This window comes from Rhinopithecus roxellana, chromosome 10 (genome assembly GCF_007565055.1).
Source record: "Rhinopithecus roxellana isolate Shanxi Qingling chromosome 10, ASM756505v1, whole genome shotgun sequence".
Taxonomy (NCBI): Eukaryota; Metazoa; Chordata; class Mammalia; order Primates; family Cercopithecidae; genus Rhinopithecus; species Rhinopithecus roxellana.
Window position 1 is genome coordinate 136,291,525 of NC_044558.1, and position 144,179 is coordinate 136,435,703.

Sequence of the window (144,179 nt, forward strand, 5' to 3'; positions counted from 1 at the left end):
AGCTTCCGTAAATAACTGGACATGGCTAGAGACTTGGGCTCCCATGGACAATGGTCAGGATGCAACACAATGAGCCTTGGATAGGGGCGTCACAAAACCCATTGCAAACCTGCCCCCTGCATGACTCATAGTGTCCATGATGGATGGGGCCGGCTAATGGGAGAACACATGGTCCCTCCTTTGCAGGTACCACAATGCATAAAGCAGCACTGGGGTAAAGTCACTGTGGGATGACTAGCTGATGAAGTTTGTGCAAACATAACACGTGTCGCCGCACCAACGCGGTGGTGGAACAAGCAGCCTTACCAAGGACAGGCCCCCATGGACTTTGTGCCCCTTTGGAGTTTATGGGTCTGTGGGGACACTGGTTGGCCATATCTGCCAGCCAATTGGACTGATCATTGTACCTGGGGGTGGACTTATGTGCCTGCCACTTGCTTCCCACATTGCCTAGTCGCCTGCATGACTTTAAGTTGCTGCATTCCCACTTTTTGCGAGTGCAGTGGGCCCCTTGGTGGCTGTACCCCTTAGCAAGAACTATCCCTAAAGCCGGTGTCATTACTGTAGAAATGCAAGTTACAGCCCTTGCAGAGCACACAGTTCAGGGCCCAAGTTACATCCAAGTTGCTCTCCTTTTACTAACTGATAATGTTGATCAGATGAGGAAGGTGATGCTGCCAAATCAGATGGCCTTAGACATAGTCACAGCTGCCCGTGGTGGCACCTGTGCCCTTGTAGGAACACAATGTTGTACATTTATCCCTGACTACCACCAGAACATAACAGCAGCCTTACAAGGGGTATCACAGGAGATTAAGGTGATTGAGCACCTTACCTCCTACAGAGAAATTGAGCATCTCTGGGCTCTGGCCTATGGTGGGCTCTCATAATCACAGATAGCATAGCAGGAATATTAGTGATAGGTTGTTGCTCCCTATACTGTTGCTGTGACCTGTGAGTTCAGGGTGCTTCCCTATGTACACAGATCCCCACTAAGAACTCCCTTAGCCTAGGGGGTGGAACGTAAGACCTGTGTGCCAAGCCTGTATATCAAACCTATGTGCCCAAAACTTATGTGTAAAGCCTGTGTGTGTATATCAAGTCTATGTACCCAAAGCTTATATGTATAACCTGTGTATCCAAGGTCTATGTCTCCCTTGGCCTAGGGGGTGGAATGTAAGGAACATGACTGTGTTTTGATCAAGGATAGGCAAAGGTAGGATGTTTACATTCTGTGCAACTCAGTGAGTCTAGAGCACAGGCATGTAACTCTACTTATTATCATAGCCATGTAGCCATAACATGGGAAGGCCATCACTTGGCTCTAAGGCACTATTGTCTGTAAAATGTATAATTGCCCTGCTGACACTGTATAGGTGCTTGCAACCAGAGAGAGAGAGAGAGAGAGAGAGAGAGAGAGAGAGAGAGATGGACAAAGTGGAGCCAGGACACAGCTCAGCTTGCTCATGCCCAGAGAGAGAAAGAGTTAAGCTGCTGACCCTGAAGGCAAGGGAGAGCCAGCTGCATAGTTGTGTGTGGGAGCCACCAGACTAAGCAGCCAAGACAGGGAAGACAGTGTGAGAAAGCTGTTGATGAGAGCTGCTGCTGCTGAATAAAATCATCTTTCACCTGTCTATGGCACCCCAAGTATTCTTTCTGCTCATCTACCCATTCCCTTCAGACCTCAGCATGAGCTGGAACCTGGCCCTGGGCATGACAATTGGCATAGTCGTGAACCTGACATTAGCCAATCAGTGAGATTCAAGTTGGCCAGCCTTGGATTAAAAAGCCAAACCTGAAGCCAGGGGCTCTAGTACCTACATTGGTGTCCTGGCTGTTACCAATGGAGAGTCTTTACTGTGAGTCATCCAAGTTCTTGGTGTTTTGAACAAAGAATTGGACAAAATGCAAAAACAAAGCAACAAAAATGAAGCAATGAAAGCACAGATGTATTGAAATGAAAGTACACTCCACAGATTGGGAACAGGCCCCAGCAAGCACCTCAAGGGCACTGGTTACAGAATTTTCTGGGGTTTAAATACCCTCTGGAAGTTTCCAATTTGTTACTTGGTTAGACCCTATGTAAACAAAGTAGAGGCCTGTGACCAGTCTGACTGGTTGCCTTCAGTGACCAGTCAGAGGATGAAGTGAAGTTACAGAGTTACAACTTAACACAGCATCTGATTGGCTGCAGGAGGAGACCAATCAGAGGCTGAAGTGAAGTTACAAGGTTGTATCCTTATGCAAAGGAAGACTAGACCAGTGACCAGTCTGATTGGTTGCAGTGGGGGGACCAATCTGAAGAACTTTCCATTTTTCATCTGGGACACATGGAAAAGGGCAGGGGGAGGGCGTGGGTATTGCAGAGGGAGTAGCCTCTGATCCCTTTGTTACTTAGATGTAGAAAGTTGAGGTTTTCCTTTTGATTCAGTTCTAGGAAGTCAGCACAAATAGGCCTTAGGTTCCCTGCCTCCAGATCTGATTCTCTTGCCTCACTGACAATGATGGAGGAATGGGTCTCCATGTAGGAAATCGAGATGTCATATCCAGGAGAAGGAGAACTGGATCTGGGCAAAAACAGATGTTCTATGTAGCAGATGTCACATCGTATCTTTATCTTTCTGAGGGCCTAATGCATTGTCTTGCATACATGCACATAGTAGGGTCTCAGTAAGAAGCACTGAAGTTTAAAAATTGCCAGGAGCCTGCAAGAGTGCCCCTATTCTTTTTTCTCTGTACATGGGTGTCATTAACCCAAGTGTGTAAACCCAAGTGTTGATAGCAACTGCCATCTTGGCTTCCTTTTTTATCCTTACAGTGCTATTGCAAATTCTTGCCTGCTGTGAGACTATAGGTATTCTTTCAAGTATGTTATTATCACCAACACCTGCTAGTTGTGCAATATGTAATAATAAACTCCATCACAATGGAAATCATGGAGTGTACTAGATGCTCACAGCAGCCCATCTAAATAGATAGAAACAGTTAAAGATGAAAACATATTTTTATACAAATATAAATCACAGTCATCTTTTAACAAGCACAGGGCAAATATTTGCATGGATCTAATTAATTGCTAGGCTGACTTAAGTACATATATGTAAAATATCATAAAGAAAAATAATATTCCTGCTCTAGGCAATGTTTGTTTTTTCTTTTTGGAACATAACTTCATCTTGTGGTATATTTTTCTAGTACTAATGAGCCAAATTTGAAGGAGATGAAAGCAACAAGAATGACAAGATTGGCTTCAACGACTTTATTGTTACAGATTTTCATCATTTCTGCCATGGCATTTCTTTTGTTAACCTCAAAAGATCATGCATGATCCAGGTTGGGGGTGGATATTTTTGCTCCATTGCATTTCCTACATAATTAGCCATTTGTATAATGAATTTCTCTTCCTATCCTCCTACCCAGTATGATTTCATGTCTTCTTTAAGCACCAACCTTAGCAACGCTTACTGTGTGCAGGAGGAAGGAATGCCCTTTTCTGGTACTTACTTAATTAGAGCCTGTGAGGTCTTAGACAGTGGATTCTGCCTTTTGGGAATAAAAAGCAGGCTGGGGTTGGCGGCTCATGCCTGTCATCCCAGTACCTTTGAGGCTAAGCAAGAGGATCATTTGAGCCCAGGAGTTCAAGACTAGCCTGGACAACATAACAAGACCCAGTCTCTACAAAAAGTAAAATTATCTGGGCATGGTGGCACATCCCTGTGGTCTCAGATACTCAGGAGTCTGAGGTGGGAGGATCATTTGAGCCCGGGAGGCTGCAGTGAGCCATGATTGTGCCACCGCACTCCAGTCTGGGCAACACAGTGAGACCCTGTCTCAAAAAAGCAAAACAAACAAACAAACAAACAAAAAACAAATAAGCATATCCACAAATAAAGCCCAAACAAAAACCCTGGTAATGTTCTAAGGGCTAAAAGAAGTTCCTCTGAATTTCCTACCCTCTCTCCCCAGACACCTCTCCTTCAAAAACTATACCACTTTTTGTCTCCGTAAGTACTTTTCCTGAGCAAACATCATTCACATCAGTCAGTCTGGTTCCCTGAAAAAAAAAAAAAAAAAAAAAAAAAAAGGGTGGAGAGCATTTTCCAGTTGCCTTTAGAGTCTGACTATGGGAAAATCCCTGCTCCAACCTCTCCTCCCTGAGTGCTTGCAAAGCACAGCACAAATGAAGCAAGGGCACTGAGACTTGCAACTTGGAAGGAGTCAGGGGAAGAGAAAGAAGGCATGGTTTTTCACATGCTCTGTTCAGAATGTGGCAGTTCTATGATTCATCTTATCACGAAGAGGTAACAACACTTACTGGAGAAAAGTGAGTCCATTTAGACCACGTCTGAGAAATTAATCTCAACACACTTATTCATTCACTAATTTATTCATTCATTCTTTTATAAAGCAGCACCAGCTAAACTACTACGACCATGGGCAATAGATGTAACATCCCCATACCTCAGTAAAAGGGGGATGATGATGTTATCTATTCCATAAGGTTGCCGTGAAGTATGAGCATCAGTGTAATCAGTGTAAAGTAGTCAGCACAAAGATTGGCATCCAGGACAGCTTAGTGCCTGTTGGCAGGCATGTTTTTGTCACCGGAGAAAAGGACTCTTCTTTTTGACTTCCAAGTCATTCAGAACCAAGTCACTCCTGGGAATCCTGTTTATTTTGGAATAGAAAGAAAAAGATATTTCAAAAAACAAATGAGGTGGAGATTTTTGCTGTATATTCTCTTTGCCCTCCCAATGAGATAGCCACTAGCTACATGTGGCTATTTACATTTAAATTTAAATAAGTTAAAACTAACCAAAATAAAAAATTTAATTCCCATTGGGCACAGTGGCTCACTCCAGTAATCCTAATGCTCTGGAAGGCCAAGGCAGGAGGATCGCTTGAGGCCTGGTGTTTGAGACTAGCCTGGACAACATAGTGAGACTCAATCTCACAACAAAAATTCTTAAATACATAAAATTTAATTTCTCACTCACACTAGCCACATGTGAAGTGCTCAATAGCCACTCGCACCTTAGTGACTACAGAGGTAGTAAAGACATAAATCATTTCCATCATCATAGAAAGCTATTGAACAATGTTATTTAGGTTGCATTCTCCTATTAGACTATGCATACCTCTCTTGCTTAAATTTATTCCATTAAATACTCATTAATTTCCTACATATATACGCAGAAAGCACAGAGTTAAATTCAGTGGGATTACAAATATAAATATCCCTGCCTTTAAGAGACCTTACCACCATCTATGAGGAGAGGTAAGACATGCTCATAACTGACAATACACATAGTGGGTGATGGCTCAATATTCATTGGTACGTGCAGTACATAGGGCTAATAGTGATGGATCTCTGCAAGACTGTTGGGTCTCTCCAAGAAAGAAACTTCCATCGAAACAAAAATCGTAGCAGTTTCTCAATTCTAGGATGGAAGCAGAAATTAGCCCATTTGGCAGTGGAGTGGGTGAGGGCTTCCTGAATTCTGAAAAAGATCAGTTCAGGAAGCTTTACAATCATATGGCTCTAGGGCAAGTATCTACCCATTCTTCATAGGGAAGTTCTGAACAGGGAAACTAGAACAAATACGAATGCTTAAGTGCATCACTACCAACATTATTAAAATGTCAACTGACTTTTAATCTCCCCTCAGGGGAAGCTGGATACTTATCAAAAGATTAGAGATCTAGACTTACAGAGAAAGACATCAAAAGAGCATGCTTGATATATGAGATGCATAGACTGTACTCTTAGTGATGTCTGGAAGGAGCTGAAGGGAGGAGCAGCCATATGCGTTCCCAGGAGGTGTATGACTGGTGCTGCCTACTTATCAACATTTGCTATCCTCCTCCCTATTGTGATTTCATGTTATCTTTTAGCATTGGTAAAGGTTGCCAACATGGTCACCTGGTGTGTGCTGTGCTTTGGAGAAGAATGTGAGGTATACATGCCATGTCTTCGCTTTGGGGTTACAGAGAGTTGAGACACCAACAACAGTCTGAGATCCAGTGACAAGTCAGCATGCAGTGACTGGGAGAACATAATTAAGCAGCACCAGAGTTCAGCTAACACATTTATATTTTTAATTTTATATACCTGGAATGGTGAAACTACAAGCTAGGAGAACCTGAGTCCTGATAACATTGTTGAGCAGAGCTTCCTTCTCAGTTTAGATTTATATGTGAAAAGAGACATAAATTCCCTTCTTCTGCAAGCTATGTTACGTGGGGTCTCTGCTCCACTTAGCCTAAATAATCACATAATAAACTGTCACTGGAAAATAAACTAGAACGTATTAAAGACTGAGTATTATTATTGTTTAAAAACACTAAATGGAATTCATTTTATTCAGCATATATACTTGTCAAATTGTACAGAAAAACAATAGTGAAATTATTTTTTAATTGAAAATATGTACAACTATTTAAAATTCCTTCAAGTCTTAATCTAGTAAAACTCTTCAAGTCCACAGGAATAGCTAAATGGTGCACTTGCTTTAAAGTCTGCCAAATTGACTACGTCTAAACTTATTTCATGGGGAAATCACTGCCTTGCCATTTTAAGATATAAATCAGGCAGTACTAAAGAAGGGTCCTTTCTTATCCATGTTACCCAGATGTCAGCTTGGGTCACCTTGCCCTTAAGAAGTCTAATGCCTTCCCAAGATTTCTTCAAACTCTGAGGTGTTTGTTTTTCTTAGCTGCATCTGGCTCTAGTTTCTGGCATCTGCTGATATTGTCCAATGTGCATCTTGCAGCTGGGTAGTTATCTCATTCTCACATAACCCCTTCTTCTTGATTTTCTCACTCCGAAATACTATTCTTATGGGACATCTGTGTGTGCTGACTAGAGATTCGGTGTAAATGGTAAAAAGGAATGGACCAGTTTAGCAGTTAATTTCAACACGTATATTAGACTTCCCTGTTCTTCAAAAGCCTTTGGGCCATGTCCTCCAACTGGGATTCTAGCCACCTACCACTTTATCAGGCTTTTACTTTCTTCTCTCCTTTGTTTTCCACAATATGACTTACAGTTGACTTCTTGGACAGAGTAGTTTAGCTCTGTCCTTGGTGGGAGTATCTAATCCATATCCTCAGGGTCACACTTTCCTTCTCTAAACATTTTATCACAATATTTTCCTAAAAATGACCATTCTTTGTCTAAAATGAACTCTGGTGCCTACTGGCTACATTTGGACCCATTAGCTATTCTCATGGGGGAAATGAAATCCAATCTATCTTACTTTGTGGTTAAGCAGTTACTTTTCTGGTTTATGACTTCATAGCTTAAAGTAAAAAAAAAAGAAAAAAGTAATGATATCCTAGTCTTTAAAAACGTTAGAATAGAACCCAATTTAGTATATTCGAATCTCAAACTGCTATTGCACTCAGTATTTTTGCTTTTCCTCCAAGTATGATCAAGCCTGTCCTGTATCCTTTTGCTTCAGTGCTCTCAGAAAGATCAGTTCCATGAGGGTGACAGAAGGTCTTCAAGATCTTGACCTTGTATCTCCAGTCTTAGGCTTCTTGCATGTCTCATGTCTCTGGGGATAGCTTTTTGTACCTCCTCTGGTTACCAATTTCTAGCTCTCTTTTTCCATTTCCTTGTGTGCACTCCACTTACATTCTTATTAAGTGTGGACTTCAAACACTTACTTGGATGCACTTATTACCACCATAGCATTCCCTGCTTCTTTAAGCACTGGGGGAATATATTCTGTCTATTGCCTCTATGTCTCTTACAGCCTCCAGTACAGAATGTTCCTCAATAAATATTTGTTGTATTAAAAAATATAAGATGTGCTTCTTCCAGTTGTTAAAAGATATTTAAATTATTTGTTTTTTAACTTATGAAAGAGTCCAATTTGTTTTACTCTAGCGGATTCAAGGCCAGATGCAGAGAGCTTTTGGCTAATGTATTAGTCACAGTTCTCCAGAGAGGCAGGACCAATAAGACGGATGAATGGATAGATAGATAGATAGATAGATAGGTGGATAGATAGACAGATGACAGAAGATTTGTTAGGGAAATTGGCTTTCATGATTATGGAGGCTGAGAAGTCCCATAAAACTTTCTGCAAGCTGGAGAACCAGAGAAGCCAGTAGTGTGGCTCAGTCCAAGTCGTAAAGCTGGAGACCAGGGAAGCCAATGGTATAACTCTCAGTTTGAGGTCAAATGCCCAAGAGCCATGTGAGGCTGCTGGTACAAATCTCAAAATCCAAAAGGCTGAAGAGCCTGGAGTTCCGATATCCAAGGGCAGGAGAAAAAGCATGTCTTACTCCAAAAAGAGAATAAGAAGGAGAGAAAGGGAGAATTTGCCCTTCTTCCATTTAGGACCCCAGTTGATTGGACAGTGCTGCCCACATTGAGGGCGCATCTTCCACACTCAGTCCATGGACTCACATGCCTATCTCTTCCAAAATCACCCTCACAGACACATCCAGAAACAATGACTCACTAGCCATCTATGCATCCTTCAATTTAACCAAGTTGATACTTAAAATCAACTGTCACAGTTACAGAATCCTATTCAATTTAATACCCAATTTTATTTTTTAGTCAGATTCAGCTGTTTATACAAATAACTCATGTTTTCATTAGCACTTGCAAGACTGATTATATTTTTCTTCACTTTTTCACTTTACCCTCGGGGGAAAAAGTCAGATTTAGAATGCTATGCTAAGATCAATCTTTGAACATGTTAAAAGGACAGTTCCCATTGATTAGTTTCCTTTCTTTACCCCTTTCACACCTCAGTGACCAATGTAAGACTCAGTTGGCGTCTACGTTCTTTGGTTTCTAATATTTTAGATATAGGATTTTAAAAAACAAATTAATTTTAGAGAGCATATTTTATTTCCAATGTTCTGGTATATCCAGGGACTTTTAAGTCTCCTTAGCAAGATTTTATAAATGGGTTATTAAAATTAAGTACTTAATCAGCAATAAGTGTTTTTCACTTATTTTCTTTTCAGGATAAGTATTAAAAGAAATTTTATTGTGTCAACTCCTTTACTGAGAAACAACCCATACTCCTTGTGGTGCCTGTGGTGACTAAGGTATATTCCGTTGTGCCTACAAGCACTGAAATGGCTTCTGTAAGCCTGCAATCTAATCATGAATAGCACAGTGGGTAAGCAAGAGCTATATATATAAAGGTGGAGTAGTTATCATTCAATGTGTGTCATGAATATACTCTTGTTTTGTAATCTCACGTTTCATAACTTCACTTCTGAGAGAGGAAATAGCTTAGCTCCACTGTATACTGTAGGATTTATAGAGGGCTTCCCAGGAAAGTTTTTGAGTATCAGACTCTTGGCAAGAGCTTTGGTTACTTCATTCTTCTTCCTAAAATCAGTCTTTTCTGAGGCATTTAGCTGGCACCAGATTCAATTTCTTCAGAATTTCTATAGTTATTTTAGCCTACCACATAATTTAAACCTCAATTATATGCTTTTTATGTTAATATTGTTATAATTGTGTAGTACTGAGAGTTTTCATGACATTGGAAGGAGAACAGAAAAGCTTTAGTTTGAATGCTGACTTACTATTTACTATCCATTTGGCTTTACCCAAATCACATCCTGTCTGAACCTCTTTCTCATGTGAAAAAATGGGAATAATAACTTACTCTGCTGAGTTTTCGGAATAATTTTATGTAAAGTACCTTTTGAGAAGTATTTCCCGAATAAATATTAGCTATTATTATAAGTAGCTATGTTTTATTTTTATCTCATCCAATACAAATGTAAATTGTACATTCAGCAAGTATATATCAAAGATGGTGAAAGTTCAAGATTTCACCCTACTTACAAGCTAACAAATGTATTCTATCACAGTTTCATGGATGCTAGTAGAAAACATGACACTTGGCTGGGCGTGGTGGCTCACGCCTGTCATCCCAGCACTTTGAGAGGCCAAGGTGGGCAGATCACGAGGTCAGGAGATCGAGACCATCCTGGCTAACACGGTGAAATCTCATCTCTACTAAAAATACAAAAAATTAGCCAGACATGGTGGCCGGCTCCTGTAGTCCCAGCTACTCGGGAGGCTGAGGCAGGAGAATGGTGTGAACACGGAAGGCGGAGCTTGCAGTAAGCCGAGATTGCACCACTGCACTCCAGTCTGGGCGACAGAGCAAGACTCTATCACAAAAAAAAAAAAAAAAAAAAAAGAAAGAAAATATGACACTTCTGGGATCAGAAACAAAAGGCAATTTATTGCTGACAGCAGTAACCGCAGACAGAATCTTAGCATTTTGCAGCAGTTCTTCAAGCCCCCATTTTCTTATTGAAGAGGGTCAGAAGGTGACTGTAAATACAGTGAGTTTTTTGTAGGACAAGAGCCCTGGGAACTTAGGGAGCTTAGGCAACACAAATTGTTTTAAAAAGAAGTGAGTATGCCTGCCACTGCTCCAGGGAAAGATACTATCTCGATCTTCCAAGGCTGTAAGAAAATCTGCCCTTTTTTTCTGAGGGACAGTATTTCTTTCAAGATTGTTTGCTTAAAAACGTCCTTGAAAAGATAGTTAGAAACAAAAGGCAATTAGTATCTTTTTCACAAGATATACAGAAATGTGAGAGACCTGTGGGAAATGGGCTTCCAACAATATACTTTATAGGATAAAATCAAAAAACAAGTTAAGATTAAGTGAGTTTCAGCTATGATAAAAATATTAGGTTGGTACAAAAGTAACTGTGGTTTTTGCCATTAAAGGTAATGGCAAACTTACTTTTGCACCAACCTAATAACTGGGATTAAACGTATTACTCTATAGTAAATAATATGAAACTGAAAAGATACATAGGGCAGTGGTTTTTAGGCAGTGGTCAATAGACATCAGAGGACTGATTCCTGAGAGAAGGCAAATGAATGATGTCTGTTCTACAACAATCTTTGTTCTCTAAGGCTTAGAGACTTTTATAAAGCTCAGTGTAGAGGGGATATACCAAATAAAGCATGGCAGACTGGCTGAATCAAGAAGACAGAGAAAAGATTTCAGGGAGGCTGAGATGCCAGCCATGTTTAGGGAAGAATACTCAGAAAGAGGGAAATGCATAAAGAGCTCTAAAAATATGCAGTAGGAGTTCCATTTAAATGACAGTTGACTACTATGCTGCCTCATGAGGCTAGAACCCTATGAAGTCAGACCAAAATACGTGTTGTGAATTTGTAAGATAAATAGTTCCTAGATTTTGCACAGGTCTGGGAAACATTTAAGTTCTAACCACCTAGAATAGAGAGTCCTTGTTCAACACCTGAGCCATTACTTAAGACTCCAGAGAAGTCATGCCTTGATAGTGGTGCTAGACAGTCTTTAGAGTAAAATTACTCTAAACCTTCTCTTAAAAAGCTTGAAAACAAGACTTAAAAGGATAAAACTGATCACAAGTAATTTAACTACTTGCCAGAATGAAAGCCAATACCCTTTAAACAAATGCAATAAAATGTAGCACTTGAAAGCATGAAAATGACAATCCAGTAAAAATTTATTATACACACAAAGAGGCAGGAAAATGTGGCACATTAACAGAGGAAAAATAGAAACAATATAACGTATAACCGGTCAGCAGAAACATACCTAGAAATGACAGATATGATCTTAGCAGAAAACAACTTTCAATAATCTAGGTGGTTTTTAATGTTCACGAATTTAAAAGGAAGCATGAAATAATGAATAGAAATGTGGAAAATGTTTTTAAGATATTCAAATGGAACTTCTGGAGATGAAAAAAATATGATATCTCAAGTTAAAAATACTTTAAGAAATAGAAGCAGATTAGAAATTATGAAAGAGGCAATCCATGAACTTAAAATATGAACTTAAAATATAGTGATAGAAAACATCAGACAAAACAAAAAGAAAAAGAAGTGGTAACACTTTTAATAGAACCTCTGTAATTATGTGGGAGATAATGCATGAAACTGGAAACCAAAATGAGAGAGAGAGAAAAAGTATTTCAAGAAAGAATAGCTGAAAATTTCCCAAATTTGATAAAAAGTATAAACTCACAGATCTAAGATTTTCAACGAAAAATGTTTGAAAACTGCCTATAAAGAAAAAAAATTTAAGTAAAAGACAGAGTAAAAGACACATTATATACAGAAGGACAAAAATAAAAATTACAGCACATTTCTTGTCTGAAACTATGCAAGACAGAAGACAAATTACTATTTAAAATTATATTAAAAAATTAAGCTAACCTAGAATTCCACATCCAATAACAATATAGTTTAAAAATTAGAGGTAAGTTTTCAGACTAAAAAATAAGTTCAGATTTTTAAGTCCCCAGTAGACCTACACTATAAGAAATATTAAATAAAATACAGTAGACTCTCTATAGCTGTGGGTTCTGCATTCATGGATTCAACAAATTATGGATAAATATTTTTTAAAGACTGTTGCATCTGTATTGATCATAACATAGGAGTTATTAAGAAATTATTTCAGGCAGATAGTAAGGGTAAGGAGTCCTCCGTAGGTGTAACTAACGGGTATCAAGCTCTATTGTCAGTTATGGTCTACAGGACTCACACAAATGGTGGTAATCTTAATACTCCTATCCTAACACTATATTTTAAACTTTCTTGTAAAATTTATGTCTTTTCATCTAGAAGCAGTCAAACTCCAAACGGTTGCGTGAGCAGAGCCACACACGGACATGCCATTCTTCCAAGAACCCTTAGATCAACCTCAGATGAAGCCTCAACTGCTGTTCCCCCACACGACGCCCCTTTTCAGCAGGAAGCAGCCAGAAAGAATCGTCATCCAACACCCCAACAGCAGTTAGCTTTACTTCTCTTTAGGGAGGAATAATGTAGGAGTTATTAAGAAATTATTTTAGGCAGGTAGTAAAGGTAAGGAGTTCTCAGTAAGGCTTTTTCTTTTGATAAAAACAGCTCCCAAAACATTTCTTTTCTTACAGAAAGGCAGCCAGGCCAGCAACCATTGATATGCAAATGCAGGCGATTAGAAAGTAGGTCCACCCAACGTGGCTGTTCCCACCCTCTTCTTGTCACCACATGTGCCAGGTGTCATGGCCGCCTTCAGATAACACCACGTTTGCAGGACATCATGGCGACCTGTATTCGCATATTAAAAGGCTAGAGTGGGAGGGTCAGGTTTTTTCAAGGGCTACATGAATGACATACCTGGTCAAACCAATCCCATGGGCCCTATGCAAATCAGACACTGCCTCCTCCAGCCTCCCAATATAGCCAACTGCTTTCCGCAGCATGCAGGGTTTCTCCATTCAGAGACTCCCTCCCTCTGTACAGGAGAGACGTTTTCTTCTTTCTTTCTTCTTTCTTGCCTATTAAACTTTTCGCTCCTTAAAACTGCTCCATGTGTGTCGTGACGTTAATCGTATCGGTGCAAGACCAAGAACGCTGGTGTTTCTCCAGTCATCAGAACCACATTATTTATACGCAGACTTTTCTTGTCATTATTCTCTAAGCAATGCAGCATAACAACTATTTATATAGCATTTACATTGTATTAGGTATTATAAGTAATCTAGAAGTGTTTCATAATGTACGGGAAGATATGTGTAGTTTATACACAAATGCTAAACTGTTTTATAAAGGAACTTGTGCATCCATGAATTTTGGTGTTCTCAGAGGGCCCTGGAGCCAGTCCCCCACAGATACCAAAGGATGACTGTACTTTAAACAGAGGAATAATGATACTAACTGGATTTTATATTTACATACACACACACAAAAAGCAGTGAAAACATTAAGTAATGAGTAAATGTAAAAATATAGCTTCGTCTCTTTTTAAAATTTTTCTTTAAAATAAAGTTTACAGCTTAAAGCAAAAATACGAATAATGAATTGGGGTGTTCATAGTTGACAGTAACTTATATGGCCCCAAAAAGTAGAACAAAGGGGCAGGCACTGGTGGCTCACACCTGTAATCCCAGCACTTTGGAAGGCTGAGGCAGGTGAATCACGGGATCAGGAGATCGAGACCATTCTAGCCAACATAGTGAAAACCCTTCTCTACTAAAAATACAAAAATTAGCCAGGTGTGGTGGTGTGTGCCTGTAGTCCTAGCTACTTGGGAGGCTGAGGCAGGAGAATCGTTTGAACCTGGGAGGCAGAGATTGCAGTGAACTGAGATCATGCCACTACACTCCAGCCTATCGACAGAGGAGACCCGTCTCAAAAAAAAAAAAAAAAAAAAGGTAGCACAAAGGGTGAAAAGGACGTAATGTAAATATTGTATTGTAAGGTTGTTATAATGCAGATAAAGTGACATAACATTAGTTTACGGCATACTGAGATGTTTTAAAATGATTTTTATAAACCCTGGAGCAATCAACAAAAATTTTAAAAAAGATAAATAGGTAATAAGCCAAGAATGGACATAAAATGAAATAGTAATAATTCATCAATAAATCCAAAAGACAAAAGGAAAAGAGGGGAAAAGAAACAAAGAACAGACAAAGACAAGTAGATACCAAGGTCAGGCATTGTGAGACCGAATGAAAAAGCAAGACCCAGCTATATGTTGGAAATAAGAAATTTGCTTTAGATAAAAAGATGAAAGAAACTTAAAAGAGAAGTGGAAAAATGCATAATATGATACACTAGAAGAAATCTAGAATGACCACATTAACATCAGAAAAGTTACTGTTCGGAACAAGGAATATTAGCAGGAATATTATCAGAATATTTACATTTTGCCGTCATAAAGATATCAATTCAGAAGACACAATAGAGTTAACCATGCATACATTCAATTATAAAGTTTTCATATAGAAGCAAAAATTGACAGAAATGAAAAGGGAAACAGACACATTTACAATTATTCATAGTTAAGTTGGAGACTTAAACACTCTCCTCTTAGGAACTGGTAGAACAAGCAGGCAGAAAATCAGAAAAATGTAGAAGCATTGAAAAACATTATTAACCATATTTACTCAATTGATATTTCTAAAACACTGCATGAAACAACTGCCAAATATACATCCTTTTAAAGTGCGCCTGAGGCCGGGCATGGTGGCTCATGCCTGTAATCCCAGTGGCCGACGTGGGCAGATCACTTGAGGTCAAGAGTTTGAGATCAGCCTGGCCAACATGGTGAAACCCCTGCTCTACTAAAAATACAACAAAAAAAATTAGCTGGACATGGTGGTATATGCCTGTAACCCTAGCTTAATCCTAGCTACTTGAGAGGTTGAGGCAGGAGGATCACTTAAACCTGGGAGGTGAGCTGAGATTGCGACACTGCATTCTAGCCTGAGTGACAGAGCAAGACTCCATCTCAAAGAAAAAAAGAAAAGCACATGGAGTTAAAAGGACTGAAATTAGAAATTGTTTTAACACCGTTGTGGAATTAGATTAGACATAAACAGCAGAACAATACCTAGAATAACCTCAGCATTTTGAATTTTAAACACTTCTCTAGTAAGTATCCATGGTCAAAAAAGGAAAAAGAAAAAAAAAACAGCACAAGGAAAATTAGAAAATGTTTTGAACTGAATGAAAGTGAGCCCTTGCTACACCTCTGCCACCTTTGGTGCAAACCTGTGCATGGACTCCAACAAATCTGCCCCTGCCAGTGCCTCGCCCCTGCTGCATAGTCACCACCACTGGCGGGAGCTTACAGAGAAATGTCACCACCCCACTCCCACCAGTGGCCCTCTCAAGCCAATGTGCATGCACTTCATCACACTGCTGTGACTGCTGGCATGTGCAAGCAAGCATGTATCCCACTGCCACTGCCCTGATGAAGCACTTTGGCTGGCACCCCCAATCAGAGTGTTGTGGCCTACAAACTGAGAACACCTTGACCCCTCCAACACTGCAGATTCCTAACCTCAAGGGGCCAGAGAACAAAGCAAGGGGCTTGGTCCCAGCCCTTCAGAGTCAGAGCACACATTCCAGGAGTGCCGAACTGAGCTGTGGTCCCCTAAAATCTTCTCGAAACAAAGTCAGCTGACTGAGCCCACCTTATACCACAATCAAATACCCAAGGGCATCAAAGAAGATAACAGCAAAAAACCCCATCCAAAGGACAGCAATTACTAAGATTGAACAAACATTAGCCCACACAAATGAGAAAGAACCAGCACAAGAATTGTGGCAACTTAAAAAGCTGGATTGTCTTCTTACCTCCAAATGGCCACACTAGTTCCCCAGCAATGGTTCTTAATCAGGCTGAAGTTGCTGAAGTGACTGAAATGACAGGCACAGAATTCGGAATACAGACAGGAATGAAGATCATTGAGATTCAGGAGAAAGTTGAAACTCAATCTAAGGAAAACAATAAAATGATACAGGAGCTGAAAGATGAAATGGCCATTAAAAGAAAGAACCAAACTTATCTAACAGAGCTGAAAAACTCACTTCAGGAATTTACGATACAATCACAAGTATTAACAGCAGAATAAACCAAGCTGAGGAAAGAATCTCAATTCTCACAGACAGGTTCTCCAAAATAACTCAGTCAGACAAACATAAAGAGAATAAAAATGAATGAACAAAACCTTTGGGAGATGTAGGATTACGAAAAGAGACAAATTCTATAACTCATTGGCATCCCTGAAAGAGAGAGAGAAAACAAGCAAGCAACTTGGAAAAAATATTTGAGGACATTGTCCATGAGAATTTCTTGATCCTTGCTTGAAAGGCTAATATTCAAATTCAGGAAATGCAGAGAACCTTGTGACAAACTATACAAGACAATCATCCTCAGGACACATAGTCCTCAGGTTCTCCAAGGTCAAAAGGAAATAAAACATGTAAAAACAGCTAGAGAAAAGGAGCAGGTCACCTTCAAAGGGAATGCCATCAGGTAACAGCAAACCTTTCAGCAGAAACCCTGCAAGCCAGAAGAGATTAGGGGCCTATATGAAGCATTCTTAATTAAAAGAAATTCCAACCAAGAATTTCATATCCAAGCAAGCTAAGCTTCATAAGTGAAGGAGAAATAAGATTTTTTTTTCAGACAAGCATATGTAAGGGAATTCATTACCAACAGACATGCCTTACAAGAAGTCCTTAAGAGAGTGCTAAATATGAAAGGAATGACTGTTACTGGCCTCACAAAAACACACTTTAGTACATAGACCATTGACACTATAAGGTAACTACACAATCAAGTCTGCATAATAATCAGCTAACAACATAATGACAAGATCAAAACCTACATATCAATATGAACTTTGAAGGTAAATGAGATAAAATTCAAAGGTGCAAAGTGGCAAGTTGGGTAACAAAGCAAGACCCAAATGTATACTGTCTTCAAGACACCCGTCTCACATGCAATGACCTGCACAGACTCAAAGTAAAAGAATGGAGAAAAATTGAGCAAACAGAAAACAAAAAAGCAGGGGCTGCTATTCTAAGTTTAGACCAAGTAGACTTTAAATCAACAATGATCAAAAAAGATGAAGAAGGGCATTACATATATAATGGTAAAGGGTTCAATTCAACAAGAAAACCTAACTATCCTAAATACATATGTACCCAAGACAAGCATCCCCAGATTTAATAAGTTCTTAGAGACCTACAAAGAGACTTAGATAATCACACAATCATAATGTGAGACTTCAACATCCCAATTATAGTATTAGACGGATCATTGAGTCAGAAAACTAACAAAGATATTCAGGACCTGAACTTGACACTTGACCAAGTAGACCTAACAGATATCTACAGAACTCTTTACCCCAAAACAACAAAATATATATTCTTCTCACCTGCACATGGCACATACTCTAAAATTGACCACATATTTGACCATAACACAATTCTCTGCAAATGCAAAAACACTCAAATCATACCAACCACACTGATGGACCACAGCACAATAAAAATAAAAATCAATACTAAGGAGATCACTCAAAATTACATAATAAACATGGACATTAAACAACCTGCTCCTGAATGACTTTTGGGTAAGCAAAAAAATTAAGGCAGAAATCAAGAAATTTTAAATTAGTGAGAACAAATTACAATATACCAGAATTTGGGGGACAAAACCAAAGCAGCGTAAAGAGGAAAGTTTGCAATGCTAAACCCTAACATCAAAAGTTAGAAAGATCTCAAGTTAACAACCTAAGATCACACCTAGATAAACTAGAAAAGTAAGATCAAGCCAAACCCAAAGCTAGCAGAAGACAAGAAATAGCCAAAATCAGAGCTGAACTGAATGAAATTAAGATGCAAAAAACCATACACAAGATCAATAAATCCAGAAGGTGTTGGTGTTTTGAAAGAGTAAATAAGATTGACAGAATACTAGCTAGACTAATAAAGGAAAAGAGAAGATCCAAATAAACACAATCAAAAGTGACAAATAGGACATTACCAACCCCACAGAAATACAAAAAACCCTTAGAGACTTAGAAACACCTCCATGCACACAAACTAGAAAACCTAATGAAACTGATAAATTCATGAACTTATACAACCCCCTAAGATAGAACCAGGAAGAAATTGAAAGCTCAAATAGACAAATAATGAGTTCCAAAATTAAATCAGTAGCAAAAAGTTTGCCAACCGCAAAAAGCCTCAGACCAGATGAATTCACAGATGAATTCTACCGGATTTATAAACAAGAGCTGGTACCATTCCTACTAAAACTATTCCAAAAAGTTGAAAAGGAGGGACTCCTCCCAAATTCATTCTATGAGGCCAGCATTGTTCTGACACCAAAACCTGGCAGAGGCACAACAAAAAAAGAAAACTTTAAGCTAATATCTTTGATGAACATAGATGTAAAAATCCTCAACAAAATACTAATAAACCAAATACAGCAGCATATGAAAAACTAATCCACCGTGATTAAGTAGGATTTATCCCTGGGATATAAGGTTGGTTCAACATATACAGATCAGTAAATGTGATTCATTGCATAAACAGAACTGAAACCAAACAACACATGATCATCAGGTGCAGAAAAAGCTTTTGATAAAATTCAACATCTCTTCATGTTAAAAACTCACAGTAAACTATGCATTGAAGGAAGATACCTCCAAATAGTAAGAGCCATCTATGACAAACCCACAGCCAAATGGGCAAAGACTGGAAGTATTTCTTTTGAAAACCGGAACAAGACAAGGATATCCTCTCTTACCACTCCTATTCAATATAGCACTGCAAGTTCTAATCAGAGCAATCAGGCAAGAGAAAAAATTAAAAGATATCCAGATAAGAAGAGAAGAAGGCAAACTCTCTGTTCGCAGGTGATGTGATTCTGTACCTAGAAAAACCCATATTCTCTGTGAAAATCTCCTAGATCTGATAAACAACTTCAACAAAATTTCAGCATGCAAATCAATGTATGAAAATTGGTAGCATTTGTATACAACAACATCCAAGCTGACAGTCAAATCAAGAACATGATCACATTCACAAAAAACACAAAAAGAATAAAATACCTAAGAATATAGGTAACCAGAGAGGTGAAAGATGTCTACAATGAGAATTACAAAACACTCTTGAAAGAAATCAGAGATGACACAAACAAGTGAAAAAACATTACATGATTACAGATAGTAACAATCAATATTGTTAACGTGGTCATGCTCTCCAAAGCAGTTTACAGAATCAATGTTATTCCTATCAAACTACCAATGATATTCTTCATGGAATTAGAAAAAAATATTTAAAATTTATATGGAACCAAGAAAGAGTACAAATAGCCAAAGTAATCCAAGCCAAAACAAAAACAAAGCTAGAAGCACCACATTACATGACTTCAAATAACTACAAGGCTTTAGTAAACAAAACAGCATGGTGGTGGTACAAAAACAGACACCTAGACCAATGGAACAGAACAGAGAGCCCAGAAATAAAGCCACACACCTGCAGCCATCTTATCTTCAACAAAGTCAACTGATACTGTTTGGCTGTGTCCTCCGCAAAATCTCACCTTTAATTGTAAAAAAACCCATTTGTCAAGGGTGGGGCCAGATGGAGATAATTGAATCATGGGGGTGGTTTCCCCTTCCCCCATACCATTCGTGTGGTAGTAAGTAAGTCTTATGAGATCTGATGCATTTATAAATGGGAGTTCCCCTGCACGAGCTCTCTTGCCTACTGCCAAGTAAGATGTGTCTTTCTTCCCCTTCACTTTCCACCATGATTGTGAGGCCTCACCTGCCATGTGGAACTGTGAGTCAATTAAATCGCTTTCCTTTATAAATTACCCAGTCTCGGGTATGTCTTTATTAGCAGTGTAAGAACGAACTAATGCATAGACAAAAACAAGCAATGGGGAAAGGACTCCCTATTCAATAAATGTTGTTGAGCTAACCGGCTACCCATATATGGAAGACTGAAACTGGACCCCTTCTTTACACTATATATAAAAAACAACTTAAGATTGATTAAAGACCTAAACAAAAAACCTAAAACTATAAAAACCCTGGAAGATAACCTAGGAAATATTATTCTGAAAATAGGAACTGGCAAAGATTTCATGATGAAGATGCCAAAAGCAATTGCAACAACAAGAACAACAAATTGACAAATGGGACCTAATAAAACGAAAGAGCTTCTGCACAGCAAAAGAAACTATCAACAAAGCAAACACACAAACTACAGAATGGGAGAAAAATTTTGCAAACTATGCATCTGACAAAGGACCAAAGGACTAATATCCAGCATCTGTAAGGAACTTAAACAAATTAACAAACAGAAAACAAATGACCCCATAAAAAAGTGGGTGAAGGACATAAACAGACACTTTTCAAAAAAAAAAAAAAAAATACATGTGGTCAACAAGCATATGAAAAAATACTCAATATCACTAATCATTAAAGAAATGTGAATCAAAACCACAATGAGATACCATCTTACACCAGTCAGAATGACTATTATTAAAAAGTCATAAAATAACAGATGCTGGTGAGGTTGCAGGTAAAAGGGAATGCTTATACCTGGCTGGTGGAAATGTATATTAGTTTAGCTATTGTGGAAAGCAATTAGGGATTTCTCAAAGAACTTAAAACAGAACTGTCATTCAACCCAGCAATCCCATTACTGGTTATATACCCAAAGGAGCATAAATATTTCTACTATAAAGACACCTGTATGTGTATGTTCATCACAGCACTATTCACAATAGCAAAGATATGAAATCAACCTAAATGTCCATGAATGGTAGACTGGATAAATAAAACGTAGTGCACATACACTATGGAATACTATGCAGCCATAAAAAAGAATAAAATCATGTCCATTGCGGCAACATAGACAGAGCCAAAGATCATTAACTTAAGCAAACTAATGCAGGAACAGAAAGCCAAATACCATATACCCTCACTTATAAGTGTAAGGTAAACATTGAGTACACATGGACACAGAGGCGGGAACAATAGACATTAGGGTCTACTTGATGATGGAGACTGGGAGGAGGATGAGAACTGAAAAACTACCTATCAGGGCCCGGGACTGTGGCTCATGCCTGTAATCCCAACAGTTTGGGAGCCAGAGGTGGGCGAATCACCTGCGGTCCGGAGTTCAAGACCAACCTGACCAACATGGTGAAAACCCATCTCTACTAAAAATGCAAAATTAGCTGGGTGTGATGGTGCATGCCTGTAATCCTAGCTACTCAGGAGGCTGAGGCAGGAGAATTGCTTGAACCTGGGAGGCGGAGGTTGCAGTGAGCCAAGATCGCACCATTGCATTCCAGCCTGGGCAACAATAGTGAGACTCTGTCTCAACAGCAACAACAAAAAAACAAACAAAAAGAATAACTACCTATCAGGTGCTCCCTATGTATCAGGTACTATGCTTATTACCTGGGTGATGAAATAGTCTGTACACCAAACCCCCATGAACACAATTTACCTATATAAGAAACCTGTACATGTACCCATGAACCTAAAATAACAGTTACAAAAAAATGAACCACAACATATCAAAATCTGTGAGATGCTGCTTCAGCAGTATTAAGAGGGAAATTTGTACTTTAGATATGCATGTTAGAAAAGAAGTGAGCCACAAAACTAGAAAATCAACACATTAAATGCAAAGTAAGTAGAAGGAAGCACATTAAAAAATAAAATTTCAAAAATCAATCTAAAAGATGCACAATAGAGAAAAAGAATAAAAATAAAAATGTTCTTTTATAATATCAACAAGGCTCATAAATACCTAAGCAGGTTAATCGAGAAAATAGAGAAACAGATTACCAATATCAGAAATGAAATAGGGATCATCACTGCGTATCCTATAGACAGGGTATATTAAGGAATATCAGGAAGAGATTTATGCCTGTCAATTTGAAAACTTAGTTGAAATGGGCAAACTCTTTGGAAGGCACAAATTACCACAATTAAATTAAGAAGAGTTGGAAGGTTGTGTTTCTACATAAGAATATAGAAAACTTCAAGTGAACATTATTCCTACCCTACCACTGAGAAAAACCTGGATAATCTGCAAATAACAATAATAAAAACAAAAATAAAAATAAAATAAAATACTTAAATAATCTATTTTCTTGAACCCATCAGAGACCTGAGCTTTCATAGCAGCCAAATGATGAGAATTCCCCAGAGTGACAAGACCTTTCGAGGACAAACAGTACTCATAAATTCTTTACTTTTTGGCGGAGGATGAAAGACAGAAATGGCCATTATCCAAATCAGTGTGAAGAACTCTGTTGACATTATAAGAAATTTTAAAGGGCAGAGTGTGGGCAGGCATATTTGTTCATAATAGCTGGGAACCCAAGCATAAAGGACCTTAGCACTCACTCCCAAACTTCTTTTTTAATTTATTTTTTTCTTTTTTCTGAGAGTTTCGTTTTTGTTGTCCAGGCTGGAGTGCAATGGTGCAGTCTCGGCTCATTGTAACCTCCGCCTCCCGGGTTCAAGCAATTCTCCTGCCTCAGCCTCCCAAGTAGCTGGGATTACAGGTGCCCACCACCATGTCTGGCTAATTTTGTTTCTGTATTTTTAGTAGAGATGGGGCTTCACCATGTTGACCAGGCTGGTCTTGAACTCCTGACCTCAGGTGATCCACCCGCCTCTGCCTCCCAAAGTGCTGGGATTACAGGCATAAGCCACCATGCCTGGCCACTCAAAAACTTCTTTCCAGGGCTCTCTAATCAATACTCCCAAGAACAAAGGGTCAGTGCAGGGGGCAGAGTCTCCCTCAGTGTAACAGACAACTTGATAATGATTAATTAATACCAGGAGAAAGGGACTGAGAGGAAATAATTCCAAAACATACATCTTTTAAGAACTTATATTCAAAATACATAAAGAGCAGTAACGAGTAAGTAAGAAATCCAATAACTCAATAAAACTCATCAAAATATTTGACCAAACACTTCATCAAAGAAGATATTCTGATAGCAAACAAGCACACAAAAAGATGTTCAAAATCATTAGTTATTAGGAAAATTCAATCTTATGAGATATTCACATAAACAAAATTCATCATTTTTAATTGTATAATTCAGTGGCTCTTAGTATATTCACAAGGTTGGGCAACCACCAGTACTATCTTACTCCAGAACATTTTCATCACTTAAAAAAAAAAAAAAAAAACAACCTATATCTATTGGTGGTACTCCCTATTCCCTCCTCTCTCATCCTCTGACAATCACTAATCTACTTTCTATCTCTATGGATTTGCCTCTGATGGATATGTCATATCAATGGAATTACATGACCTTTTGCAACTGGCTTTTTTGCTTAGCAAATATTTTCAAGTTTCATCCGTGTGGTTTGATATAGTGGTTTATTCCTGCTTATGGCTGAATAATATTCCATTCTATGGACATACTACACCTTTTCTTTTAATCTATCAGTTGAAGGACATTTGGACTGTTTTCACATTTTGGCTTTTGTGAATAATGTAACTAAAATATGTAGGTACAAGTTTTTGTATAAATGTATGTTTTTAATTATCTTATGTATATGCTTAAGAATATAACTTTTGGATCATCTTGCTAATCTATGTTTATCTCCTTGAAGAACTGCCAAACTGTTGAGGAACTTCCAAGACATTGTCCACAGCAATTGTACCATTATATAATTCCATCAACAATGTATGAGGGTGCCAATTTCTCTGCATCCTGGGAAACAATTGTTTTCTTATTTTTGTTTTGTTTGTTTTTTGTTTTTGTTTGTTTTTTGAAATGGAATTTCTCTCTGTCACCCAGGGTGGAGTGCAGTTGTGAAATCTCGGCTCACTGCGACCTCCACCTCCCAGGTTCAAGTGCTCCTCCTGCCTCAGCCACCCAAGTAGCTGGAATTACAGGTGCCCACCACCATGCCTGGCTAATTTTTGTATTTTTAGTAGAGATGGGGTTTCGCTGTGTTGGCCAGGCTGGTCTTGAACTCCTGACCTCAGGTGATCCCCCCGCCTCGGCGTCCCAAAGTGTTAGGATTACAGGTGTGAGCCACCACACCCAGCCTGTTATTTGTTTTTTTAATTATCACCATCCTAGTGAGTGTGAAGTAGTATTGCATTGTGGTTTTTATCTGTTTCTCACTAAAAACTAATTCTGCTGAGCATTTTTTTCAAGCGTCTGTTGGCTATTTGAATATCTTCTTTGTAGACATGTATATTCAAATACTTTGCCCATTTTTAATTGGATTGCCTTGCTATTGTTGAGTTGTTACAGTACTTTATATGCCCTGGTTTTGAACATGTATATACGATTTGCAAATGTTTTCTCCCATTATGTGGGTTTCTCTTCACTTTCTTATGTGGGTTTCTCTTCACTTTCTAAAACCCGTTATGTGGGTTTCTCTTCACTTTCTTGAGAGCATTTGGGGGGCACAAAAGTTTTGATTCTGGTGAAGTCAAATTTACGTATTTTTTCCTTTGTTTACACCTATTGCTTTTAGTGTCATATATAAGAAACCATTGCCTAAGCCAAAATCATGAAGATTTATACCTCTATTTTATTATAAAGATTGTATAGCTTTAGCTTTTATATTTAGGTCTTTGATGCACTTTGAGTCAATTTTTTAATATTATGTAAAAGAGGAGTCCAATTTCCTCAACAGTTTGAAGAGTTCTTCAAGGAGATAAACATAGATTAACAAGATGATCCAAAAATTATATTCTTAAGTATATACATAAGTCCAATTTTATTTATTTCATCTGGATAATCGGTTCTCCCAACAATATTTGTTTGAAAGACTTTTCTGGTTGAATGCTTTTGGCACACTTATTGATATATAATTTATTTTGGAACTTTCAATTATATTTTATTATTTATCTATCCTTATGCTAGCAAAACGTGCTTGATTATTGTAGCTTTTGAGCAGCATTTGAAATTCAGAAGTGTGAGTATTCCAAGTTAGTTTTCTTTTTCAGGGTTGCCTGGCTATTCTGGGTCCCTTACAATTCTGTATAAATCTTAGGATTAATTTCTCCATTTCTATAAAAAATTCAGTTAAAATTTTGATAAGATTTTGTTGAATCTGCAGATTAATTTGAGAAGCATTGCCATCTTAACAATATCAAGTCTTCTAATCCATGAACATAGATATCTTTTCATTATTTAGGTCTTCTTTAATTTCTTTTAGCAACATTTTATAGTTTTCAGTGTACAAATCTTTCCTTTCATAATTAAATGTATTCATCAGTATTAGATTGTTTTTGATGTTAGTGTAAATTGAATTATTTTTTCAAATTTTATTTCAGATTGTTTCTTGTTAGTGTACAAAATTAAAATTTGTTTCATGTGTTCTGATCTTGTGTCCTACAAACCTGCTGGATTAGCTTTAATAGTTTTTTTTGTGGATTCTTTAGGAGTATTGCATATATATATATAGTGCATATATATATTGCATATACATATTGCGCATATGTATATTGCATATATATATATTGCGCCTTATATATATGTGTGTATATATATTGCTTTGTTAATCTATGTTTATCTCCTTGAAGAACTGCCAAACTGTTCAGGAACTGCCAAAACATTGTCCACAGCAGTTGTACCATTTTATAATTCCATCAACAATGTATGAGGGTGCCAATTTCTCTGCATCCTCGGAAACAATTGTTTTGTTGTTTGTTTTTGTTTTGTTTTGCTTCTTGTTTTTGTTTGTTTTTTGAAATGGAATCTTACTCTGTCACCCAGGGTGGAGTACAGTGGCACACTGCACTGTATCTATTGGTGGTACTCCCTATTCCCTCCTCCTCTCATCCTCTGACAATCACTAATCTACTTTCTATCTCTATGGATTTGCATTCTCATCTTGGAATAACAGATGTTTGAAATACATGTGTTGAATGAATAGATGAATAAGTGAATGTGATATTGCTAGTTCTCAGTCCTGTTTGACTAGGAAGTAGTGTAGCAGGTAGTCAAGGGGGTTGGAAGTAAGGCATTCAAATCTGAGAAAACAAAAGGTACAGAGAGAGAGAGAGAGAGAGAGAGAGAGAATCATCCTCAAATATAGTTTTACTTCTATCTTTCCAATGTTGACTCATTTTATTTCTTTTTATTTCTTAATTTCTCTGGCTAGACTTTTCCATTTAATGGTGAAAGGAAGTGGTGAGAGCAGCATCTCTACTTCTGAGCTTATGAAAAAAGCTTTCAGTTTCTACTATTAATTAAGATGTTAGCTGTGAGTTTTTCATAAGTGCCTGTTGTTAGGTTGAAGACTTCTCCTTCTCTCCTTAATTTGTTGCATGTTTTTTTCTTGAAAGTGTGTTGGATTTTGTCAAATGCCCTGTATTCATCCATTGAATTGACCATACATGTTTTCCTTTATCTTTATATGGAGTAATGCATTGATTTATTTTCATATGTTGAATTAACTTTACATTCCTGAGACGAATAACACCTGGTTATGGTGTATAAATCTTTTTCTTTGCTATTGTATTCAACTTGCTTGCATTAGCTTGAGAATTTTTGCATCTATATTTATAAAGGATATTTGTCTGTAGTTTTAATATGATGCCCTTTTTATTATTTAGGGTAATGCTAACGATATAGAATAAGTTAAAAAGTGTTTTTCCCTCTTCTCTTTTTGAAAGATTTAATTCTTTGTAAAGTATTTGGTATCATTCACCAGAGAAATGATCTGATCTTGGCTTTTCTTTGTGGGAAGTTTTTTTGGTCACTAACTCAATCTGCTTACTTGTAATAGGTGTATTCAGTTTTTTTGTTTTTTTATTTCTTCTTTAGTCATTTCTTATAACCTTATTTTTCTACAACTTAATCCATTTTATCTAGGCATCTGATTTTTTGACATACATTTGTTCATTGTATTCCATATTTCTTCAAGGTCAGTAGTCATGTTCCCTCTTTCATTGATGATTTTAGTAATTCATGATTTTGAACAGCTTTCCACTAATGACTCATGAGATACTTTCCACCTGGTTCTCTTATTTCTGTTCATTTCTTTTCAGTGTCTTTTGATGACTTCCCCTTCTCTTCTTCTTAAATAATGGTGTTGTGCAGGACTCTGGCTAGACTGTCTTCTATTCCAATTCTATATCGTCTACTGCCATGACAAAATAATGCCATGCTGGCAATTCTCAATAATACATTTTTGGAAGAAATCTCTCTTTTGAGCTCTAGAGAGTTTCTATAGTTAGAATCTTCATCTTAATGTGCTGAAGCTACCCCAACATGTCCCAAAAAGATACCTACTTCTCCACCCACTAAACTTGCTATATCTGTGTTACCTAATTCAGTGAATAGTATAACCATCAGTCTAAGCACCTAGGCAATAGACCTGAATTTCACATAACTTCTCACATCCTTCAGTGACCAAGACCTAAAAATAATTCTTCCTTATATCTCTAAAATCTTTCCCCTCTTGTTTATCCCCACTATTTTATTCTCACTCAGGCCTTTACCATACTCACATGAATGGTTATAATAATCTATTAATTATATTTTTTGCATCCAGTTTTTTATCTCTTCAATCCATACTCCGATCCGTAACCACAGTGCGCTTTCTAAAACACAAGTCTGTTCAAGTTATTGATCTCCATGACTGTAAAGCAAAAGTTCAACTCCTTCCTTTGTTTTCCCAACATTTCCAGTCATTTATCTTACCACATTCTATCACAATATATACTCTTACTACATCAATTTTCTTACTGAGCTATTTCCTACTTCTGTGTGTTTGCTCTTATTGTTCCTAATGTATTTCTGCCTGATTGCCTTCTTCTACCTTTCCCAAAGCCTGTTTGGTAAGCACATCCATTTTTGGAAGCAACACTTCCTCAGTTTTTCATCTGAGGTTTATCACTTCTTCCTTTTGGCCCACATTTTATCTTAACATCATCTCAGTCTCTGTAATGTTGTATTGAATATATTAATTTACAGGTCTCTTTCTCCTTTCTATGTTGTAAGATGCTCAAGGGCAGGCGATGTGTATAATTCACCTTTACATTCTCATCTTGGAATAACAGTGTTTGAAATACATGTGTTGAATGAATAGATGAATAAGTGAATGTGATATTGCTAGATCTCAGTCCTGTTTGACTAGGAAGTAGTGTAGCAGGATGTCAAGGGGGTTGGAAGTAAGGCATTCAAATCTGAGAAAACAAAAGGCACAAAGGCTCAGATAAATGAATTCCATTGAGTATTGTAGAAACTTCAAGTTTAGAAAATTGATGTTGGGAACAAAATAAAGAACTACCGCGTGGTCAAGTTGCCTTATTGAGGTGTTTGAACTTTATTCTAGAGGTGGTAAAGACTTGTCTCAAGGAATTGTATAAGAGACTTCCCTAGCTCCACCAGAATATGTCCTAGTGAGTTCCATCCATCTTATACCCTAATCACTAAGCCATTCCTTTCTTTAAAAGCTATTATTTGCATATTACGCCGTCCAAAATTTTCTAACGATGAAGTTCCTAAAGCAGAGAGTATTCTAAAAATATATTATTACATTGTGGTAGAAGTAGACATCACTTGTAATTGTTAGCTGAATCCTGTGAATTAGAAGTAGACGTGGAGCAGACCATGACTGTCTCTTTTCTCTTTCTGGACACTAACTCCTCTACATATGCATATGATTTTAAAACCTCATTTCCAGTGGTTCTTGGTAAATTTACGTCTTTTCCATAAGAATAGCCCATAAACCTCAAACTTATCATCAAAACGTTGATGTTTGACTATTAAACATGAACCTGTACATAATTTAGAAAACATATAGTCACCAAACTATAGTTGCCAGGACATACTATATACACGAGATACTTTCCTTCTCTCCTTTTTTAAAATGCATTGGAAACCCTTGAACTACTCTATTGTTTGTCTGTCTATCTATCTATCTATCTATCTATCTATCTATCTATCTATCTGTCTATCTATCTATCTATCTATCATTTATGTATCTATCACCTGTCTACCTATTTATTTATTCATACATTCTTTTATTTAGAAAGCAAAGAATTCAACTAGAATGTTCTGGGTCCTGGGAAGCATGTCTTTAAATCTTAGAATTCTTATAAATGTACCCTATCTACTCTCAAGCCATAAGTGAATGATAGCAATGGAAGGAATCCAGTACACTAGCATCTTTCATGTTCAGAAAAATTGAGTTCTAAAGGCATAAAATGGCTTGTCTAGGGGAAACCAGCATGTTTTGAGAAGGACTGAGACTGGAAGGCCAGTTTCCTTCTCCATTACTATTTTCACTTCACTGAAACATGATGATTTTACTTGTATTATGTCCTATTTCAAATTGCATAGTTTCTAACAGTCCTAGAAGAAGCAGAGGGAATTGAGAAGAAATAAATAAAATGAGATTTTTAAAGGCTTAATTTAGAAGATCAAATGACTACCTTTGTGATTTGGATTATAAAGTTTGGATCAATTACCTAACTTTCTTCCAGTGTATGAAAGACAATTTAAGACGGAGTAGTAAGCAGTGACTTGGCATCTCAGCTGAGGTTAAAACAAGAAGAAATAGACTTCATAATAGTAGATTTGGACTATAATTGAAGAACTTTCAAATTCCGAAAGTTGGAAAAAATACTAGATTCTATGAGTAAGGCCATAGAAGTATCTTCTTTGGGGATTTTTAAAAATAAACGAACGGGCCATCATATCGTGGTCATGCATCCCTATGCAGAAGGAGTAGGCTGACTTTGGATGATATTCTGAAGTCTCTGACTTTACAATTCTGTATCATTGCAAATTTAAAAGAACAAATTCCCATGTGGCAACTTTCAGACAACAGCTGAGCTATGACAAAAGCTGTGAAATATTGCTGATAGATTGCAATGCATTTATTAAAAGTTTAAAATATTATTATTTTAAATCAAATAGTTTTTTCATAGAGGATAACATATTAGCATCAAATGGGTAAAAATATATACATATGCATTTCCTTTTTTGGCCTTTAGTCTTTGTCCGTCTTAAAGACGGACATAAAGTGGTTACACGTAGAGTTACAAAAATATATGAAAAACATAAAATAATTCTAATAATTTAAAATGGTATGTTACTATTTACAACATGCCTTCATACATATTACAATACGTTTTTAATCTCACCTGCCCCAGGTACCCTAGGTGGCAGGTGAGACATATGTTATTATCATTTTTAAGGTAGGAAACTAACTCTCAAGGTGAAAATGGTGATTTTCCCAATTCCACAGGTAGTAAGTCATAAAGTTGACACATCTGGTTCCACATTCCAAAAATTCTTACATTCTAAATAATTTACTGGTTCTCCAAGGCAGAGACTCCTGATCAATTATATGATCCTTGAAATTTAAAATTAATTCTATATTTTTAGATATTATGTACAGTCAATAAATTCAACAAGATTTTTTTGAGACATCTACTGTATGAGAGCTGATGGTGTAGGAGGAAGAGATGCACCTATACTATTACTGTGTTTGATGGCAAGAATAAAATACTGTGGGGAAAAGTGAGGGAAATAAATTATTTTGGCTGAGAAATGAGGTTTCTGGAAAAGGTTTCACAGAGTAGATTACATGTGATGTAAATGTTCAAGACCAGAAGAATGACACAGGCTTTAAAATATATGCTTTTCCTTTATTAAGACCTAAAAAACTTGCATGAAAACTAATGTTAATGAAGAGAAATTGTCTGTTTTATCAGTGACAAGGGAAAAAGTAGCTGGAGCAAAAGGCTTCCTTCATCTCAGGATGAATTTGTATAACATCCACCACAGGGTTGCCTTTGGAAAACGGCCCTTGAGGACTCTGTTCTGTTCCATTGGTCTATAGCTCTGTTTTGGTACCAGTACCATGCTGTTTTGGTTACTGTAGCCTTGTAGTATAGTTTGAAGTCAGGTAGCGTGACGCCTCCAGCTTTATCCTTTTGACTTAGGATTGTCTTGGCAATGAGGGCTCTTTTTTGCTTCCATATGAACTTTAAAGCAGTTTTTTCCAATTCTGTGAAGAAACTCATTGGTAGCTTGATGGGGATGGCATTGAATCTATAAATAACCTTGGGCAGTATGGCCATTTTCACGATATTGATTCTTCCTATCCATGAGCATGGTATGTTCTTCCATTTGTTTGTGTCCTCTTTGATTTCACTGAGCAGTGGTTTGTAGTTCTCCTTGAAGAGGTCCTTTACATCCCTTGTAAGTTGGATTCCTAGGTATTTTATTCTCTTTGAAGCAATTGTGAATGGAAGTTCATTCCTGATTTGGCTCTCTGCTTGTCTGTTACTGGTGTATAAGAATGCTTGTGATTTTTGCACATTAATTTTGTATCCTGAGACTTTGCTGAAGTTGCTTATCAGCTTAAGGAGATTTTGGGCTGAGATGATGGGGTTTTCTAAATATACAATCATGTCATCTGCAAACAGGACAATTTGACTTCTTCTTTTCCCAACTGGATACCCTTGATTTCTTTCTCTTGCCTGATTGCCCTAGCCAGAACTTCCAACAATATGTTGAATAGGAGTGGTGAGAGAGGGCATCCCTGTCTTGTACCAGTTTTCAAAGGGAATTTTTCCATACCACACATCTACAGCCATCTGATCTTTGACAAACCTGAGAGAGACAAGAAATGGGGAAAGGATTCCCTATTTAATAAATGGTGCTGGGAAAATTGGCTAGCCATAAGTAGAAAGCTGAAACTGGATCCTTTCCTTACTTCTTATACGAAGATTAATTCAAGATGGATTAGAGACTTAAATGTTAGACCTAATACCATAAAAACCCTAGAAGAAAATCTAGGTAGTACCATTCAGGACATAGGCATGGGCAAGGACTTCATGTCTAAAACACCAAAAGCAACGGCAGCAAAAGCCAAAATTGACAAATGGGATCTAATTAAACTAAAGAGCTTCTGCACAGCAAAAGAAACTACCATCCGAGTGAACAGGCAACCTATAGAATGGGAGAAAATTTTTGCAATCTACTCATCTGACAAAGGGCTAATATCCAGAATCTACAAAGAACTCAAGCAAATATACAAGAAAAAAACAAACAACCCCATCAAAAAGTGGGCAAAGGATATGAACAGACATTTCTCAAAAGAAGACATTCATACAGCCAACAGACACATGAAAAAATGCTCATCATCACTCGCCATCAGAGAAATGCAAATCAAAACCACAATGAGATACCATCTCACACCAGTTAGAATGGCAATCATTAAAAAATCAGGAAACAACAGTTGTTGGAGAGGATGTGGAGAAATAGGAACACTTTTACACTGTTGGTGGGATTGTAAACTAGCTCAACCATTATGGAAAACAGTATGGCAATTCCTCAAGGATCTAGAACTAGATGTACCATATGACCCAGCCATCTCACTACTGGGTATATACCCAAAGGATTATAAATTATTCTACTACAAAGACACATGCACACGTATGTTTATTGCGGCACTATTCACAATAGCAAAGACTTGGAATCAACCCAAATGTCCATCTGTGACAGACTGGATTAAGAAAATGTGGCACATATACACCATGGAATACTATGCAGCCATAAAAAAGGATGAGTTTGCGTCCTTTGTAGGGACATGGATGCAGCTGGAAACCATCATTCTTAGCAAACTATCACAAGAACAGAAAACCAAACACCGCATGTTCTCACTCATAGGTGGGAACTGAACAATGAGATCACTTGGACTCGGGAAGGGGAACATCACACACTGGGGCCTATCATGGGGGGGGGGGAGGGATTGCATTGGGGAGTTATACATGATATAAATGATGAATTGATGGGTGCTGACGAGTTGATGGGTGCAGCACACCAACATGGCACAAATATACATATGTAACAAACCTGCACGTTATGCACATGTACCCTAGAACTTAAAGTATAATAATAAAAAAAAAAAGAACATAAAAAAAAAAAAGAAAGAAAATGGCCCTTGAAAGCACATTGCGTTCCATTTGTGAATTCAAGGAGCTGGGAACTGTACTGAATGTTTGAGTCACTTTAAAGAAGAATTCCCTTTACTAGTAGAGACAGTGTTGAATGCAGGAAGAAGAAAGCTTTTGGGGGGTTGGAATCTTGTTGCATGTCGAAGTACACTGAAATCATTTATAAGAAGGTAAAAGAGGGAAAGAAAGAGAGAGAAAGAAGAAAGAAAGAGAGAGAGAAAGAAGAAAGAAAGAGAGAGAGAAAGAAGAAAGAAAAGAAAAAAGAAAGAAAGAGAGAAAGAGAAAGAAAGAAAGAAAGAAAGAAGAAAAGAAAAGAAAAGAAAAGAAAAGAAAAGGAAGGAAGGAAGGAAGGAAAAGAAATGAAGGAAGGGAAAGAAAGGAAGGAAGGAAGGAAGGGAAAGAAAGAAAACGAAAGAAAGCTCTTGAAGAAGCACTGGGTCCTCATACTTTAGAAAACGCTAGGACACATTACTCAGGCTTTAAATTAGAAGAAATAAGAAGTTGTTGAATTTAAATGTCATGGGCTTAAGGAAAATTTTTAAACTGCTGCAACCTGCCTTAACAGCCAGGAGTACACACACTGCCATTGGGCAGTGATGTCCCAAGAAGTCCAGTCTTCTCTCCACCCTCTTTCCCCTGATACCCAAGGATCTCCTTGGGTGCTTACTTATGTTCAGAGAGTCAGCCCTGATTGCTGGCCCTTAATCAGATGAGATGCAAGGAAGGTGAGGCTGAAGGACTCCATATTCACTGCCCAGACGAGTTGCTTGAGACACCTCACCCTCTACAATGGTCGCTAAAGTCAGAGACTGAAGATACCACTAAAACTAATGGTCCAAAGAGACATCTTTTTTCTCCCATTTTGTCGCTAGTACCATTGATAAAGCCAAAACTTGCTATTGCCTCCTCTGAAATCCTAGCTGTCCTATTTCTGCAACCACAAGCTCAAAAAGTCCCTGGCATCCACTTGGTATAGCTGTGAATACGAAAGTCACAATTTTGTGTGGTAGCTATCCTAAGCTTGGCTCCCCTTGGAAATGTGGTTTGGTAGCAGTCTCTGGGTCAGTGCTGCTGTTACTGAAATGGGTCACTGCTCAGAATGTAGCAATTCTCTGTAGTATATCAGGGTAAGGTATTCTGAATCAAAACTGTCCTGGGTTCTATGGATTCAACAGAACAGCCACTTCCCCAGCACAAGTCAATCCAAGCATGCCTGGGTCAAGGAAGCTGTTTTCTTCCCAGTGCCAAGGATGCTAGGCCTATCTATCATACAGCATTATGGAAGATTCTCAGGTGAATTCTGTCTCAGTGACTTCATCCCTTTTCCTGATTGACCTTGTTCTGGGCTACCTCAGATCAAGTGATATTGTTTAACTACTTTGAGCTTGAAAGACAAGTGTTCCCAATGTCTTCCTCCTTAAAATGCCCTTATAACATTATGTAAATTAATTTGTCTACCTTTTATAACTTCCAAACTACATACAAGTGAGTGTGTCAGGATTAGGGTAAAGAGACAATTCACTTAAATGACTTTTTATATACTAAAGAGCTTATTTCTGTACATCTCTACAGAACTCTAAACTCTTTTAAAAGTAACTGTGTAGAAGTTTTGTGTGTGTGTATGTGTGTGTGCGCGTGCACATGCACATTGACTGAAATAGAGCAAGGAGGTCAGCTCAGGGTTCTTTGTTTTGGCTGCATCCGTAACTTCTGTTGACTTTGGATAACTCAAGTAAAAATCTCTGTGCCTCACTTCCCTCATGCAAAAAAATAGGGGAGTGGAGTTTCATAGTTGCTCAGTTACTTCCAGGTCTCAGTAATTCTATAATTCTTTTCTATGACTTAAATTTAATTTATAGGATAATCACACCCTGTGGGTTGTTCCAGAAGCTTCATTCCTGACTACTAGGTTCATTTTTGGTCATCAACTTGATTTAGCCAACTCCTGGTTGCCCATTCTCAGAGGCTCGTGGATTGCCCACGGGTGGTCCAGATCTTTATAAGAAACAGGTGGGATTAGGGACTGCCCAAGGGCCCACCATAGGCCAGATCCATTCAGATACAGGGCCAGAACTCAACCTGCCCCCACAGACTGGTGGAGCCCAAGCAAATTACCCCTAGCTCTGCTTCAGAATGTCCATGTCAAAACTGCCTAAACGTTTGTTCACAACTACAAATTTCTATGGCAACCTAATAAAAAGGAATTGAAAGAAGAGGGACGGCTTCATGAAATTCCTCTAGGCTCTGCACAGGAGCTGCCTTGCAAGACTGTCATAAGACTGAATGCAAGGGTATAGCCCTTTCATGAAATTACCCTGCACTGTTTGTGTTTTCCTAATGTATGGTGCTCATGTCAAATCAGAAACGAATCCAAGCCTTCACTCTCAGACGCAATGTGAATGTTTTGGAGGTTCCAAACAATTTTGGTTTGTTTTTAAATTTTAATAAGTTCAGTACTTCCTGGGTTTGGCCAGGCCAGGCACACCACAGGACGTTTCCAGCCTGAAACCAGAAAGCGTGCAGGCACTCACAGAAGAGACTGATGCAGTGAGCTTTCCATCCCACTTGCCAGACCTAAAAGCATCTTGTGTGGTTAGCTGACTCGTGGTTGTACCTACCCAGAGTGCATAATATATGAAGGGAGATTTTGTGTATTGGCTGTCTCCAGTGCTCTATGCGTGCGCTAGCCCTCATATATGAGCTACTCCTGATAATATATCTAGGAAGAAAAGTAGATTGGCTTTTTCATTAAGTTGATGAATGTGAATGTTTCTTGACAGCAAGGACAATGTTTCCATGTTCAATTTACTATTAAAAGAACGCCAATCCTAATTGCTGTTGATGAGGAGGAAATTGAAGCACTGACATCTTGAATAATGCAGTTTAGTGTTGTGAGTCACCCATCCACAGTATTCAGTTCAACAACTATTTAATTGAATGCTACTGCCTAAGTACCAGGATAATTATAGACACTGTGGAGGATTAGAAACTAGTAAAATTTTAGGGCTTCAAGAACCAAGTGACCACTCAGTTCATCCAGGAAACCACGACATAGTATCTGGCCTCTGAAAAGTTACACTCCAGTTTAGGAGACAATATGAACTCCCACGAATCCCATGGTAAAATAAAAGGTGTAGGGCAGGTGCCTCCTTCAGCCATTGTTCTACCCATCTACTTCCTTTTGTAGCTACACTTGTTTCTGGAGAACTTTGCACTGACAATCTCTACTTTCTTCCTTCCCAACTTCCAGGAAGGACACCAAAATCTTCTAACTGTTCAATCCAAATGGGCACTTTGCAGTCTACATCTGACTGGTCTTTCCTGATGCATTCCACACTCTTGTCAGTTCCTTCCTTCTGGAAACTCTCCACATGTCCAGGATAGAGTATATTGTCTCTCCTTTCTCCTCCACCAACTCTAAAATCTCCTAAACAGATCTTCCTCCTGTATTTCCTATTTTAGTAAAGAACATTACCGTCTATCCAATTAGTCAAGCCAGAAACGGTGGATGATAGAAGATTTGAGGGTGGGGGAGCAATCACTAGTTCTTCCTTTTATTCACCTTTATGCCCAGTCACAAAATCTTACAGAATTTCTTTTTTTAACATCACACGCATCCCTTCTTCTGATTCTCAATACTATTATCCTGGCTTAAAGCCTTATCATATGACACCTATACTATTGGAGAATCTGTTGTTGATCAGGCTCCTGGCTTTGAATTCACTTTCTGTCAATCCATCCTGCAGGAAAATTGTAACCAAGCTTCTTCCCCATTTAAAACACTTCATTGACTATACTCTCCTGTAGGAAAAACACAAAGTTCTTAGCATGACACGCAAGGCCTTTCACACCCTGGATGTTTATGTCTTCACTTTCACCTGCAAACTAGTCATTCTCAATGGCCTGTGGTTCTGGAAGAGCATGAGAGTTGTTCCATAGCTTCATGTTTTTGTTCATCCTGGCCAAAACTCACTTATCTTTCTATAACCATGAATCCCCTCTTTATATAGTAATCCACTTTGTCCACACATTTATTACCAAGATGTTCGAGTTTTACAAAGGCAAGGATTAAGAAACTAATAAACAAAAAACTAGTAAGGTATATTTGAATATGAAATTTTGAGAAAGAATAATAGTTTCACTTGGTTGAACTGAGGGCCTTGGTAGTCCTCAGGTGTGGAAGATGAAATGAGTAGTCATTTACAGGTTTCAACTGGGGAAGTTACTTGATCAGATTTACATTTTTGAACTATATTCCATTTGTATGTAAAACATATTTTAAAAGTCCATCATTATTAGGGCCTGTATGAGGGAAGGCAATGTGCTAACAAAAGGAAAAGGAATTCTTCCAGAGATATTTATACAGTAGGATTAACAAGCCTGAGAGATTGATTAAATGAAGTGGAAAATTTATCCATTGATTCAATTATTGAGTATTAGGAATTGTTGTACTTTCTAGATATGCCAGAGAAGTATAAGAGATTTTTTCTGCTTTTATAGAAACTCATTATAATGCAATACAATTTTCAGAAGTGGAATCAAATATAGAAAGAAGTTTAGTACATGATAAAGATTGGATTCTTTAATATGTAGTTTTAGAACAACTGGCTAATCATTTGGGAAAAACATATAAAATTTTATTTTCCCATATACATCTCATCAAATTGAGATCTAAAGAAATTAAATGGAAGATGTGAAATAACAAAAACAGTAGAAGAGTCCTAGGTTAACAGGTATATACTCTTAAAGCATTTACAATCTTTCTAAACAGAACGCTAGAACAGAAACCACATAAAAAGCAATGAAGTTGAACAAAATACTGTTTGTCACAAAAATACAGCAATAGAGAAATAGTTACAACATAAAAGACAGATAAAGAATTAATATGATACAGAAACTTTTGCTACAATATTACATACATGCTTTTGATTTGGCTTGTTCCAAAGGCTGTCAGTAGAAAAACCTGCATCTAATGGCTGAGGATCTGTTTGATTAAAAATGTGGGTAAAGGAGAACCATGAGTGTTTACTTGCTTTTTGAAGGTGTTAATTGAGTAGCTAAATAATGGTGACAGTTTTGAACAAAAAGAACTCCAGGAGTTCAAGTACCAGAGGCAGAGACTGGAGTTCCGTATTATATACTTTCTTTTTCAGGGGAAAAAAAAGTTACTTGCACCTAATCATACATTTCTACTCTGAAGTTTCCCATTGCTATACGTTTGTTTTCAGGAACCAAATACTTTTTAATCTATCAACTAAACAATAAATGAGAATCTATTATGTTCTAACTATACTTTACATAGTCAATACAATTATATTCCTTAAAGATGAGTAAGACAATGTCCTTGACCTCGAAAACCTCATGGACAGAGATTTAAAGAAGAAATAATACTTAACAATGCAAACTGTATTTTACTGGCATGAAAGTCTGAATTATTCTGTGGTCCCAACCTGGCTGTGTTAATTACTTTGTGGAGGACACTGGAGAGAGAAAATGTACTGGCTATAGCACAAGCTCTCCTTTTTGGTGAAATGAGCCTCAGTTTGTGAGACTGTCGGCATGACACCTTCTAAAATGTCACATTCCCTTTCCATGATGTTTAAGAGGCAAAGGGAGGTGGATTTAAGAGAGGAAGAAAGTGAAGCTTATTAGTTTGAATGAGGTCATTGGAGTCACTCTGAGGGATCCTAAAGAAGTAGAACAGAGCTCACTGCAGACACACGTTAGTTAAAATGACTTCAAAAGAGTCAAGCAACATTCTGATGAATAAATATACGGAATATTATTGTGTTTTCCTCAAATGTGCTTTTACATGAAAAACCTAGAGACTTCTGAATTTTGACTTGAGCACATTAAACATATCCTATGGCCCAAGGGCTATAGGCATCTCCACATGGGTGTCCCATTGCCATCCAAAACTTAATCTACTTAAGCTGGAGCCCATGAAGCTCATGCAAGCCCTGCCGCCTTCTCTTCCTGGTTTGCATTTGCTATGTTCACCACCCTCCCAAACCCTCCCCACTCCTTTATCTCTCATTTTCATAAGACTTCTGAGCCTCTTTTCTTGGATAGTTCTTCCTCACTCCTCTTCAAAGGTTTACCTGGGAGAGGAAATACAGTATGCATTCCTATATTGCTGTTTAGAGATTTCTGCCCAGCATTTAAGCCACAAAGCCAATTAAGGAAGGAGTGGGAATCTTGACCTCTTTCCTAGATTGATAGGTTTTTAGTAGGCCTTGGATGACTGTTTTTTTGTTTAGCTGTGTTTTGCTTTACCCAAACTCTGAGAGCTAGTCTTGGGAAGAGGGAAGTCTCGAGGAAGAATTTGAATAAAGAAAAAGAGGAAACTTTCAAAATAGCATTTGTACAACATAATCCTGCAGATTATATAGTGAACTGGGAACAGGGAGGGTGAGAGCTAGGAGGGCTATGAGGTAAAGACAACACAAAGAAGCTGCTGCTTAAAGCTGGTAACACAACGTCTGTCTAGTGCCGTTACCTCTCCACCAGTTTCATGATCTGAGGCAAACTAAGGACACAGATTCTGGGATGCTTGTGATTTTTTCTGACCCTCAGTCATTACTAAATAGCATTTTTGGGCTAGAGTTTTTCCACCTGCATTGTGGTTTATGTGATTAACTGATGTTCTTGCAACTCCAACCGCCTAACATATTTTTACTATTTTTATATATTCATTATTTTTCTGCAAAAAAAGAGGAAAGATGTATTCCAAAAGCAGAGATTTGTTCTTCCTTTCCTTCTGTCTTCCTTTAAGATTTGGCAAACTCTTAGAAGAAATGCTTGGCAAGATATTTTCTGAGATGTCAGTACTTCTGCGGGTAAACAAAGGGAAATTATCTTTCTATAGCAAAGTCAACCTACACCCACTCTACCGGGGATCATGCTGTTTCCAAAGTTCACATGTGTTTCTAACCTGCAAGAAAGGGGGAAAGGAGGTGGAGAGGAGGAAGTGGGGAAGGGGGTGGGGAGAAGAACAAAGAAAAAGAGAAGAGAAAGGAGAAAAAGAGGGGGAGGAGGAGGAGAAGATAAGGGAGCAGTTGTGTATCAAATGGGGCTAGTTTGTTTAACCTAGGATCTTTTTTCACATTTTGAGCCCTGGGTTGCAAAGGTAGTTAATTTCCTATCTTGCTCTAGGCTACAATGTCACTTCACATTATACCTAATACTTTGTATTTTGAATTTTTAAAAAGTAATGCTAAATATTTGACATCAAACTTTGCAAAATAATAGCATACACAGCTAGAACATTCTTTTTTCACAACCGTTCATTTGTATGATTCCCAGCACAATTTAAAGTGGCTTAGTTTCAAAAGGGTGAATGTTCAAATGAGCATGTCCAATTCAAAATATTCTTAAATATATACAGATCTGATTGTAAGTAAAAGACCTCCTCAAGGTGGTATATTTTGCTTGAACACAGAAACAAAATTGAGCACAGCCTTTCTATGTTGGCTTTGTTTTTCTGAGGTTATTGAAGAAAAGAGAGCTTTCCCAAACCAAAACAAAACACAGAACCATTTCTTTGAACCTGAGAACTCTCCAATGCCCAAATATGATTAAAAACCATCTTGGTTAAGCCCTTTTGATCAGCGTGCGTGTCGTAAAACCTGTTCTGAGTCCCTGGCAATTTTACGGCCTTATCTGTGTGGTCTTTTTTTTTTTTTTTTTTTTTTTTAGAAAATATTCAGCATAATGTTGTCCCACTAGAGCTCAACTAAGTGCTTATGGAGGGTGTGATATAGAGAGCTTAATGCTCCTCAAGAATAACGCCACCAAGCGCCCCCACCCCCCAGCAAACCCAAGCAATCATACCTTCTCATCTCTCTACAAAGAGACTTTTTGAAAAGAAAAACAAAAAGGGCAAGAACTGGAAAGAAACTAAATGTGTAACTTCAGGACAGCATAAAGAAATATGCAGACAAACGCTTGACATTTGTGGAGGTTTTCTTTATTAAAGACTCTAATTGAATTTCATTGACTGAAGTCTAGAACACACAGCAGATTTGTTACTTTCTCATTCTATTTATATGTCTATGAAGTAGATCATTGTAATGAATACAGATGGGCAATACGTACAAAGTTATTGCATAATTTTTCAAAATTTTATGATTGCTTTTCCTACTTCCTCAAAGAATAATGGCCTCTCTGTGTAGCCTGTAGACCATTCACTCTATCTTCAGTATATTTTACCACTTCAGCAAATTTTAATTTATTAGAGACATGCTAGAAGTGGTGTGTAAACAATCCACAGAATAAAACTGATGTGTAAGACATGGATGACCTGAACCAGTATTAAGTTACTTCTGAGATGACTTGGGGAATGCAAGTGCATATGTTTTCCCCTCTTTTTCCCCTTCCTGCCTGCTTCTTGATTTGGCAAAGATTAAGACTTGAGAACTGGAGGGAAAACCAAATTAAAGCCGCCCACGAGCTTTAATTTGAACAGAACAGAAAATGTCAGTCTTATGATGGGAAGTGTAACAAGATGGAAAGTTTCTCTATGCGTTTGCCTTTCTAAACCAGGCCTCGGCCTCAGCAAGCGTTGAAAGGTGCCAGGTCTGAGTAAATAAACAGAGCTTTACAAGATGAAGTATGCTAATGGCCGCTCTAGCATCTGTGGGATTGCCCTGGATAGAAAACGACTGACCCTTTACTTTGTTCAACTCCTATTCCTTGTACTTCATTACTCTTCTCTCTTAGCTGCAACCTCTCTCTAGATTTTATTGCAAAGGGAAAAGTCTGATGTGACCATTCCAAGGCCTGCTCAACTGAGACTATGTTACAGCCAGTCTTTGTTGTGTTGTGTCCAGGAATGTTGCCTTTGCCTCTCAGGCTCTTTCCTCCAATTTAGGTTTCCAACTGACTTTCAACTCACAGCTAAAGTGATTTCAATCCACTGACCTGACCTTAATGGGGGAGGGGTTCATGTGCTGTGGAAGCCCCTTGGAGGAAGTGACCAACTCTGACCGACTCTGCCTGAGAGCAAGGGAAAAGGCTTCATGAGGAACAACGTGAAGAACTGGTTGAGGCTGCAGAAACCAGAAGCTGAGATACTGTATTTGAACCAGCATTTGCTCATTATGAATCCTCACACAGACAGAGCTTAAAAGGGTGTGTTTTGATGGACATACCTGTTTTCTACAAAAGTGAGTCTTGCCATTTCAAATATGAGTATGCGCTTAAAAGTGGAATAAAATATGGGGAGCTGGAATTAATTGCAGAAGTGTGATGTACAAATTTTTATTGGCTTCAAGAGAATAATTTAAATCCACATTGGAAAGAACTTACAATTATAATGTAACAAGCCTTTATAATACAGATTTTAAACTACTAAGGATGCATTTTAAGACTAGGTTTACTCATAGTAGGTTGGGCATGTGCACTAAATCAGTGGTCCTCAAAGCATTTTCCCCATGTACTCACTAAAAAATTCCAGGAAATCTGAAAAACCATGTGCCCTCTGGCACATTTTCAAGTTGACATCTAAAAAATTTCAGCATAAGTTTAAACAGTTGCAAAGAATGTTATTTATGATAGTTTATAACATTGATGTTTTAGACCTCTTTTAAGTAAAGCAAATAGAATTGAAATACCACAGTAGGTTGATAAACACTATCATCCGTTAATTATTTTCTTTTCTTTTTTTTTTTTGACATTTCCTTAGCAGCATTTTATTTTTTATTTTTATTTATTTATTTATTTATTTTTTGTTTTTTTTTTTGTTTTTTTTTATTTTTTTAAATTTTTATTATACTTCAAGTTCTAGGGTACATGTGCATAACGTGCAGGTTTGTTACATATGTATACTTGTGCCATGTTGGTGTGCTGCACCCATCAACTCGTCAGCACCCATCAATTCATCATTTATATCATGTATAACTCCCCAATGCAATCCCTCCCCCCCTAATTATTTTCTTTTTTAATGAATAAGCTGCTTCTCAATAGTGAAGATGTTTTTTCTTGAAATTATATTTCTATTCCACTTTCTCACAATATTTGTGTTCTAATGTAATATATTTCTAGGATTGAAATTATTTTATTTCGCACCCTAAAAATATTCCTCGCAACCAAAAAAATATAAATCTATTTTAAAGATTTTTATTTGATTAAAATTCAAAATATTTCAAAATAAATTCAAAATGTTTTCTTTTGGATTGAGTTATAACAATCATTATTCTTATACAGTTCATCAAACTAAAACTATATTATATATTTTGGAAAAATATTATTAAATACTAAAGTCAAATTTGTTGGGAAATGCATTTCTATTTTAGATAGTAAGGAATTTCTGTTTTTCCAGTGAGTCCTGTGTGTAGTCATTATATATGCTGACATAAGCACTGTTCAATATCACTTCTATTCCTATTTATGTTTACTGTTGTAGCCGTAAATGCTGATAAATATTGTTCTGATAAAAAAAGTAAATGAATGATTTTTATTATAGTGACATCACTCATTTCGTACCTCTGAGTTGATGCTAGAGTCCGGAGAAGTACTTATTTTGAGAAGGTAGATAATCAAAAGTAGCCAGTGAAATAAGTAAAGAAGGTTTACGGGAGGAAGACGTCATCTCCAATTTCTGTGCCTCCACAAGGTCTTATGTGGGCTCTGTGGCTGCATCTAGAAACCACATTGACACAAGGCAGATTAACAAAAGAAAAGCATACAAATTTTATCATTTTTATAGGCACATGGGCATCTTCACAAAACAGTGAAATCTGAAGTGACCAAGCAAGACGTTTTCATAATTGTTTGACAAAGAATGATGAATTTCAGAAGGAATGGCAGAACAAGGGGGATCTGCCTAGGGGCAGTAAATTTCTACTGGAGTCACTAGGAGATACACGGGGGAGTGTAAAACTAGTGGAAGATACAGGTTCCTTCAGACAGTTTATCTACTCAGATCCATTGCTGCCTCCAATTCCCAGTCTCTGGTGAGAAGGGTTTTCTCACCTTGGTTCAGAGATGTTAGTGCTTCCAGAAAATCTTTATGGCTTGCTGCATGCAGGAAGAGACAGATCAACTAGTTGTTTTTGAAATTAATTTCTCCAGCGTTTTCAACTAAAAATAATGAATATACCAATTCAGCATATTTGGGAATGGCACATCCTTAACTCCTTCAAACTCCTGGAACTAGAAACCAGGAATGTACAGTGCCATGGAAGTCAAAGGAAAAGAGAAGGTTTCAAACAGAGAGGTACTTACCGGTGTCAAAATAATTCAGAGAAGTTAAGCTTGAGGAGAACAGGAAAGAGGTTCTTATTTCTCTGAGGTCCTCCATAGAAATCAAGAAGTTAAATTTCTTTTGTTTGTAAAACCATGAATTTTGACATTTTATTCATGTTACAGAGAATCTGAGATTGGAGAACCTGGAGTGCTATTTTTTTTTTTTTTTTCTTATCCAAAATCATTTTTTATGTGTGTCTTTTTTCTAGGAATTTTATTCTGATCCAACTGTCTGTACTTGGGCTGACAGCATGTTTTCATACTGTTGTTTATACAAAGTGCTGATTTTAGGGCAAATCCTGTCCTTTGATTCTTAATTGAAATTGTCAAAATTACATCTTTGCAATCCTGAATTTTTCCATTCATGGAAATATTACATGTATCTATTTCTTCATTTCTTCCCTTTTTTTGAGGCAGGGTCTTGCTCTGTCACTCAGGCTGGAGTAAAGTGGTGTGATCTCAGCTCACTGCAACCTTCACCTCCTGGGCTCAAGTGATTCTCCCACCTTAGCTTCCCAAGTTGCTGAAACTATAGGTGTGCACTACCACACCCAGATAATTTTTGTATTTTTATAGAGATGATTTTTTCCCATGTTGCTCAGGCTGGTCTCGAACTCCTCAAGTGATACGCCCACCTCAGCCTTACCCAAACTGCTGAGATTACAGGCATGAACCACCACACCCGGCCTCTTTCTACTTTCTTTAGTAATGTTGCTGCATTTTTTTTTTTTTTCCTACAAAGGTCATACTGTATGTTTCTCATTATTTATGTTTAGGTACCTTAAGTTTCTGTTGCAATTGTGAATGAAATGTATTTTCCCATTGAATTTTTGCATTTTGGTTGTTTACCTTTTAATGAGTAGTAGTGTGGAATTCTTTTATTAGTTCTTAAAAATTCATTTGTGGATTGTCTTGTATATTCTACACAGAAAATCATTGTAGCTACAAATAAAGATATCTTGGCTTTTCATTTCTAATTTTTATTCATTTTGTGGCTTTTTAAAAATCTTCCTCCATAGTTAAGATCTGCAGTAGAATGTTGAATATAAATGACAACATAGAACATCCTATTTTGTTTCTCATTTTATGGGAATGCTCCAAAATTTCAACATTAAATATAGTTTTAATGGCAGACCTTTAATAGACAGATGAGAGTTTTATCAGATGAGAATTTCTTTCTATGCTAAGTGGGCTAAGTGCTTCTATTACACATATTTATTGAAATATCATATTTTTGATTTATTGAAGGTATAATTTTTTCCCTTTCCTAATTTGAAATTGTGGTTTATTTCATTAATAGATTTGCTGATGCTTGACCATCCTGGATTTCTGGGAATAACACTATTAGGATATGATGTGATGTTTTTATAGTCTCTGATGAGTTCTACTTACTAATATTTTATTTGAAATTTTTACAGATATATTGTAAATGAAATAGATCTATAATTTTATTTTCTTCTACTTTCCTAATTTTCATATAAAAATCATAGTAGTAATATAAAATGCTGTATGTACCTGTGCTGTTATAAAATATATACTGTATTTGGTCTTCATCCCTGTTTCCTGGAGCACAGCTCCTAAAACACTTGGAATCTCTTAAGTGATAAGTAGGTGTCTTTTTATATGCTAGCAAGATGACTGATGGTTGGGGATTCCTGGACAGTATCAGGGTAGAGTCTGGTTGCCAGGGGAACCAGATACCATTGGCCATTGTTGATCGTCTCAATCTTCAGTCTGAATTCACTGCCCAATTAACTCTAGGGAGGGAAGAGAGGCTGAAGGTTGAGTTGATCACCAATGGCCAATGGTTTAATCAATCACACCTATGTAATAAAGCTTCCATAAAAATCCAAAATGATCGAGTTTGTAGAATTTCTGGATGGCTAAACACATGAAGGTTCCTGGAGGGTGGTGTGCCTGAAGAGGGCATGGAAGCTCCACATTCCTTCTCCCATACATTGCCAAATGCATCTCTTCATCTGGCTGTTCATCTGTATCCTTTGAAATATTCTTTATAATAAATGGGTAAATATAAGTAAAATGTTTCCCGATTTTATGAGCCACTCTAGCAAATTAATCAAACTAAGGAAGGAATCATGAAAGCCTCAATTTACACCTGTTCAGTCAGAAGTACAGGTCACAACCTAAGACTTGCAATTGGCATCTGAAGTGGGGGACAGTCTTGTGGGACCAAGCCCTGAACTTCTGAGATCTGACACTATCTCCAGATAGAGTGAGGATTGAATTGACACCAGCGACTCCAGTGTCAGAAATGTGTTGAGTGGTGTTAAGACTAGGGAAGTAATTTTGGTTTTCTTCTATCCCTTAGCTGTCTCTTTCCTTTTTTTCTGTATTTGAAAGTATACAGAATAGAAATTATTAATTTTATGATAGCTTGGTAATATTCACCTGTAAATTGATCTGAACCTATTATCTTTGAAGGGGGGAGATTTTGATTATTGTTTTGATTTACTTAATGACTAATTTAATAATATTCACATAAACTGCAACTGCAAATTTATTGACACAGTTGTTAATAATAATTTGTTATTTTAAAAATCTCAAATTACTTTTAGATATCATTCTTTTGTGGTCCTAGTATTATTTATTTATGATTTGCTTTTCTTTTTTTATCTGTAGTACTGTTTTGTTTAATTTATCAATGATTTCTCATAACCATTTGTTGATTTTTATTGATCTTGCCTACTGTATTTTGTTTTCTAATTCATCTGATATCTGCCATTATCTTTATTTCTTTCCATCTAGTCTTCATAGTTATGTTGTGCTTCTTTTCTTCCAGTTTCTTAATTTAGGCCCTTATTTATTTCCAACTTCCCTTCTTTTCTTTCTTTCTTTCCCTCTTTCTTTCTTTCTTTCTTTCTTTCTTTCTTTCTTTCTTTCTTTCTTTCTTTCTTTCTTTCTTTCTTTCTTTCTTTCTTTTCTTCTTTTCCTTCCTTCCTTCCTTCCTTCCTTCCTTCCTTCCTTCCTTCCTTCCTTCCTTCCTTCCTTCCTTCCTTCCTTCTTTCTTTCTTCTTTCTTTCTTTCTTTCTTTTATTCTTTCTTTCTTTCTTTCTTTCGTTCTTTCCTTCCTTTCCTTTCCTTTCCTTTCCTTTCTTTCCTTTCCTTCCTTTCCTTTCCTTTCCTTTCCTTTCCTTTCCTTTCCTTTCCTTTCCTTTCCTTTCCTTTCCTTTCCTTTCCTTTCCTTTCCTTTCCCTCCCTCCCTCCCTCCCTCCCTCCCTCCCTCCCTCCCTCCCTCCCTTCCTTCCTTCCTTCCTTCCTTCCTTCCTTCCTTCCTTCCTTCCTTCCCTCCTTCCTTTCTTTCTGCCAACACTCTCAGTCATTCTTTTTTTGTCAGTCTCCTCTCTCTGGTAGCATTTACAATTTTATCTTAATAGTTCATATTCTGTAATTTCACAAAAATGTGTGTTGGCATGAGTTTATTTTAAATGTTTCATCTCAGCTCTGTCTTTTCTTTCTTTCTTTTTTTTTCTTGTTAAAATTCTCCTTCTTTCCTCTCACTTTAGCAGCTTTCCCATATTCTATGTATGTGTGGCAAACCCTTTGGGCTTCCTATCTAGAACCAGATTGTTAAACAATGTTTAGGGGCTCCTGTTCAGCGGTTCCTATTCCAGATACATTCTTGGAGCTCATTGGCTTAGTTCCTGGTCATGAGCCTATGTCTTAGTATTTCTGTATTCTAGACCTAAAACAGCTTTTAAAGCCACAGACTCAAGCAATAGTTTGACAACTATTTTCAAATTCTACCTTTACATATAGGGGGCCTTTCTCTGGCTACTGACTCCAAGAAGTAAGGCTAGATCTAGTGCCTTACCGTGCATGGAAAACTTTTAGTATTGGTTTCCTCTGAGGAAACAAGATTCAGTTACTATGCCTTTTATTGGGCATGAAGATCTCCAGAGCTGTTGCTTCCACAATACTTACTGCTTATATTTCAGTTCTATTTCTTATCTACTAAACTGTTTATTTTGCTTTTGAGCAGCCTGTTTCGTTATGTCTTTTAAAACATTTTATTTATTGGATCAGAACAGCAAAGAACTATACTGATTAGAAGACTTAAGGTCAATTTATCATTTTAAACGTAAAATGAGATTTTAAACATTTATGTAAAATGAACACATGGATTTTTAAGTATTTCTTCATATTAGGATTATTAAGGGTGTTTGAAGTTTTCTCTTGGATATCAAAGCTTTTGTAAAGGGCATATTGACTTGGTCTATAAAACAAAGCCATTAAACATCAAGATTCTTTTTAATGAACAAATAACATGCAAGACCACTGCCATCTCCTCAGCTCTGGGGCTGCCCAATAGCCTTGTTCTGCTCCAGCCTGATTTTCACCCATTATGGAAGATGTGGTGCAGCTCAGGGTAGGGTTATGTGTGACCTATAGATCAATTACCTAAAACAAGTTTATTTGCTGACCCTTTACAAAATAAAATTGAAAAATATACAAATATAGTCAAAATCCACTTGGTGAACCGAGAATGTCTAACACTCAATTCTAAGAAGTCAAAACAGTGTAAATACATTAATGTAGGCAATGTTTTAGGACAATGTGAAAACCCGATAAAGGATTTCTGGGAAATCATTCATTCAACATGCATTAATCAAACCACAACTATGTTATAAGAAATGATGCCTATCCTCAAGGATCCCATAGGCATTGAGGAGAAGAACTTAAGTGTTGAATCACTGGCTGAGAAATTCAAGCAAAGAGCTATGAGAAGAGATACTTTAATTTTGTTTGTTCTTCAGAAGCAAAGGATCTTTAAAATTGCTTAAAATAGAAAATTTTCCCTTGTTGCCTTGTTTCCAGGGAATTAGGACGTAAATTTTATGTTCAATTGTATTATTACCTAAGGTTTACAAATAATTATCTCAACCTTTCATCTATTGAATTTTGAATCCCTTTTCAAATGTTATCACTATCATAAAGTTCCCTCAAATCATTTTTAAAAATTAAGATATTAACAAGTAGATGATTGAATGAATTAATTAATAGTATTTGAGCGGTGAGGGGGGAAATTATAGAATCAGTTCAGAACTGAGTTGAACAGAAGTTCCAATACTGCCCTGACTCACAAGTAGAAAATTGCCAAATGTATTCTGTTTTCATTTGTGTGCTGTGTAATGTACATGAATAACTGCCTCACCACCTTCCTGGGAACTCTTCAAATGGAATTTTATGTCTGGTTAGGAGTAACACAATTTAAGAAAGATGTGGATATACTGGAGAGGTTACAATGGAAACTATTTAAAACAATTAGAAGTCCAGAAACCAAGGTTTGTAAGGGAAATGGATGGAAACATTAGACTAATTAAGCAAAAGGGGAAATCGAGCCAGGTTAAGAAGATGAAATGAGCGAAATACTTTTTAACTATACTAAAAGAAGATTGGACTTTTTGAAAGAACCATTATTTAAATGTTGAGAGGATTTTGACAAGGAGGTTAAGAACACTTTTCTAAATGTAGAACTCTCATAAGCCACTTTTTCCCTCAGTCCTGCTTTGCTCATCAGTCTTCCTGACAAAGAAATTTTGGTCATTTTTCTTTAGTAACAGCAATAATAGGGTCAATGTGAAAGAACATTCCACATCCTCTTGGAGGAACTATGTCTTTGAACTTGGAAGTTCTCCAACCATCTTTGTGGATCATTTAAAGGCTAAAAATATTATATTCTTCCAAGAAGTTCCCAGAAGATGCCCACTGAAATTCAGTGAGGTATACATGGGAGAGTGCTCCTCATTGGACAGAAAAACCAGATCCCAGACCCAGCTCTTTCAGTAGCTTGTGGTTAGTCAAATAACCTGTAAGCTTTGTTTCTTTGTCTCTGAAATTAGTTGGGGGTGGAGGGAAATCTCTGAGGGCTTTCAGAGTTTTGATTAGTTATGGTTCTACGGAATTTTGAAATTTAAGATTACTGAGGTCAAGCAAGAGCAAAGAATAAGGAATAGGATTTTTTTTCCCCAGGCAATTTCATCAGCAACTTGTTGCATTAGCATGCCAGCAGAAACAAACAGCTTTGTATGGCTCACAGTGTCCTCACTGCCCTCATTACTGAGCTTTGTCTTGGCCAGACAGGATGTTGGCATCATTGGTAAACTTTGACCTATGCTTTTTTCAAGGAGAAAGGGAGAGAGATTACCAATCTTCTTGTTTGTCTCTGACCCAACACCCACCCTGCTTCTGTGCACCATCACCTCAGCCTGTTCTAACACTGATATTTTTATTTATATTCCAGTCAATAATGCCTTTTAAACATTTAGATAGCTACTTTGATTGCATTCAAACTTTCAAAGTTAACTAAATACAATCCCTCAAAGCCCAAATACTTTGAATTCTTTTTTTTCCTTTTTAGCATTGGCACACTGTGGTGCTTCCCAGTGCGGAAACTACTTCCACATCCTTATCCTTGTTCACACTTTCCCCATCAATCTGATGACATGAAACCGCTTGACTCATAAACAGGAGTTAGAGAAACAGAGGTTAAACCACGGGCACCAAAAGTGGTTGTGAGTCTGTGAGTGTGGAAAAAGTGGGAAAATCCGCAAGCATGTGGCTTTTAACCATCTGCCTCAAGTGCTGAACTGTGGAACCACGTTCAGCGACAGCCTGCTATTTAAAATAATACAAATACTTTCCCCCCTTTTCCTGGGAAAAGAAGAGCACATTTTGCTAGAAAATGCCTTCTTTTCTGAAATCTTCATTATGAGAATAGATGTGTCAACAGCTGTCACTTTTCTTCTCCCTTTAATTGACATTGGGGATCCCTCTAACTCTGTTTTAATACTGTTCTTCATTGCTGATCTTCTTTCACGTTTTGTGTATATCTAGTGACCTAGGAGAGTAGTAACTATAGCAAATTCTTATGCAGTGCTTACTATTTACCTAAAACTATTCTAAGCACTTCATGTATATTATCACATTTAATGTTTACAAAACTGCATGGCATAGGTATTGTTATTGTGCCTCTTTAACACCCAAAGAAATAGAATATAAAGAGTTTAAAGAATGTTTCTCAGGTCATAGAGCTAGTGGGCAACAGAGCTGGGATTTGAACTTGGGCAGTCTGGCTCCAAAGTTTGTACTCCTATACATCATGTTCTTCTGAGAAAGAAAAAAGAAGGAAACCAAGTTAAAAAGATGGTGCCACAGTGATGGCACCAAGACATGGAAAGCTTTTGAATAGAACTCTAGGTCAACTCTTTTTTAAAAAATGATTTTTTGTAAAGACGGAGTCTCGCTCTGTTGCTCAGGCTGTTCTGAAACTCAGGGCCTCAAACAATTCTCCGGCCTTGGCCTCCTAAAGTGTTGAGATTACAGATATGAGTCTCTGCATCCAGCCCCAGGTCAACTCTTCCTAGGAAAGTACACCAGAGATGACTTGGTTCAGAATAAAACATTACCCATTTCCTTATTTTAATTTTCTTTGTGTCCTTGTAGCACCTACAGAGCAGCTAGTCACCTAGCAAGTTCTCAATAACAAAGTGTTGAATAAAAGAGCCTATAGCAATCCTACAGATTATTAACTGAAGACCCTTAAATTGGCCTTAAATGCTTTGGTGAGTGGAGTGATAGAAAAGACTGATACTGCAGGTATCAAAACCAGTTTTGTGGCAATTATCATATACACAAGGGGAATGAAATGTTATGGTTCAAATGCGGTCACTTGAAAGTTTTATTAACAAAACTGAGCTCTGCCAGATACCACCAAGTAACTGGAAGTTTTCAAGTGCTCTCCTGGGGGTATCTCAGCATGGTCAGTGTAAACATTCACTTACATTGAGCTGTAAACCACCCTGTGCCATGAAACTCATCATAATGCAGACTAATTACCATGAAACAGGCACAGTAAGTTTAGTACATCTCATCTCTCCCATTCTCCTCCTTAGTCTATGCTCCCTTTTTGATGCATGTAAGAAGGTCTCTGTTTCACTTTATCATCAGTTCTTAGTTCATTACAATGAAACAAACATTACGATGAGCATTTGCTATATACTATATACTGGGGATTTCTTGTAATCAAGAAGCTTACTCGGTCCAACAGGTTGGCATATTTTTCATTCTTTTAATGGTCACACTTAGTCACCCCAAATTTGACACTGACTTCTAATGATAAATAAATTGGCTACCATAGATACTCAAAAGAATCACCTGAAATTCAGATTATCCCAGTTTCTTCCAATTTCATCCTTTATTTTGACGGGTGGTGTCTAAGTGCATGCAAGACAAGCCCTCTCTCTGTGAATTTCAAAGAGAGTGCACTAGGCAAAAAAATTCCTATTTTTTTCTTCTGTAAATCATCCATTTGGAGGGTTTTTTTGGTACAAATGGAATCAGAGTGTTTTATTCCCTTGTATCTCTCACATTATATGGGTTTGTTAACTGCATGAGTCATATGGCTACAACTTTTGAAAATTTCAGACTTAACAATAAACAGTAAGAGAACAGATCTTCTTTATCTCTGGAGCTGGGTATTCCATCATTTATAGACAGTTGCCCAGAGCTATGAAATGCTGAGTGTGTGAGTGACCAGCTAGGGGAGGTGTTTGGAGCAGACATGCACTCAGTCTGTGTCTGTATAATACTTGCCTGAGACCTGTTTATCTTCTATTTCTAATCTCAGCAAATCTGTGTCCCTGACCAGGGAAATGTGGGATAATTCAAGGGGGCATAAAAATAAAAAGATGATTTCATTTTATAAGAACATGAAACAAATTGACATGCTATATTGAAGTGCCTAGTAGTTCAGAATGTGACCTTATATGGAAACAGGGTCTTTGAATGTGACCTTATGTGGAAAAAGGGAAATTGAATGTGGTAATCATTTCTACATTCATTTCCTGGGGCTGCCATTAACAAATACGACATACCAGGTGGCTGAAACAACAGAAATTTATTGCCTCACAGTTCTGGAGGCTAAAAATTCAAGCTCAAGATGTCACCAAGACTGGTTGTTTCTGAGGGCACTGAGGGAGAATCTGTTCCACCCCTGTCTCCTGGCTTTTGGTAGTATCAGACATTCTTTGGCTTGTAGATGGCATTCTCTCTGTGTCTTCACATTACCTTCCCTCTACATGTATCTGTCTCCATGTCCAGATTTCTCCTTCTTATAAAGACACCAATCATAATGCATTAGGCCCACCCTAATGCTCTCATTTTAACTTGATTACCCGTATAAAGATCCTGTTTCCACATAAGGTCACATTCTGAACTACTGGGCACTTCAACATATCTTTGGGAAAGATAATTCAACCCACGGCAATCACCAAGAAAGTGAAGTGACATACAGACTTAGAAGCAAACTGAATAAATCTGCATTCTTTAAATAAAAGCCTTCTGGCTCCTCCTCCTCATGTAGCTTCAGTCCTTAGATTGACTTGTGCTCAAGTTAAATAAGGACTGTGTGTGAACATCATTTTCTACCTCCTGAGGCTCTGAATTGCATTTCAAGATAGAAGCATGAATTTGTGTATTCATTCCAGGCTGGGTCTGGGGCAATAGTTCTAAATCACAGTGCCAAATCTGTTATTAATTAACTTGTTTTCCAAGCTACTTGTTTTATGAGTCTTCATTTTCTGATCTGTCAAATGGGCATGAGTACGTATGTCTTAACTATCCCGCTAGAATATGTAAACTCTGCAAGTATAGGGATGCTAGAGTATTTTGCTCGCTAAAATATTCCAAGCAGCAGCCAGAACAACGTTGTTACATAGTAGGCAATTAATATTTATTGAATTCGTAAATGAATAAATAGACTTACTACATGCATTAAACTTACATTATGCATGAAAAGATTTAAAAATTAAAATGTTCTGGCCAGGTGCAGTGGCTCATGCCTGTAATCCCAGCACTTTGAGAAGCTGAGGCCGGTGGATAACCTGAGGTCAGGAGTTTGAGACCAGCCTGGCCAACATGGTGAAACCCCATCTCTACTAAAAATACAAAAATTAGCAAGGCATGGTGGCATGTGCCTGTAATCCTAGCTACTTGGGAGGCTGAGGCAGGAGAATAGCTTGAACCTGGATGGCAGAAGTTGCAGTGAACTGAGATTGCGCCATTGCACTCCAGCCTGGGTGACAGAGCAAGACTCTGTCAAAAAAAAAAAAAAAAAAAAAAAAGAAAGGAAGAAAAAATTAAATGTTCTGTAATGGAGAGAGTTTGCAGTAGAGAGGAAGAAGTGTGCTGAGGAAGTTAGAAGATGAAGTGTCTAGCCTCAGCACTGCTGACTCACTGTATGGTCTATCCTTAACTGTAAAGTACGGGGAAGATAACTTCTAAAGTCTCTTTCACTCTACAATTCTGAACTCATATTTTTATGAGAGGAAATACAGTGATAATGTGTGTGTCTAAGTCCCATGTAATAGAGGCAAACCCTCTGGTACATACTATACCTACTTTTTGTCCTCAAACTTTCTTAGGGGCTATGATTAATTTGAACTCCACCCTTTGTACATGGACTGAACTTGAGCCACACCCTTGAAACCAGTTGAAATGGAACCCACTCTGAAGTGTTTGGGCTGGAACCATGGAAAGAGAGCAGATGCAATGTTTGGTCAGAATTTCTCTCATGTGTATTCTTCTCCACACTTGGTACAAAATTGAAAAGGAAGTTTCATGTGCAGAAAACTACCAGGAATGAAAAGTAGTGGGTTTGGATGACTTTCCCAGAGTGGTGGGAATTTGGAATTCTTATAATGCAAATCAATACTAAGTCCATTTAGAATCAGACAAACAAAGTGATGATTATTTTATGTTTTTGGGCCCAGAGCAAATCTGCTTCCAGCTAGTCTAGTACCTATTAACATTTATAAAGTTCTTTCTAGTAAAAGACAAGTCTTTGGGGAATAGCTCATGCCTAGCTATTTCATGCCTTTTCACACTTGGCACAAAACAGATCTACAAATCCAGGTTTTGATGTGGAAATTCTTCCTTGTTATAAGAATTCTGATTCTTGAAATCCTCCTTTTCCCACCCCCCTCTCATCTCCTAAAACTACCTGGTGGTGAAAGAAGTCAGTGGGGAATCATTCCTTAAGCCTTATGATTGGCCTGCAAGAAAAATCTACTCTGTTGGTTTTATGACCCAGATGGGGGCTTGGATCCTCTCTACCAGGGATGGCAATTCTCACTGGTTCCAGACATGCATGTGCTGTCTATCCAGGGCACGTTGTGGGTGCCTTCAGTACCTCTCTTCTCTGAGTTTCTAATAACTTTAACTGTTCAATTTCTGCTCCCTTTCCTATCCTATAAAAAATGTAACCGCTTCAAGTGAGGAAGCCGCCTCAGTCCGGAACCACTCAGCTCACACATACCAATATGCTTGCCTAGGGAGTTCGGTGAGAAGTAGGTTTCTTACTCCTTAGATGAACAGCTAGACCTAAAAACCCCATTGGCCCTGAGCTGTCATGGTATCTTTTGGAATATAAACTCTTTAAGCAATCCTGATAAGATTTGTTGATGGTGTCTACTTCCTTGCCCAGAAGACTGTGTATGTAGCAGCAATTGTACTAGGTTCTGGGATATAAAGGTAAATGCCACATGAATTTGCCCTCAGAAACTTCACATTCCAGATGGAGAAACAGATAGGTAAACAACCAACTGCAACACAGTGTGAGCTATAAAGAGAGATGATAGATAGATAATAAAGATAGATATGATGATAGATAGATAATAAAGATAGATATAGATATAGAGATAGATAGATAGATAGATAGATAGATAGATAGATACATAGATACATAGATACATAGATACATAGATATAGATAGATGACAGAAAGAAAGAATGGACAGTTTCATTGTTTAGGGGAAGATTTGTTTCTTGTAGGGGTTCCTGGGTGGTTGGTTCACAAAGGGTCATATCCAGTCTGGGCTTTGAAGAATAGGAAGGAAATAATATTCCTGGCAGAAAGAGAACAATGTAAGCAAAAGCAACTTGGGTGTGGTAAAGTAATGGTGAGTAATGTGGTAAAGTATGGTATCTTCTGCATGGCTGGAAGATACCGTATTTTAGGTGGAGTGGTCAGAAATAAACTGGAAAACTTGGACCAGTTCTCCAAGCTTCCACCTGGGCTGACTCTCTATTAGAAGGTCAACTTTTGGCAGCTCAGCAGCTACCCCTACTGGCATGGCAGAGTTGGTATCATGAATTTTGAATAGGGTCTTTACTGTCTTCTTGGGAACAGCATTTCTTCAAAACATGTCCTATGCGTTAGCAGTTCCTGCTCTAACCTTCATCCTCACCCCACCTCTAAGCTATTCTATGAAAACGGGATATGAGGGCTAATGATGCATTTGTGATCTAGTGTTGCTAATCAGCATAGGGATGCATGGCTCATGCTATATTCAGCAATACTGGAAATGTCTTTGGGACCCCTGTAGAAGTAGTCGAGGCTACTCAATAGTTTTGTTTGAGGCTACTCAACCGTCATATTTTCAATAGGTTTCAGTTCCAGGAAGATCATAGCAGTGTGGCCTCCATCGGGTTGTCTCCATCTTATTGATAAATTCATGAAGGTTTTAATACCAGTTATGTGCCAGACGTGACCAGAAACTTTTCCTCATCAAGAGGGAGGATTTCTATCTTTGGAGCTGAAGAAGAGATGAGTCTAACACTTCTAATTTTTGTTCCAACATTGTATCAATTAGCTCTCCCAATATTTTCCAAAAGAAAACTTTACTTTTCTCCTCCACAGAAATTTTGGATTACTAAGGTGAAGGAACTCCTCCTGATTCCTCAAGTTTAGCGGTGGCCACAAGAAATAAATATATGTAGTGTTTTCCCTGAAGCTGAAGTGGAAAATCTAAGGGGTGGAATGAAATTTAACATTTTTCCTACATAGTTTTTCTCTTTCCCTTCCCCCATCGCAATTACTTCAACTAAATCAAATGGACATCTTCTCATCCAAAAATATTACTGAGCACTTTCCTCTTCCTTACTATAGGCCTAAAATTCACGTAAAAAGCTAGGCAGTATTAAAGAATAAAAGGATTGAAAGGACACAAGGCAAATAGGAAGGAGCTGGTAAAAGTATATTGCAGTATAAATTAAATAATTAAATTACCCAAAACTCCCTGTAAGTGAAACAAGAGAGCAGAGAAGGAAAAGCTCATTAAGGCTTGTGCACTTACTGTTGGCTTCATGAGAAAAGGAGAGATACTAACTAGGTGCAGAGGGAGGATTTGAGTAGAAGGAAAGAAGAGAAGGCATTTGAAATGTGCCTATGTATATTGCTTATGTCAGAGTCAGTGAAGGTATCTGTTACGTGGGAGTTGAAGGTGGTCTGAGAGATGAATGAAAAATCACACTGATGAAGATCTAGGTAGCCACTTTGAGGCATTTGTACTCCATAGGGTGAGGAGTAAAATCCATTGATGGTTCTTTCTTGCTACTACTCTCTATGTCTGTATAGATACAGTATTTTGGTTCCTTGTGGATATGTGCTAAAGAAATACCTTAAAGTGAAACCAGAAGAGGGCACTAGGAATTGTCAGACAGATATGGAATCAGCTCTCAGCTCCACCCTTCACTAGTTGTGATATGTAGTATTCACTAACCCTTAAGTCCCAGCTTCTAGGTGTACATAATGGGGAGAGAATGAACATATCTCTCAGGACTGTTGTGAGAAGTAAAGAAGTAAGGCGAATGATGCACTTCTCCTGCCACCTAGCACAGAGTAAGCATTCAACAATTGTTAACTGGTTTTATTTTCCTTTAATAAGTAGAAAAACTAACCACCAAGTAACCACATCTAGGTGTATAGGAACTTCTAGAAACCAGACTAATCTCAAGAATTATCCCTTTAGTTCTATTTTTTGTTTTTTTTTTAAAAAAAACCCAAACTTCCAGAATCAAATATACTGGGTAAAGTTTCCATAGTTTGGAATTTTACAAAGCCTGTCTACATGCCAGGGCTTTACATAGAGAGTATCTGGATTCTACATTTAGGGAATCCATGTCTCCATGATGCACATAAAAATATGAAGAGTTTGCTTCTCAGCAAGCCATAGAAGAATGACTGATTGTAGAATACCAGATGAGATAATTAGATGGTACGGACAATAGCTATTATCACAAGCACTAACACATGGTAACTTGCAGCCTACTGTGCCAGAACTGTCAGGAATCCTCCAACACTGTATACTGCTGGAATACATTGAAGAGATCACTTCATAGCCTGAGCATCTGCAGAAGCAAATGAGTGGGCAATTACTTCACCTCCAAAATACAGAGAATGACTTGATTGCTTTAACTTATACTTGCTTAACCTTCTTGGCTGAAGGATAACATAACACAATGCAGAATGCCCTCTAACGTTGATTTAGGGGCAACAGAAAAAAATGTTGGCTGAGGGTGGGAAGAACCTGGCCCCTGATACTTGCAGGTGTATTTTTCTTGGGAAGCAAGATTGCTAGAGAAACAAAAGATTCGGTTCATTTGGCTTGGCAAGTCAAAAATGCAATCCTAGGGAAAGACTTTATTTAGAAACTTTATTTTTCCCCTGTTAACTTGAAGAGTTTATGGAGAAAAAAAGAACTATAAATGGTTCATAAGTTCGCAATTATTTTTGTTTTTGTTTTAAAAACAAAATACACTATCCCCACTCAGGTAGATCTTGCTATAGATTAATTCCACTTTTAATTGGCTGCTATTCCATTCCCCACAAAACTACGCTTGAACCTGGGACATGTAATCTTAAAGCATATGGGAACAGAATGGACTCTTCCTCTGTTATCTCTGCCGTCTGCTGACTCTTCAATGGTCCTCTCTCCCCTGGACTGTCTCCCTCATCTATACACATGCCTATCTCTCCTTTTAATATACTCTTTGCAATAATCTCCAAATCACTGATTCTTACTTTTCTGCACCCTCCCTTCAGCCTTCAGCACACTACCATCTGGCTTCTGCCTCCTCATTGCAATGAAACTGAATTTACTGAGCTCGCTAGTAATTACTAAGCTCAAAAGATTTTCTGTCTTTATTTTGTATGATTTCTCTGAGTAATTTAATACTGTTAATCACACCTTCTCCTTCAAACTATTATTCCCTTCTACTCTTTTCTTGTTCTTCTACCACTGTGACTCCTTCCTTCTCCTCCATCTCCTTTGCTGATTTCCCCCTCACAACCACAGATGTCATTCTTCCTACTCTCTGTGCCCTTGCAGGGTGATCTTATCCACATTCATGACTTCCATTTTCCCTCATAGTCCAGTGACCACCAAAGCAATATTTCTAGTCCCCTTAGCTTTCCTAAACCCCAGTCCCGTCTTCCCACTTGCCTAGGAGACAAGATCATCCTGGCTGCCCAGCAGAGACTTCAATTTGACATGCTCAAAACAAATTCACTGCATTCTCTCACAAACTTGCTCCCTTTCTATATACTGAAGCAATGAATGACATCACCCAGTTGCTAAAGCTTGAGATCTTTGGGTTATTTATCATTTTTTCCTCCAACATTCCAATTTGACCGGTCACCAATTCCTATTAACTGTGCCTCATCAGTATGCCTTGAATCCTTCCTCTTTTCCTCATCTGTTCTGCCACAATCTTAGTTCAATTACTTCTCATCTATTACCAGATTACTACATTGAACTGGTCTTTTTCTATCACTTTCTAACCTTTCTATAATCCTTTCTATAAACCATAGAATAATTCACTCTTTGAGACACATTTTTTCTCATGTTTCTCTCTACAAAGAAGTATGCAAATAAAAACCAGAAAGTAGATCCTTAATGCCTAAGACAGAGTCCAATATTCCAAATCTAGAGAAGACAGCAGAAGAATCTCTTCTTCAGCTGATGCTACCCTGTGCATCTACTCCATGTTGTTACCCTCCATTTACATCTCCATGCACTCCATACCTCAGCCACACCTTTGCATATCACATTAGTCATGCATATAGTTGCCTTTTTTAAGCCTTTCCCTTCACCAGAAAAGGCACCCTCCCTCTGTCACCTGGTGAACTCCTGCTCATCTTTCAAATTCTAAGTTACCTGTTGGCCCCTCTATGAAATGATATTGACAACATCCAAGCTGAATCGATAGTGACTTCCTTTGAATTTCCACTGCAATTTTCTGTGCTACTATTAGCAATCCTTGACATAAGGTTGCTGTGTAAGTTGCTTACATATAAATCTCCATCCCACCTAAAACCATTAAATTCTTGAAATGAAATACCTTTAGCACTTAACACATGCTTGTCATCGGGGAGTTGGTGAGCCTGTGGGATGAATGAATGTATACTATAAAATTGCAACATTTATAATAGTTAGGCCTATCTAAAAAATAAAAGAAAAAGAAAAGAAAAGAAAAACCAAGACATTTCTAGCGTTCCAATTCCTAGGTCTTCATTCAGTCCCTGTTGGAATGGACTTCTCCAGTGGCTTTTTCTGTCTCCAATCATGCAAATGACAACTTTGTAGCATCTTATTTAATCTATTTATAATACCTTTATACAGATAGTGGACCAGATTTCTGTGTTCTACAATTCCAGGAGAGTATAATGGGAAATAATATTACACAGATGAAAAGAGACAATTACTTGAGAATGTTCCAAGAGAAGATGGAATTAAACTCCCTCAGCCCTTTGTTTGGGATAGATTTCCCACAGTGGCTGATGTGCCAGCTCAAACCTTTTCTATCAGTCAAGCAAGTACCATCTGTCACATATTATCGGGGTAGAAGTCTGAGTACTTCTGCTCACTGTATCTTGGTTCTGGAGTCACCAAAGAAAACGCAATGCGGTCAAGCACTGGATGGAACAACACTTTACTCACCTAGAAAAGAGACAGAGCAAACGGGCGTGGTGGCTCACGCTTGTAATCCCAGCACTTGGGAGACCAAAGCGGGTGGATCACTTGAGGTCAGGAGTTCGAGACCAGCCTGGCCAAATGGTAAAATCCCATCTCTACTAAAAAGTGCAACAATTAGCCAGGTGTGGCGGCATGTTCCTGTAGTCCCACCTACTCAGAAGGCTGAGGCAGGAGAATCACTTTGAACCTGGGAGGCGGAGGTTACAGTGAGCCGAAATTGTGCCACTGCACTCCAGCCTGAGTGACAGAGTGAGACTCTGTCTCCAAAAAAGAAAAAAAGAAAGGGGGAGAGAGAGAGAGAGAGAGAGAGAGAGAGAGAGAGAGAGGAAGGAAGGGAAGGAGGGAGGGAGGGAGGGAGAGAGAGAGAGAGAGAGAGAAAGAGAAGAGAAGAGAAGAGAAGAGAAGAGAAGAGAAGAGAAGAGAAGAGAAGAGAAGAGAAGAGAAGAGAAGAGAAGAGAAGAGAAAAGAAACATAATCAGTGGTGGGTTTTCCAAGGCCAGCGGGCTCACTCCCAGTAGCCAACATGAGGCAACTGGCCTGCACATACCCTCTTGTACTGTGTCAGAAGGACTCAATCCCCTTTCTGCCAGAAACAGGTACGTTAGTAAGGTTGGTCAGGTGACATAGGACACATACTCACTTACTTACTCAGAAAGAAGGAGTGTGCATTAAGTCTGAAACAAGAAACTATACTTCCACTCAAGGTGATGAATCTTGCACAGGCAGTGAGGACTCTATCTCTTGGTAAAGAAGTGTTTCAGGCCCAAGGCCTATTCAGAGGTCATGAGAAGGAATCAGAAGACTGCATGGATGCATTGCCTTTCTCCACACTATTATCTTCCATTCTTTTCATAAGCCCACTTTCTTTAGATCACATTTCTTTTTCTCACTTACTTGAATTCATTCCCATATTTATTTGCTTGATTCATGAGGTCACTTATTAATTAATCATTTTGTTGGTATTTCAAAGTCCATTTTTACATATGATGTATTTTTTCACCTAATGGGTAGCATGGGGTTACCACTCAATATATAAAATAAGTTAGGAAAAAAAGGTCCTTTATTTTATTAAGTTTTTGCTTTTCCCCCAAATCTTATGAGCTAAATCGTGTGCCATTGATAAAGCAGCTACACAGCTTGTGGGTTCTAATTCTGTTTGATTCTAAATTGCAGAGCTGAGAAAGCAACTTAAAAGACCCAGAGCTAAATTATTGACCAGCATTTATTACCATCTTTAAATGGTCTTGACAAATAAAAACAAAACAAAACAAAACAAAAAACCTAACATAACTAATAAAACAGTAAGGTGAGAGTTACGGCAAGGAAACCTCTGGAGACCGATGTGTACCTTTAGAGAATGAGCCAGAAAAGATGAGAGGTCACATTAAAATATATTATCAAAAAATAATTCATGCTTTTAATCAAGAATTGGGGCATATTTTTATTTCTTAACAGGAACTAACATCCTGCCAGGGAATGTAACCCATGGCATCTCTAAAAGAAGTATCTGGATGTCCTAGGCAAAAGAACAAAATCACGGTAACCAGGAGACATATTTTTCTGTGCCAACCCAGAAAAACAACAGAATTCAATAAAAGAATGTTCTGGGCTGCAGTCTTTACCAGCTGCCTTCACTGAGAGAAGGGGACACACGCAGGTCAGTCTATAATTCTCTCCTCCTTCAGGGTCTGAGTCAAACCCCTCTGCTCGTTTATCCAATTCTGAGCCCCTACTTTGTTTTCCTTTCTTCACCCTCCAGCTGTTTTAATCTACAGAATTTTCTCCACCTTAAGCACTACCTCAAAACAGGTTCACTTAAGTTCTTTTTTACCTGCAGAAATAAAAACATTCTTATCTCTGTTATTATCTTGCCAATAGAATATTGAATCTTACAGAGACCAAAAAGGCAATGTGAAAAAGGATGCAGAAACAAACCCACGGAAAATGACCAATACAAAAGAAAAACATATGTTGACAACAGTCCATTTTCCTGTTAGAACAGAGTCAAAAATAAAATTGTATTCCTTACAGTCATATCAACAGTGTTTACTTTGCTTTTCAAGCACCCAACAGAGCCAAGGCAAGAAGAGAGTTACTGAATCTTACTGGTCAGGAAAGTGGAATCCTGGACATTAGAGGGCATGACCTGAGCTGGTTTCACCCCCAAATCCTGAGCATTTGGACTGGAACCTAAGGCTTTTCCTGCCCTCTTCTTAAGCTCTGGAGATCCTCGCCTGCAAGAAGGCTGCTGGGTACCTTTCCATGAGGCTGATTTTACCCTAGGGTGATTCGCTTGTATCTTGCCCTTATGAAATAGTAAGGGATGGTCACTCAGTCATCATGAAGATAGAGCTTACTTATGCTGGAGGATGGAGTGGAAGTGGTGATTGGACTCCTTAGTGTAGAAGTGTGGAAGGTGCTCCTGATCTGGAAGGAGATTTTCAGGGACATTCACACCAGAATATTTTTCCCAGGACCATCCTGCTGATTCCCCCGGCCCCCATGCTGCCCCCTCTTCCACTTTCTGTATTCCTCCCCGTGCCCCCACTCGGCTGACTTCTTGATTCCTATACCCAGGCCTCTTTGCCTTGTGGCTGTCCATATTCCCCTCCAGAGTCCAGCCCAGGTCTTTCTGTCCAATCCTCTTCAGTGTCACAAACCTCAAAAACAAAACACAATAAAATGAACAAACAGAAACAACAACCTCATCTTCAAAAATCTGATCTTTGACAATTGTGAAGATGACATACCTTATTAAAGTTATTTCCACGAAAGAATCAACAATCGTGGTTATTAAGATGTATTGAATTCTCATTATGTGCCATGGATTTTTTCAGTATTTTATATATCATCTCATTAAATCCTTACCCAAACCCTCTCAAGTGACCTTTTTTATTTTACTTATTTTACAGATGAGAAAACTGAGGTCTATAGAGTGTATTACTTCCCACTGTCAGTGGATTCCTGCAATCTGAAGAGCCAGGATTCTCACCCAGATGTGTCTGTTACCCAAGGCCATGCATTTTCCATTGTGTTACACTTTGTCTCTAATTGACTTTTCTGTTTTACCAACTACACACTTCCAGTGTTTGGAACAATACCATTCCCTCTGTTTGGGTTAGAGGGAATTGTCTGGATAGATAAAAAACAAACTCAAGTTGTTTTGGAGGTAGAAGGGAATAATAGGATACACCAAATGTCATGGGAACCAACAGGAGTGAGAACCAGAGACTGGAAAGCCAAGGCCTCTCTCTACTTCTCAACTCTTCCTCTCTTGTATATAAGCTTCTCCTTTCTCATGCTCTGCAGACAAACTTTCTCTGCATGCTAGTCCATTTGGTGGTAAATAGACCTGTTTACTATGCCTGGGTAACAGCAATGAAGAGATAAACCATAACCAAATCCAGAATTTTATTCCAATTTGAAACTTCTGGAGAAGAGATTCTCATTGGCTTAGCTGAAGTCATGGACCCATATCCCAGACCAATGAACTGTGTCTAAGGGCTCAGAGTCATGCTGTACAAATGGATGCTCCCAGGGTTTGCTACAATTACATATGTTTTTCTTAGAGATGATTAGGATATCTACTCCACACCTATGCTGGAAATGTATTATACCTTCATTAAAGTTGGAGTACACATTGATGGATGGTAATGAGTCACTCAGTTTCTAAGAAACTCAAAATGTGGAATCCAAATATTCCCAGATGAGGAATGCAGTATCTGTTTATTGTCTTATCTTAAGCTTCAAGCCAAGTTTTGCCAAAACTGATAGAGAAACCAGTTCCCCTCCTATACACACCCCTGAATTCTTGAGTCAACCTTTGAAAAAGTAATAACAGTTTAAAAATATCACTGACGAGTTGATGGGTGCAGCACACCAACATGGCACAAGTATACATATGTAACAAACCTGCACGTTATGCACATGTACCCTAGAACTTAAAGTATAATAATAATAAAAAAAAAAGAAAAAAAATATCAGTGTATTCCAATTGAACGTTATGAACAAAGGCATTCAAAATTCTCATCACTCAAATTTATTCTTTAGTAGGCATGACTCAGGTTAATAAATACTTTTTTTGAAAAAAGGAAAAGTAAGCTAAATGAATCCATTAGCATGCTTAGAAATACAAATAATACTATAAACAGATTTCCCAAAATTTGTACTTTGTGAAACACCTGAGTTAAATGAAAAAATACATGTAATAAATTCCCCTTTTGGGTGTCGACAAAATGCACTGGTGTATTAAAGATTCTGAGAAGACCTTCAGTAATAAGACTTATTTAACTTTGTTTAATTCAGTATTCTCCTATCTGATTTAATGAAGAAACAGTTCATGGATATTAGTATTATTATGAATTGCTTGGAAAAACGCTATTGCAAAGTCTGTGAAAGAACCCCATGCATGCATACATAGAAAGGTAGATTTCCTGTTGTTAAATGCAATTTTTAAAAGAATCCTATTTTACTGAATAGAATTTGACCAGAATTCCAAAAAGATTCGTGAAGGTAGCTATACAGTTTGGATATTTGTCCCCTCAAAATCTCATGTTGAAACTGGTCCTCAGTATTGGAGATGGGCCCCAGTGGAAGATGTTCGGGTGTCATAGGGGTGGATCCCCCATGAAAGGTTTGGTGCTGTTCTCTCTCAATAATGAGTGAATTCTCACTCTATTAGTTCCCAGGAGACTTCATTGTTAAAAGGAGCCTGGCACTGCTTCCCCCTCTCTCTTGCTTTCTTCCTCTTGCCATGTGATGCCTGACTTCCACCATGTGTGGAAGCTTCTTGAAGCCCTCAGAAGCAGATATTGGTGTCATGCTTCTTGTATAGCCTGCAGAACTGTGAACAAAATAGACCTCTTTTCTTTGCAAATTACCCAGCCTCAGGTATTCCTTTATAGCAATGCAAACAGACTAAGACAGGCAGAGATAATAATTTCTATGTTTAAAGATAAAACCATTAGACAAAGTAAATTACTTACTTACAGAGAAAGTAAATAAATTGCCCAAGATTACATTGTACAGTAAGTGTAAAACTCAGGTCTTTAACACTTAATCTGATGCCCTTTCTACTGGCCGACACATGGAACAAGAACTTCTTTTGAGATATAGCAAAAGACAAATAGTCAATCCAAATGTTCTTCTTTAACTTTTTGCACAGAACTCACTGGTGGGCCTTATGAAATAAAGGCCCAACTCTTCAGAGGTCTGTTTCTGCAGAAACTTATTATCCAAAAAACATATTCTCACCAGCTGACCAACCCCCAACAATGTTCTAGATAACTCAGACCATTTGAGAGGCACAAACAAATAAATTTCTTTTAAATATCAGTTTTACATTGTTTTTTGCTTTTTACTTATAGAAGAAATGTAACAAGGGAGTTTAACTGCTCACTCCCATTTCATTCTGTAGGATATTCATTCCTCCTATTTTTAAACTAGGAATTCTGAAAGACCCCCAGATAATTGCCACAAATACCCTTGGTATTTCATCATTTGTACCCATTTCTTTCCCACCGTGATGCCTAAGGAAAAGTGACAAGCTACCAAATGACAAGAAGAGGCAAATTTGCTGATGTCGATGCTGCTGATTAATGATGTCATCGCCTAAAGCCATGTGAGGTGATGTTTGCACCCAGGTGACACTACAGCCAGCACAACCCATACTGCCATGGCCCTGGAGGCTGCCAATGCCAGTGTTATTGGCATCCCTGCCACTTACACCTTGCGTTCTCAATGTCCCTCAGAGATGGTAGAGAAACAGAACATTTTAAGCTTTATTCGTTTTTTTCTACATCCCCTGTACTCAGTGACTCAAATGGAGGACAATAGTGACAAGGCTACAGACTACATTCTCTCTGCCAGACCTGATTTATGCAACTTGATCCTAGTGAGTGCATCTTGGCTTCTTTTTTTCCTTAGAATGAGGTCTTTCCTGAGTGGCTTCTCAGTTCTCTGTGGTTTCTTCCCATTAGTTATTTAATTTTCTCAGACATGGGACAAAATTCTAGGATGGACACAGTAGAGGATCTGTTTAGAACCCTGCATCTAATAGCCTACACCCAGCTGTTCTCATCCAGTGTTAGAAGGCATCTCTCCTTCACTACATGGTATAAAGTAGTACAAGGCTGTTATGGGTTGGGCAAACCCAGCTGCAAAAAGAGTATCATTTTCCTAAATAAGCAGAAGTGTTAAAAATAAGAGGCTCCATGAAGCGGTGAAAAAACCCTGGCCTGGGAAGCAGGACATCTGGACTATGTGTCTCATTAGTTGTTTGGCTGCACTTGAGTCTAATCTCTCTGGACTTCAACTTCTTAACTTGTAAAACCCACTGCTCACTAAGTGGCTAAGATTATATGTAGCTCTAACATTCTATACTTAAACAGGTGACGGTAGGTCATTCTTTTTTCACAAAGAACCTTAATGCATCTATTTGCTTCTTTAAATAAAACATTCATTATTACTGTTCCATCTGATGATTAATATTATTCACATGATTTTATAGATAAACAAATTGAAGTCCAAAAGTATTAATTAACATACATACAATGTTAACATGTCCCTACTGTTTATAAAACTCCACAGGCTTTTTCTGATGGACACACAATAATATCCAAACTCCTTAACCTGGCATTCAAAACCCTCACAATTTGGTTGCAACATACTTGCAAATTTTTATTTTTCTAAACCTTGTAGACAAATGGATTTACTTTCAATTCCTTCAAACACTTTTAAAGACTAATTTTTTGACTAAACCTGTTATTTGTTCTCATACTGCATATATCCTCTGTCTGAGACAACTTTCCCTTCTACTCTGTAAATCCAAATCTTACCTATCTTCAAAAGCTGAGTGCTGATGAGCACTATTCTATAAAACATCTTTTAAATTATCTGTTGGAGGTAGTCTTTCTTCTCTGAGTCATCTACCACTTTCCAAGTCTCTTTGCTTTTAAGCCCTTATAAATGTTGTGATTTTGCGTTTATTTGATCAATGTCTGTCTTCTTCCTCTAGACTATCAGCTCCAAACTGGCAGGAAAATTAAACACGTCTACTTCTGCTTATCATTATGTCCCCAGGCAACACAGTACCTGTCACATTGCAGATGTATAGTAGGTAATTATCAAACAATCAGTTGAATTGACATCTCTTAAGACTCATCATTTTCTAACTCATGGGGGTAGATAATTTGTACCCATGTCTTGTTTTCTAGAATAAACTATCAGCTCCTTGAAAACATTATCTACATTTGCTTCCATTTGGTAGCCCTCAAAGAAAAAAAAAAAAAGTCTTGTGTGTTGTAAATATTCATTGAAAGCTGATTAACTAACAAGGAAAATTGGGGGAAAAAAAAAGAACAAACTGTGGAATCACATAGCCCTATGTTCAAATCCTGGCTTTGTAAATTTGGATTAAAAATATTCAAGGATATTTTCTAGTTAACATAAGTATTAATATTTTATGTTTTGTTACCTATGAAGAGCTTTCATATATATGTATATGTAACATATTTTAACATATATATGATATATGCATATGTCTCAATTGATTGTTGAACTACATCAGATAATATTTTATCCCCAATTTACAGATGAGGAAACAGAGGTAAAAATAAAGCAATTGAGGCTTAAAGAGGCTAATGGCCACTCATCTACTAACTGAGGAACAGTGATTCCAACTAAAGTTTTTGTAGCCCTAATTCTGTGTCTTTTCCATTCTCATATTAATATATTGACAACATAGAGATTCATATCAATGGATCTGTGCTTTTGGATAACAAAATTCTTTATAGAATTCAGGACTCTTTTAGTTCGTATCTGTTGATCTGACCTCTGAGGACACAAGAAGGAGCTTATTTAGAATTTCTGGTCTCATAGTAGAAACACAGGAGGGTTACGTGGTAAATCTTAGAGGAAGAGCAGGATAGGCCCATTTTCATATTTGGTATGAAAAAAAAACTCCTCCCAAAATCCCTAATAATTTCTTTTCCTCTCTCAGATCCTTTCTTCTCTGAATAGGTACCAAATTGAGGCTCATCATTTTTATTTAAACCAGAACCCCTTCTTCTATTTGTTTGTTGGTTGGTTTTTTAAAATCACTTGACCTCTACATTGAAACTCAAATCCAAATCAAGAAAAAAAAAAGCACTTATTTATTAAGCAGTTTGCTGTGATGACGCTCTTTCCCAGAAATGAATCCCTGTCCCTTTCAGACTTCCTTTCACAGGATGCTCTGATCTGGCTCGCCCTTATAGCACTAGGCAAATTGTTTTGCCTGGCTTATTCCATCAAATACAAGGTTCAGCTGCCTTTTCTCACACTCAGAATCCAGCAGACCATTTTCCTTGGTCATCAACAGAGGAGTGGAGAGTCTCTTCTCTTAATGCGCTGAGCTCCTGCCAAGTTCCAAGTGCTCTTGCCCTTCCTTAAGGATGCTGAATATTTGCTCCTTACCCAAGACATCTGGATACCTTGTGTGAGTAGCCCCCTCCTGAGGGTGGTGGGTTATTTCAAAGCAAATCATTCCAGTAAAAAAAAAAAAAAAAAATGTTTAGGAACTTTCAAACAATTTTGATAGAACTTGGTAAGTTAAACAAAACAAAAACTTTTCCAGTTGCAGCTTCTACTCAACAGCAGGTGAAACAATAAAAAATATTGAACAAGCAAAATTAATCTGTATCCAGAGAATTTTAATAAATTTTAAAACAAATAGATCCACATAGATCCCCTGGGGTTTTGCCAGCAAGTGTTTAACAATCTGTTTTTAATATCCAGGCAATGTGCTGCAACTGCAGGCACTGAAGAATAATGAAGTACTTTGTAAAAAATAAATAAAAGCAATAATAATGCTGAACACAATTTCAAAAGAGAAACACAATGGTGACAGAAAAGATTTTGGCTGAAACACAAGGAATACCAGAACTTATCCTGGTTAAAATCTATCATCTGGATAGGTGGCTACTGTGGGCCTTCCATTCTTGATTTAGCAGTGAAACAGGTTTGTAGCCTAACTGTATAACCTTCACATCTAATGAGTCAGACAGCTAGCTGCTAATCCAGGTCTAATTAAAAACTGTACCAGAAGCATGACATTTGGTACATTTTTCCTTCTCTTTTTTCATAACCAAGAAAATTTCCTTAAAACTTTAGAAATAAAAAATAATTTTGCAGAAAGACACTTTTTTGGTAACCATTATTCCCCTAGTTAGAGTAACACCTCATTTGTCCATCATCATTGAGGGAACGCATGTTCCTCACAAATTAATTTTCCTATAAAAGAAAGCAAGTTTCAGTGTTCAAAGGAGTCAATTTCATCTAGATGTTTTTACTGGAACTCTTTCTAAAAGATATTACATATTGAACAGGATTTGACCTTTTCTGATGATTCAGAGTTATCATCATGGCCATCAATCTCCATGAATAGCCACCAACTCTTTCCCCTCCAAATGCAAACATACTGGAATCTCTCACAAGCTAAAAGAAATGTTCCTTTCAACCCTATTTATCTTGAATCTTTCTTTTAAATTTCTTTCTTAAAAAGAGCTTTAATGAAGTACAATTCACCCATTTAAATAATACAATTCAATGATTTTTTAGAATATTCACATTTTTGTGCAATCATCATCACAGTCAATTTTAGAACACTTTCAGAAAGAAACCTATGCCCATTCACCATTTTTCCTGCTTATTCTTTGGCACTGCACTCCTGTACTTCTCTATCCCTGCTTAAAGCAACACTAATCTACTTTCTGACTCTATAAACCTCCCCATTCTGTACTTCCATATGAACAGAATCAAACAATACATAGTCTTTTGTGGCCGGCTTTTCTGACTCAGCATAATGTTTTCAAGGTTCATCATTTGTTGCATGTATCTGGCTATTGTTCCTCTTTAAGATCACGTAATATTGGCATTGTGTGAATACACCACAAATTTAAAATCCATTTCTCCGTTAATTTGGGTTGTTTCTGCCTTTGGCTCTTTTAAATAATGCGGCTATAAACATTTGTGTATACATTTTGTATCCATAAGTGTGGACATAAATTTTCATTCCCCTTTTATATATACCTAGGAAGGAAATTGCTAGGTCATATAATGATTCTGTGTTTAATCATTTAAAGAACTGCCAGACTGCTTTTCAAAGTGGCTGCACCATTTTACATCCCCACTAGTAGTATATAAGGGTTCTAATTTCTCCACATCCTTGCCAACTCTTGTTACTTGACTGTTTAATTCTAGTCATCCATTGTGGTTTTGATTTGCATTTCTCTGATGAGTAATGATGTCGAGCATTTTGTGTGTGTGCTCATTGGCCATTTGTATATCTTTGGAAAGATATACAGATTTGGAATCCAAAAAGATCTGAACAGACAATGTGGTTGTCTTTTTATTACTGAGTGGTGAGGGTTTTTTATATATTCTAAACAGAAGCCATTACTAGATATATGATTTGTGAATAATTTCTCCCATTCTATGGGTTATCTTTGTACTTATAAAAATGCTGTCCTTTCCCTTAGTTTCCACTGAGAGGAATCCCTTGTTGCCCAGTTATTTAAAAGGAATTCATTGTAGTCCTTTTATTCCACTATGTATCTCTCCCCATTCCTTCTTAAAATCCACTGCACTATAACTTTAACATCCACCATTGCTTTGCAACTCTCTTACTAAAGTAACGCTGTTCTTAACAGGGTCAAGGATTTTCTTATTGTTAAACCCAAATGCTTTCCTTTAATGCTTACTCTACTTACCAATTAACATGTGGCAATCTTCAATCTTCATTTCTTTGAAAAATTTTTCCTCTCTTAGCTTTAAAGATATGATTTTCTCTAGATTTTATTCTTCTTATTAAAACAATTTCTTATTTTCCTCACCTGCTCCTCTTATTTGTACACTTAAATGTTGATGTCGCTCCAAGTTCAATCTGTCATCATATTTTCCGAGTACATCTTCTTCATGAATTATCTCATTTATTCCTGCGCTTTAAACTCTACTGATAACTATCCAAACAAATCTCCAGCCTTCACCTTGTTCCAGAGTCCAGAACTACATTTTTAACTGCCTAGTAGTTCCTTCTTAACCACTTAGAAGTACTGCAATCAACTAAAACATGCCATTTTCAAAATACAAAGTGAGTTCTCTCTCTAATTGTTTATCTTTTCTTATTCTCATATCATTGAGTCAAGGATGTTTGAATCATTCTTCACTAATCTTCCTCTTTCATGTTGGTCTCCTGACAGTCATCAGGTTGATCTTACCTTCTAAATATCTTTCTAATCTTCTTTTCTTCCTCACTGCTGTCATTGCCTTTCAATAAACTTTCATAATCATTTATTAGGATTATTTTAGCATAGCCCACCTCAGTTCCCTTCTTCCATCATCTCTCTTATCCAATCCATCTTTGTCACTTTGGCCAGCATTAATCTTCTGAAACACAAACTTGTTATTGGAACCCTTTACCTTTACACTGACTACCTTAAACAGCTCCCTGTGGCCCACAGAACAAATCTTTCCATGATGCCTCAGACCCTTAATTATTTGTCCTCATCTCTATTTTTCCTATTGTGTTATCTACCTACCCCCAATCCAGAAATTTTAACTGACTTTCTGTTCCCCGAGAATGCTGTATTCGTTTTTCTATTGGTGCATAACACATTTTCAGAAATTTAGCAGCTTCATATGACACAAATATATTATCCCACAGTTTCTGTAGATCAGGAGTCTGATGCATTTCAGCTGGATTCTCCACTCAGGGTCTCATTAAGGTGAAATGAAAACCTAGGGCAGCTGTCTTTTCATATGGAAAGTGAACTAGGGAATGATTCAGTTCCAAATTCCTTCAGGTTGTTTGTCGAATCTATGTTCTTGCTGTTGTATGACTGAGGTACCTGTTTTATTGCTAACTGTTGACTTGGGGCCACTCTCATCTCCCAGGGGCAGCTGTCAGGTCTCTGACACACAATGTGTCAGAGGCCCCACACATAACATGACATTTTGCTCTCTAAAGGCCAACAAGGCCAGGCGCGGTGGCTCTCACCTGTAATTCCAGCACTTTGGGAGGCCGAGTCAGGCGGATCACGAGGTCAGGAGATGGAGACCATCCTGGCTAACATGGTGAAATCCATCTCTACTAAAAATACAAAAACTTAGCCAGGCATGGTGGCACGCACCTGTAGTCCCAGCTACTTGGGAGGCTGAGGCAGGAGAATCGCTTGAACCTGGGAGGCAGAAGTTGCAGTGAGCTGAGATCACACCATTGCACTCCAGCCTGGGCGACAGAGTGAGACTCTGTCTCAAAAAAAAAAGAAAACAACGACAACAACAACAACAACAACAACAACAACAACAACAACAACAAAAACGCCAACAGAAGAATCTCTCTCTTTTTGAACCTCTAGACTTCTGTTAAGGGCTTACTTGATTAGGTTAGACGCTCCCATGACAAACTTCATTTTTATTAGTTCCAAGGCAACTGATTGGAACTTAATTGCAACTGTAAAATTCCTTTTGATCGATAATACAACATAGTCATGTGACTGGTATCCCATCATATTCATAGGCACATCCTGCTCACATTCAAGAGGAAGGGATTATACAGGGCACATCCAGCAAGGGTGAGAATCTTGAGGGCCATCTTAGAATTCTGCCAACCACAGATAACATGCTCTGTCATGACTCTATGCCTTCTCATAGACTGTATCTTCTTCTTATTATATCCATTCCTCTATTATCAATTTGGAAAGTCCCCAATTGGCTTTTAAGACCAAGTTCAAATATCAGTTATCCATTAAGTCTTCAAGACAAATCAGTTTGTTCCCTCTTTGTACACCCATTCTACTTTCTATCTTTTCCTATTATATTTGCTTAGGTTTTTGTCATCCCAGCTGGACTGTAAAATTTTCTTTGTTTTAAGTGTTTTTATTTTAATTTTTGTGGGTACATAGTAGGTGTATACATTGATGGGGTATATGAAATATTTTGATGCAAGCATGCAATGCATAATAATCACATCATGTAACGTGGGGTGTTCCTCCCCTCAAGAACTTATCCTCTGTGTTATAAACAACTCGATTATACTTTCAGTTAATTTAAAATGTACAGTTAAATTATTTTTTACCATTGTCACCCTGTTGTGCTAGTAAATACTAGGTCTTATTCATTCTTTCTATTTTTGGGCCCTATTAACATCCCCAACTCCTCCCCTGCCACCCTGCCACACACACACACACACACACACACACACACACACACACACACCACACTACACTCTCCAGCCTCTGGTAACCATCCTTCCAGTAGACCCATTACTGTAGTGTTAATAAAATAATTGAATAATTTTATTTCCTTGAGCATTCTGAGAATTTGGGAGTAGAGTGAAGAATTATAGCTAAAGTAGGTTTAGAGCAAACATATTATAGGAAGTCAAATGATCTATCAAAAATCCACTAGCCTGAAAAACAAGAGAGCTCTGAAACTAACTGTAATTTTTGCTGAAGACTCATTTAATCTCAGGAAAGTTCAGTTTTCTTGCTATGTAATGATGGTTGAACTACCTAATCAAATTTCCTTTCTAATTCTCACATTCTAAAAATCTAAGCCTGATTTTTTGGTCATTATTGAGTTTTACTGATATTCTATCCAGTAAGTTCATGATGCATTTTTTATAATTTTCTTGTATTCTATGCTTAGAAAAAATGGTTGATTACAGATTGGGAGCCAGTGACCATATATTGTTGAGCATAAAATATTGAGCAGATCTGTCTGTAAATAGTAAAGATTCTGGGGGAGAAAAGCCTCTGAAATAAGCCTCATGTACAAGAGAAGCAAAAAATAAATTAAAATATTGAGTATATTTCTTCTCAAATGCATAGAGTATGAAAGAAGAGTATTAATATACTGTAAAACTGATTTAAATATTTCACATGCTTTTCCAGATACACTAAAAGCAATAAATCGCTTTAGAAGAATGAAGAGTGTATCAAGGAAACAGTTATTCCCAGGAGGCCTGGATTCTAAGTTACGAAATTATTCTTTAGCCTCTCACCCTTTTAAAGTGATTTCAACACTCTACGTGGCCATTTAATCAAAAACCTTGGAATACAATTTTAAAAGCCTCTAAAGATGCTTTGTGGAATGCATTGGGCAAGGAGATGCTTACTCTGGGAATATTTCCCTGGGAAATTGTTACTACTTGGGAACACATCAACTTTTGAATTCCTAATGTTTTTGATAGCATACATACCTTCTCCTGGAAAGCTGAAAGAAGAAGATATATTCATAATGAGGTTTTAAGAGAGAAGATCATCATATAACAAGAGTCTTCTCTTTTATTTTGCAACAATTCTTTGGAATCGTTGGGGTTCCAATCTGTTGGTAGGACCTCTTTAAAAATGTCGACCTTCCTGTCACAAATTTTAACCAATTGCCATGTGTTTCATATTTTTTGTTTGAACACATCAGCCAACACAAAACTTTCATCTAAAAATACAGTGTAAGAACACTCATAAGATGTCAAAGCAAGTTACATGGAACTACAACCCTCCCTTACTGGCAGAGTGCACATGGTCCTTCAGTAAACTGATCTGCCTTTTAAAATGATTTTTCCTAAACCTCTTGCTTTAATTATTTCTTGTCCTTCCCTCAGGGGCCATTACTAGCAAAAGACCATAGCAACCTTTTAGATATTTATAAACTCTGTTTGTAGATACAATAAAACTTATGGTGCAGCCAGCTAAATAAAGACACAACCAGCTGCTATGTCTTCTACCTTCTGCATTTGAATGAGATATTAGTCTCTAAAGATTCTGTAAAGAATACGAAAAAATCTGATATGCTAATAGCCAAAGTAAATCTCAATCATATCAATGGTGTAACACCTTTGATTCAAGAGATGGTGTAAAGTCATTTCTTATACCAAAATGAAATATCTTCTGTTATGAGCACTCATATATTTTGAAGAACACTGATCTTGAAGCATCCTCCATAAAAAAGATGAATTTTAGAAATGCTACATACTAAATCCTCTTCTTGAAGTGTCATAATGCATATTAGTATATTAAAAACTCTGAGAAGTTCTGTCCCAATGAGATCCATTTAATTTTGTTTAAACCTTTACAATAACTTCTCATATGTTTTTTCATTATAATACCTATTATTATCCCAAGGAACTGTTTCTCCAGGATTTGTGTCCCAGGAACTGCTGTCTTTCTCTTTGTGGAAATGAAACTTTAGTGGCCTCAGTTTTCTTTATAGGGCCAAAATACTATTAAACTGGCAAAAAAAAATAATAACACATTGCTGTCATTCTTTTCATGGTTTCATTTGTTTCTTTCTCTTAAGGAAAACAGTGACTGATAACACAGATTTCATTCTAAGTTCTTCCTTTCACCCACCAGTCCCCTGCGTAGAGGTTACTAGTGCTTACTGCGTAGTCATAGAACTTTTGAGCCACTGTGTCTTTCCACATATGTCTGCAAATCCTTACCAGGTGTGATTTTAAAGAATGTCACATTAACAGTGTGTTTCATTACCAATAACAAAAGTAACAGCAACAGTATAAGAAATAATAATACAACTTTGAAATCAACAGTCTTTTAGGGGAAACAGGAGGATATGTGAGAAAGTATACATATAGTATTATTTTTTCCTTACCCTGGGAACAACATAGACAAAGCAGAATATGAACATAATTTCTGAAAGAAGTAACTAGAACAATAAAATTTGCCTGTTGGGAAAGGTCTAGTCACCACTCAGGTTGTAGTGTTGCTACAAGTGCGTTTAAAAAGATTTCTCATTCTCTTCACCTCTAATTATTTCCAATACCTGTTGTGTTCCTATGATTGTTGAGGGTCTGAGTGAGCTCTGAAGACTTGTAGGAAGTTGCTCAGCTGGAATAATACATTTGACTTCATGGCAAACTGAAGATGAAAGGCAGAGAGTTTCATTACTAACATTTTGAAAGCACTTCAAAATATGTTCCTTTTGCAGCTTTTGACATCCAGAAGCCAAATGTCCTCTTGAATTGCCACTTATCAATATGAGCATTCTTGTCTGTGAATAAAAGCACAGAACAGTAATTATTTCAAAATGAGACTTAAGACATTAAACTCTAGGGTTCTTTTAGAAGGTAAAATGTTGTGTTTGAGAATACAGACTTTAAAAGTCCTACTTTTTGTTAGAACCTCCATTAAAAAATGGTGCTTCAATCCTTATGTGTTTTTTGGTTGCCTGATTTTGGAATTAAGCCCTATGGGATAATGGCACAAAACAAGGCGAACTGTATTAAAAATCCCACTTCCAGATGTATGTCCATGGGCCTATATTAACTTAAAATGCTTATGAATACATGTATTTTCTATATGGATTATTTTTACATTCAATGGTACCAAAAGTTTATATGTTCAGCATTTATAAACCAAAGGCCTTCCTTCAAACTGATTTAATAGAATTAAAGTATAAGAGATGTGTGTTTTCTGAGTTGATTGTGGATTTGGCTTAGATAGTCTTGGTAGAAAGTTGCCACCCTCCATTCTTTTTTCCACCGAGCTGAAAACAAGCCAGAATACACCATTTCCCTGGCTACAAACCATCAGACTCCCCCCATTTCAGTTTCAAGGAAGATTATATAGTGATGGGCTAATAGCTCAAATCTCATCTCTGACATTTGGCAGCTGTGTGACCCTTATGTTCTCATCTGAGTACTTGGCATAATAATACTCCCCCCACAGTATTGTTGTAAGTAATGAGAATATAAAGACCAATATGATTTGATCCATGTTCTTGATATATTGTCAAGTCTGACATATTCCATGAAGACTTTTTGATCTTTCTCACTAGACTGTGAACCGAATAAGGCATGGCCCAAGCCTTATTCATATTCACACAACTGGCACCATATATGCCATACAGAAGCATTAATAAATGTGGCTTGAATTGTGTTAAATTACAGCAGACATAGATTGTCATTTATTTTCCTTTAATATGGCTCTGTACACGGTGTAGGCATCCATATAAACATAGGCAAAGATGTTTCTGTGGCCAGGCTGGGCCCTGTACAGTGTGTGCAAATCCTGATTGTTTTTGGTATTGCTCTGATGCAGATGACCACTGGCTGAACCCCTCTTTCAGTCATACTGTTCTCTAAAGAGGACAGAATATCCTTGCTTGGCATAAAGTACAGTGATATCACACTTTTAAACTTCTGTTCTCATCCTTTCCAAATTGTGTCTAGCTCTCTATGACCTAAATCAATACTCATCATAAACTCCAAAATGTAACACAAACTTCTCCTCCCACACCCCTCTACCAACATCCTTCTAGAATGTACCCTCTGCTCAGTTTAAGCTGATGATAACTAAACACTATTATTTGCTTTAAATAGGAAAGGGATAGTATTGAAACAGTCCTTTTTAATTCTGAGTATAAATGTTTCATCAAAACCATGCAACCTTTACAGCGGTTCATTTTCACACACTCTGAGAACCCAGTAGAATGAGTAGAGACATAAATGGATGTTGAATTACACTTTAAAGAATGGATTAAATCAACCTTTCCAACTCAGTCATCAAGAGGAAAACCATTAATGAACTTTGGTTTTGAAATATAAATGCAATGCAAGGTGGGCCCCTAAACAGAATATCCTTTGGAAAATTGATTCGAAAGGAAAATCCCAAGAAATCCTGGGACTCTGGGGAGAAAAAGAAAAGCAAAAGTAAAGAATAGGAAGAATATTGCAATATCAAGGGAAAGAAACTAAAGCCTCTGCATTAGTTTGTTAAAGTTGCAATTACAAAGTATCACAAACTGAATGTCTTGGACAATAGAAATTTATTTGCTCTTGGATATGGAGACTATAAGCCTATGATCATGGTGTCTGCAGGTAGGTTCTTTCGGAGGGCTGTGAGGGGAATTTTTTTTCATGTCTCTCCCCTAGCTCCTGTTTTTTTTCTGGAATTCTATTATGCTCCTTGGTGATATGGTTTGGCTGTGTCACCACCCAAATCTCATCTTGAATTCCCACGTATTGTGGGAGAGTGACCCTGTGGGAGGTCATTGAGTCATGGCAGCAGGTCTTTCCTGTGTTGTTCTTGTGATAGTGAATAAGTCTCATGAGATCTGATGGTTTTCGAAAGGGTGTTTCCCTGCACAAGCTCTCTTCTCTTGTGTGCTGCCAAGTGAGATGTGCCTTTCACCCTACGCCATGATTGTGAGACCTCCTCAGCCATGTGGAACTGTAAGTCTAGTAAACCTCTTTCTTTTGTAAATTTCCCAGTCTTGGGTATCTATTTATCAGGAGCATGAAAATGGACTAATACAGTAAATTGGTACCAGGACTGGGGCATAGCTAAAAAGAAAATGTGGAAGCAACTTTGGAACTGAGTAACAAGCAGAGGTTGGAACAGTTTGGAGGGCTCTGAAGAAGACAGGAAAATGTGGGAAAGTTGGAAACTTCCTGGAGACTTGGTGAATGGCTTTGACAAAAGTGCTGATAGTGATATGAACAATAAGGTCCAGGCTGAGGTGATCTCATATGGAGATGAGGAACTTGCTGGGAACTGGAGAAAAGGTGACTCTTGTTTAGTTTAATGAAGAGGGTGGCAGCATTTTGCCCCTGCCTTAGAGATTTGTGGAACTTTGAACCTGAGAGAGATGATTTAGGGTATCCGGCAGAAGAAATTTCTTTTTTTTTTTTTTTTGAGACGGAGTCTCGCTCTGTCGCCCGGGCTGGAGTGCAGTGGCCGGATCTCAGCTCACTGCAAGCTCCGCCTCCCGGGTTCACGCCATTCTCCTGCCTCAGCCTCCCGAGTAGCTGGGACTACAGGCACTCGCCACCTCGCCCGGCTAGTTTTTTGTATTTTTTAGTAGAGACGGGGTTTCACCATGTTAGCCAGGAGGGTCTTGATCTCCTGACCTCGTGATCCACCCATCTCGGCCTCCCAAAGTGCTGGGATTACAGGCTTGAGCCACCGCGCCCGGCCAAGAAATTTCTAAACAGCAAAACATTCAAGAGGTGACTTTAGTGCTGTTAAAGGCATTCAGTTTTAAAAGAGAAACAGGGCATAAAAATTTGGAAAATTTGCAGCCCAAGAATGTGATAGAAAAGAAAATCCCATTTTCTGAGGAGAAATTCAAGCCAGCTGCAGAAATTTGCATAAGTAATGAGGAACCAAATGTCAATCACCAAGACAACGGAAAAAATATCTCCAGGATGTGTTAGAGATCTCTGTGGTAGCCCCTCCCATCAAACACCTCAAGGTTTAGGAGGGAAAAATGGTTTCAAGGGCCAGGCCCAGGGTCCCTCTGCTGTGTACAGTCTAGGGACTTGGTACCCTGTATCCCAGCTGCTCCAGCCATGGTACAGCTCTGGCTGTTGCTTAAGAGGGTGCAAGCCCCATACCATGGCAGCTTTCACATGGTGTTGAGCCTGCAAGTGTACGGAAGTTAAGAACTGAGAGTTGGGAACCCCTGCCTAGATTTCAGAAGATATATGAAAATGCCTGCATGCCCAGGCAGAAGTTTGCTGCAGGTCCCTCATGGAGAACCTCTGCTAGGGCAGTGAAGAATGGAAATGTGGGGTCAAAGCCCCTACACAGAGTCCCTACTGGGACACCACCTAGTGGAGCTCTGATAAGGGGGCCACCGTCCTCCAGACCCCAGAATAGTAGATCCACTGACAGCTTACACCATGCACCTGGAAAAGCTGCAGACACTCAATGGCAGCCCATGAAAGCACCTGGGAGAGAGGTTGTACCCTGCAAAGTCAGAGGGATGGAGCTGTCCAAAACCATGGAAGCCCAACTCTTGCATCAGTGTGACCTGGATGTGAGACATGGAGTCAAAAGAGATCATTTTAGAGCTTTAAGATATGGCTGCCCTGCTGGATTTCAAATTTGCATGTAGCCTGTCGCCCCTTTGTTTTGGCCATTTTTTCCCACTTGGAACAGCTGCATTGACCCAATGCCTATACCCCCATTGTATCTAGGAAGTAACTAACTTGCTTTTGTTTTACAGGCTCATAGGCAGAAGGGACTTGCCTTGTCTCAGATGAGACTTTGGACTGTGGACTTTTGAGTTAATTCTGGGAAGACCTGATTGGTTTTGAAATGTGAGCACATGAGATTTGGGAAGAGCCAGTGATAAAATGATATGGTTTGTCTGTGCCGCCACTGAAATCTCATCTTGAATTCCCACATGTTTTGGGAGGGACCCAGTGGGAATTAATTGAATAATGGGGGCAGGTCTTTCCCATGCTGTTCTCATGATAGTGAATGCTATTCCCATGCAATCTCATGAGAGCTGATGGTTTCAAAAATAGGAGTTTTCTTGCACAAGCTCTCTTCTCTTGTCTGCCACCATGTGAGACATGCTTTCTCCTTCCACCATGATTGTGAGGCCTCCCCAGCCACATGGAACTGTAAGTCCAATAAACCTCTTTCTTTTATATATTGCCCAGTCTCAGATACATCTATCAGCAGTGTGAAAATGGACTAATACATTTGGCATAAATGAACATTGTCCTAATCTCTGCCTTTATTCTCACATGGCATTCTGTGTGTGTGTGTGTGTGTGTGTGTGTGTGTATGTGTGTGTGTCCATGTCTAAATTTCTCCCCATTATAAGGACACCAGTGATAAATTAGAGGTCCATTCCACTCCAGCATGACTCATCTACACTTATTAAATTTTCAATGACCCTATTTTAAATAAGGTCACATTCTGAAATGCTGTGGATTAGGACTTTAACATATGAATCTGGGGAGGACAAAATTTAACCCATAAGATGGTTAATCCTCCCACAGCTACCTTTTGTCTTGCAAACAGAGACAGCTTATGTTGCTTCTGTGACTTTGAAGCACATATGGCAATGAGGCTTCAGTTCAAGACTAAGAAATCCCCAGAAGTTATGAGTTTAAGAGAATATGACATAAAAACAAAGAAAGTAGGAGTATATTTTAACAAACTCACCAAGAAGATGACCACAATGACTAAGAGAATCCATGTAGAAGAATTTTTGCCACTTGCAGCTGCCCCCAAGGGGTCCACTCACTGAGCTTTGAGTGCCTGACACACTACTGTGGAATGAATTTAGTAAACTAATAAATGACTAGGGCAATCTCGCTTGACTTCTCAGGCTTATTTGCTTTAATTGTTCATTTGCTCCATCATGACACAACACTGATATTTTTTGGCTTACATGGTAATATGGTTTGACTCTGTCCCCACCCAAATTGCATGATGAATTGTAATCTCCAATGTTCAGGGAGGGACCAGGTGGGAGATGACTGAATCTTGGGGTGAAATTTCCTGCTTCTTTTTCTTGTGATAGTAAGTGAGTTCTCCAGAGATTTGTTTGTTTGAAAGTGTGTAGCACTTCTCCATCTTTGCTGTCTCTCTCCTGCTAGCCATGTGAAGATGTACTTTCTTCCTCTTCACCTTCAACCATGATTATAAGTTTCCTAAGGCCTCCCCAGAAGCAGAAGCCTGTACAGCCCATAGAAGCACAAGCCAATTAAACCCCTATTCTTTACAAATTACCCATTTTCAGATATGTTTTTATAGCAATATGAGAACAAACTCATACAGAAAATTGATACCAGAGAAGTGGGGCATTGCTATAAAGATACCTGAAAATGTGGAAGCAACTGTGGAACTGAGTAATAGGTAGAGGTTGAATAGTTTGAAGGGCTCAGAAGAAGACAGGAAGATGAGGGAAAGTTTGGAACTTCCTAGAGAATTGTAGAATAGTCGTGACCAAATGCTGATAGTGATATGGACAGTGAAGTCCAGACTGAGGAGGTCTCAGATGGAGATGAGAAACTTATTGAAAACTGGAGTAAATGTCACTGTTGCTATGCTTTAGTGAAAAGACATGCAGCATTGTCCCCCTACTCTAGGGATCTGTGGAAGTTTAAACTTTAGAGAGATGAATGAGGGTATCAGGAAGAAGAAACTTCTAAGCAGCAAAGCATTCAAAGCTTGGCCTGGCTGCTTCTAACAGCCTACATTCATATGTGTACACAAATAGATTATCTGAAACTAGAACATAGATATATATATATATTTATTTATTTATTATACTTTTAAGTTCTAGGGTACATGTGCACAACGTGCAGGTTTGTTAGATATGTATACATCTGCCATGTTGGTGTGCTGCACCCATTAACTAGTCATTTACATTAAATATATCTCCTAATGCTATCCCTCTGCCCTCCTCCCTCCCGCCTCCCCACAATAGGCCCTGGTGTGTGATGTTTCCCTTCCTGTGTCCAAGTGATCTCATTGTTCAATTCCCGCCTATGAGTGAGAATATGCAGTGTTTGTTTTTCTGTTCTTGTGATAGTTTGTTGAGAATGATGGTTTCCAGCTACATCCATGTCCCTACAAAGGACACGAGCTCATCCTTTTTTATGGCTGCATAGTATTCCATGGTGTATATGTGCCACATTTTCTTAATCCATTCTGTCACTGATGGACATTTGGGTTGATTCCAAGTCTTTGCTGTTGTAAATAGTGCCTCAGTAAACATATGTGTGCATGTGTCTTTATAGCAGCATGATTTATAATCCTGTGGGTATATACCCAGTAATGGGATGGCTGGGTCAAATGGTATTTCTAGTCCTAGATCCTTGAGGAATTGCCACATTGTCTTCCACAATGGTTGAACTAGTTTACAATCCCACCAACAGTGTAAAAGTGTTCCTATTTCTCCACATCCTCTCCAGCATATGTTGTTTCCTGACTTTTTAATGATTGCTATTCTAACTGGTGCGAGATGGTATCTCATTGTGGTTTTGATTTGCATTCCTCTGATGGCAAAAATTAATTCAAGATGGATTAGAGACTTAAATGTTAGACCTAAAACCATAGAAACCCTAGAAGAAAACCTAGGTGATACCATTCAGGACATAGGCATAGGCAAGGACTTCATGTCTAAAACACTAAAAGCAACGGCAACAAAAGCCAAAATTGACAAATGGGATCTAATTAAACTAAAGAGCTTCTGCACAGCAAAAGAAACTACCATCAGAGTGAACAGGCAACCTACAGAGTGGGAGAAAATTTTTGTAATCTACTCATCTGACAAGGGCTAATATCCAGAACGTACAAAGAACTCAAACAAATTTACAAGAAAAAAACAAACAACCCATCAAAAAGTGGACAAAGGATATGAACAGACACTGCTCAAAAGAAGACATTCATACAGCCAACAGACACATGAAAAAATGCTCGTCATCACTCACCATCGGAGAAATGCAAATTAGAACTTATATTTAAAAAGAGAGCAAAGCATAAAAGTTTGGAAAATTTGCAGACTAACCATGTGGTAGAAAAGAAAAACCTATTTTCTTGGGAGGAAATTGGGGGAAAATGGTTTTGTGGGCCAGGCCCAGGGCCTTGCTGTTCTGTATAGTCTCAAAACATGGAGCCCTGCATCCCAGTCCTTCCAGCTCCAACTGTAGCTAAAAAGATCCCAGACATGTCTCAGGCCACTGCTCCAAATGGTGCAAGCCAAAAACCTTGGCAGCTTCCATGTGGTGTTAAGCCTGTGGGTTCACAGAGGTCAAGAGTTGAAGCTTGGGAGCCTTTGCCTAGATTTCAGAGGATGCATGAAAACACATGAATGTCTAGGCAGAAGTCTTCTGCAGGAGTGAAGCCCTCATGGAGAACCTCTACTAGGGCAGTGAGGAGGCGAAATGGGGAGTTGGAGTCCCCACATAGAATCTCCACTGGGGCACTCCCTAGTGAGGCTATGAAAAGTGAGCCACTTTCCTCTAGACCCCAGAAAGGTAGATCCACCAACAACTTGTATCATGTGCCGGGAAAAACCACAGGCACTCAACACCAGCCTGTGAAAGCAACCAAGAGGGCTGCACCCTGCAGAGCCACAGGGATAGAGCTGCCCCTGGCTTTGGGAGCCCATCTCTTGCATCAGTGTTGCATGGATGTGAGACATGGAACCAAAAGAGATTATTTTGGAGCTTTAAGATTTAATAATTGTCTTCTTGGGTTTCAGATTTGCATGGGGCCTGTAGCCCCTTTGTTTTGGCAAATTTCTCTGTTTGAGAAATGGAATATTTACCCAATGCCTGTACCCCCATTGTATCTTGGAAGTAAGTAACTTGGTTTTGAATTTACAGGCTTATAGGCAGAAGGGACTTGCCTTGTCTCAGATAAGATTTTGGATTCAGACTTTTGAGTTAATTCCGGAATGAGTTAAGATTTGGGGGGACTGTTGGAAAGGCATGATTGTGTTTTGAAATGTGATAAGGACATGAGATTTGGGAGGGGCTGGGGCAGAATGATATGGTTTAGCTCTGTGCCCCACCCAAATCTCATGTTGAATTGTAATCTCCAATGTTGGGGAAGGGACCTGGTGGGAAGTGATTAGATCATGGAGGTGGATTTCCCACTTGTTGTTCTCAGGATAGTGAGCTATCATGAGATCCGGTTGTTTGAAAGTGTGTAGTACTTTCCCCCTGCCCTTTGCTCTCTCTCTCTTGCTGACAATTTGAAGATGTGATTGTTTCCCCTTCACCTTCCATAATGATTATAAGGTTCCTGAGGCCTCCCCAGCAGCAGAAGCCTCTATAGCCCATAGAACTGTGAGACAATAAGACCTCTTTTCTTTATAAATTACCCATTCTCAGGTGTATTTTTATAGCAGAGTGAGAATAAACCAATACATATAGCAACTCAACATATGTAGAATGTCACAAGTAAGTCAATATCTCCCAAATGTTTAGTTCAGTGCCTTAGGCATTTACAGTCATGATCTTGTTCAACTACTATCTAAGAGCTAATAACTCCTATATTAGTTTTGACTATATTCCTCTCTCAACAACATAAGATCTTGTCAATATTGGATTAAGTACTTATATATTTATTTATCTCATCGATAATCTCATCAATAATGGATTAATTTCTTATGGATTTGTTTATCCTGTAAGGAAGAAACACTGAGTTAATCAGTCTAGGGTATTTTAGTGATATCAACAGAGCTTATGTCTCTTTCCATTTTTCTTTTCTCCTAAGCCCAACTTGCAGGCTATTGTCCTTCTTCTGTTGCCAATGGATACAAAATAGCTGCTGTACCTGCAGGTCTTATGATCTCATTACATGTAGTAGAAGGAAAGAGGTAGTAGCAAAGGGCAGAAGGGCAAAGGAAATGACAACCATCTTTCTCAATCAATTACACTTTCCTGAATCGCTTACCCAGTGAATTTCCAATTATATCTCATTAGAACTATGTCCTATGACATCCATACCTTTGGTAGATAAAAAGAAATGCAATTACATTTTCAACTTTTATCACTGTCTTGAATTTTCCCTTGAACTTCTAATCTGTATATCTAGCTCCACCTGAACATCCCAGGGACAACTCCAGCATCACAAATCTAATACAAACTGAATTCTCCTTCTATCCATCCACATTTCTTCTCCATAGATGTCCTTCAATCTAGTAAACATCTTAAGACAGAATTCTTGGTATGAGCTCAAATCTTCTTTCCACACACTATATTTAATTGATAATCAAGCCATGTCTTCTGCCTCTCAAATACTGCCTGAATTTTCTCTTTCTTTCTAATTCAAAAATTTTAACTTAGTTTTGGCTCTTGTAGCTCTTACTTAGGAAATTGCAATAGCCTTCTGACTGGTCATTCTACTTTGAGATACAACTTCTTTCAGTTTACCTCATACTTCTTAAGGAATGATGTTCTAAAAGGCAAATCTGATCATGTGCTCCACTTCCACCTATATACTCCTTAGCAAGTATGTATACATTTATACATATAGCTTTTTATGGCTACTTTCAGTCTTACAAATTATTTGCAATTTTTATGCATAACAAATGCTCCTGTGTCACTGTAAGTAATTAATTAAAGGCATTGACTCAGTAAATTATAAGCAGAAAGTACATTTATTCTTTGCCACTATTTCCTTTTTATACCCATTCTATTGAGTTGTTCTTAAATGCAATCCAATCTATATAACCGTTTTAATCTTGAATTCAAATTTTAAAGCTCATTCTTTTTCTAGTAAGGAGTTTTGTGATTATTATTAGACAAACTCTACCTACATTATGCAGGATAAATATTTAGTTTTTTGATTCAGGATATGTCTCCCATTGATAGCCCTTGCAATGTGGTTTTTGATTACTAAATCCCACTCTTCTACCTCAGAAATTATTTCTGTTAGGATTATCTCTCACCCCTGACTGGACAACTGGAGTAGGACCACTTTCAAGACTCATTTCTGGTTCCCTTCTGTAGGTTTTGTATCTCTACTCCATAGGATATACTTGACTTTTCCCAAGGTGTGGTGAAGGAGATGTTTATTTCCTCTGTAATTCTTTCCTCCCCCTCTACAACTGGGCACCTCTTCAGCCAGCTTCTTGCATTTAAATATTTTTATTTTCAGTATGAGTTAGGCTCTAGTCCTTATATTCCTCAAATGCTAGGGAATTTTGAATGGTTTTCTGAAGCAAAACGGTAGGAAAACCACCCACCTAACTGGTATCTGGGGATAGATAGCCTACTCTATATCCAGCCCTACCGTTAAAAGGAAGAAACTGAAGAGCATAGATGTAACATTTTCCAAAAATATTTATTCTATTCTATCAACCTCTCAATAAATTTTAGATTCCCATTGTATAGTTTGGAGGAAAATGGCAAGCTATGTCAGTCTATGTCTGACATACTAACAAATCCATCCTGAAGACTCAGAAAAGCTTAATAGAACAAATGTATCTCTCATTTATGATTTACGTCTAACACCAATCAGCTGGAGACTCTGATCTACACATCTACTCCAAGACCCAAGCAGATAGAGATTTAACAACTTGGTGACTCCTTCATTTCAAAATGTGTCTGCAGATTCTCTACATCAGGAAAAGACATAAAGCACCCCAATTGCCTTAATCAGGAAGTGACAAATGTCTTTTTCTTCTGATCACAGTACATTGACAAGAACTACTCATACTCTGAGTATGACATATCTGAGTATGACGTATGAGTATGATACATCTGAGATATGTATCTTTTCAATGTGTAGGGAGGAAAATACTACCACAATCTCACCACAAAGACTAATAGCGGCCAAGCTGGTAGCCCATTGTTAGTCGAAACACCTATTTTAGAGTGTGCAGGGTTTTGACACCTATTATTCTCAGAGCAGAATCATCATCCAAAATCCAGAAAAGAAAAGGCATATCCAAATTGCTATCATCACTATTCTTACTCTTTGGGGCCTTTATTAAGTAAAGCAAGGGTTACCTTAATACAAGCACTGCAATATTGCAATCCTCAATCTAATAACCCAGACAGCTACTAAGTGACAAGTAGATGGGTGGTCTATATGGCATGGATATGGTGAACACAGAAATGATTCACATCCCAGGCAGGAAAGAGTGGGACAGCACAATCTTTTATCACACTACTCAGAATGGCATGCAATTTTAAACTTGTAACTTATTTATTTCTGGAATTCTTTATTCAGTATTTTGGACTTTCATGATTTCATGAAAAGTGAAACCACAAAGGGGAGCTATTGTATTTTTTAAAAAATGGCTGAAACCTTCCCAAATTTATTGAAAAATATTAATCTATAGATCTCAGACTCAATGAATTCCAAGTAGGATAAACTTTAGAGATTCACAAATAGACACTTCATAACCAAACTGTCAAAGATGAATACAAAAATAATTTTTAATGGAGCAAAGTAAGTGATTCATCATGTGCAAAAGATCTTTAATAAAATTGACAACTGATTCCTCATCAACCAAGAGTTCTATTTCCAGCAAAATTATCCTTCAAAAATGATGGAGAAATTAAGACATTCCAATATAAAACAAAACTGAGAAAATGTGTTACTACCAAACCTACCTTACAAGACATACTAAAGGAGTTCTTCAGGTTGAAATAAAAGAACATAAGACAGCAACTTTACACATAGAGAAACATGAGGACTAATAAACTTAACTCCACAGAGAAACATGAAAACAACTTGAATACATATATTTTGTAACCCTTTTTTTCTTATCTGATTTAAAACATAATTTAAGTACTTATATTCTTCATGTCTCACTTCTCTTTTGTTCCTCTATCCCTTTCTTACTGCCTTTTCTTAGGTTAAACAGATATTTTTTAGTGTAAAATTTTAATTCACATTTCTTTTGTTAACCACATTTTTGAGGGGTTTCTTTGTTCCAAGAAATACAAAATAAATCTTTAACTTATTGGAATTTTATCATAATCAAATTCAGGTTAGTATTGACTTGATTTTAATGAATACAGCAGTGTTCTAAAGTTGCAAATTTCCATCCCTGCCTAAAATCAAGTCTGCCTCCTCTGGTGGCAGAACTGCAGGTTTTGAGGTCAATTACGAGCTATTAAATTTATAGTTATCACCAACTAAATTGTAGGGGAGAAGTATGAACCACCCCACAGCCTCCCAGCAAATAGGCCACATACTACCATATTTTTACCTGATACTCTAAGAAAATTTCAACAATAAATTATTCTCAGTTTATTGTCTGTCTATAGTCAACAAGAAATACTGGTTTTTCCAATTTTGTCCAGTTGGTTTTTTGGGGTTTTGGTTTTGATTTTTATTGGTGAAGAAAAGATGACCAGTCTTTTTTTTTTTTTTTTTTTTTTTTTTTTTTTTTTTTTTTTTTTTGAGACGGAGTCTCGCTCTGTCGCCCAGGCTGGAGTGCAGTGGCCGGATCTCAGCTCACTGCAAGCTCCGCCTCCCGGGTTCACGCCATTCTCCTGCCTCAGCCTCCCGAGTAGCTGGGACTACAGGCGCCCGCCAGGTCGCCCGGCTAGTTTTTTTTTGTATTTTTAGTAGAGACGGGGTTTCACCATGTTAGCCAGGATGGTCTTGATCTCCTGACCTCGTGATCCGCCCGTCTCGGCCTCCCAAAGTGCTGGGATTACAGGCTTGAGCCACCGCGCCCGGCCGACCAGTCTTATCACAGTACCAGAAACAAGCCCCAGGGGCACTCTTCATTTTCTACCTTATTTCTGCTCATCTTTAACCATGGCTGTCAAGTATTCATGCTTATTACGTAGTGGTGGGAAAAAAGCCACTCCAGAAGTGGAGCTGCCACATACCCCCTACCCTAAGACATGAAGACCGGCCTGCCAAGGTCCCACCACTGCGAATGGGTCTGCCCACTCTAGTCAAAGAAGCATTGTATCTTCCAGCCAAGGGCCTGAAGACTGGCCTACTCAGAGGCCAACACCACTGGAAACCCTGCCCCCTGACAATCAGAGCTGCCACACACCCACACATACCATTTCAGGGCCTGAGAAATGACCTGCCTGGTGGCTCCTACTGCCAGAAAAGCCATGCCTCAACCTTAAAACACCCAACCTAGGCCACTGAGGCACTTGCAGACACCACTGACATTGCTTACAGTCAAAGAAATAAAATAAGACTACATTACTGAATCTACTATAAACCAAAGTCAAAATAACTTACTCAACTAACACCCATCTATAGGAAAAAGTATTTTCCTATGAAAGCTACTTTATAAACTTTGAAAAAGTGAGTGTTCCAACATATGTGCAGATATCAACAAAGGGACACTAGAAATATGAAAAAGCTAAGAATGAGAAATGTAACACCTTCAATGTATCCCAATAATTCTTCAGTAACAGATCCCAAAGAAAATGATATCTATAAAATGTCTCAGAGAAAATACAAAACAAAATAATAATATTAAGGAAACTGAGTGAGATACAGAATACATGTAGACAATTCAATGGAGTCAGGAAAACAATTCATAATCTAAATAAGAAATTCAACAAAGAGATAGGTATTTTAAAAACAAAAAGAAACATTGGTAGTAAAAAATTCAATCAATGAAATAAAAAATACAATGGAGTGTTTCAACCATAGACTAGATTAACCAGAAGAAAGAATTTGTGAATTTAAGACAAATCTTTTGAAATAACTCAGTCAGATGAAAGAAAGAAACAGAATTTTAAAAAGAAGAAAACCTACATCATTTATGGAACATGATTAAATTTGTAAAACGAGAAGATATGAGGAAAGGCATAGAAAACCTATTTAATAAAATAGTAGCTTAAAACTTCCCATGTCTTGGGAGATAGAAGTGCATTCAGATCCAGGAAGCTAAAAGATTTCCAAGTAGATTCAACCCCCAAAGGTCCTCTCTGAGCCACATTATGGTCAAACTGTCAAAAGTCAAAGACAACCAGAGAATTCTAAAAGCAGCAAGGCAAGTGTCAAGTCACATATAAGAGAATCCTCATCAATAATAGCCGATTTCTCAGCAGAAACCTTACAGGCCAGGAGTGAATGGAATGATATATTTAAAGTGCTGACAGATAAAAAAACCTGTCAGTCAAGAATACTATAACCAGCAAAGCTAATTTTCAGAAAAACAAATGATACGGGGGTTGACCAACTAGACACAGGCAGGAAAAACTTCTTCCACCAACAGAAACTAAAATATCAAGTAAATCACCACACTTTGAACAGATCTCTTGAGGAAAACACTGAAAGGCAGTAGAGAGACAACACAGAAACCAAGGTTAAAGGGGGAGGAAGCTGGGAAGCCTGTACAGAGTGATGGAGTGCAAAGACTGGCTCTCAGTCTTAAACAGGTCGTAAGGGGTGAGTGAAGAAACTCCAGGGCACAACACTCCTGCCATGGACCTCTGGAATCCTGAATATCACAAATCCTACACCCCCCCATACACATTTGAACTGGCAGGGGGAACTGCCCAGAGAGTAGGCACGAGCAGAGCTTGAACTCCCACAGAGCCCAGAAGATTAAACATGTGAGGCAGGTGCAGTAAAACACAATCATAGGAACCCATCCCCCGAGGCTCTCCATCTTGCTTTGAGTGACTCTAGTCTCTGCTAACTTCCTGGAAGGGATGCCTTACCCACAGGACTGCGGAAAATCTGATCTGCATTCCCCCTCATCTGTCAGCTCCTCCAAAGGCCCTTGCCTGGCTGCTCCTGCAAGAGGATGCGCACAGCACAGCCTCCACTGACCTGTCTAATTAATTTGCCAACAGCCTGGGAGGAGTTTAACTCCTCCAGCATAGGCAGTGCTTAACCCCAATGAGCCAAAGAACAAAGATGCAGACCTGTTCCCAACCTCACAGGAGCTGAGCACACTGCCCAAGGGAATTGAACTGAGATCTGTTGTTTGAAATAGATCAGGAGAGCAACCCTCATCTCAGAACATGAGGAAGAGTGAGGCATGGGTTCATATACCAGTGCAGAAGCTAGGCATCCATACCTTTGCAAGTCTGGTCCAGAAAGAGTACAGCCTGTTGCCAACCGCAGCTTCTGCCTCAGGGAGCCTCATGGCCCACAACACTAGAAACAGCCCAGTGATCTGGGAAAACTAGCTGGTTAGACCTGCTCCCAGGGCAGACACTGGAGGCAGACTCAGTGTGGGAGCACAAGCTGAGCAGTTCCCAGCTTGAGAGAAAGAAAGTTGGGCCACAATTGCCACACTAGCTGCACACCTGCAGCACCACCACTCTGCACAGAGGATCCTCTACTCTTGACCCACTACATCACCAGACTATTGGCAGACATACCCCACAACATGCTCTGACTCTGCCAAGCACAAAGGACCAGCAGGTCCTTGGGTATTGTGGGTCTCCTGGTGACCTGAACATTGGCTTGGGCCAGCCCTAAGAGAAGGAGAGTGCAGTCTTCAAGGGCACCTCTTGGGGCTAAGAAAATGTGGGTTCAACACCAGTGATTATAAGGATGTCCCACAAAGCCCATTCAGGAACAGATTGGTGAGAGAGTTATCTCTTGCCTCCCCATCACCCCTTCCCAGGGAATTGTTGCAAACACAATAAAATACAAAAGAGGTGTGCAACTGAGTAAGAGCTTACCTGTTGGCTCTTACTCTTAATCACTGTCCACTGTATTGCAGTCTGAATGACACCACCAAACAGAAACAAATTCCTTCAGCACTTATCACATGTGAAACCCAGTACAGGGAACTAACCACAATTAAGGAAACTATACAGAAACTTGGTTCTTTCAAAGCACCCAGAAACAAAGCCAAGTGACTATATATAGTATACACCACAGTCAAACGCTCAAGGGATAAAATAAAATGAAAACAAAAAGCCTCATCCAAATGGCAGCAACTTCAAAAAGATAAGGAAACACCAGTCCTCTGAGATGAATAAGAATTAACAGAAGAACCCCAGCAATTCAAAGAGACAGTGTTTCCTTACCTGCTAAGGATCACACTAGTTCCCAAAAAATGGATCTTAAGCAGATTGAAATATCTGAAATGACAGACATAGAATTCAGAATCTAGGTCACAAGAAAGTTCGATGAGATTCAAGAAAAAGTTGAAATGGAATTCAATGAAGCCAGTAAAGCAATCCAAAAGCTGAAAGATGGCATAGTCATTTTAGGAAAAAAACAAACTGAACTTCTGGAATAAAAAAAATTTACTACAGGAATTTCAAAATACAGTTAGAAGTCAGAGCAGCAGACTAGACCAAGCTGCAGAAGAATTTCAGAGCTCGAAGATTGGTCCTTGCAGTCAACCCAGTCGACAAAAATATTGAAAAAAAAGTTTTTAATGAGCAAAACTTTAGAGAAATATGGGATTATATAAAGATACCAAACCTATGCCTGTTGGCATTCCTGAGAAAGAAGAAGAGAGTAAGCAATTTGGAAAAATACTTGAGAATATAGTCCACAAAAGTTGCCCCACTATGACTAGAGAGATTAAGAAGAAAATACAAGGAATTCAGAGAATCCCTGTACTATACAAGATGGCCATTCCCAAGAAACAAAGTCATCAGACTTTCCAAGTTCAATGTGAAAGAAAAAAACCTTAAAGGCAACTAAAGAAAACAGTCATATTACTAATAAAGGACAAAGGGAACTCCATTGGGCTAATAGCAGTCTTAGCGAAATATTACAAGACAGAAGAGATGGGGGGCCTATTTTCAGCATCTTTAAATAAAAGAAATTCCAATCAAGAATTTTCATATTATCCCAAATTAAGCTTCATAAGTTAAAGAGTAATAAATCTTTTCCATACAAGCAAACAATAAGAGAATTTATTACCACAAGATCAGCCTTATGAGAGATTCATAAGAGAGTTCTAACCATGGAAACAAAAGAACAATACCTACTACCACAAAAACATACTTGAATACACAGCTCATAGACCATATAAAAGCAACTACACATTCAAGATTACAAAGCAACCAGATAACAATATCATGACAGGATCAAAACCTTACATATCAATATTAACCTTGAGGGTAAATGGTCTAAACATCCCAATTAAAAGGCACAGAGTGGCAAATTGCATTAATAAATGAGACCCAATCCTCTGCTGTCTTCAAGAGACCTATCTCACATGTTACAGCACCCATATCCTCAAAGTAAGGGGAGATTTTACTTTGAGGGTATGGGTGTTGTAACATGTGAAAAGAAAAAAACAAAAAAGAGAATACATTGCTATTCTTATATTGGAAAAAAACAAAAACAAAAACATACTTTAAACCAACAACAGTAAAAATGGATAAAGAAGGGAAATTGCATAAGGATAAAGTGTTCAATTCTACAAGAAGACTTAAGTATCCCACATGTATATGCACCCAACAATGGAGCACTCAGATTAATAAAACAAGTACCTAGATCTATGAAAAGGTTTAGACAGCCACAAAATATTAGTGGGGGACTTTAATATCCATCTGACAGCATAAGATAGATTGTTGTAGCAGAAAAGTTAAACTAAATATCTACACAACAATCCATCCAATAACCATAGAATATACATTCTTTTCATCTACTCATGGAACAATCTCTAAGATTGACCACATGCTCAGCCATAAAGCAAGTCTCAATAAATTCAAAAAAATCGAAATTATACCAAGCATACACTCAGACCACAGTAGAATAATAACAAAAATCAATACTAAGATGATCTGTAAAATCCACACAATTACATGGAAATTAAACAACTTGCTCCTGGATGACTTTTGGGTAAACAATGAAATTAAGGCAGAAATTTGAAAAATGTTTGAAATAAATGAAAACAGAGATACAATATTCTAACATCTGTGGGATACAGTAAAAAAAAAAAAAAAAGTTAAGAGGAAAGTTTACAGTACTAATCACCTAAATCAAAAGTTAAAAAGATATCAAATTAACAATCTAACATCACACCTAGGGGAACTAGAACAAGAAAAACTAACCCCAAACATAATAGAAGAAAAGAAATACCTAAAATCAGACCAGAAATGAAAAAAATTGAGACCGAAAAATTCATACAAATGGCCAACGAAACCTAAAGTTGGTTCTTTTAAAGGATAAAATAGGTTAATATGTCACTAACTGGATGAACAAACAAAGAGAGAAGATCCAAATAAGCACTATCAGAAATGACAAGGGTGATGTTGCAACTGACCTCACAGAAATACAAAATATCCTCAGAGACTATTATGAATACCTCTGTGTATACAAACTAGAAAATCTAGAGGAAATGAATAATTTCCTGGACACACACAACCTTCCAAGATTGAAAAAGGAAGAAATTGGAATCATGAATAAATTGTTATTTAGCTCCAAAATTGAATCAGTCATAAAAAACATACCAACCGGCCAGGAATGGTGGCTCATGCCTGTAATACCAGCACTTCAGGAGGCTGAGACGGGTGGATCACGAGGTCAGGAGTTCGAGACCAGCCTGGCCAGTATGTTGAAACTCTATATCTACTAAAAATACCAAAAATTAGCCAGCCATGGTGGTGCATGCCTATAATCCCAACTATTCAGGAGGCTGAGGCAGGACAATCACTTGAACACAGGAGGTGGAGATTGCAATGAGCCAAGATCACGACACTGCACTCCATTCTGGGTGACAAAGTGAGACTCCATCTGAATCAGTCAATCAATCAATCAATCAATCAATCAATAAAACACCAACCAAAAAATACCTGGATCAGATGGATTCACAGCCCAATTCTACCATATCTGCAAAGAGAAGCTGGTACCAATCCTACTGAAACCTAAAATACCTAACTCATTCTATGAAGCCAGCATCACTCTGATACCAAAATCTGGCAAAGATACAAAAAAGAAAATTACAAGCCAGTATCTCTGATGAACACGGACATAAAAATTTCTTCAATAAAATACTAGCAAACTAAATCCAGCAGCACATCAAAATGTTAATTCATCACAATCAAGTAAGTTTTATTCCTGGGATGCAAAGTTGGCTCAACATATGCAAATCAATATGTGACTCACCAAATAAACAGAATTAAAAACAAAAACTATATCATCATCTCAATAGATACAGAAAAACTTTAGATAAAAGCCAACATACTTTAATAATAAAGATTCTCACCAAATTTAGCATACAAAGAAAATACCCAAAATAATTAGAGCCATCTATGACAAACCACAACCAACATTATACTGAATGGGCAAAAACTGAAAGCATTCCCCTTGATAACTGGACCAAGACAAGGATGCCCACTCTCAAAATTCCTATTTAAGGTAGTACTGGAAGTTCTAGCAAGAGAAATTAGGCAAGAGAAAGAAATAAAAGTCATTCAAATAGAAAACGAGAAGTCAAACTATCTCTCTTCACTAATGTGATTCTATACATAGACAACCCTAAAGGCTCTGCTAAACGTCTCCCGGAACTGATAAATGACTACAGTAAAGTTTCGGGATACAAAATCAGTGTACAAAAATCAGTAGCATTTCTATATACCAATTGCGTTCAAGCTGAGATCCAAATAAAAAGTGCAATCCCATTTACAATAGTCTGAAAATACCTATAAATATGTCTAACTAATGAGTTAAAGGATCTCTACAAGAAGAACTATAAAATACTGCTAAAGGAAATCAGAAACGACACAACCAAATGGAAAAACATTCCATGCTCATGGATTGGAAGAATCAATGCCTCTTTTTATACTGCTATAAAGAACTGCCTGAGACTGGGTAATTTATAAAGGAAAGAGGTTTAATTGATTCCCAGTTCAGTATGGCTGGGGAGGCCTCAGGAAACTTATAATCATAGTGGAAGGCAAAGGGAAAGCAAGGCACCTTCTTCACAAGGCAGCAGGAAGGAGAAGTGCTGAGTGAAAGGGGAAGAATATCTTATAAAACTATCAGATCTCATGAGCATTTACTCACTATCATGAGAACAGCATGAGTGAGCCACCTCCATGACTCAATTACCTCCACCCAGTCTCTCCCTTACACATGGCAATTATGGAGATTATGAGGATTACAAGTCAAGATGAGATCTGGATGGGCACACAAAGCCTAACCATATCAATCAATATCATTAAAATGGTCATACTGCTCAAAGCAATCTACAGATTCAGCCCCATTCCTATCACTACCAATGTCATTTTTCACAGACTTAGAAAAAAATTGTTATAAAATTCATATGAACCAAAAAAGAGCTTATAGCCCAAAGAATCCTAAACAAAAAGAACAAAGTCAGAGCAACCCCATTACCCAACTTCAAACTATACCACAAGGCTACAGACACCAAAATAGCATGGTATTGGTACAAAACCAGACACACAGACGAATAAAACAGAATAGAGAACTTAGAAATAAAGCCATATACCTACAACAATCTGATCTTTGACAAAGCTGACAAAAATAAGCAATGGGAAAAGGATTCCCTATTCAATAATAGTGCTGTGATAACTGGTTATGCATGTATTGAAGAATGAAACTGAACCACTATGTATCACCATACATAAAAATCAACTCAAGATGAATTAAAGATTTAAATGTAAGACCTCAAACAATAGAAATTCTAGAGGGAAACCTAGGAAATACCCTTCTCAACATTGGTCTTGGCAAAGAATTTATGGCTAAGTCCTCAAAAGCAATTGTAACAAAAACAACAATTCACAAGTGGGACCTAATTAAACTAAAGAGTTTCTGCACAGTAAAAGAAACTATCAATAAATAGACAACCTACAGAATGGAATAAAATATTCACAAACTGTGCATCCAACAAATGTCTAATACACAGAACCTGTAAAAAAAACTTAAATAAATAAACTGTCAGAAAAAAATAACATCATTGAAATATGAGCAAAGGACACAAACGTATACTTTTCAAAAGAAGACATACAAGCAATCAACAAATGTATGAAAAAATGTTCCACATCACTGATTATCAAAGAAATGCAAATCAAGACCACAGTGAGATCTCATCTCACACCAGTCGGAATAGCTATTACTAAACAGTCAAAAAATAACTGATGTTGGCCTGATTGCATTGAAAAGGGAATACTTATACACTGCTGGTGGGAATGTAAATTAGTTCAGCCAGTGTGGAAAGCAGTTTGAAGATTTCTCAAAGAACTGAAAATAGAACTACCTTTTGACTCAGCAATCCTATTACTCAGTATATACCCAAAGGAAAATAAATCATTCCACCAAAAAGGCACCCATATGTTTACCACAGTGCTATTCGTAATATCAAAGACATGGAATCAATTTAAGTGCTCATCAACAGTGGATTGGATAAAGAAAATGTGGGGCATATACACCATGGAATACTATACAGCCGTAAAAAAGAATGAAATCATATACTTTGCGGAAACATGGATACAGCTGGAGGCCATTTTCTTAAGTGACTGTGCACAGAAACATTAAACTAAATACCACATGTTCCCACTTATAAGTGGGGGCTAATCATCGTGTACACATGGATATAAAGATGAGAACAACAGACACTGGGGACTACAAGATGTAAAGTGAAGTCCAACTTGAAGAAATCAAAACATGATACATGATATGAAAGGAAAAGTCTTCAGTGAAAGAGATAGCATAAATAAAAAACAATCACAACTTCTGGAAATCAAGGACACACTTAGAGAAATGCAAAATTCACAGGAATGTCTCAGCAACAAAATCAAACAGTCAAAAGAACTTCAGAGCTCAAAGACAAGGCTTTTGAATTAACACAATCCACCAAAGACAAGCAAAAATAATTTTAAAAAATGAACAAAGCCTTCAAAAAGTTTGGGACTATGTTAAGCATCCAAACCTAAGAATAATTGGTGTTCTTGAGGAGGAAGAGAAATTTAAAAGTTTGGAAACAATATTTGAGGGAATAATTGAAAATATTCCCAGCCTTGCTAGAGATCTAGACTTCCAAATACAAGAAGCTCAAAGAACACTTGGGAAATTCATCACAAAAGATTATAGCCTAGGCACATAGTCATCAGGTTATCTAAAGCCAAGATGAAGAAAAGAATCTTAAGAGCTGTGAGGTAAAAGTGTCAGGTAACCTATAAAGCAAAGCTTAATCAGATTAACGAAGACTTCTCAGCAGAAACCCTACAAGCTAGAAGGAATTGGGATCCTATTTTTAGCTTCCTTAAGCAAAACAATTATAAGCTAAGAATTTTGAATCCAACAAAACTAAGCTTAATACATGAAGAAAATATATGATCTTTTCTAGAAAAACAAATACTGAGAGAATTTGCCACTGCCAAGTCAGCACTACAAGAACTGCTAAAAAGAGCCCAAAAACTTGAAACAAATCCTTAATATACACCAAAATGGAACATCCTTAAAGCATCAATCTCACAGGACCTACACAACAATAACACAATGAAAAAACCAAGTTATTCAGGCAACAAATGACATGATAAATAGAATAATACCTCACATTTCAATACTAACATTGAATGTAAATGACCTAAATGTTCCACTTAAAAGATACGGAATAGGCTGGGCGTGGTGGCTCACACCTGTAATACCAGCACTTTGGCAGGCCGAGGCCAGAGGATCACGAGGTCAAGAGATGGAGACCATCCTGGCCAACATGGTGAAAAACAGTCTCTACTAAAAATACAAAAATCAGCTGGGTGGGGTGGTGCGTGCCTGTAGTCCCAGCTACTTCGGAGGCTGAGGCAGGAGAATTGTTTGAACCCAGGAGGCGGAGGTTGCAGTGAGCCAAAATCACGCCACTGCACTCCAGTCTGACCAGATACCAATACTCCGTCTCTCTCTCTCTCTCTCTCTGTCTCTCTGTGTCTCTCTCTCTCTCTCTCTCTCTCACGCACACACACACACACACACACACACACACACACACACACACATACACAAAAGCTATGAAATAGCAAAATGGATAAGAATTCACCAACCAAATTTCTACTGTCTTCAGGGGACTCACCTAACACATAAGGATTCCCATAAACTTAAGGTAAAGTGATGGAAAAAGATATTCCACATACATGGACACCAAAAGCGAGCAAGTGTAGCTATTCTTATATCAGACAAAACAAATTTTAAAGCAACAGTGGTTTAAAAAGACATACAGGGACATTATATAATGATAAAAGGACTAGTCCAACAGGAAAATATCACAATCATATATATATATATGCACCTTACACTGGAGTTCCCAAATTTATAAGGCAATTACTACTAGACCTAAGAAATGAGATAGAAACACAATAGTAGTGGGGGACTTCAATACACCACTGACAGCACTAGACAGGTCATAAAGGTAGAAAGTCAACAAAGAAACAATGGACTTAAACTGTACCCTACAACAAATGGACTTAACAGATATTTATAGAACATTTTACCCAACAACTGCAGAATATGCATTCTATTCATCAGCACATGGAACATTCTCCAAGATAGACTATATGACACACCATAAAACAAGTCTTAGTAAATTTAAGAAAATCAAAATTATATCAAGTACTCTCTCAGACCACAGTGGTATAAAATTGGAAATCAACACCAAAATGAACCCTCAAAACCATGCAAGTACATGGAAATTAAATAACCTGCTCCTGAATGATCATTGGGTCAATAATAAAATCAAGATGGCAATTAAAAAATTATTTGAAAGGAACAATAATAGTTACACAACCTATCACAACCTCTGGGATATAGCAAAATGGTGCTAAGTGGGAAGTTCATAGCATTAAATGTCTACATCAAAAAGTCTGAAAGAGTATGAATAGACAATCTAAGGTCATACCTCATGGAAGTGAAGAAACAAGAACAATCCAAACCCAAACCCAGCAGAAGAAAAGAAATAACGAAGATCAGAGCAGAACTAAATGAAATCGAAACAACAACAACAAAACAACAACAACACAAGAAATAAATGAAACAAAAAGCTCATTCATCGAAAAGATAAATAAAATTGATAGACTATTAGGGAGATTAGCCAAGAAAAGAAGACAGAAGATCCAAGTAAGCTCAATTAGAAATGAAATGGGACATATTACTACTGATTCCACAGAAATACAAAAGATTATTCAAGGCTGCTATGAACACCTTTATGTGCATAAACTGGAAAACCTAGAAGAGATGGATAAATTCCTGGAAAGACACAACCCTCTTAGATTAAACAATGAAGATATAGAAACTGAACAATAATAAGCGGCGAGATTGAAATGGTAGTAAACAAATTGCCAACAACAACAAAAAATTCAGCACTTTGTGAAGTCAGTTGTGATGGACTCACAGCAGAATTATACCAGACAGTCAAAGAAGAATGGGTACCAATTCTGTTGACACTATTCCACAGGATAGAGAAAGAGGAAATCTTCCCTAAATCATACTCTAAAACCAGTGTCATCCTAAAACCAAAACCAAGAAAGGACATAACAAAAAACAAAACTACAGATCAATATCACTGATGAATATAGATTCATAAATCCTCAACAGAATACTAGCTAACCAAATTCAACAGCATTCCACCATGACCAAGTGTGTTGAATACCAGGGATGCAGGAATGGTTTAGCATATGCAAATCAATAAATGTGATACACCACATAAACAGCATTAAAAATGAAAATCACATGATCATATCAATAGTCACAGAAAAAGCACTTCACAAGATCCAGCATCCTTTTATGATTAAAACCCTCAGCAAAATCGGCATACAGGGGACATACCTTAAGGTAATAAAAGCCATCTATGACAAACCCACCCAACATTACACTGAATGGGGAAAAGCTGAAAGCATTCCCTCTGAGAACTGGAACAAAACAAGGATGCCCACTCCCACCACTTCTATTCAACATAGTACTGGAAGCCCTAGCCAGAGCAATCAGAAAAGAGAAAGAAATCAAGGGCATCCAAATCAGTAAAGAGGAAATCAAACTGTTGCTGTTTGCTGTCATATAATCGTATACCTAGAAAAAGGCTCATCCAAAAAGCTCCTTGAACTGGTAAATAAATTCAGCAAAGTTTCAGGATACAAAATTAATGTACACAAATCAGTAGCTCTGCTATACACCAACAGCGACCAAGCTGAGAATCAAATCAATAACTTGACCCCTTTTACAATAGCTGCAAAAAATATAAAATAAAATAAAATACTTAGGAACATACCTAACCAAGGAGGTGAGTGAAAAACCTCTACAAGGTAAACTACAAAACACTGCTGACAGAAATAATAGACAACACAAACAAATGGAAGAACATCCTATGCTCATGGATGGGTAAAATAGGTATAAAATTACAGTTATATAAATTATAGTTAGATAGAGGAATAAGTTCTAGTATTCTGTAGCACCATAGGATGATTATAGTTAACAATAATTATTGTATATTTTCAAAGAGCTTAGAAGGGAGGATTATAAATGTTTCCAATACAAGTAAATAATAAATGTTTTATGTAATAGATATGCTAATTATCCTGATTTGATCATTACATATTGTATACATGCATCAAAATATCACTCTGTACTCCATAAATATGCACAATTATCAACTATTTAAAATTTAAAATAAGTGTTTAAAAATTTATCAAATTAGATAAGCCTGTTTCTGAGTATACAAATTATATGCCTGATTTAGAATAGAATTCATTTTTAAACCTATTGTATAATGCATATTTGCTATAACTATATGACTAAATGATTAAGCTAATTAAATAAGGAAGATTACTTCTTGGTTCTCATGATATTTTTGACCTTCGTATACACCCATTTTATGGTGTATATTCAGTTGCTGATTAAGTTTAGAGTATATTTTCCATTTCTAAATTTAAAATGAGGAGAAAAAGAATTAATACATATTGGTCTAGATTATCTTCAATAAAACATGTCAGCATTAAACATGAATGTCTATAGTCTTTTTACCCTTACCCAAGAAGGTGAGGCTGAACAAGATAGGAAATGATGCTTACAACATTTCATCAACAGTAATGAGAAAAGACTTTTAGGTTAAAAAAAATCACTGAAACTATTTTACCAAAAAAAAATTAATTAAAGGTCTCACAGCATCTTCATCTGAGAATGTAGTGGAGAAGTGTACCCCATATTGAGAATTTATTATGTATTTCAAGAAAATTCTCTGTGTAGGAAAAGGAAAAATGAATTAGGAAGAGAAAACTTCAGCAACTTTAATACTATTCATATCAGTAAAGAAATACAATTTGTTAGAAAAAAAAATAATGTATACACATAAGGTAAAGCCTTTGCAAAGACTCCAAATTCACAAATTTCCTAGGAATCAGCTGTGTGGGGTCACTGGATCACAAGAGAAGTATGTGAGAACGCAAATGATGACTTGAAAGGAATTCCAAAATCCTTTGCATCAAAGACATATATAATGCGAAAGGAAAGATGGCCAGAAGTTGTGTTGGGTTGAGTAAAGCACTGTATTTATTAACACACATTGATATCATTATGTCATTTAGTCTCCACCCCAAGCCTGTGGGACAAACAGCACTTTGTGGCACATTTTCAGTGAGGGAAGAATTAGCAGTGAACTCCCACCCTCAGAAACTCTGCCTAATGCCATGGAGTGTTCTTGGCTTGCTTGGGGAAGGTAAAGACAAGGTAATCCAAGACTGCTCTTAGTCCACAAACATTGCAGTTAGCAGTAATTACCTGGAAAATCAGCAGAGCGATAGAGTTTAAAGAAGCCTCCACAAATGGCAAAGTTTTTCCTAGAGAATTTTTCAAGCACTGGAAAAAGGTAGCTTATTATATGTAAACATTGCTAAGGGTGTTTTTGTGTGAGAGTGAAGAGTGACATATTTTGGCGGTAGGGGCAGGAAGGGAACATTTAGGGGACTGCAAGGCAAGACCCAAACAGAAATGATGAAAGAATGACCTGTGCTGGTGGCAGACACAGTTGATTGAGAGAAGTCTGGGAACATTTAAGCAAAGTTATGTAAATAGAACTCCCAAAAAAGTGTTTGGAAATAAAGAGCAAGGCGAGAGCCTCAGAGAAACATCCAGAAATTTCAGGAGGGAATTAGGTTAAACCTCAAAAATAGATGTGAGAAAAGTGGAAGTGCCGGAAGAATAAGATCAGCTCTAAAGAAAAAAAAAAAATCATTGCTCAGTGATGGTGATGACCCTCAAAGTTTAAGAGAGTCTTCTGTCAACAGCTGCTGACCAGATGTCCCAAAGCAAATGGCAAATGATAACATGTAACCCTCCCTTTCCAAGCGCTTCCCAGCCAAGGAACCCAGTCATGACTGTAATTCTCTGCAGAAGGCTCCCCAAACATCAAGTTTCATTGCCTCTGGTCCTGCCAGGTTTTCATGGGGGAATTTGTTATTCATCCTCAGTGAAGAGTTTCCTCAAAGATCAACAAACTCTATCCTCACAAATGTGACTCAGCCTGGGAGTAGTGTAGGGAGCCAGGTCTCCCCAGACTACAAGTTATCTGGGTTCCCAAGGGTGGCCTTGGATTTTCTCCCAGGGTTGTGCCAGTGGGTGGCCTCCATGTAACCTCTAGAGAAGAATTGGCTCTCAGTGGAAGCAACTATCGTTGGCAATAGATTCCAGTGCATGTCTCATCACTGGGTCACAATAATGGTGGCCCTTGTTGGCATGGCCTCCCACTGGCAGTGGCAGCACATTTTCCTGACAGCACCATTCTCAGGTGATATAGTTTGGCTGTGTCCCTACCCAAATCTCGAGTTATATCTCCCAGAACTCCCCTGTGTTGTGGGAGGGACCCAGGGGGAGGTAATTGAATCATGGGGGCCAGTCTTTCCATGCTATTCTCGTGATAGTGAATAAGTCTCATGAGATCTGATGGGTTTATCAAGGGTTTCTGCTTTTGCTTCTCCCTCATTTTCTCTTGCCACCATCATATAAGAAGTGCTTTTTGCCTCCTACCATGATTCTGGGGACTCCCCAGCCACATGGAACTGTAAGTTCTATTAAACCTCTTTTTCTTCCCAATCTCAGGGATCTCTTAATCAGCAGTGTGTAGACGGACACCAGGGCCCACATTATTTTTCTGAGTCTCTTGCTGACAGTTACGTAGAGACAGTTGAGCACCATCTTGGACTAGTGTCCACAGTCTATCCTGTTGAGCATTTTTGTAGGAATTACTCTAAACCAATCTTTAACTGAACTTGCTTAACAGCATCTATCAATGCAATGAGGGACAAACCTAAGTAACACCACGTCCATCATTTCCCTCACTTAAGGCCGTTTAACCCTAGAGCCACTGATTCTGTCTTGGCTGTGGATGAGTGTGTGCTCTCATAAGGATGCTCCACTAGGAGTAGAGATCCTCACTCCCTTAACTCAGCATCCACACTTCTCCAAAGACTGTGAGCACATATGCAGGAGGCAGCCAGATAGGAATTTTAATCCAGCCTATAACCCTTATTAACTGTGTTACTTCTTAGCAAACTAGCTTATTAAAAAATTTGGCTCATTCTCAGTCTCCACCCCTAACAAATGTTTTTACTCAAAAAGTGTCTCTCAGGATTAAACAAAATGTTACCACTAATTTTACAACACTTAGTTTTAGTCTCTGGTTATATATTTCTTGTCCTAATAGAAAGACATGAACCCAAACAGACAAGAATTCACTGGTGTCTTAATCCACATGTTCCACAAGACTAGATATTTGCGGACAAAGGTGACACTGTGTGAGGGTCACCAGGAGAAGGCCTGTCTTCTTGGTGTTGGATCACGGGCAGCTGCAACAAGCAGATGGCTGGGATGTGACAGAAACAGTCCTCAACTGAGGAGCCGGCAGTCTTGATCATTCCCACTTGGCCATATCATCTGGGAGCCGAGGAAGCCAGGTCTGAACCTTGACTTCATGTAGTTTTTAAATCCCAAGTGAAGCCACTCAGGAGAAGAGGCAGCCTTCAGAAATGAGACCAAGGAGTTCAGGTTACAAGGCCTGCAGGTGAGAGAAGAAGAGAACACCCCATTTTCACACGAGCATTCAGAGAGAATAATGACTGCAGTAGTGTCTCCTTTCTAATTTTTAACAGCACCAATCTCTTCAGAATCCATCCTTCTTATTAACGGAAGGGATCCTCAGTGAGCGCTGTCTTCGCTAAGGTAGCTAAGACATGCCTGAGCGTGTCTGGTGACTTGGATGCCAGGCCTGCCAGAATTTGTATGAGGAACTATGGAGAGAAATCGTTAATCCATTCAAAACAATCGGTGTTTATTGGGCATCTCTGTACTAGATACTGTACAAAGCTGCCACATACAGAGATGTGGACAGATAGTGTAGCACAAGAGAGGACTGGGCAGAGGAGCTTGGCCCAGTAGTGAAGACTGAGTTGAGAGATAAGAGGGCTGAGTTGGTCATGTGAATTGGTCTTCGTTATGAGTTCCCCAGTGATGTCCCTGAAGGGACAGTGCCTTTCTTCCTGCACGCTGCACAAGTTATAGCAGCATTGATCTCCAAAGCACTTCCAGGATTATTGTGTTGGTGGCTGCCTGGTGGCAGAGAAGTTCTCAGGAAAAGTCACAGTTGTGAGCCCCTGAAGAGCAGTGTCTGTGGATACAGTGAAGGGATTTGGAAATAGGAAAATTGTGCAGGCAGAGGCAGGAGAGAAAAACAGAGGGTACCAAGTGGTAGCTGACAGGACTTAACTGAACACACATGAGATACCGATAGGGATTCCCAGACATAAATGAGGGGGCTTTACTTCTGGAAAGGGTTAGAGAACTACAGTAAGAACTATCTTCAATTATTAGGATTCCCACAAGTGGTGCTGTTCAATGAGGGGCTTCATTACAGAACGTGAACTAACACCTACGCTCAGAGGACAGCTGGAGATGTTGATGACAATGACAGCAAGGGGAGAGTGGAGCATTTCCTCCTCTGACCCCATCAAAGATAATGCTTTTATGTCTGTGTATGGAGTGGGGAGGGGATGGAAACTTTGAGGCATGGATACCTTGTGTAGTTGGAGAAGCTGATGGAATTTGTTCCTCAGAGTCAGGGCAGAAGACCCTCATTGCTGTGAATGCAGAGGGATGCATCTCTCACTCATACCTGTGGAGTATACAACCCTCGTTATCGTCCTTCATTCTGGGTTGGCCTATGAGTGCCCTGCATGATACTCATTTTCACAGTCTTACCTTCATAAAAAGTAGCAGCTAACTGCATGACCTTGGGCAACTCACTTATACCAGTGCTACTCTCACGTAAGAATCACTTGGAGATCTCCTTAATCTGTTAATGCCAATCAAGAGTTCTGGGGAAAAACCTATCCTTGCACATTTCTCTTAGGTACCCAGACAATGCCTTTGCTGTTGCTGCTGCTGGTGGTGGACCACACTTTGAATAGCAAGGACCTAATCTCTTTGAGCTCAGTTTCCTCAATGGTAAAACAAGGATAATAATGTTTAAGTTATTATGAATCAAAATTAAATTGAATAAGATGATGCACTTATCAGAGTGCCTAGAAACAGTTCAGTGTTCTATAATAGCATAAAATATGTTAATACCATGTTAGTTACATTTCATGGGAAAAACCACCAGGTTATATACCATTATCTTTTGATGTGACTTTATATGTATATTCTAGAACAAATATCCTATTGTAAATTTTCTGTCTTACATTTCCAAACATTGCAGTAATTCCTTTAAGTGGTTATTTTTGTTGTTTATACAGTCTCTTCCAGTGCAATGAAAAATTATTATTATCAGTAATAATAAGAATAATAATGTTATTTACTTTTGACATAATAGGGTATATTAATTCTCCTTGTATTCAGACCCCTGGGCAAGCTGCAAAAGAAGTCAGGCCATTATTCTTCCCTGGTGGCCTTATCCCTATTCTGGTTTTGTTAGTATGCTAAAATGTTTATTTTGACTTACTTTCTAGAGTTACCTTTTAAGTGTGGAATAACTTAATTATGGATCCCTCAATACTAGTAACAAACTGCTATGAGATTTATGGGTTGTTTTAGACTGAAAGCAAAAACCATAATTGTGCATATTCTTCCAGATAAGATTATGAAAAACTTTTGACTTTTGTTTATCTTAAAATAGCTTAAAACTTTATTTGGTACCCATATTAAAGCTTTCCAAACTTGTTTTTCTGTTGAAATTTTATAAAGAAATAATTTTTTAAAGAACTTCAGCATGAAATATCTGTAAATTTACATTTAATAATTATTTTGACTTATTTTAAGGGATGTTTTTCTTTAATTTCACATCAAAGTTTGTATATGAGGATAGGTGGAGTATCCCTGATAGGTGGAGTAATAACTACTTTAAAAATATGTTTCTTTTAAATCTTACTAGTATTAAGACAACTGGTGTCTATTTTTTCCCCAGGATCTATAAAGCCATGTTCAAGAGTCTTTGTAGGTATGGAAGAAACAAGGAAAGCCCCATATGACTCTTTCTCTAGCACTGCAAATCATGCAGATAGGTGAAAATAAGGTGATTATTTTTGTAGCCCACAGATTCTCACCTTCCCTGTGGTGGCTTAAGAATTGTTACCATTGTATGTTTCCTAAGAAGTTTTTCATCCTCACCCTAGAATGATGATTGCTGTCATTCACTGAATTCTCATCAGATAGTTTTCAATGTTGGCTGTACATTAGGATTACCTAGGACCTTGACAAATTACTACTGTGTGGGCCTTATCCCAGATTGATCAAGTCAGAATCCCCGAGACTTGGGCATTGTATTTTTTTGTAAGCATCTCAGGTGATTCTGGTGAACAACAAGGTTTGAAAAACACCCTAATTAGTAGAATCACGTTATTCAAAATTACACATGTTAATTACATGTTAGTAAGATGAGATTCATTTTATTATGTAATCTTGGTAACAGTTTTTCAAAATCGGCACATTTGGTCATACCTTAGCTTTAAGCTTAGAAAGATTAATTAGCCCAATCAAGGTCACAAAACCAGGACAAGTTGTAGATTCATGAATTGAATCCATGTCTGTCTGATTCTCAAGTCCATGCTAGTTCCAGTAGGCCATATTACAAGAAGACAAAAAACGAAAAAAAGAATGAAAATGAAATAAAAAAATGATAAAGCAGATATTACTGAATGGCGTTATAACAATAGTACACATTTCTTGCCTTCCAGAGAATTTTATTGCAACTTAGGCCCAGGGAGACCTAAAGTAATCAATGTTTAGGAAGAATGGAATATATGAGATATCCAGAGAAGATGACTTTAGGCATGGTAGTAATCATGAACGACATGTAAAAAAATCAAAAAAGAATGATAGGTAGGACCGGATGTGGCAGCTCATGTCTGTAATCCCAGTAATTTGGGAGGCGGAGGTGGGTGGATCACCTGAGGTCAGGAGTTTGAGACCAGTCTGGTCAACATGGCAAAACCCCCTCTCTACTAACAATACAAAAACTAGGCAGGCACAGTGGTGTGCACCTGTAATCCTAGCTACTTGGGAGGCTGAGGCAGGAGAATCGCTTGAACCCGGGAGGCGCAGGGTGCAGTGAGCCAAGATCGAGCCACTGCACTCCAGCCTGGGTGACAGAGCAAGACTTTGTCTCAAAAAAACAAAACAAAACAAAACAAAAAAACAAAAAAAAGAGTGATAGGTAATAGCACTTGATGCTATAGCAAATATAGTCAAATCCATCTAAAGTGGCTTAATATCCCAAAGTTTCCCAAGAAGACATCAAGATAATGAATGGTTGGAGGCAAACCCTAGCCTAGTCTATGTGTAACACATGAAGACGGTATAGTCTACACTAGAGGTCAAAATATCAAGAAAGTGAAAATGAACCATATTTAGCATTATGTTGGGAAATCAACACCACCTACACACATGTATTTAAAATCTGACATTTCAAGTACCTGACTCTGAAGTTGTCCAATATTCAAAGAGCAAAGCTAGCTATTGCCTTTAGAAACAACACTTTTAAAGCTGATGCTTAGCTGACTTCACTGTGGTCTCATTTTTGACCAAAATTAACCTCATTTGATAAGCCAAGGATTGATTGACTCTTCTAATGGTTACAAATGAAATACATGAGAGCTTGAAATCATGCCACTAGGATCATCTAAGCATGCTCTTGACACTGAATGAGTCTTCACCCAGTTACCAGGAAACTGATTTAAGACTAAGATTACACCTAGATAAGCTCTAACAATTGAATTGCTATGAGAAGGACCCCACGAAGATCATGAAGTCAAACATTCTTTTTCTCTCCAACATCAGTTTCCTGGTCAAAAAAAGAAAAAAAAAATCCACATTGACTAAAGCTGAATTAAGGTTAACATTTGTTGGACAACTATCAAGGACATAAATTTCTAAGATGAATCATAAGTATAATAATAGAAAAAAAAGTGACTGGTCAGGTGCGGTGGCTCACGCCTATAATCCCAGCACTTTGGGTGGCCGAGGCAGTCAGATCACGGGGTCAGGAGTTCAAGATCAGCCTGACCAACATAGTGAAACCCTGTCTCTACTAGAAATACAAAAATTAGCCAAGTGTGGTGGCATACACCTGTAGTCTCAGCTACTCAGGAGGCTGAGGCAGAAGAATCGCTTGAACCAGGGAGGTAGAGGTTGCAGTGAGCCGAGACCACACCATTGCCATTGCACTCCAGCCTGGGTGACAGAATGAGACTCTGTCTCAAAAAAAAAAAAAAAAAATTGAAAATATGTGAACTCCTTATAGACAGGAGCCATATGGGTCACATGAGATAAGCTATGAGAACTCCTGTATCATCAGATCAAGAGACTCAATATCTAATGATCAGGAATCCCAAAAAAGGACCAGAAAAATAGAAGACAGCAAATTATGTTTTAAAAATAGGAGAAAGCTTCCCAGGACAAAATAACATGAGATTCCAGCTAAATTAGTGGAAAATATCAACAGTCAAGCACATAACAACATGAATTATAGAATACCTGGGACAAAAAGAAGATCCTAAAGACCATCAGAGAAAGAAATGAGCTAGAAAGAAAGGAGAAAGTAGAAAATAAGCATGGCGTATGGTCCAGCAAAACTGATAGATGAAAGATGGCAAGGCAAGGCACTAAGCATTGTCGGGAGAGTTTTAAACCTTAGTTAAATTGTTTCACCTTAAAATATTTGTTACTTCAACTATCAGTCAAATATGTGGATACAAGTGAAATCATTTTCAGATATGGAAGTCTGCAAATTACCTCCCACGCATTTTTTTCTCAAGAGACTTTTAGTGGACATGCTTTACTAAAATGAAAGAATAATCCATGAAAAAGGAAAATATCGGAACCAGCAAAAGGGGAAATTCAGCAATAGAGGGAAAGAAATTTGTTATAAATGGTCCATAAATAATGCAAGTCACCTCAACTTAAGGACAGATTTACTTTAGAAACTGCTTGGTAGTGCAGTCAATCTGACTTTAACTTGGGAAACACCACCATTTCATATCCCTCAACCACTTACTGAAAGATAAAATGTTGTGGTGGTTGTTCCAAGGCAGTCTTGTCAAAATAGGGTTCAGAACTGATGACCTTAGCATCACCTGGCATACTTATTAATAAAATAGATGATCCAATACTTGTGTACTACCTTACTTACTTGTGATACAAGATGCTCTGAAATCTTCTTGGATTTTTCCTGCCCCAATTTTAGAATCAGCCCCTTCTCTAAGTCATGTATATTTTAAAGAGGACATTTCAGGGCCTCTACCATTATAACAAATCAGCAGTGCATAGCTGGAGGTTTCAGAAGAGAGATCTATTATAAATTCAGGCACCTGTGTTTCTCCTAAATTAGAAGTTACAGTCCTGGATGAATCACTAACATTTACTTCAAATCCACTTCCAGAGCCCATCCCAATTACATGCCTCTACTTGGAATGGTTACGTCATGGTGATGGGGGGCTTTTCCTGGGTCTGTGTTCCATCAGTTTTGAGGACAGCATCCAAAATATTTCTGTCCTTCCACACCTCACCTGCATGGGCAGAGTGAGAATCTGATGTTGTGGGCATGTGTGCACTCCTGCCATGCACACCTGCTCCTGCAGAGACCCCACCTCATTTGTATGGGTGAATGAAACCCAGGGCAGTTTGTGTCTATTATTTCACTATCACGGGGATCGGCATTGTGACTTAAAAACCTTGGCACTCTCAAGTGTGAATAGATTCGTGTAACATTAGTCAGTCTCCTTTTTGTTTATAAACCGTGATAGTATCTATTTCAATCTCTTCACTTGCATACTGCCACGGCTTATTCAACTGATATGTATTAGTCAGGTCGGTACTAAATGAATTAACATTGTAGTAACTTTAGGACATTCACTGGGGTGTGATTTATTTTACATAAACAAACTTGCCTATAAATATCACAAAGTCAAAAGTATGTTTTTAAAACTAAAATTTGCTAATTAGATGCTCTCTTGTCTGTATGTAATTTCTTCTGAGTAAATATGCATTCATTGTATTTGAAAATATATGGGGTTGAAAATATTCTCAGGTCACCTTTTTGTTGGTTTTATTAGCACTTTATTTCATAGAGAAAAGAGATTTATACATAGTTGCTTGTGTCTCAAATTTGGAGTGTCAAGTAACTTATTTATATTTTTAGACCATTTTTGCTGTGCCCTCAGTCTTCACTGTTGATGGCTATATTTGATAAATAACATCAAGAAGACCCATCCCTACTCTGCTGTCTTGGAGTGTGTATGCAAAGGTAATTCCACAAGCTAGTAAGACTGGTAGATGTTCTTATATGGCTCAGTAGAGGTTCTCATTTCTTAAAAAAATAATTTTTAGAATACTGTGGTTACCATGTTTTGATATTTAGCATATGATGTAAAGAGCTTTATTAACAGACTAACTTCCAGCATTCGGCTTGACATAAAATCACAGTAGTTCAAAGAACCTTCAAATCATGCTGTTGAACTATGCTGTAATTAAAAAAAAAGTGTCACAGTTGAGACCTGAGATTTTTCTGTGAGGGACCGTGTTTTCCTGACCACACTGGTTTCAGCACAGAGTGGGGCTATTATTAACGAATCAACATAATTCTGATTCAGCTCCCACCATCAGAAGAGGGGAAGCCTAGGCCAGGAGTAGGAACGGTGGCCCATACCTGTAATCCTAGCACCTTGGGAGGCTGAGGCAGGAGGTTCACTTGAGCCCCAGGAGTTTAAGGCGGGCCTGGGCAACATGGTAAGACCATGTTTCTACCAATATAAAAAACAAAATATTAGAAGTTATCCAGGTGTGGTGGCACATGCCTGAAGTCCTAGCTGCTCAGGTGACTGAGGTGGAAGGATCATTTGAGGCCAGGAGTTCCAGGCTGCAGTGAGCTATGATGGTACCCCTCACTCCAGCCTGGATGACCCTATTTCTTATTTTTTCTTTTTTTTTTTTTTTTTTTGAGATGGAGTCTCACTCTGTCACCCAGGTTGGAGTGCAGTGGTGCGATCTCGGCTCACCGCAAGCTCCGCCTCCCAGGTTCACGCCATTCTCCTGCCTCAGCCTCCCAAGTAGCTGGGACTACAGGCGCCCGCCACCATGCCTGGCTAATTTTTTTTTTTTTTTTGTATTTTGCTAGAGACAGGGTTTCACCCTGTTAGCCAGGATGGAGACCCCATTTATTAAAAAAAAAAAATAGGGAAACTTAGCCCAACTCTAATTCTTCCTCATGGGTCCCAAAATGCCCTAAGCTTGTCATCCTAATATTATTCTCCCAATCACCAGTCGATAGTCTTCTCTTTTCCACTCTTGAAATGAATGTCTTAGATTTCTGCTTTCACAAACCTGCATTGCTTCTCCCCTGGGAAAGCCTTCTTCTATTCTGGCCTGGGTTGTTGGTATACCCAGACCTTGCTCCCTCGATGCCCCTGCCCCTCCATTCTCACTGTTGTTTTGTCAAGATTCTCTTTGACTGCTAATACTGGCTCTATGATGTAGAGCCCAATCTGGACATTGTCTTTATAGGTCTTATTTTGGGATATATTCATCAATTTGTTCAACAAATATTTATTGAGAAACCACTATGAGCAAGCTATTGTTCTAGGGGTCTAGATATTCAGTATAGAAAAGAAAAGCATGGATATTACATTCTTGTAGGAAGCAAGCAATAAGTAAATAAATACACAGTTATGATTTAGGTAATAATAAATATTTTCAATAAAATTAGAGCAATATCTAATTAGATAATATAAAATTAGAGCAATATCTGGTGTGGGAGAGTAAAAGTGAGAAATTATTTTGGATAAGGTGAATCAGGAAAGGCCTCTTTAAGGAGGTAACATTTAAGCAGAAACTTGAATGAAATGAGGGAGGAAGCCAGGTGCATATCTAGGGCAGAGTCTGCTAGACAGAAGGGAAAGCCAGTGCAGAGGCCCAGAGGCTGTGGTAGGTTTGGTTTGCTTGAGAAACAGCAAGAAGGTCACAGTGGCTGGAGCAGAAAGCGAGAGAGAGAGAGCAGGAGGAGATGGAGTGGGTGGAGGGACTTTGTGTAGACTTTTGTTCCCTTGGCAGAGTTTCAGCCTTATTTGGAGAACAGTGGAAATCTGCCAGAGGATTCTGAAGAGTAGAATAATGTGGTCTTGGTAGAGGCAGTTGTGGCTTGAAGCCTTCTGTGACTTCTCATGTATAACCATCCATTCTACCACTATTTCTTCCAGTGTGATCCAATAATTCTTTTAGTGAAGGGAGGATGAAAAATCCTTTATACTTATTTTGTTACAATAGCACATAAAGAGCATCCCCTTACACTCCAATGTTTTACAGCAATTTTTACGTACAGTCTTACCTATTATAGGCCCTCTCCCTAAGTCCTTGGGTCAGAGGTTGTGAGGCTTTGGAAAAAAAGAGTACCAGATATTCTTCTGTTCTCAAAATTCTCCTTTTAATCTCACCAGTTGTTTATTGTCCCTGGAATAATGTTTCCCAGTGAGGCCCCTTCTGTCCCCAAGGTCAGGGTTCTCCTCACCCATGCTGTTCCCTGGCATCCTTTCCAAAAAATTCTGGGGCAGGCCTATCCTTCTTGTCTTCCAGATAGAGGAGATTATGCCAAGACTCTGGCATCCTTTCATAATACATGTTCGGTGTGAACCCTATCTGCTGTGGCCTTGGAAAAGTCTTGGTCTCTGGATTGATGAGTCTTAATATCAGTTTATTATGGCACCTAGGAAGTCTCCTGTATCCTCTACATGACTCCCTCCAACTTTTCAAAAGACAATATCCTGAAATGTCTTGGACAATAAACCAAATTGTCACATTGTCTTTCTCTGGAGATTTTACCTTCAGTTTCTTACCTTCAAGTCTTCAAAGAAGATGAAGATTTGGGGGAAATATGATATTTTACATTTTATTAAGCTTTTATTTAATATCTGTTTTTCACCCTATCATTGTTCATTAGAAAGTATTTATTAAAGTGACTCTGTACTGAGGAATCTGCTGAGGAGTGAGGTGCAAATGTAAGCTGAGAAGTCAGGGATGAGAAAGTATCTGATAAACACATGGATCCATCCAGGTTAATTGCACCACTAAGGATCTGTGCCCATCTGTAGTTTTTGCTGTTCTTGTATTGCTTTTGCAAAGAAAAATCTGTCGTTAATGACTTAGGCAATAAAACCTTCCACCACTCTGTAGAAATACAAAGAATAAAGTGGTTCTCATATTTGATCAGCAGCATCTTTAGGTATGATTGATCCATTAGCCCGAAGAGTTAAGATAGAAAGTGGTGCTTTTGCTTTTTACAAGGAGACCAAGATACCACTCCATTAAGGTGCTCAAATGTTTTCTATTTTTCCAAAGAAAGGTTTTCGGCTAAACAGATCCCTGACTTAGCTCTACTCTCCAAGAGTTTTAAATTTTGTAACTTTCTACTTGTTCTTCCTTGAGGGTATTTATTGTTTTATACAAATGTTTGATATGTATGTTCCATTATCAATAGCCTTTTCCTTGTTCAAGGAGTTAGTTCCTTCTCCAGTTTTTATATCATTTCAAAGTTTCCCTCTTTTTCTTTGTTTATAAAGTAAAGAATATCCAAGTAAATCTTATTTTCTTCTCCATAATGCTACCCTCTGCTATCGTGCATACTGCATTCTGCTTCCGCACAAACAAAATATAATAATATGTCCCTGCCTTCCCTCCTCATTAAATAAGTGGATATTGTGACCAAGGATACTAGTTATAATTTAATTTGAAAAATATTAATTGTTCAAACTTACTTGAAATGACACAACCAATAATCCTGCATTTTCTTTAATGATCAGGCCTTGGCATTAGAAAGAATGAGACCCTCCAGAGGGAAGACTTGCCTGGCCCTGCGTGGAGCCACTCTGGCAGTGTAGGGAAGATGCCCCCTACAGGCAGTTCATTGCTGCTGCCTTCATCAGACAACACGTGGACGGCAAGATCTTAAAAACACGTTTTTACATTTTTGAACCAATTTCATTCTGGAAAACTCTTATTGCTGCTTTAAAAAAAAAAAAATTTTTTTTAAGTTGTCCTTATGACTGCTTTGAAGTTTCTCCTTTCTGGTCCTCTCTCCTCTGCTTTCATCATTTGCTCATGGTTTTAGGGACGTTTACATTTTGGATAATTATTTAATTCCGTTTTCACCTCAGGTTTCTGAGTGCTGCATTTTTACTCCATTGTTATGTTTTGTTTTGTTTTAACCTGTTGCCAGAGGTGCCACATGGGACTGGAACACACCTTCTGCCAGACACAATCCTGAATTCATTAACTTGCCATTTCCTTTGCTCTTGATGGGACCTGACAGACAAGCACTTCCATTAAAGGAATATGTAATTACCCAACACCAACATCTGCCAAGAAAAACAGAAGGAAACACAGAAAGGCAAAGAAGTGGGTGGGGGGACGCATGTGTTTAGAGATTGGAAGAGCTTTTAATGAAAGTTATTGTTTAGGAGTCTGGAATCATGATTCCTGCTGTTGCCAGAAGTGTCTCGTCAGCGACCTAAGACCGAATATCTGAGCTAAGGGGAAAACCTTGAACTCCTCACTTCCGAGGCAACATGGATTAAAATCAGGACAGACTTCTGACAGGGAAATTAACATTGTGATCTCAGCGGGAGTCTCTGTAGGGTGGTAGCCCACTGGACTACAACATAATCTCTGGTAATTAAATACATTTGGCCTCTTTCGTGTGTGGGAGAAGTCACGGATGAGCAAATCGGAGGATTTGATTTTATGCTGGAAGGAGGGTGGTCTTGCTAAGTCAGGGTCAGATATCGGGCAAGAAGGCAGGGGCAGAGCCTGTAGTTTGGCTGACTGACATAACCCCTAGGTAATCAGAAAACTGAAATCATGCCTTGACATTCTCATCATCTCACAATCCCAGAATACGCTGGGAGAGGGGAATGAAGGTGCAGTTATCAGCCTGGGCTTATGTAGAGCAGAGGTCAGACTTGTTTCTCTCTACCCACTGTGTTTCTTCCCAGTGGCTCCTTCTCCCACAAAGCCAACAAACAAAATACAGATGATTTTTCTCTTTCTCCTTGTCTCTAACACTCTGGAAGAAAAAAAAAAAAAAAGACTTAGTAAGAGTGATATCTTTCTTTCATTCCCTTCTATAGAATAGATGATGTGACCTTGGCTACACCTTTCCAGATGACCCACAGCCAGCTGTGAGAATAAGAAGCAAGTTACATGAGTCACATCTTTTAGAAACATTGTGTGCCACAGCTAATTGTTGTCCTCTGTCATGAAGAACTATCCAGAGGCCTCAACTCAGGAAGATTTCCGTTTGGGCCAGGACTAACTACAATTCCTCTACTGTCTTTCCAGAACCCCTTGTCCTCCACACTCTTCTGCAGAGACAAGGAGAGCCAGTGAGGAGGGTCACTGGATTGCTGGAGACTCAAAGCTCAGAGGAAGAGAACCAATAGAAGGGCTCATCACAGAAATCTGAGCCTCTCTTTCTTCTCCCCTATGATTTAGGCTCCTATACACAATGGTGTTCTAAACCCGATAATGTTGAGGGCCTCTGCCCTGGATCTTATACCTTGTTTCACAAGACCCTAACTCTCCATGCTGTACAACCGCAATTCCCTGGAATGTTAAGTGGTGTCTCATGAACAAGCGTTTCATAGTCAAGCCAGTCCTTCTTCACTGAAGGACTTTTCTAAACCTTTGGGATGCTAACATGCAGTGCAAAACTTTAAAAGTTCCTCAGGAGGTAGCATTTCCAGAATATATTTGACCATGAAATAGTATTATCATTTTAACCCCAAATCTCCCAGGACTAGAGCTATGAGAAACATGTATAAGAAAGCAATTATAAGAATTCCTGTCTGCTCTTCAAAAATACAATATTATGATTCAGAGGAAGTATAGTCCTAAAGTTATAGCCCCGTTGGATTTGGACAATTACAGTGAAGGTGAAATATTACAGCCAGATCTTCACATTTTAGTTCAAAGGATATACTCTGAATTCCCTGACTATATGTGGTCCCATAATTATATACTCTCTTGGCATGGCTGAATAGTATAGTTTGCTATCTATAGATACAGAGTATATACCTGAAGCATGCTAGTTGTTTAGTGTCGTGACTTGCATCAGAGCTCTGTCTTCAGTTTTTTCTTTTCAGTGTTTTTATCAGTGGCTTTAATGAAGTAGTAGAATGCATGATTACTGGATATACTGAGGACCCAAAACCAGGGCAGATAAAAATTTTGTTGGATGACTGATATGGTTTGGCTGTGTCCCCACCCAAATCTCGCCTTGAACTATAATAAACCCCACTTGTCAAGGGCAGGGCCAGGTGGAGATAATTGAATCATGGGGTCAATTTCCTCCATACTGTTCTCATGGTAGTGAATAATTCTCACAAGATCTGATGGTTTTATAAATGGGAGTTCCCCTGCACAAGCTATCTCCTGCCTGCCGCCATGTAAAACATCTCTTTGCTCTTCCTTCATGTTCCACCATGATCGTGAGGCCTCCCCTGTCATATGGAACTGAGTCCATTAAACGTCTTTCCTCTATAAATTACCCATTCTCAGGTAGGATTTTATTAGCAGGATAAGAATGGACTAACACAATGACAAAGTGTGGTCTCAACAGACAGAGGAGATGGATAGATCAAACCCAGTAAGCTAAAATATAATAAGGGGAAACTTAAAGTCCTTTCCTAAAGCCCTCAAGCTATAAGTTGAAGATGAAGAAGATATGATCAACTAGTTCATATGAAAAATATTGAGTGTCTTTAATTGACTACAAGTTCAATATGGGATAATGACGAAGGGCTTGAAGCCACATGAAGGTTAGAGAAAGTGTGTGAAATACACAGTTTGAGGTAAGTTGAAGGCCATTTGCGTAATGTTTACAAATCTTAAGAAGGAGCACAGACTTGAGTGAGGTTATGTCCACAAACACCCCATCCCCTGTGAGTGAGCAGGCGAGGATGTGCAAGAATGTGAATGGGCGTCACACTCTTACACTCCCCGGTGCAATAAGTGCAGCATGACTCACTGGAATTGTAATTCAGAAATTGTTACATGTTTAAAAAATATTCATAACATTATCTTCCAAATTCTTATAATTCAAAGTAATTCTGGTTCATGGACAAGTCCCAACACTGTCCTTGGCTAACTATGCCTCTCTAACTGGTCCTTACCATTCTGTTTCTACGGGCAGGATGTTTACTAAATTCTCACAGCTGCACTTGTATGACTGTCACTTCTTCCTGACTTGCATTTGTGTGTGCGTGTGTGTGTTTGTGTGTACATTAAAGTTGGTGTTTCATTGGAATTATAGTTAGATTATACTCACAAGTGAAAGCAATCATTTTGTCTGCTCTTTCATCAGCATTACTCGTTGGAGAGCTAAAATGCTAATAATGATAAAAATGAACATTCATGGAGTGCTTAGGATGTGCTAAGCATTGTTGTAATTGTTTAACATAGATTATGTCATTTAATTTTCACAAGAACAGTATGAAGTAGTTATTAGTACTCTCTCTTTTTTTGCTGCTAAGTAACCTGAGATATGGAGGATATCTTACCCTCAGTCACACATCTAGTAAATAGTAGAGTCAGGATTTGAGTTCAGGTATTTGTCTTGAGAGCCTGTGTTCTTATAACCAGTATGCTATACTTTTTCCCCATGTCCAGCTTCTTTCTTAGAAAATTCCCATGTACTTCTTCCTGATTGCACCTATTTATTTCTCATCTGATTCCTAAAAACACCAGATTTGTCTACTGGCTGAAATACGAAACCTTAATTTTGATTCTTTGAACTTAACTAAGGAACTCTATTATCTTGAACTACACTGGTTAACTATAGAACTATAGGCACTCCTAGTCAATATTGCTTGCATACACAATCTAGCCAGGAAGATGATTTTTCATATCTGATCCCTTACTGAAGTGTTAACATCTGCTTAAAACAGGCTGATTATTCCAACTAAAAGTGCTTAAGAAATCATCAAAATGTATCTCCCTAAGGACATTCTCTTTGACTGATTTAGATCCATTTACACCATACCATCTTTGACATCCAAACACCTTTCTGATTCTTATTAATGATAAAACATATGTAGATAATTCATTTTTATTATACCTGTTTTGTTTATATTATTTTTAATAGATTGTGAATTCCTGATGACAGAGTTTCTGGAATTTATGAATTTAAAGCAACACAGATTGAAGATATTGAGATAACTTACAGACATTGAGATAACAGACATTGAGATAACTTACAGGAAATACTGGCATATAGAAAGTACAAAAAAAAAAAAGCTTTATTGCCAGAATTTTGCCTACTTGCAAGGGTATCTTACTTTCCCACTTGCTTACCTATTTTCAATAGAATTATATATACTATGTTAAAATTCTGGACAAAAGTTGGCTAAGTTGTATGTATGTGTGCCCATACGCTTGAGTTTGTGTGTGTGCATGTGGGGGTTGAGGGAAGAAATAATTTTTACAGGGGAAATGGTATTTATTTTTGAGACTTCTTTAGGTCTTTTTTTTTTTTCAAGGGATCATAAATATAATCTTTCACTAAGCTTTTTCATGAACCACAAATGTTCAACATTGTACTTAAATAACCTAGTAAATTATCTTGAGTTTCTCAAAAGACTCCCTGAAGTCACTATTTTTGGAGTAGTCTGCTTTCGTAGGCTTGTTAGGAGGACTATGTCTTAATATATAAAAGGGTTTATAACTGTGCCTGACATATAGTAAGATCTATATAAATGTAACACACACATGAGATGAGTGTGTTACATAGAACAATTATTATTTCTCTACAACAACTAATTATCCCTGGCATAGCATAACCATTTCCTATACATACAGGAATCTGTATGTAACTCCTTAATCCTGCCTTTTATTTCTGTGCAAATATCACAGTATTTTTATCTATCTATCTATCTATCTATCTATCTATCTATCTATCTATCTATCTATTTATCTATCTATCTAATTCTTTATAAATGTCATGTTATCTGATAAGGCAAATTCTTACTCATTTGCTTTAAAATTACTTTGATTTTTCTTCATTCTTGACTTCCTTATGAATTTTAGGACAGTGCGTCTTCAAATGTATAAGATGATGTCAAATCATTTTCAATCATGGTTGTAAAAATGCATGCTTCCAAGAACAGTTTTAGAGAGTTCCCACTGATCCACAACCTCCCCTACTTGATTTTATGGAGAACTTTTAAAATTAAGTCTTATTGAAGCATAATTTATAAGCAATAAAATGTACCCACCTTAGAGTTGAGTAAGTTTGATAAAATCATACATCTTTTTTTTAAATTTATTTTTTAACTTTTATTTTAAGGTTGGGGTACATGTACAGGTTTGTTATATAGGTAAACCGTGTCATGGGGGTTTATTGTACAGATGATTTCTACACCCAAATATTAAACCTAGTACTCATTAGTTATCTTTTCTGATCCTCTCCCACCTCCTGCCCTCCACCCTTTCATAGGCCCCAGTGTGTGTTGTTCCCCTCTATGTGTCCATGTGTTCTCATCATTTAGCTCCCACTCATAAGTGAAAACATTGCAATGTCTGGTTTTCTGTTCTTGCATTAGTTTGCTGAGGATAATGGCCTCCTGCTCCATCCATGTCCCTGCAAAGGACATGATCTCATTCTTTTTATGACTGCATTGCATTCCATGGTATATATGTACCACATTTTCTTTATCCAGTCTATCACCAATGGGCATTTAGGTTGATTCCATGCCTTTGCTATTGTGAACAGTGCTGCCATGAACATTCACATTCATGTATATTTATGGTAGAATGATTTATATTCCTTTGAGTAATGGGATTGCTGGGTCAAATGGTATTTCTGTTTTTAGGTCTTTGAGGAAGCACTACACTGTCTTCTACAATGGTTGAACTAATTTACACTCTCACTAACAGTGTTTAAGTATTCCTTTTCTTCCACAACCTCACCAGTGTCTGTTATTTTTTGAGTTTTTAGTAATAGCCATTCTGACTGGTGTGAGATGGTATCTCACTCTGGTTTTGATTTGCATTTCTCTAATGATCAGTGATGTTGAGCTTTTTCTCATATGCTTATTGGCCACGTCTATGTTTTCTTTTGAAAAGTATCTGTTCATGTCATTTATCTACTTTTTAATGGGGTTGGTTTTTGCTTGATAATTTGTTTATTTATAGATGCTGGATATTAGACCTTTGTCAGATGTATAGTTTGCAAAAAGTTTTTCCCATTCTGTAGGTTGTCTGTTTACTGTGTTGATAGTTTCCTTTGTTGTGCAGAAGCTCTTCAGTTTAATTAGATCCCATCTGTCAAGTTTTGTTCTTGTTGCGATTACTTTTGACATCTTCATCATGAAATCTTTGCCCATTCCTGTGTCCAGAATGGTGTTTCCTAGGTTGTCTTCTGGGGATTTTATAGTTTTAGGTTTTATACTTAAATCCTTAATACATCTTCCATTAATTTTTGTATATAGTATAAGGAAGGGCTCAAGTTTCAATCTTCTGCATACAGCTGGCCTGTTCTCTCAGCACCATTTATTGAATAGGAAATCCTTTCCCCATTGCTTGTTTTTGTAAGGTTTGTTGAAGATCAGGTAGTTGTAGTTGTGCGGTTTTAGTTCTGGGTTCTCTATTCTGTTCCATTCATCTCTATGTCTGTTTTTGTACCAGTATCATGCTATATTAGTTACTGTAACCTTGTGGTATAGTTTGACATCAGATAGAATGATGCCTCCAACTTTGTTCATTTTGCTTAGGATTGCCTTGGCTGTTCAGGCTCTTTTTTGGTTCCATATAATATAAATTTTAAAATAGTTTTTCCTAGTCCTGTGAAGAATGTTAATGGTAGTTTAATAGGAATAGCACTGAATCTATAAATTGCTTTGGTCTCTATGGCCATTTTAACAGCATTGATTCTTCCTATCCAGTATCATGAAATGTTTTTCATTTGTTTGTGTCATTTCTGATTTCTTTGAGCAGTGTTTTGTAGTTCTTTTTGTAGAGATCTTTCACCTCCATGGTTAACTGTATTCCTAGGTATTTTTATTCTTTTTGTGGCTATTGTGAATGAGATTGTGCGGCTCTTGGCTTGGCTGTTGTTGATGTATAGGAATGTTAGTAATTTTTGCACACTGATTGACAAAATCATACATCTTTGTAAAGAGTAATAAAATTAACTTACAAAAAACTTCCATCACTTTCAAAGGTTTTTTGTGCCCTTTTCCAGTAAATTGCCACCCCAACACTGGCTGCAGGCCACCACTGATCTCTCTATCACTATGTATTATGTTTATTTTTCCTAGAGTTTCATATAAATGGAAATCTAGAGTAAGCACTCTGTAGCCTTCTTTTACTCAGCATAATATTTTTTGGACCTTACATGCTTTGTGTGTTAATAGTTTGTTCATTCATATTGCTGAGTAGTATTCCATCGTATGAATATACCACAATTTGCATATCCATTTACGTGCTGGTAAATATATTTTTAGTTTTCCAGTTAGAGGCCATTATGAACAAAGCTACTGTGAATATTCTTGCACAAATCTTTCTGCAGACATGTTTTCAGCCTACCCATGACATAGTATGCAGCTTAAAGCTTGGAAAGGGGTATTATTACATACCTGCAGAGAGAGAGAGAGAGGAAGGACACCGAACATGATGGAATTCCATTTCTAAATGGTGAACCTCAAAACCCAACCAGATAACCTTGCAAATGTATCTTTAAACTATTAGCTTATTCCTCTAAGACGAAAATAGCTGATTTCAATTTCTTTAAAAAAAATAAAAGCCCTAAGTTTTAGTTTCATAAATACATGTTCCCATTCTGCTGAGCCAACTCTTAATGGTTCTACAGGAACTCTTACTCTATGCTGAAGAAGTACACCATTGTACTCCAGCTGACTCTGAGATGCTCCACCCCACTTCAGGGAATCTGTACCTTATCTCAGGACATTGCAACTTCATGGTTCAATCCTGCTAGGTTCTCTCCTTTGGTATCTACCTGCCCAAAGAAAGGACACATTCTTCTCTGCTCTTCAGACCAAGATAAGTAAGCCCTGGTCTTGATCCAAGCTGCCTTCAAAGACATGTCTGAGAACCTGTGCCTCGTGTCCCCTCTTAGTCCCTAGGGATTGCAAGGAACAGCTAACTCTGCAGGCTGAAATTGTCACTTGAATGGGTCAGTCCAAAGTCTTGATTTGGAATTGAGAAAGAAGAAATGAGGAAGCCCAGCCACTGGACACAAGCACCTGACTGAACTTCCTCAGTCAAAAAACTAACATTTTGTTCTTTAGTTGTCTGATTTATAAGTCTTATTCCTCAATTGAGGCAGAATAATAATAAGTTCTGCTTCCATTCTTGCATGACTCACTTCTTTCTCCCACTTTCACCCAGCAGTCTGTTGGAAATGCAACTTTTATAATGTTACTCTACCTGCTTAAAGCATTTCATTTGCTTTTTGAATCAATGTCTAATACCTTAGTATACCATACCTGCTTTCCTCTGCAACCTCATTTCTCATCACTTTCCCAATTATACTCTTTATTCCTCAGTCATAAAAGTTCTGATAGAGCCTAATCTCTTCTTAGTTCTCTATTTTTACACAATTACAGTAAGTTATGACTCTTGAGCCACAGAAAACCTTGCAAATCCTTTTTAAATTACTCAAGAAATAACCAGAATTATTGGTAGAGAAGAATGCACTTTTTATGCCAAATATTAGACAATTTATCATTTGAATATGATATATATGCATAGCTATTTAAAACATTTTATTATAAGCAATAAATGTTTGTTGTAAAATTTCGAATGGTTCAGAATCATAAAAAATAAAACCCTTCAACTACCCTCCAAATTCTACTGCCTAAAAGAAAAATGTATATCTTCAGATGTTTTCTATGCCTATATAAACATTTAGAATACATATACTATATTCAAACATTTTACTGAATGAAGCCATATTTTTATGCTGTTTTGCAACTTACAGGAGGGACAGATAGACAGACAGATGTACATACATACACCCATTTTGTATGTATTCGTCATGGGTATATGTGCATAGATTGTATATTAATTCGTAACATCTGCATATTTCATAGTGAGGACATGACATTATTTGTCATTAACCATACGGATGCTTAAATATTTGCTTATTTATTTGGGCTTTGGTTTTGGATCCAAGCTAAGATTCTACTGCTGTCAATCAGTGACTTCATTTAGTTTTTATTACAATGCCGAAAGTTGATTTGTAACATACACCTTAAATAGCAAAGCAGATGTATAACTTAATCAGGTAAGAAAACCCTCACTAGTATAAATTCCTTTATAAGAAAAGAGGTATTGAGTCAAAGTCTGGAAAGATCATGAAGGCATAGGGGAGAAAGATTCAAGGAAGGAATCTGGAGTCCCAAAGCTGAAGCTAAGTGTTCCCAAGTAACAGCTCTATCAATCTGCTGGCAGGCTGCCTAGCTAGTTTGCAGGAGAAGAGCTGAAACCAGCCCACAGCCTGTGGATGCTCTTTATAAAGTGCAGTTTTAGGAATGTCAAAGGATGGTTTGAGGGCCTGTAGTTTCTTGTTTTTGCCATCTCCCTTCCTGGCTTTGGTAAACACAAGTCTTCTTAGCATGGAAAACATACTGGGTTTTCTAGTTCACTGATGGAGCCTGATCAAGAGTTCTTCCCTTGTTAGAACTCTCCATTAAATCACTGCCAATCTAAATCAGCAATGGTGTCCACAACACAGAGACAATCATTGTAATAATAATAATAATTAGCAGCTCCTTGCACTATTGGAAATATTTCACATGTATCAATTTATGCAATCACCACAAGAACCCTATGAAGTAGGCATTATTATTATCCCAGGTTTATAGATAAGAAATGGAAAAGAAAGATTAAGTGATTTGCCCAAGGCCACTTGGTTAGTAATGCAGAGCTGGAAGTCAAAACCAAAGAGTCTGTACTCAGAGTCTGAGCACCCCACCACTCTGCTTTCTTGCGTCTCGGTACACTGAAGTGCTTACTAAGTGCTGCAGATTCCTGGAGAGCTAGGAATTTCTGCCCTACCAATAACTTTCCATAATATTCGGTTTGTGTTGCAGGTAAAAATATACTTTCCCCTCTGCCATGGCTATCACTTTTCAATGGACACCACCTATTTCCTTTTCCCTTCAATGAGCATCTGTTTCACAGCATCTAGGTGACCTGGTTAGAATATTCCAACTGGAGAGAGGTGGGTGGTGTTGCAATGAATTCAAGCCAAGGCAAACCTTAAAACCCAGCAGCCCTAATGCTCTCCAACACAGTGCACAATTTTGTTTGGTGGACCAGTTTTGCTTTAGCCATCCAAGTAACTTGTCACTGCCTGGTTTACATAAGAGAGTGTACTGTGTGTGAGCGTGCATGTGCATAAAACTAAGTTTATTTCCACCTTCATATCCCAGGCCAAATGGCTCCAGGGATATAACTTAAAAGTATTGTATGTGGAAACAATTCTATGTACTTTCCTATCACACATTTTCTATGTAGAAAGGGATTCTTTTCTATTAGTAATTGCTAGAAGAAGCATTACTTTAATTTTATTATAATGAAGACAATTTATTACTTTTCAACTTTGAAGTAGTTAACTGCTATAAATTCATTTTCAAAATCATAAAGTGATTTTGAATTTTTAAGTAGGGTTGAAATTCAAAGTAACTACAAAAACTCTGCCCTCTCTATTAGTCACAGTCTGTACCTTCATTCCTTCATTCCTGCTTCTGAGCAATAATTTCCTGTGTTGTATCTGTGAAATTCATAACGGATGTTTATGTCTTAATTTGCATTCATTCATTTTCATTCATTATTTATCCATGTAGTCAAACAAGGCTCTGAGAACCTACTGTAATACCCTGTTTGAGGTGTTGGAATTATGACATCACTCTGGAGAATCTTCTAGTCTAAAAGCTGAAACATGTACACCAATGGTGACCATGTGGTATAAGTACCATAGCACAACTAGACACAGTGTCTTTGAATCACTGAGGAATCATTTCAGAAGGGTAGGCAACGAATGGGAAGAGGAGGGAAAGTAAGTGTAGAATGCCTCACAGCGAAGGTGATAATTCAATTCTTTGAAAGATGAACAGAAAGGTGTCACATGAAGAAGGGTGGGAAAGTATTATGAGCAGAGGACAGAGCATGTGTAAAGAAAGGAAAAAAATGATGCACCATGGCCCATTCTGAAAGGTGGGTGGTAGGGTATGCCTGGAGCAAATCTAAGGCTGTTGGCCAGTGTTAGGAGATAAGTCATGAAAAATGGTCTGAGGCCAGATTGTAATAAACTTTATATTCAATGACAAAGAGTTTGGATTTCATTCTGTAAGTTCTAAGGAGCTTTATATGTGAAAAGGAGAGAGTGAGAGAAAGAGAGAAACCAAAATTAAGTAAGCAGTTGGCTGGGAAAAGGTAGATGGTTTCTTTCCTATAGAAAACTAGAAGACAAACTAAAAAATATAATCAACAGAAATTATTTTTTTCTTTTCAATTTGAATTGTTTTAAATTAAGAAGCTTCTCCATGAGATATCTTTTAATTTCTAAAGGCATATTTTCTCTGGAGTCTGAAACAGCGAGCTGAGTGGCCTTCTCTGACTCTAATAATATTATTATCATTTCTTTGTTTCAGCACATTCTGTCCCATTATCCAAAAACCTCAAGAGTAATTCATAACAAAATCTCTCTGCTCTGAGGTATTGCAGCTAAACAACAACAAAATGCCTTTCCAGATCCCTTAGGTAATGTGTTTAACATTTTGTATGTGAGAATATACTGAAACATTGTCCAAAGTCAAATACAGGGCAAGTATTGGTACCTGAGACAGAAGAGTTAGGGACAAGCAGAATAAAAAATCAGGAACAAAATGATAAAACTCAGGAATTTCTGGGGAAAATAAGAATTATTTTTAAATTTTAAAATGGTTTTTACTACATACACTAAAATGCACACAATATAAAATTTATCATTTTAAACATTTTTAAGAGTACAGTCCTGAAAGGTTAAGTACATTCAGATTGTTATGTCACCATTATCACCATGTATCTCCAGAACTTGTTCGTCTTCCCCACGTGAAACTGTGCTCGTGAAAAACTAACTCCCCATTCCTCCCTGCCTCCAGCCACTGGCAACCACCATTCTACTCTCTGCATATGAATTTGACTTCTCTAGGAACCTCATATAAGTGGAATCAGACAATGTTTGTCTTTTGTGTCTGGCTTATTTTACTTAGAATAATGTCTTCAAGATTCATCCTGTTGTGGTATGTGTCAAATTATCTTCCTATTTAAGACTGAATAATATTCCATTGTATGTATACGCCACATCGTGTTTACCCATTTATCTGCTGACGGACACTTGATTTGCCTTCACATTTTGTCTATCATGAATGATACTGTTATGAAAATAAATGTGTCAATATCTGTTCTAGTCTAAGAAGTTCTTCATCAGCATTGTAAGGAGGAAGTTGAAATAATATTCTGGTTAAAGAAGATGTGGGCGACATTAGATAAAATGTAATAGTTTGATATTCCAATCCTTGCAACAAGTCAGTTATAAAAAGAGAAAATGAGACCATTTTCATTAAGGGAGGCCAATATCATTTTGTTGAATATAAAGATAAACATGAATATAAACAAAGTATAGTGAACTAAAGTAGAGGGAGAAATTATGAGTAGAGAAATCAGAAAATGCTTCGTCAAGGGGGTGGCTTTTCAGACACATTTGACCTTTCTCTGCTGACCGCCTCTTGGATGGGAGTAGACTTGATGCTGTGGCTTTTGGAGGGTCAGAAAGAAGTTTCCTGGTGTGTTCTCTAAACTCTGCTTTGTTTCACCAAATTCAGCCTCCAGAGAGCACCAATTTTTCATTATGTATCTACACATGAAGGGGTGCCATAGAAAATGAATCTCCACTTTGTCCAGCCTGTTCTCTCTGCTCTCCCAATTTCATTTAGAATACATGATTCCATGAAACAATTCCTGCTAGGTAATACCAACTCATATAAGTGAGTGCAAATGAAGTGAGCTCATATGAGTGAGCTTCTTACCCCACAGTTTTATGCCTACTTTCCAGCAAAGTAACTTTTAGATCCAACTTTACCTCCGTCTAAAGTTGGTAAGTGAGAACTGACAAATGCCTATAAAGGGTGCATGGGGACTTTTTGGAAATTAAAAAGTTCTAAATGGCTCCAACTTAAATAGGCTCCAAGCAGAAATGGAACCTTCCAGAGGTGTTTGAAATGGCAACTTTCTAATGCAATAGCAGCAGGCAGTAATGGAAAATCCTGCTTTGGCAGAAAAGAAGAAGTAGGTTTCATCGTTAAAGGTGTGGCAAAAAGGTTTTGTAAATTAAAGCATAAATCAGTCAACTTTTATTTTAATTAACTTAGCCAAAAACACTTCTATGAAAAAACTTTGTTAGAGTTTAGAATTAACTATAAATCACTCACTGATTTAATGATGTATAATACACATGCAGAAAAGTGCAGAAATAATAAGCATTCAGCTCAATGCTCATCCATAGGTGAACATGCCCTTGTAACCTCTAACCAAATCCTGAAAGAAAACATGACCAGCACTCCAGAGGACTTTGCTCCTTTCTGCCTCATCCCCCAAAGTAACCACTTCAATCTCTCTCTCTCTCTCTCTCTCTCTCTCTCTCTCTCTCTGTCCATTTCCCAATATCCAATATTGAAAAAAAAAAAGCCATTTATTCCCCATCACACTTCATTGTCGCCTCTGCTATTAATCTAATGAGTGAATCTTTTTCTAGACTCTATTCCATTGGTCAATATACTTATCCTTACACTAATACCACACTGTCTTAGTTACTATAGTTCTCTAATTGGTCTAGCTACGTAGTAGTATAATTTCTTCACTTTTGTTCTTTTCCTTCTTCAAGATTATCGAAGCTATTATTCTGGGTTCTCTGCATTTTCATACTAATTTAAAAACCATCTTATCAATTTTCATAACAAAATATGCTAATATTTTTATTCAAATTTTGTTAAATCTATGTAATACTATTGAAAGTATGAACATCTCTCAAACATTGAATCTTAAAATTCATGAACATTGTATATCCCTTTATTTATTTTGTTCTTTTTTAATGTCAATAGTGTTTTTACAGTTTCAATGTAAAGATATTACATTCATTTTCTACTTACTTGTTACTATTATATAAAAGTCCAATTGATTTTTGCAAACTATATCCAACAGTTTTGTCAAACTTGCTCTTCTGTAGTTTCTCAATGGATACTTTTGAATTTGTATACACACAATTGTGTCATCTCTGAGTAATTCTATTGCTTTGTTTCTTATACATTTTAATATTTTGCTTTTGCTTACTGAACTATCTAGAGATTTATTTAATGAAGTGCTAAATATAAATGATGCTAGTAGGCATCCATGTTTCACTCCCAATTTCAAGGCTAAACTTTCAATATTTTCACTATTAAATATGTAAATGTTTACTATATAATTTTTATAGTTTCCTTTTATCATATATCGAAGTTCCCACCTACTCCTGGTTTCCTGAGAAATTTTGGACCTGCCATTGAATTATAGTAAAAGTTTTTTCTGCACTTTTGAGGTGATTACATGCTATCCCTTTTGTTCTCTTAATGCAATAAAATATATAGATTAATTAACAATATTAAACAACCCTGCATTCCCAGAATAAGTCAAATCAGGTTATAAAGTATTTTCATTTTTATATTTCACTGCTTACAATTCATTTAAATTGTTTGCATCTATGTTCCTGAGAGACTGACCTATAAGCTTTCTTTCTTGTAATATCATTGTTATGTATTGGGATCAAGTTTATGTTGACATCATAAAACAAAATAAAAAGTGTTCTCACTGCTTGAAATCTCTGGAAGTATTTGTGTAAGATTGGTGTTAATTCCTTCTTAAATACTGAATGGAATTCACTGGTGGAGCCATCTAAGTGAGCATGGAATTGGTTTTTGAAAAGGGTTTGAATTATGCATTCAACTTAATAGTTTAACACAGTTATTTAGATTTTGTATTTATTCCTTTTTTTAAAAAATCAAGTTTTGTTAAGAATTTGTCCATTTACTCTACCTTTTCAAATTCATTGGCATAAAGTTGATATCTTATTATTTTCTTTGTAATGTTTATAGTACTTGCTTTGATGACAGCATTTTCCTTCCTGATATTAGTAATTTGTTTTCTTTCTCTATTTCTCTCTCTCTGCCTGTCTTGCTCTCTCTTACTCATTGTCTTTCCCTCCCGCATCCTCTCTTTAAGAGTGTTGATGCAGATTTATGAATTTTATTACTCTTTTTAAAGTCTGTCTTTGGTTTTTTTGAATGTTCTCTATTTTATGTTTGTTCATTTACCTATGTAACCTTTATTATTTTCTTCCTTCTACATCATTGTATTTATTTTTTTTCTGAGATAGTCACATTGACCTTCAGCCTTCTTTCTTTCCTAGTACACAGCATGCATTTAGAACTACAAATTCCCTTGTAATCACTGCCTATCTCACAAGATTTGATTTGCTACATTTTTATTATCTTTTAGCATAAAATATTTCTAATTTCCGGTGTGAGTTCTTCTTTGACCACAGATTATTTAAAAATATATGACCTACTACCTCTCTTTAAGTAATATCCAGAATATTTTGCAAAAGCTTAGGGATTTTCTTATCATATCCCATGTGTCTCCTAAGCTTGGCCTGTGCTAAGAAAGACTACATGGTCACTTAAGCCTGCCATTCATTCTCCTTATGAAGGTGAGGGCTTAAAAACCAAGATTTGAATTTTCTACACCCTTCCACAGTGGTTTTCTCTTTATTAGAAAGAACATTACTCTTTCCTCTACTGCAGGAACTCACTGAAGCAAGTTTCTGGGTCATTTTAGATCTGTGTGATCATGGTTAATTGAGGTAGGAATCTTAGAGCATTGTCTTTGGGCATCTTTTTTCTGCTTGTAATCAGGTATCTAGTGCCTTGACCCCCACTTCACTCCTCCCTGCCCTGCACCCACACATATCTCTACCAACAAACAGAATCTGGCATCAGTCACCTTCTCCCTACCTGGAATGCAAGTCATGTTTTTTCCTTATCCTAAAGAATTTGCATTGCAACTCCTGTACTTGTGAGCTAAAAAGATCCAATCAATCTCTTCCCACTTCACCGAATGATTTTTGGTTTTCAGCAATGAGTGGATGAAATATTTATGCCAGACCTTCCTCAGATGCCTCAAGAACCATATCATTTGGTCTAAGGTTAGCCAAGAGACAGCACTTGTGCTTCCTCATCACCCTCTGCCACCTTGGCAGATGTTGTGAACCTTCCATAGAGTGAGATCTTGCAGTCTTTTATAATATTGTACTCCAGGCTCTCTAAGACATGTCTTTTTCAGGAGTGATACAGACACCTATTCTCCTCCATGAATAGGTGGGCCTATTAACTCCACTTACTTCACTGTGGTCTCTGAAGTTGAAAGGCTCTTTGGTTGAGATGTCTATGTTGCTTCTTATAGGGAAGTATGGTCTCTCTTTTTAGCCACCCTTGAAAGAATGAAAGAGAATACTGTTCCAAATGTAACATGGAAATACTTCATTTTTAAGAAGTGACCTTCACCTTTTATATGTTGAAAAAATTGGTGTCTTAGGAAATGAAAGTAGTTTCCAAAACAAAGAGGCATTTTTTTTCTAATGCGGCAGAGGTTGAAATGTTCTTGTATCCTGATATTTTCAAATAAATGATAAAAAAAGCAAATCCAGATGAGTCAATATACTGTGATTGGTTTTCATTTCATTTATTCTTCAGTTTCCAATACTCATCTGTCCTTGCAAATCACATAACTGGGAAGTTTTTACAATTCTTTTTTCTTTTCCATCTTTTTTCTTTATGGCTTAAGCTCCCAGAGCTCCTCTTATTAGATGAGTAAGTGATAAACATTTTGATGACTAGTGCAGCTAAGCAGAGATTCCTTTTTTCCATCGAACAGAAGGCTTCCAGAACAGAGTAAAGGCCTGGTAAGTTCTGGTTATTTCAGAAGAGATAAGGGGAACTATCCTTACAGCTTCATGTTGGCTCCCTCTTATGCCAAGTGCTACTTCTGACTTTATCTTAAAGAAATAGCTCCCTAAGTTACATTGCTCAGTTCTTGGAAGAATTATTGATAGCTTCTTTGAATTATAAGATACTTCAAATATAGGAAGAGCAGGTAACGTGACCTGTAATGTATGCAATCATGCATTCTACATGGAAGTGGACAAGAAATGCATCTACAAATGTGAAAGTAAATCTGCATCTTATTCTTCTTGATTCCTGTGAATACGTAAGTAAAAAGCAATTCTCATGCAAATTAGGGTTTGCATTATTGCTTCAAGGATATTTTTTATGTAAACAGTACAGAAATTTGTTGTGTTGTGTTGTATTGTGGAAAAGCAGCTGTTTTGCATGGAACAAAGTGCCAGATTTCTATCTTGATGGCCTTCCATGACCTTGAAAATTGACCTTTGAGTTGTGGAGCAGGGGAGAGGTCATAGTCACCAAGATGATGGCAGTTGTTTTGCTCATGTCTGGATCTACAAGGGCTCTCTGGGCCTCTCTGTGTCTTTTTTCTTTTCTCTTGCCATTTTTCCTTACTGGCATTTAAAAGTAGGTATATAAGAAACACCCATGAAAGCTCCCCTGTATGGAAGAAAACATTAAGGATTTGGGATGCGGTGAGAAGGCCAATGTATAAGAGCCAGCTTCTGTTCTATTTACTTCACGTGTATTTCTCGAGAGAAAGATGTTCCCTTTCAAGAGCCTGAGACCACCCAGGACAGTGTAACAGCCTTGAGACTGATGGTCTCCTCAGGTGGGCCTCTTTGGGCACAAATTGCCTTCACTAGAGACTGGCTGGGAAATTTGGTTGCATTGCACAACAGGTTCTGGAGACTGAAACTTTAACACACACAAATTTCAGAAGGCAGGGAGGGTAGACTTCTAGCAATCTCTCTTGTATCTTCCTTTCATGCTCTTTCTGTGCTATCTGAACCCCCTCTTTTAAGTTATCCCTTGATTCCCCCCAGCAAGTCCCTGAAATAGTTCCCTGACCTACTTGAAAGTCAGTTTGCAGATGTGAGAATCCCAGCTCTTTCCAAGTCTCTGTGGTTGCCACATTCATTACTCATGAAAGAGACAGGGAGCCCCAACTCTCCATGGAGCCTCTGGTCTTTACTTTACTTTATTTATTTGTTTATTGATTTTGCCACAGCTCATGCTGTAGCCTGGGGAGGCTCAGTCTTTTTGACCAAGTCTGAAAACCCTGACGCTTTGCTAGAAAGAGCCATTGGGTCTAGCATCTCAATCAGGCTGGAGCTGGAATATTTATTTTAAATTATTTTTTTTTTAGATGAGCTCAGCCAGAAAGGTGTGTTTATATGTTTTCATGGATATTCATACACGTGTGATTTTTAAAACCTGACTATGAGTAGAGGCGAAGGAAAAAAGTTGTCCTGCATGTGCAATATTTAAACATAACAATACCAAATGTCAATAAAAAGGGAAGGTACTTCCTGTAAGTTTGTGAAGGATTCTGAAAATAGCTTCAAGCCTAAGCCAGAGTTAACATAGTTACACAGCCAGAATTTCCATGAAAGCATCAGTACCTAGGGTGTTTGTGCTAGTAAAATTGTGCAAATATCTGCAGCTTGGATGCTTTGCTCACCACAGCTTGACTGTCTTGCACATAGTGACTCAAGGTTCCTTGGTTCTCATGCCCACTTTTTAACCCCCAGTTTAAAAGGTGGCAGTCATGTACCTTCCAGTGTCCAAAGATTTTTAAACCTGTGCTGTATTTTGTAAAACAGCATGAAACCCTACTATGTCATTAAATGAACACACTGAAGGGCTTTTCATCATTCTGTGAGTGTGTGTGATGTGTGTGTGCAAACATGCAGATACAGACTTGGGAGACTTTCCTCTCATCCACCTCACAGCCACTTAGAATAGTTCTCTACATCATAAAAAAAAAAAAAACAAAAAAACAAACAAACAAACAAAAAAAACTATTTCTTAATATCAAGAAAAACACTTCGATTGGAATGATGACTTGTTAAATATTTTCACTTAAATTGTCTCATTGAATTTTTGCAAAAATCAAGAGCAATAGAGAAGCCAGAGTGTATAGTATTTTCAACTTAGAGATGAGGAAATCTAGAGACCCAGAAATGTAAAACTGAGTAATTCCTGGATTTTCAATTTCATGGGCTACTAAAAATTTTAAGACTAACGAAGGGGGCCATTTTAGAATAATGAAATTAATATTTTCCAAATGAGGACATTAAGGATAACAGTTCTTATCACTCATGATGATGATGACCAATGCCACACACTGTACTATGCACTTTACTATCAGCTTTCTAGTCAAAGTTCCTTGGTGAGAATGTTAGTTCTGCCGCTTAGCATCCATGTGCCCTGGAGAAGCCAGTTAGGATCCTGGTACCTCATTTTCCTCTCCTATAAGATAAAAATAGGAGTGCCTGTCTCATAAATTCACTTTGAGCATTAAGGACATTAATATTTCTCAAGTGCTCAGAGCAATGTCTGGCTCAATATAAGCACTAGGTCCAACTGTGAAATAAACAAATAATCTCATTTAATCCTCACAACAACCCTAAAAGGTGGGCAGCAAGGTTAACTGGGTTGCCAAAAGCTACAAGCTAACAGTTGACGAAGATGATGCTCCAACCAAAAAGTATGAGTCTAGAGGCTATGCACTTAGGGGACATGCAATACTTACCTTTCAATTTTAGTGTTTTGAAAAGCATTTTTGACTCCAAAAGTTAGATAGAATACTGCTAGAATAAAAAATAGCCTTCCCCCCAAAAAACACTTCAACATTGTACACAGGCATATATATATATAATTTTTATTTACTTAATATATGTGTACTTATAAATATATGTTTATATATACACTTACATATACAGCATATTGTACTGCTTTTGAAATTCTTATTTTGTAACAGCAGAACCCAGGCAGTGGGTAGGCGTGTCTCATGGAACACGTTGGAACTACTGATTTGGCACACTGTTCTCGGAGATTCTTGGACAAATTCTCTTGTATAGGTCTGAAATTCAGCCCATTCCCACCCAGAAAACAAGGTACAATAGCATTTATGTGGTTTTTCCAGAAGGAAAAATTCTATGTATTATAAAAAATAAAAACTGTAATACTTCTTCCACTCTTTCAATGTTGCTAATGGAGACGGGAGCATAACCAACTCATGGAATCTGCCTCAAATAAGTAATAGAACCATGAGTGGACGTGAAACCATGAGTGGATGTTCCCACTCATGGCCCTCCATTTCTTTCAAAGGAGATATAATCAAAGAGTTCAGAACCTGATCAAACTCCTACCCCACTTTGAAGATGTTATCTGGTTATCCTAGTTATCCAACCACCAGAAGAAAAGAATAATGAAAAGACTAGAGCTTCACAGACGTGTATGGAAGAAATGTTAACAGCAGAGGGGTGAAATCTGTATGGTTAACATCTGAGTCGGGCTGGTCTCTTGGTGCATGGTCTCCTGGTGCCCTGAAAATTCTGTCTCACTGCTATTAAAGTGACTCCTGATTTGAGTAAGGTCCTAAACTATTCCCTAAGCTTTCACTGCTAATGAAGTCAGAAAAACTTCCCAACCCTGGAATCCTTGTCCAGCAGGATTTTCATCTTATGATACTGGGTCTTGGTAGTGGTAACTGAGGACTTCGGCATGTAGGCTGGTGTTCTGGTAAAGTTTTCTTGGAGGCCTTTAGTCTCCTTTATCTGGCCCAGTTGATGTAGCAATTACCACATTCTCTATGGATGCCAGAAAGGCCTAGGCTCTTGAAGATCTGCATCCAGTCACCAGAATCCTTTGAAGGCTCAAGGAAAATACCTTATTTTGCTTAATATATCTGGTGGTAATAAAAAGGAAAATGGCAATCTGATATTGAAAGCATTACCTGATCTCCATACTTTTTGACCATAAAGATGGTGAGAAATACAAAAAGTATATTATTCATATAATTCTCATGATTTGAAGTCTTTTCTTCATAAACTAATCCTTCTCTCACTACTCTTTTAAGTGACCTAATTGAGTTTGATGACTAAAATCATCATCTCTACACAGATGATTCTAAGATCTGTTTTTTCACTTTGCTTTCTCATCTGGATTCTTTCCTTATGTAATTACTGCTTGCAACATAGATTCATTTAGACAGTCTATCATCACTTCAAATCAGCAATTCCTAAACGGACTCATGATCCCCGCTTCAGCCTATCTCCTTTTTTTCCTCCTGGTGGTAACACAATCCTTCCAAGACGCAAGACTAAAGTATTGGGATTGTTTTTTAAACTGCCTTCTAAGCATATCCTTAATTTATTTTTTTCCTCTATTCTGATTGTACCATTGAACAGGCCTTAGGCCAGTGTTACCATAGCAAGCACTGTTCTCTGTGGTGAGTCATTCTTTTTCCTCTTTGTTCCCCTTTAACATATTGTAATTCTGAACTTCCTGAAACACTAATTTTATTTTGTCATTTCCAAGCTGAAGAGAATGTGGAGCTCCCTACAATCATGTGAACTCCTTTTAAATTTTTATGATTTTCTTTCACCTGCCTACTCCTCTATGCAAGACATATCCAGTCAGATAGTTTGTTCTGATTTGTTCACAATTCTTCCCCTTCCCAATCCTTTCCATGACTTCCCTCTGGATAGAGTGTATTTCCCTACCTCATTGAAATTGGGCCTGGATATATTACTTGGTTTTGGCAAATGTAGTGAATGAAGGTGTCAAGGTGTTAGTTCGGAGTGAAGGCCTTAAAAGACATGGCAAGATTCTGCCAGCCCTCCTGAGTTTCAGACATCTTCCACTAGTAAGTATGCGCCAGGTAGGCATAGATCCTATAGACTGGGCCCTAGAATGAGAAAACATGGACTGTAGTCCAGAGCCAAATCCAGCTAAACCCAGGAAAGTTTAGCCAAAATCCAGGAGAAACATTCCTAAACTGCAGACTCATGAGCAAGAAATGCACATTTATTGGTATAAGCCACTAAGATCTAGGGCATGTTTGGTACACAGCAACATTGTAGCAAAACCGACTGATACACCAACTTCAAACTCTGTTCTTCACCTTAGATTCTATCTTCCATTCTATCATCTCCACATATACCAACATTTCCCTGCCTCACTTATTCTTCCTATTTCCTTTCAATCCTCTAACTTTATAAATTCTAGATCAAGCTCCCATCTATACATAAAGCTTTCTTTGACTTTTTACACTCTCTGAATATTCCCTTGGGCTTAATATAGATGGAAAGAAATACCTTGTATTTTCTTTCCAAATTATTTCAGTTTTAATGATATAATTGACTCATATTTCCTTAAAGGTCTATATTATGACACCCTACTGAGGAAGCTGTTTATTGAGGTAATAGAAAGAACCTGGGCTTTGAGTAAAAAACAATGATTCAAATCTTGCTTCTGCTGCTTGCTTGCCTTATGAACTTGAACAAGTTATATAACCTGTCTGAATGTCAGTCTTTTCATCTTTAAAATGGTGGTTATAATACCAGATCCAGAGGAAAGATTAAATAAGATGAGGTATAGTATATGCTCTCTATCCCTTCCTCTCTATGTTCATTCACCCCTACCCAACTCCAACCATTTAACATTATTCCTTCTGTTCTGATGTGATAAGACCATTTCATGTAGATGTCTCACATAGTTTGAAGATTTTACATACATCTTTCTGAGATAGGTGAAGTTAAATGAATTACCTTCCAACATTTATGCAACATCAAATTTAGCACAAAACTACAAAGAGCCATGTTAATTACAGTAGAAATTTGAGGCATATTTTATTATTTTGGCAATTTACTAGTATAGCCTAGAAGTCAAACTAGCTAACACACTTTAAAAGAATTAGAAAATAGCTAAGGAACAAATTGTGCAGTCCAGACACTACGAAATTCAATAAAAATTAGGCAATCCAAGTGATATAAAAACTGAAGAAGGTTTCAAGAAGAAACTTGGGTTGAATGTTTAAATATCTGGAAACCTAAGATAGACAGAAGGTTGAAGGAGGGGTGTTCCAGGTTGGTTGTGAGTAACATTAGTGAAGCCCTTTGGAGAAGGAAAGACATGACTTATGCAAAGATAAATCTGTAAGAATGAATATATGGGCCAACCAGAAGACAAAATGAAATTAGTCTGGTATAGTGGAGCCAGAGTAGGATGAACCAGGAAAACTTAGTAGGATGTTATGTTGTTGCAAAGAGTAAACCATGTACTTGGGCAGAACAATGCCCTAAAGGATAGATAGAGGATAGAGGTAGCTTATTAGTCTCCCAGCTTTTGATTATTGTACAAAAGTAGTTTGCATTTGTTATCACCTTTTCCACTGTTCTATCCTCACCCTCCCCCCCCAGATGCTGGAATACATTTCTCCCAGTCATTAATCAAACAGATATATGTAGCCTTTTAATAAACGTAAGAACCTCAATAAATAAGAATCTTTTGAAATAACTTGAAGAGTGTAATTGGATTGTTCGCAACACAATGGATAAATGCTTGAGGTGACGGACACCCCATTCTCCATGATGTGCTTATTTCACATTGCATTCCTGTATCAAAACATCGCATGCACCTTATAAATATATACACTTACTATGTACCCACAAAAATTAAAAATTAAAAACATAAATAAATATTTAGTATTTAGAGTTTATTAGTCCTTATTTCTTCTCTCCATCCCCTATACACAGAGGAAGAGAGTAAAGGAAGATGTGGGTAATTAAATCTATATCATGATGAAATATTATAATATGAAATAACTTGAAAAATCTTTTATCATGATGATCTTTCTCATTTGGGATAAATTATATTTACAAGTTTATCATGCATATACATTCTATGTTTGCAAGTTAGAGTTCATCTTTTTATTTGCAAATGTATCTTAAAGATGATTTTTTTCAAATAATTATACATTCTAGATGATAGTAAGAGTTTATTTTAAAAGCATTTCTCATAATACTGATAGAAGGAATGAGGTTTGTACTTCCTTTAAAAATGTACTTTGTCTCTCTAATATTGTTTGGTGAGGAGATCAGAAAGCCTTGGGCTGTGATTTACTCTTCTCTTTGTCAGTCATAAGGAGGGAGACCAGTATTTCTTTTGAAATTTCTTGGCTTTTCTAACATATCTGAAAACAAAAGAAGGGGAAAATCTGCTTAGTTACTTTGCCAAAATGAGAGTCAGATATTACCATGCATTGGCCAGAAGATAGACTTCATGGTAACAATAGGAAAAAAACTGATTTGTCATCCAAAAGAGAGATGACACACGCTGTTTTGTTTCATTGTCTTTTTCCTTTACTAAAACCTCTTTTCTCTCTTCCTAAACCTGAGTCATGGTGACATTAAGACCTCCAGTTGGACTGCCAAACCTTTAAATGATCCCATTCATGCCATCCCAATGCTATGTGGTAGGGGCAAGTTTAGTCCAGTGTTTCCAGGCTCTGAAGTTGGATTATATTGCTTTCCTTTTCCTGCTGTACAGCATGTGGGCAAGAACCCAAAAACTTAATGGAAATTTTTCTGTCTTAAATCTTCTGAAACTAGTTACCTTTGAGGTCAATGAACTAAATACCCAGAGGAGAAAAAAAGGCTGATTACAGAATAACGGAAATGTTGTTACAATGGATATTTGCATACTGAGTAAACTTGCTCAGGGGATCCTATCTGACCAAAAACAGCCAAAATAACCAATACTGGGAGGGCTTAAGAAAAGAATAACATGCTCTATGCCTGATCTACAAAATCTGAACATATATTATATTAGAAATAAACATAAAATGAATCTCTTTGAATTTAGATTGTTTCTGCTCCTAAAACTTTGAGCAATATAGATTTTGAGTTTACCTTAAACCACTCCCAAGAGGAACATGAGACCATCACTATCCCTTGTGCTACAAAAGAAAACTCATGAGAAGTCTTAGGGAAGAGAAGGGAAAAAATCTGATTGTCACAATGAATGTTACGACTACAGGTAAAGTTGTTGAGTCTAATCTTCGAGGATTCACCTTTTCTCAGTTCAGTTCTGTCTCCCCAACTAATTCCAGCCTAACTTCTTCATTTAATCCCAAAGTCTCCCTCTCCAGGCCTCACCTCTCTTGACCAACTCTACCTTTCTCTTTATTATGAGAATTACATGCCCAAGTCAAGAGATTTTCATATTCTTTGGCAATTTTTAGATGATAACTCCCAGTACCAATTATTCTGTTGTAATCTCTTCTTTTCATTTTTAAGGTATTTTCTACGATGTCTAATAGAATGCTATGCACTTAGTAGATATTCATTATTTTCTCAAAGACCACGAGGCTGATCTGTAAAATGCCAGAATAAATTGAGCTCTTAAAAGAACATCAAAGTTCTAAAGCAATTATTACATGTAAACACATTGATAATACATTTAGACAGTAGGCGTTCAAGACCAGTCCATACACTGCTTATTTCCAGTAGCAGGAAGCTAGACGTCATCAGTGTAACAGTTTACAGAGGCTAGCAGAGTCAAGGGTAAGAAAGGAAGTTATGTCTGGAACCCTAGGATGACTCCAAAAAAACTTTAGCTGAATCCTTGATTTCTCAGTGGCAGGTATAGCTCAGCAAATAAAGATTACCCTTTGAAATATTTGACAAAAGCAGCCAGTTCTGTTCTTCTTAGTGGTGTTAGGGTGACTACAGTATTGAGTATTGGACTTGTTGTCCAGAATCCTGGGTATTCTTTACAGCTACATCGGTGACAGCCAGGATCAACATTCTGCCTGGCTTTTTCATAGGAAATCTGAGTGACAGTGGTGGCACTTTACTTTCCTGCCACACATTTGAAGATCAAATAATGGAACCCAGCATTTAATGAAGAATAGGCACCAAAAAAATTTTGCTGAGTGAATAATGAATGTTGACCATTAAAGCTGACCGCCCATGAGTATTACTAAACACAGTCTTCACCAAATCAGAAACACAGAGCTAGGTATTCTCTGAGACTTTTTCACTTCTTACCTTTTTGTCCATTGTTTCCTGTGATTACAAAAACATTGTGATTGCACACATGTGATTTAAAAAGAAACATGTGGATACTGCCCCCTCAAGGAGATGCAGCATAACATCCATCTCTTAAGTCTGGGCTTTGCAGAGTGACTTCTTTCCAAAAGGTACATTCTGAAAAGGGTGGAAAAGATTAACTTTTCAGTGGAAAAAGTCTGACAAACACTACCTCACCAGGTGATCAAAGTTAACATCAACAGTGGCAAGACATGTGGATAGCGTGTACCATTGATATCACCTGATGAGAATGACACTAGCTTTGTGATCTTTCTACCCAAAACCTGTAACTCCAGTCTAATCGTGAAAAAAACAAACATCCCGAACTGAAGGATATTCTACTAAACACCTGAGTAGTTTACCTCGAAACTGTCAAGGTCATCAAAAACAAGGAAAGTCTGAGAAACTGTCATATTGTTGAGCATTTTAAGAGGATACTGTGTCCGGAATTGGTGGGTTCTTGGTCTCACTGACTTCAAGAATGAAACCGTGGACCCTCGCAGTGATCGTACAGTTCTTAAAGATGGTGTGTCTGGAGTTTGTTCCTTCTGATGTTCGGATGTGTTTGGAGTTTCTTCCTTCTGGTGGGTTCGTGGTCTCGCTGGCTTCAGGAGTGAAGCTGCAGACCTTCTCGGTGAGTGTTATAGCTCTTAAGGCCACGTGTCTGGAGTTTGTTCCTCCCATCCAGAGTTGTTCACTCCTCCCAGTGGGTTCGTGGTCTCCCTGACCCCAGTAGTCAAGCTGCAGACCTTCGCCCTGAGTGTTACAACTCATAAGGGCAGTGCAGACCCAAAGAGTGAGCCGAAGCAAGATTTACTGCAAAGAGCCAAAGAACTAAGCTTCCACACTGTGGAAGGGAGCCAGATCCAGTTGCCACTGCACAGTAGGGCAGCCTGCTTTTATTCCCTTATCTGACCCCACCCACATCCTGCTGATTGGTCCATTTTACAGAAAGCTGATTGGTCTATTTTACAGAGAGTTGATTGCTTCATTTTA